This window comes from Ruditapes philippinarum, unplaced genomic scaffold (assembly GCF_026571515.1).
Source record: "Ruditapes philippinarum isolate M1 unplaced genomic scaffold, ASM2657151v2 ctg5807_1_1_1_1, whole genome shotgun sequence".
NCBI classification, from domain to species: Eukaryota; Metazoa; Mollusca; class Bivalvia; order Venerida; family Veneridae; genus Ruditapes; species Ruditapes philippinarum.
This window is the reverse complement of record NW_026863311.1, coordinates 1-136,856: the sequence shown is the minus strand read 5'-3', so window position 1 is coordinate 136,856 and position 136,856 is coordinate 1. Positions and strand designations below refer to the sequence as shown.

Genomic DNA, 136,856 nt, shown 5'->3' with positions numbered 1-136,856 from the left:
ACATACACGGGACCTCGATTTAAATCCGAGAGACTGATTAGTAACTTTAGTGGACCAGCCCGGGAATCGAACCCACAATGTCGAGATTACAAGTCTCGCGTTTTTTTCCCACTTAATTCTGACTTTTATTGTTTGCTCGTGGGTGTCCGTGATTATCTGCTATTAGCGCTTTTCTCGGGAACGTCTGTCAAACAATTATACGTGTATGTTGGATCAACGGATTGTTAAACGGGTTGTTTTGTTTCACGGTTAAAGTTCTGTTTGTATATCCAATGTCTTTAATGAATGTTAAAACGGCGAAACATACATGTATTTCTTCAGCTACTTCTTGCAGAGAGTCCATTAGCAGTTTTATGTCTTTAGACGTATCGTTTAATTTGCAGATGGATGCCTCAATATCTTTGCGCGGTACTGCATGTTGCTTGCATGGCTGATTACAATCTTGACAGTTTTTATCGCTCGCGAATGAATGATCTTACAGTCTAGCATGATTTAACTATGAATAGAAAAAAATGTACTCTAGACAAAATTTATTTTAAAATTGTTTAACTGTTCCTACTTAAAGAAATATAAATCTAGTGGTTTTTTTAAAGTATCAGTACATCTTTAAGGGACTCCACTGAGGTTAAAAAGCCTAAAAACAAAACATATTAATTGATTACATAAATTAGGCTACTGGCATGCGAGCAGTTCCCGTACAAAAATCATAGTTACTTAATCATTATTTTTTATTACGCTCACTCACCAATATTTGAATGTTACACATCAATATTCGGCTTGTCACACAAATCATGGAAATTCCATCATGTTCTAAACATAGAATAACCCCCACTTATGAGGCCTCATATGGGGTACCGAAATTATCCATTATTTTGTATGAAGAGAAGTAGTTCCCGTACATAAAATCTAACCCATTATAATTATACAATTTTATTATATCGGACCTATTTTTCATTTACAATTGTTGAACAGACCATTATCTAAGAGATAAATAGATGTAATTCAGGAAATAGAGCGTAGACTAAACGCGGGTATCTATTACCCGGTACCGTTACCCCCAACGCATTCATATGCAGTAACATGCTTGTATGCATGTTATTTTACGCATCAAAGCCATAAACTTATTATTTATAGTAATATTGGTCAACATTCTGATAATTAAACAATTTTTCATCACATTGCCTACTTATTTGTAAACAGGCGGTATTAGTGGAAAACCCTTTAACAAGCCTCACGTGTAAGTATTTTTGCGCATGCGCGCAAGGACGGAATCCCCCAGAGAAAACAAGGTCACGTTTTGACGACGCACAGGTGAAAGTGATTTAAAATGAGACTTTATATACGTACTGCCGAACTGACACTTAGATTTTGTCTCGTTTATGTATCTGCTTGATTTGAAATGAATTTTTGAAGAATGCAAGTAAAAATCAAGCGTTTAAATGAAAAATACGGGTACTGCTTCTGTACGGGAACTGCTCGCATGCCAGTAGGGCACTTTAAACAGAAATATATGCAAAGATAGTTAAGAATTATACTTTGAAATAATTGAAAATAGTTTGTTTATACTTTATACGGTATGTCTATACGTTATAGCTCGATTTGAGTGAAAAGCGTTTAAACGCTTTTCATTTTGTGTCATTTTTTACAATTTGAATAATTATTCTGGAAAGAGAAAGTGCGCGAATGATCTAAAATTTTGCACAAACATTAGTGCTCTAAACCTAAATCAAATGGTACATTTTCTAAAAGCATATTTTCAGTCCCATCATGTCAAAAACCCTCAGTGGAGTCCGTTTAACAATTATTGATCTTACTAACAATGTGGTATAAAAAAATTATCATTTTAGAAAATCTAAAAAAATATTAATAGAAAATATGGTTCTTTTTTCATTAATTGTTTGTATAAGCTGCTATTTTATCTCATAGCGACTGAGTAAATAATAATATTTTTAAAAATAGAACTATAGAGTGCCGTAAAATCTAATCTAGACGTATACGCATAAATACATAACCCCTGCAATAAGTATTTCTTAAAGGTCCAAAATGCATCAGTCATGCTACCATTTTTATTTAAAAAAGAATGTTTAGTTTTTGGTATCTTGTTACAGTTTTTTTTATAGTTAAACTCATAGTCCATATATCTAGGCTTTCTGCAACTGTGTGTATATCTTTTTGTTACATTTCTCTTCCTTCAACACTCAATAATTGAAATATTATTCTGTTGGTAGATAGAGGGAATAACTACCTTAATGACAATTACTGCACGGTCAGCGAAGTATTTGTATAATTATGTGTGTAATAAAAGTATTAACACTACGGGGTAGCTCATATAATGGGCTAACGAAACGTAATATACAATCTGGAACGAATTTAGCGGGCTTTATTGCTATCTCGCCGGCATGGAATTATTGATGTCAGAAGTACAATTAATACATTTGAAAGTATGTGAAAGAGTGTTTTTGTTTTTTAATCAAAAGGATTGCACTTAAAGTGAGCAAAAGGTTATGCTTCTATCAGATGCAAATTAAAGGTATTTATTTCATTTTTTTTTCAGTTTAAAAGCAAAAATATGTATCATTGTCATGTAGTGATTGTTTATATTTTATTTTTATAATATTTGAAATAAATTCAGAAAATAACGTGAAAATCTTTACGGTAGATAACATGACTTCTTATGCAATATATTGTTCCATATATACATGTACATTGCAGAAATCGGCATTTCTTTTTAAAGAACATGATTAATTAACATTTTCTTTATCTTTGCACATTGTAAGAAAATCAATATAATACCTTTAGATACAAAAAAATGATAAATACTTACGGATGAAATAATTCTAACGACATTATTAGAACATTTAGAATAAATTTATCTAATTACGTTTTCTTTTGAATCTTTAAGAGGACATGTGAAGAAAATAATAAGTCAGTACTCTGAAACTCGTATCTTTATATGCTTTGTTGAAATTAATGCAAATTGCAGACACGTGTAAATAATTCACAGGCGGTCGAGAACTTCGACTGGGCGTGAGTTCACCCTTATCTCATCTATAATGGATCTTACTAGTTTATCATCTAGACAGATTCAAGCTATTGATTATAAATAGGCGGTGCTATTTTCTTACTGTTTTAATTTTATTACACCTTTATATTATGCTATTACAGAGGGTTACAAGATTTGTTCATTTTATCGAAGAAATGATAGATTAAATTAATTTAAGCAAAGGCAAGTATACAGTAAAGTGAGGAGAAAATATATATGAATGGAAAAAAGCTATGACAAGTTTCTTATGAGAGTTACTTTCTTCTATTAATCTTATTTACATTTACATGTTACGCTTTACCTGAACACATATATACAGAATCTGAGACAAGAGGGCTTTTATAATTACAAACTGCATTTTTATTTCATTTTGATGCTTGTAATCAATAAAATAAATGATAAAGGTAAAACTAAGTTGTATTATAAAACAATTTAACGTTGTTTCAATATTTGTTTTCAGATGTGTGAAAAATAAAACAACACAAAACAACACATGTGATAGACGAAATCAACTAGATATCACACAGTACCTGGATTTTAGGATATGAACGATTATTTTATTGATTGTCTGACAAACTTCATTACATCACACTTTGCTTATTTATTTCTATTGTTTTATTTTTAGCAATTAACAAACATATATTGAACAATAGTTACACATGTATCGTACAATAAGTACGAATTCAAAATAAAAAGATAAGTGACGACCAAATTTTCATTTGTTTTTTTTAAAACGATGAAAAAGAAGATATTAGATGATTTAATAGGTGATGTTTCAGTACTTTTCAATAAATACAGATTTGTTTTTTATCGATTGAAACTAGTACGAAAATAGAAATTTCGCGACTAGTGATATATCAGAACTTTCATGCCACAATTTGAAATTTAATCCTGTATTTATAGAAAAAAAAAACTAGAATTTTCTGTTTATTGCGTACATTTTTCTTTTGTTCGGCATTAACATTTGAATGACTACCCTATAACTATGTGATTTGGCTGACTTTGAAAGAGTGTAATCCGGCAAGACACTATTGACAATATGGAAATAATTTCACGGTTACAGTAGTGAAAAATAAATTAAACGGAACCACTCATGTTTATGTAATAAATATTTCTCAATATTTTAGAATTTATATTAAGGATATTCAAGAATATAATGAAAAGAGGATATGAAGTTTTATCTATAATTACGTGTTTTATTTCATCAAGTGATACTAAAATAAATATTTCACCAATTGTTGTAGACACATGTAAGATATAATAATTTGATAATAATCCAGTAATTTTGGAAAAAATAATGTAATTTCTATTCATTATAGTTTCTTTGTTTTAAAATGATTATCGCGATTACATTTATTTTTTTATTTATTTTAATATGTTTATTGACGAAAGTGGTTACGGCACCAGTGATAAGTACGTATCATATGTTACATTGCAGTAAAAGTAAACTAATACATAGAAAAATACGGAAAATGAAAAAAAAAAAAAAAAAAACATTTCATTATATAGTAAAACATATGCTTAACAATACATTAATACTTTAGAATTAAGTTCAACATATACTTATCGATTTTTTAAAAGTTTTCTACTTTACTTAAATAATCAAACGTGCACGGTTAGTTATGTGATAAACATAATCATCTCTTTCACAGTAAGATGAATAATTTACAGATTAATGTAATATGTTATATAGCCCATTATTTTTTTATTGTATACAAATTAATATTGGATGTATTTTTTCTCTCTCTACAATATATTCTCCAATAAAAGTATTAAAACACGAATCTAAAAATGATCAGATAGTTGTGTTATTTTTAACCCTACTATTTCATATTTAAAAAAAATATTGAACGTCTACAATTAAAAGATTTGTAATCCGCGTACATGACTGTTATACTGACCGATTTAAAAGTAAGAGAATTCATCAAATAACTGCGAACAACCATTTCCAACATTATCCTTAGAAGATAAACCCATTTAAAATGATAGTCATATAACCGACGAACGGACAGGTACAATGCGTTTCGTCTAAGGTTTAAAAGATAGGGGAATTATTCCCCTATGTTCTATCTCTAGTATATATCTCTCTCTGCATGTAAATTTGTTGCAGAAAAAGCACCTGCAGGTCTACCCCCGGAAAAAGGACATCTGGAATTTCCTTTTTTATTCTGGAACGCATTTCAAACAGACACATAATGATGGCATATCACAATTCATGACCACTTGATGATTAACAGCAAAACAATCCCTTTCCTGGATAACTAAATCCATTAAAAAAACGTATCTACGAATCACAGTTCTGTAAATGTATTTAAGAACAAAAGATTATGAAATAAGAGAGCCAAGATGGCCCTAGATCGCTCATCCGAGCAATTACCTAGACACGCATCCTGACCAAGTTTAATGACAGTTAAATCAAAGTTGTGACCACTAGTGTGTTAACAAGGTTTTTCCGTATTTGAACAGTGTGACCAATTCGAACTTGACCTGGACAAGTCAAAACAAACTTTCAGACGAATTTTCAGGATATTTGGTTCAAACAAGTAGCCACTAGTCCTGTGACCTAGTTTTTCATCCGAACAATTACCTGTCAAGCATCCTGACAAAGTTTAATGACAATTAAGTAAAACATGTGACCACTAGAGTGTTTTTCCATATTTTGGCGGTGTGACTTAGCTTTTAACCCCAGGTAACCCATATTCGAAATTGACCTAGAAGTCATCAAGGCAAACATTCAGACCAAGAGTGTTAGCAAAATTGTACTACTTTTAGCTCCTGTGCCCTTTCCCCGATATGATCCATGTTCTAACTCATCAGAACAATTACCTAGACAAGCATCCTGACTAAGATTTAAAAACGATATCTCAAAAAAGCAAGAATTAACAATTATATGACTCTTGATTAAAAAGTTTAAAAAAAAATGTTGCAGATGATGATGAAAGGACCCACAAAGAAACAAACACACTCTTCACAAAATCACAAAAGGTGCCTCTATCAATAGATCAAAGCCTAGCTTTGTTAAATGTACTTAATAGAAATGCAAACAAAAACTGAGGCTCCTGGACCCCGGAAAATATTGTCAATATCCACAAAAGAGTGACATCATCATCATTAGTAAAGACGGTGTATTAAAGCACCTGGACAACTTAAATGCCAACAAAGCTGCCGATGCTGAAAACTAAGACCAAATGTCATAGAGGAACTGAGAGAAATTATTGCTGACACTATCTCTGTTCTTTTCTAAATGTCCCCGACAACCGGCCATATATCCTACAATCCAGTAGTGCAAATGTATGCCCTGTTTACAAAAAGGTGACATCAGTGATGCAAAACACTCGAATAAAGATAATAATAATAAGATGTTAGTGAGTTTTCTAGTTTGCTATTTATTTCAGTTTTTTTGTCTTCACATTAATGAAGTAATAAGTATGCATTATTATGATTATAAAACGTCGATTTATTTTGCTTTGCTATTTTTCAAAAGATTTAGCTTGGTCAAATGTGTTTCGTTAGACCGTATGGCAGTTTAGAAACTATAGTTATAGCAAGAAGTTAATAAAAAGATACTCGGACAAAGTAAAACTGCTTTTTCTTGCAAAAGTTATAATACTGTATATATATTTAAAATCTGTTTCCTGGAAATAGTATTATTGTAATTAGCTGGATGTTACTTAAATACTGAAGCAGCTACGTTAAGCTCAATAAAAAATCATTGTTGGTATGTAATAATTTTCATCTAAAAATCAATAAGAACACAAAATGAAATAGATACTAAGTATTTTTAACAATGAAGAATATTGTTTATTTTAATAGGGTAAATGCATGTGAATAGACACTTCAGCACTTACATTCAGATATGAAAATATTAAATTGCAATAAACTGTGGCCTTAGATCAATCATTAGTGAAATTGTTCTTCTAATTGTCATCCGATTTAATATTTTAAACTGTAATTATTTTTAATCAGTTGACGAGTCAACTTACCTAAAGTTCAATGGTTGTCAACATCACGGACGATCTTTCACTTCTCTGTACGCTACTAACACCTGTTGACCACACATGTAATTATCAGTGCTACAAGTAAGAGAATGAAAGATGTAAATTGTTCCAATTAACACATTGATACTTTCATCCCGAAGTGTCACACAATTGATGACATAATTGATTATACAGTTTGATAAACAAACTAATAGTGCGTGACATTTCACATTGTGGCTGCTTATGTAATTGACGTGGCCGCTTATGATATTTAAGTGTACTAGTTGTCGGATGTTTTGATCTTACGTTGGCGCCAGTTAAATTCGCCAATTTAAGATTTTATGCGCCAGAATTGGTATCTTGTCGCATTTGGCGCCATTGGCGAGCGAAAGCGGGAACCCTATAAGAATATTTTGGCAAAGGGCAAAGGAGGAGAGCATATATGTTTTACAAACATTTCTTATTACCGTTTAATGATATTCTTGCATCAAAGTGCATGTTAGATTTGATTGACATGCCACAATCATGCATTTTTATGCCCCCCTTCGACGAAGTGAGGGTATATTGCTTTGCTCATGTCGGTCGGTCTGTCGATAGACCAGACCTTGTCCGAGTGATAACTTGAGTTCTATTTAACCTTTAAGTCTCAAAATTCATGTGATTGTTGCTCGTGAATAGTATATGACCCCTATTGATTTTGGTGTCATTACCTCAAAGGTCACGGCCGAAATGTCACATGTTGTGTATGAATAAAACCAGAACTTTTCCGATTGATAAATTAAGTTTTTTTTACCTTTTAGTCTCAAACTTCTTGTGGTTGTTGATTAAAAGAGGACCCCTATTTACTTTGGTGTCATTTCCTCAAAGTTCAAGGTCACAAGGTCAAATGTTCTTTATGTATAATACAAGTCCATCCACATTTAGCTTGTCCAGCCTTCACAGGTCAAACCAGTGGTGGGAATTCAACCAAACATTACAGGAATGATCAGTACCATCCCTAGTTATGCACGTAAACGGCATGTTCCGCTTTGCTGTAAAAAAAGGCAGCCAGAGCTAAAAATAGAACAATCTTGTCCGACCTTCACACGTGGAACCGCTAATGGGAAGTCAGCTAAACTTTACAGGAGTAATCAGTACCATCCCTAGTTTTGCCCATTAACAGCAAGTTCCACTTCGCTGTACAAAATGGCCGCCAGAGCTAAAAATCTTGTCTGGCCTTCACTGGTCAAATTGCTTGTGGAAATTCAACAAAACATTACAGGAGAGATCAATACCATCCTTAGTTGTGCACATAAAATGCACGTTCACATTTGCTGCACTAAATGGCCGCCAGAGCTAAAAATATAAAAATCTTGGGAAATTCAACTTAATTTAACAGGAGTGCTCAGTACCATCCCTACTTGTGCACATCGCTTTCACATTTTGCTTCGCTGCACAAAATGGTCATCAGAGCTAAAAATAGAAAAAAAATTGACCGGCCTTCACAAGGCAAACAGCTAATGGGAATTCAACCAAACTATACAGGAGTGATTAGTACCATCCTTAGTTGTGCACACCCTTTGCATGTTCCGTTTTGCTGTATAAAATGGCTTCCAAGGCTAAAATTAGAAAATCTTGTCCGGCCTTCACAAGTCAAACAACTGGTGGGTATTCAACCAAACTCTACAGGAGTGATCAGTTACATTTCTTGTTGTGCATGTTGCCGCCACCTTCTGCTTCACTGCATAAAATGGCCTCCAGAGCTAAAAACAGAAACATTTTGTCCTTTACAGGTCAATCTGCAGGCATGATATTGACATAACGTCAAAGTAGTGCTCAGTGCCAACCCTTATTGTGCATATCACCATGTTCTACTTCACTACATTAAATTGTGTTGAAACTTCATTTTGCTTCTTTTTATGTGTTCAATACTGATTCTGGTAATTTCCAAGTCTGATAAAATAGGGGAGAATTTTTAAAAATATAAATGAATCCCCCTCCTAGAACAAACAGTGCAATTTTGGGAGACATATGTGTTTGTGACAGAAACTCTTCTGTTTGTTTATAACTGACAATAATCTTTCTATATAGCTATATAAATATTATGGCATATGAGGGGGCATATATGTTTCACACACCTTTCTTGTTTTATTATAAAGTAATGAATTATTCTACAACAAGGGTTTGTCATATTGTGCATTCAATATTATATCTTTGTCATGTAGTGTACTTGTGCAAATCTAAGGATTTTGACCTTGACTAATTATTGACCTTGACCCTCAATAATGAAATTTTTATACCCCCGCACGCAACGAAGTTGTAAGGGAGGTATACTGGAATCAGCTTGTCCAGCCGGTTTTTCCTTGTCCGCCCAATTACTTGAGATTCCTTTGGCCCACAGTCTTCATATTTAGCATGAAGGTTAGTCATGATTAGTAGATGACCCCTATTGATTTTGAGGTCACTGGGTCAAAGGTTAAGGTCACAGGGACATTGACTAAAAAAAACTTGTCCGCCCAATAACTTGTGATTTGGCATGGAGGTTAGTCATGATTAGTAGATGACCCCTATTGATTTTGGAGTCACTGGGTGAAAGGTCAAGGTCACAGGGGCCTTGAATTTAAAACGCTTGTCCACCAAATAACTTGAGATTCCTTTGACCCACATTCTTCATATTTTGCTTGGATGTTAGTCATGATTAGTAGATGACTCCTATTGATTTTGAGGTCACTGGGTCAAAGTTCAAGGTCACAGGGGCCTTGACTTAAAAAAAGTCTCTGACAAAGTGGTATGCGGGGGAATTAACGCCATGACAGTGGCAGTTCTAGTTCATTCAGGTTAAAAATGTATTTTAAGATTTTATTTACTAATTGTGCTTATTTTATCACATTGTTAAGATAACCTTTAAATTGTTAATTTCAGAAAGCGTCAAGAAAGTTACAAAAAGAAAAGGCCACAGGATGTATGACAAAACACTAGCCTGCTACTTCTGTGAAAAGCTTTTCAAACAAAAGCGCAAATTCCAAAGGAATTGCAAGAAACTGTTTTTCAAAAAATGAGAACAGATGATGTTCATGATACAATCATAAAAGATTCATTAATTTTTCAGTTTGTAAAAGTGTTATTTAACCAACTAGGCCCAAGAAGAACAAGTTACGTTTCCCAAAGAATGCGACAATTAGGTAAACTGAAAATAAAAGTTAATGAAATGAACGAAGAAAATAACTCCCTAGACTCTTACATAGCTCCACAATACTTTGATATGATAATTTCAGCTGTGAAAGAAATGGCGGGCTTTCGGCGAAATGAACAGCGAATTTCTGTGTTCGACACCCCCTCCCTAGCTCTGACAGTAGGACACAATCTTGTGAAAGTGGCAGAATTAAAGATAGGAATTGCTATTAGGTCGACAGATGATGTAGCAAAGAATGAAAGTGTCAATTTCCTGCAGCTTCATGCATCTGACTGGACTCACTTAATTTCATCAATAGCATTAGCTACCTTAAAAACACTGTGTGTAAGTATTGTATTTTAATTGCTCAATTCTATACTGAACAGTTGGATTCCTAATTTATAATTATACGTAACATATTGCATACAATCAAAATAATTCATCAGTTTTTTTTTAATTTTGCTTATCATGAGAAGTGTCAGATAGAACTTATAGTTTCTTGGATTTCACTAAAATGTCACTGTAAACAAATATCAAACTAAAAGTGAAGGTAAGAAAAAACTAGAAATGTGTCGTCACGCCACAAATGCCCCCGCATGCAGCCAAAATTCAAATGTTATAATAACATATAGTTTTATATTTGTTGGCACAAAAGATATTTTTATTCTAAGTTCAAGACCCTTAAACTATTCAATCTTAACCTTTTTATGGTGGCTTTATACATCATGCTTAAAGTTTTTAAAACGTTTCGTCTGACAATTCAAATTGTTTTGTAAAAATGTTTGTAAAGATGGTTGGACAACTATTACTAAAGCTAGGTTGTTTAAGTATTGGACTTGTGGGTCCAAAATCCCTGGTTTGAATCCCACCTGGGCTTTTGTTCATAATAACTGAATTATATTTGTTGTACTTTTGAGGGAGTTTTTCGAGGTATAATTTCTGCATAAGTATCAGTATCTGCTCTGTCAAAAATAATCCAACAATGGTGCAGTACTGTAGATCTGCAACAGTGAAAGGTAGACCTTAAAATATAATTTAATACTTGCACTAAGGACAGACATGAAAATACATGAAAATGTCACTGAGTGACATGCATGTACCATATATCATAAACTGTTTTCAAAAAGCAAAAACAAAAGAAGCTGTCATTATCAGTTTCAAATTTAATAAAAGAGCATACATGTAGTTATATCTTAGATTTTAGCCTGAAGGACAACTGCTGTATGGTCAGAATAATATGTTCCAGAGATGTGAACTTCTACTGGCATTGTTGCATTTGCAAAGAGCAGATCTAGTGTCGAGCCATACACTGTCGTAGCTTGTTTGATGTACTGGACATACTGTATGGTATGAAAGTGTTGGACAAGTCTGTTATAAACAGCTGGCATACTTTTTTTTACTCACATTAAAGTCACCTAGAACAAATGATGTTGACTTGTTTGATGTTGGAAATAAGTCACTGACTTTTTGTGTAAATGCTGAGGTAAGAAATGATGGGGATCGATAAAGAAGGACAATGTTGAAAGATACTGGATTTCTTTGCACAGTGACCTCAAGGAGTTCAAAAGCTTCATTACTGATTGATCTTTTAATTTCAGAAGGTAATGTTGATCTTACATATAGAAGGAGTCCATGAGTCTTTGTTTGGTTGTCCATGAAGAGCTCATGGCAATGAAATCCATTAATTTGATGTAAATCATTTTGTCTGATATTTGATTCACATATACAAATGATATCTGCATTTGAAAAGGCAGGGTCAAGAATGATGTCGGGCATGTGTCTCTTAGCTGATCTTGCATTAAGACAAGAAATGATTACGTCCTCCCCACTGTTATTTGGAAAGTCAGCAAGTGGAAAATGCAGGCGTGATGATAGTCTCAACCTTTCCATTTCTTGTTGAATCGGTTTACTAACTTTAATTTTATTGTTGTTAAAATTGTTCAAGTGGAGTCCATTCAAAGATCGTGCCCTGCCTAAAGCCACATATGCTTGCCCATCAGAAAATCTTCCTTCGAATGACACAAATACCTTATCTAAAGACTGACCTTGAATTTTATGAATTGTGCAAGCCCAGCCCAAGCGAACAGGGAACTGTTTGCGAGTTACTGATACATTCTTTTTAGTCTTTGACATGGAGAAGCTGGCCTCTGCTCGTTCAATTGGTGTTGAATTTTTGGGGAAGGGGTTCAGATCATACTTGCTTTTAATGCGTGTTTCATGCCCTATTCTCTCACTGTCAAATTTTACCAATATCACAATAACTTGGCTGTTATTAGCATTTTTCAAGATGCCAGTTAGTGTACCTTGAGCTCCATTTGATAACCCATCTGCAACATCTAGATTTCTAGTCAACATAATGCGACATCCAAGTTTAAGTTGTAGAACTGAAGTTAATCCACCAGTGAATCTTTGATCTTCTGGAAATTTCCTATTTTTCATTGTTTCAGGAACTATGTCAATTGAATTGATGGATAAATTCTGTCCAGAAAGTTCATCAAGTTTCTGAAGATTATAGTTATCCACTTGCACATTTGTTGCAAAGATATGTAAAGTGGATGGAGGTGGAGAGCAATTATTTCTAGTATTCAATGTTTTGATGTCATCTTCATTGTGTGTGCCATCCCTTATACGATTCAGGAGATTAGCAAAAGGAGCATCATCCTGTTGACGCATGACTTCAGTGAGTTCAAATAATTTGAAGTTATCCCACAGTTGAACACACAGTTGAGCAAATTCATCAGACGGTGGCTGGAAAACAAATTTTTGACAAACTGGGGGTAACTGATATAGATCTCCAAAAGCAAGTATAGATATTCCACCAAAATCTAAAGATGACTGAAATATTTCATGTAAACGTCTGTGAATTTGCAAAAGCAAATCACTTCCCACCATCGATATTTCATTTATAATGATCAAACGGAGTTGTGAATATTTACACCTTAGAGTGTCACGCTTCTCATCTCCAAGTCTGTGATAGCTGGTCTTTGCACTTTGTCCCAATTGAAGTTGTAAAGCAGAGTGGATAGTTAAGCCATCAATATTATGAGCAGCAGTGCCAGTAGGTGCCGTTAAGAGAACCTTCCTGGTGTTAGGATCATCACCTTCTCGCCGTAATGTTCTGTTAACCATTTGATGCAAGGCTCTAATCAGGTGAGATTTTCCCGTTCCTGCACCACCAGTGACAAAGTAATTAAAAGGAGTTTGTATTGTATTAGGGCTTATGAGAAGACTGATGCTCCAATCCAATACTACCTGGAAAAGTTGACGTTGTTTTACATTTAATGACCGGACAATGTTCAGGTACTCGTCCTCTGGTAGCAGAGTAGGCACTGAAGAGTCAGAGCTTATTGGACAATGTGTTATAGTCGTTTCTACTAGTATATTGTCAAACTCTTCTTCAACTAATTGATCAGGATTCAATATCTCATACATTGGATCTACTTCCACTGCTGATGCAGCAGTATCCATACGCTCTTGTTCGGTCTCTGGAGCAAGAAGATCCCACTCTGTATCTCTTGGACCATTTTCAATAAAGTCTTGTATTGTATTATCTATGAGACTTGCATGATGCTGAAATGAAGATCGAGCAGAAGTAATTTGCTGCAAGACATCTTCATAGTGTTCTTTGTAGCTGTCATACCTTCCAAGTAATTGATCTTCTGTTCTCCAGGGAATGTATATATAAACTTCTGAGTAATAGTAAGAGTCGGGATCTCTCAGAATGCTAAATTTGTGGTATCTAATCATGGCTTGCTTACTGCGCTTTTTCATGGTAAACGTGTCACATTTGGTTTGAATTCGAATAATGTCAGGGGATGAATTCACATCAATCTCTACATGAATACTCTGTTCTTGAACTTGTTCTTGCAGTTGTAAGTCTGGTTGAATATCATCCTTAGTGTTGCATGAGCTTTTTTTGAGTGTACACACAGAAGCTAAAAGTGCTAAGCACCAATTTTCTAAAGAATGCGGTCTTGCTGCATACTTTTCTTCTAGTCCTGTAACAAAAATATTTTCGTCATCGCATTCCATCTTCTCAAGCAGATACCTAGGTTTCAGCAACCGAACTCTTTGGTGGGGCATTCCTGTTGGAATCCAAACAATTTGAAAATCAGACTTGTGAAGTGGGAGTCCAAGTACTCTATATACTGCCCTCTTGTGCACTTACAGATCGAGCGTCTTGAAAGGACTTGGCACATTTTTTCATTTGTTGCTTTATACCCTTGATCAGCTGCTTCTTTACTTACTGCTTGAAGTAATGTTCCCATTTCTCGCTCATCTTTGGTTATATATGCCACAACATATTGGATACATGCATAAGCATTGGAGACAAACTGGATATCCATGTTCGCTTGCCATGCAGAAAGGATAACAGGGCTGTAATTGTTAATGAAGATATCAGATGCTGATCGCTTCATAAAAACTGTAACATCCTTGACAGAATTTTTCAATGCATCAATATATTGTTCTTGTGTAATTCTACATTTATGAAATATTTCAGCTGTTGTTAGCAGATGAATGTCCTCAGTTGTGGAGAGAAATTCCTTGACATGGGCTAATACAGACAAAGAAAGCTCCTTTTTGTTGTTAACTTGTTGTGGTGTTAGATTTTCATCTTGATCTGATGACCTAGGAGTTGCAACTATTGTTTCTGGTGTAATAGGTTTTGGAAAGTTATACCTGCATGATTTACCATTTTTTCTACAGGATGCCGAATGTGTATGTCATTGAACTTGATGAACAAGGTCATGTAATTCCTTCTGTTTGTCCTCTGGAGGAAGCTCCGCACTTACATACATGTTGATAATTTTTTCTATTTTTTTCTGGTTCACTTTCTTCAGGATTAGGGGCATCTTTTATCCAGAGAACACCATGTGCATGAGGAGAGCCCCTTTGTTGAAATTCTATTCTATAAAAAAAATGGCGCACATGTCCCAGGGGTTTTGCATCTGAGAGCACACATTTTTCATGAGACAGTCCAACCGGTATTGGAAATGTCTTGCTGCTGTTACTGGGTTTGATCGTAACCAGGAACACTTTTCCTCCCAAGACATATTGGTTATATCTTCTTGTGACAATATGGTTCCCCTCTGAGATGCAATTGTTTGAATGGTATCAATCCATTTTAAGTCAGCAACAGATAATGTGAAAAAAACATGTAAAGATTCTAGTTGTTTAATTGCAGCTAACCTTTTATATTGAACTTTCTGCAAATAGGGAGGGGATCCTCTTACTGGTTGAAGAAATCTATAACCTTCATCACGAAATATGCATGACTGCAATGTTTCACTGTTTCGCACAAATTTAGCAGTTATATTCTGATTGTCTGGTGTGCTTTTAAATGATTTCCTTAGAGCAATGTTCATGCTGTCAAATATTTGCTTAGCTTCAGTGATTGATAAGGCTGCAAATAAATATTCAATATTTGCTGCAAATGTCTGTTGTTCATTTAATAATCGTTGCTGGAAGTACTTCTTAGCGGATAATTTAACAGGTCTAGTATAATTCCAGCCAAATTTTCCATATGGGAGGAGATGAGGGAAAGCATATTCCTCAAAATGTTCATCCATTAAAATACTGATAGGCCTCTATGGAGATATATTTATTATATTGTCAATTGTAGCAGAAGGATCTGTTTGTTGGATACAGGATCATCTGTGTAGTCATTTTCTATAGTATCTTGATCTTTTTGAGTACACAATTTGTTATTTTCAATTCTTTGTATTTGTGAAATACAGTTTTTCTCCTCCATGCACTTGTTTGCCTCTGCCTTGCATATTATGAATTTGCCTACCATCAGTTTCAGTTGTTTGTAATTGTCCATCTTTATTTCCCATTCCATGTATATCTGTCCAACTTTTTTTTTGCATTTGTCCATCTTTGTCTTCTATTTCCTGTATTTGTTCATCATTGATTATCGTGTTTACCTCTGTTGATGACAACTCGGACTGTAAACCGTTATTATCATCAGGTTGAGTAAGATCCTTCCATAGTTCAGAATCTGCAGCATTACATTTATCTATCCAATCACATGCATATTCAGAAGATTGATACAAATTATTATTTCCCTTCAACCAGGATACTGCTTCCATGACCACATTAGGTCTAATGTATTGGAAGGAGTATTGACTTTTGTAGGTTATCTTCCTCTTTAATCTCAGTGGAATGAGACCAGCATCTGTAGGTGTTCTTGGTAAACTGCTGCAAACAGCATCTTCACTTACAGGGACATTTACCACTGATCCTTTAATACCACTTTGTTTGCCTTTTGGTAGAGCCAATAACTTCATGAATGGTATTCTTCTTGATACAAGTCTACGTTCTAATGTTGTTAATTTCTTCAATACCTCAGGTTGTGGGAAAACTTCCATCAAATTACAATTTCCTTGTGGGGGTATTTTGTTCTTTTTCACATAAGATAGGCATGTTGAACAAATCCACTCTATATCATTGCCAGATTTCTTTTCCGTTTTCACAGTTTTTACCCGTGTTTAAAAACAGATATCCTAGAAAGACACTTTTTTTCATGGGGAAAGTCTTTTAAAAGGGAAACCCCCTACCATGGGGCATAAATAAAATTTGGGGAAAATGCTTTTTTAAAACAGAATGGAAATTTTTTTATTTCAAATTTCAAAATGTTTAAATTCCTTTTTCATTTTCTTTTGTATTTCCTGTGATCTATCACATGTACCACTTTCACTTTGACTCCTCTCTTCTGTCAATACATTTATACTGTTAATATTGTTCTGTTCTATTTCATTATTCTGTTCTATAAAGTCAAGGAAGCAAGCTGTGCGTCTTTTCTTTCGTTCCCTATCTTTCATCTTGAAAGTTTCTAATTCTGCTGTATTCTTTCTTTTTCTAACACTTTTTTGAGATGTTGTATTTTTGCTCTGAAAGTGTCTCTTTTCATCTTCAGTCATAGTCTTTCCTTTCTTCCCTTTACGATCTCTATCATAAGACTGAACTCTTTTTATCTCTTCTGCTGTTGTTTTACTTCTTCTGACTTTTTGAGATATGGTATTTTTGTTCTGAATTTGTCGCTTTTCATCTTCATTCATAGTCTTTGCTTTCTTTCCTTTACGATCTCTATCATAAGACTGAACTCTTTTTTTCTCTTCTGCTGTCTTTTTACTTCTTCTGACTTTATGAGATATAGTATTTTTGTTCTGAATTTGTCGCTTTTCATCTTCAGTCATAGTCTTTGCTTTCTTCCCTTTACGATCTCTATCATTAAACTGAACTCTTTTTTTCTCTTCTGCTGTCTTTTTACTTCTTCTGACTTTATGAGATATGGTATTTTTGTTCTGAATTTGTCGCTTTTCATCTTCAGTCATAGTCTTTGCTTTCTTCCCTTTACGATCTCTATCATTAGACTGATCTATTTTTTTCTCTTCTGCTGTTGTTTTACTTCTTCTGGCTTTATGAGATATGGTATTTTTTGTTCTGAATTTGTCGCTTTCTATCTTCAGTCATAGTATTTGATTTCTTCCCTTCATGATCTCTATCATTAGACTGATCACTTTTTTCTCTTCTGCTGTTGTTTTACTTCTTTTGATTTTTTGAAAACCTGTGTTTTTGTTCTGAATTCGCCTCTCCTCCTCCTCGGTCATTGTTTTTCTTTTCTCCTTTTTATGCATCCTGTCTTGTAACTGAATTAACATTTTTGATTCTTCAGCTTTCTTGAGTCTAACAAGTCTCTGTGATAAAGTGTTTCTTTTTTGAAGTTTTTTTTTTTTTCAAAAGCATTTATAACTGATCTGTAATTTAATTTTCCAGCCCTATCCTTTGCTCTGTATTCCTGGTTTGATAATTCACTTTTTTCTCTGAGTCGTCTTTGAGCTATTGTATTCTTCTTGACGGACTCACCATTTCCTAGGTCTTTCACAGTCTGAACATAAGTTTCTTTCAAAGTATATCCTGGATTTCTATTTGTTGAAATATGCTCAACAGATTTACCATCTGATGTGAGGTTTTTTGTTTCAAAACAACTTTCTGTTAAGATGGGTGCTGCCGTTGAATATATTGTTTGATGTGGAGCAGGTACTTTGCTTATTTTAGCTAGAGTTGGAAAGTTTGTGAGAACACCACTTTCCAAGCAGTGTTTGAAATGAATGCGCATTCTTTTAACATCAAAAACACTTATTCCAGGAGACATGCTTTTTAAAAGAGTTATTGAATTAGCCACTGCAAACAGTCCACACAAGCTTGTACACCCTTGTGACTGAGGAACACTATACTGGATATTATTAAGATGCACTGTAGGGTATATTAGTCGTAACTGCGGAAGGGCATCTTTTATATGTTTTATGTTATAAATGCTATCATACAGAAATATTCGCTTATTTCTTTGAGCAGACACAATATAATGTGATGGAATATAATGTATTTGAACACATTCCACATCTGATGGAACAGTAAGATCTTGCTTTTGGTATCTAGAAACGGCACAGTAGTAGAGACTGGATGGAGTTATCAATCCATAATGTTGGTGATATTGGGTCTTAAGCAGTAGCGAAGCATAATCCAAGACTTGAATGTCGAGTTCTCCATGCAGAACTGATGATGGGTCTAATCCACAAAAAGACGCCTCAGATACTCCAAACTGAAAAAAATAAGACAATTATTATTGTATATTTTGAAAGGTCACATGAAAAAAACTTTTGGTTCTCATAAAATCAATCTATAAAATATGATTAAACATTTTCATTGCACTGCTTTGAAGACCTATAGAAACACATTTTACATAGACAAATTAATAATCAAAAGAATATCAGTGAGAAAACTAAAGTTTAGTAATTTCAATGGTCATGTACCTGCTCAAAAGATTTCTGTGAAGGAACAGGCATTGTGTCTTCTGTGGTCCATTGTTCAGGTCTATGCAAGGAGGCTGTGGTCTGGAATAAGTAATGTATAGGTAAGAATTAAATTAAAACATGTGATATGCATTGCTAATAAATATTTCAATATAGAGAAAAAGAGAGGAAATCAAGATTTTAGTTTTTACTTACCTGCTCAATAGATTTCTGTGAAAGAGGAAGCATTGTGTCTTCTGTGGTCCATTGTTCAGGTCTATGCAAGGAGGCTGTGGTCTGGAAGAGGTAATATACAGTTAAGTATTAAATTAAAACATGTGATATCGTTTCTTTTTAATATTTCAATAAAACAAGAGCTGTCACAGGAGACAGCGAAGCTCGAATCAAAAAATACTGGACGCAGTAAGGAGGACAAAACTATGAAAGAAAAATCAATTATGTATAATTATGTATTAAGTTATAGTAAAAATATAACATTTGTTAACATAAATTCCAAGATCAAGGGGAATAATTCTCGAAATAGTCATGTTAGAGTTATGAACCTTGTCACACAACATGTGTGTAATGATAAGAAATATATATTTGAAGTTTGAAGTAGATACCTTAAAAAGTAAAGAAGTTATAATATTTCTTAAAGAAAATCCTAAGTTCAAAGAGAGATAAATCTGTAAATATTGCTTCAAGAGTTATGAACACTGTCACATAAAATGTAATTGATGATAAGGAAAAAGTATTTGTAGTTTAATGTAGATACCTTTAAAACTAAAAAAGTTAAAGTAAAAAAAAAACATTTTCCTAGTAAAAAAAATCTAAGTTTATGGGGAGATAATTCTTGCAATATTGGTGCTAGAGTTATAAACCTTGTCACATAAGATGTGGATGATGATAAGGTACATATATTTAAAGTATGAAGTTGATCCCTTTAGAAATAAATAAGTAACAGTAAAAAATAATATTGTTTAATGAAAATTCTAAGTTCAAGGGGAGATAAATCTGAAAATATTGGTGCTAGAGTTATATAACAACTTGTCACATAAGATGGGGATGATGATAAGGTACAAATCTTTGAAGTATGAGGTTGATCCCTTAAGATTTTAAGAAGTAACAGTAAAGAATAGTATTTTTAAGGAAAATTCTACGTTCAAGGGGAGATTAATCTGAAAATATTGGTGCTAGAGTTATAAACCTTGCCACATAAGATGTGGTTGATGATAAGGAACATATATTTGAAGTTTGAAGTTGATACCTTAAGAAATGACAAAGTTATAGTGAAAAATATTTTACTGCACCAAAACTTTTATCTGAAATCTGGACGTGGATGCCGGGGCGAATAGGACATCTCTCCATATACTTCGTATAGTAGAGCTAAAAAAGAGAAAAAAATCAAGATTTTAGCTTTTACGTACCTTTTCTATAGATTTCTGTGAAAGAGGAAGCATTGTTTCCTTCTCTGTGGTGCATGGTTCAGGTCTATGCAAGGAGGCTGTGGTCTGGAATAGGTAATGTACATGTATGTAGGTATTTAATCAAAACATGGTATGTGTATTATTAAAAATATTTAAGTGATGCAGGAAAAGACAAATAATGAGAATTCCATTGTTTATGTGCAAGGATATGCTAAGTTTACTTCTGTTTGTATGTACCTGAACCTTCAGTTAATAACCCTGATCACAAGGATAGTTTTATGAAGAAAGAAATACTTGCATGTTGTTGTTTTCGTAGTTTATCATCCGTCTTTTTCTGATGGTACGATCTTTTCTTTAATTTGGGCATTATGAATGAGCTCTGAAAATAAATCTTTATTTGTAATCACACAACAACATGTACATTCATACATCCAACATGCTATTGTCTAAAGCATATGTCAAAAACATAAGATATTTGTTTAAAAAAACCCCATAATTTTCAATGAAAAATGTTTTATTTTAATGATGTATTGTTGAAGGGAATTGAATGGAAATTTGTAATAACATAAAAAGCACATGAAAATAAGCAATATCCTTCTGTTCAAAGCAGATATGAAAAAGATTACTAGGGATGGTACTGATCACTGATCATTTTTAGCTCTGGCGGCAATTTTGTGCAGCAAAGCTGAACATGCCAGTGATGTGCACTACGAGGGATGGAACTGATCACTCCTGTAAAGTTTGGTTGAAATCCCACCAGAAGTTTGACCTGTAAAGGCCAGACAAGATTTTACTATTTTAAGCTCAGGCGGCCATTTTGTGCAGCGAAGCGGAACATGCCGGTGATGTACACAACTAAGGATTGTACTGATCATTCCTGCAGGTTTTGTTGAAATCCCACCAATAGTTAAACCTGTGAAGGCCTGACAAGATTTTTCTTTTTTTAGCTCTGGTAGCCATTTTGTGCAGCGAAGCTAAATGCGGACAGACGAAGAACTGAACGGACGGACAGACAACTAAGACAAAAACAATATATCTCCCAAAATTTGTGATTCCTGTACTTGTCGCCACTACTTTGTAAAGGCGACACAAAAATACTGAAATTATATTAAGAAATGATATTATAGATACCCATGTGTCTCTCCTCACAAGGCGCTTTCCTTAGAAAAACTGGATCAGCCAAGACTAACCCTTTCAATACATCTTCTTTTTTACTTCGCATCTTCATCTAAAATTAAAATGTTTTAATTAAAAGCTTAACATTTTTGTCAACATCATTTGGAAAGGTTTTGTTTGGAAACCTGCAGTGGTCTGAAAGAATTAAAGATATTAGTAACTGAAACACATGTGTTTGTTACAGACTGTCATTCCCAATACAAATTGATAATAAAAACTGCAAAAATCACAAAAAAATAAGTGTTTAAAAACCAAGATACTCCTTTATATCAGTTCTGTATATGTTTTCAGCCATTTCTTACAAAAGCTTTACTTCCTATATATTAAGACCCTTAAACTATTATAGACAGACGGAAATCGGGGGTCTTCCTCCACCAAACAGACACTTTAAATCCTATAGATGACCAACTTCAAAATGTAAACAAAACTGACCTACAACAATCTTATTTCTATAATGTGTTGTCATTCTAGAGGTAAATGTTTATCCAACAGTAGCTGATCACAAACTTGTATGTTTCTAAGATATTACAATTTTATCATTTTGGTCCCCTTTTTTGGGAATGACTTATTTTTACTATAAATTGCAGTGTATAGTGCACTTTTACAGAGGAACAAACTGGCATAACAAATACAAAGTGCAACAGATCATCATTTTGTCACATGTGCCTAGTGTTTACATCTGTGAATATTTTGACAGAAAATTTTATGTAAAAATTTATGTTCAGATATTCATTTCACGGTATTCATCTAAAACATTTGGGTTTTTTTTCCGTTTCGAGAAAATGACGTCTGTATTATAGTAACTATGCTTTTATTCACTTCAAAAATAAGATCAGGATGTATTGGATTATAGAATTAATTTAAAATTAAAAGGATTAATTTTCAGAGTTGGTCATATTTATTTCACTGACACTTGAGAGATCATGTTTATGTGTGCAGAGAAGGCATGGCATATGCTAAACATCTTCACTTGACCAATTTTAGTAGGAAACTCACCACATGATTGAAATACTGTTGGATAAACAAAAAATACAAAACAAGAAGATCCCCCAAAGTAGGGCTGTCATTGATGGAAAATTTTGAATCGATATATTGAAAGCCAAATATCGAGGATATATTGTCATTTCAGATTACATATAGCAAGTACAGTGGGAACTATTTGAATTTGTTTATAAACTGTCAACATGGTACCAGCTAGGCGTGCTTATATAAGACATCACAAGTACAGTAAACTTTAAAAAATAGTTGTATTGTTATTATTTCTGTTATACTTCTGAGAATTAAATATAGGAGTCTATTAAATATTGGATTAGAGAATGAAATGACTTTTCTTCTCCCTACCCCAAAGTCAATATTAATACTCTTGAACTTTGACTTAAAATTTGACTCAACTTTACAAATTTTAGAAAAAAAGAGAAAAAAATAATAATTCACTTATGATATCAATTAACATGAGGTACCTCTTTTATTGAAGATCTTTATTCCAACTCAAAAATAAGACATTCCATCTCTTATATACTGTAAACACTAATATACTAATTAAAACAAGCGACAAGAATATTAAAGTTAAAATCATAAGATGAACAATCTGAAATGTGCTTGACTCCATGCTTTCATAAAAATGGCTGACAAACCACTTCCACTTCCTGTTTATATAACAAAACCCCATAAGAACAACTTGATACAAGGTGAAAAGTAACATGTCAATATCTCTTGTTCCAGCTTACACAATGAGTTTAAACTGATGTTACTGGTAATTTAAGTAAATAATATTCCACTTTTTTTTCTTTTTTTTTTAGTCTAGTCACAACATAATTATACCATAATATAACATAAGACCCCAAAATTTGCCCCAAACTCATAATTTATATACTAAGAACCCACAGGTCAGAGCTTTTATATTAAGACCCACATTACATATATACTTAAAGCTATCATAAGGTTTAATGTAATTGAGAAGTTACTCATCACTTCTTAAAATCATTTGCACATTAATTAAATAAAACAGCCAGTAAATAAACAGTCTGAGCCAGAAGTATAAAACAATTGTTTTTTTCCCAAATTTTCAAGGCAATTCTTTACTTATTTAAGTTGCTTGTTTGCCAGTAGTTAAATAACTATTTTGGTATTTTATTTATGTTAGAAGTTAAAAATCTATAGCTGCAAGTGGCATCAAATAGCCCCGAAGTCATCAAATTCAATCAAATATTAAATCCACAAAAATCGAGATTCTAATCGACATTATCAATTTACTTATGGCGTTAAATGTCATCAGTCAAGGTAGATATTATTGTGCATCACAAACATCATCAAACATTCTGTGACCGAAATATCAAATGATGTATATTTAAACCCCACAAGTCATATCCTTTGTTCTTAGTCCCCACAAATCGCATAATATTTACTAAGACCCCACAAACAATAACTCAACAAAGCTCATCATATATATATATACTAATACCCCACAAACACACTTCAAAGTACAACATATACATTAAGACCCAACAAACCAGATCCTCTCTACTAAGACCCCACAAATCACATCATCAATATATATTTACATATATGTAGTAAAACTTTATTTCTATTAATCTGCAGTTCTTGGTAAGAAATGCATTTTGAGGCAAGTTATGGTAACTAGACATAGAACGTAATAACTTACCATTAAAATGTCATGTAAAATATTTTTGTTACTTTCCAAATGCAAAGCTGACAATATATAGGACATGTAACTGTCAAAATATATAACATATTCATTATCATATGTGTGAATGCAACATCTGACTCTTTCTTCTTGACTTAAAAAATCATATACTTTGTTTACATGACTCCTTCTTAATAAGACAATTGCAAATCCACTAGACATGCACAGATGTTCAGCCATTTTTAACTACCATGTGACTCCCCACTTCCTGTATACAAAGATCCCACATCAATTTATACACAAGAGGGCCATAATGGCCCTTTATCGCTCACCCGAATACAACTGCATTTTAAGAAAGATTTTTGTGATCTAGTTTTTCCCCCCAAGTGACCCATATTTGATTTAGACCTAGAAATCATCTAAACAACCTTTCTGACCAATTTCCAGGATATTAGGAATAAAACAGTAGCCCCTAGAGTGTTAACAAGGGTTTTCCATATTTCGGCTGTGTGGCCTAGATTTTGACCCTAGGTGACCCATATTTGAACTTGACCTAGAAATCATCTAAACAACCTTTCTAACCAAGGTCCATGATATTTGGACTAAAACAGAAGCCCCTAGAGTGTTAACAAGGTTTTTCTATAATTGGGCTATTTGACCTTGTTTTAACCCAAAAGGAATTCCATTTGAATTTTTCATTTTTTAAGGAATTTTAGCCAAACTGAAAAAAATAGGATTTTTTAGGAATTTTAGGGACGCTGGACAGCCTGTGAACTTAGTTTGTTGTCAGAATTAGTCTACACGAGTGTACAAGGATTAGAGCTTTGATGTTTGGTATATAATATCATCTATAGGTCGGCATCCTTTACCAAAGTTATTCAAATTTTGTCTCTAGTGTCAAAATTGGCCTGGGGGTCGGAGGTTTATTAAGCAGTCTTTGCGAAAATGAGGAAAATGTGCCGGACATCCGCAAGGACTTGAGCTACAGATCAATCTTGTAAAGTTTCATTGAAATTGCATACGTGATATAAGACAAACTTTAAAAATAAAATTATTAAAGGGCAATAACTCTGACCAAAATCATTGAACCGGAAAATGCTGACAATATGCACAAATAGACTTAATACTGGTCATTCCTGTAAAGTTTGGATGAAATTGCACCAGTAGTTTATGAGGAGTAGTCCGGACAAGTTTTGTGACGGACGGATAGACTGACGGACAAACAGACGACGGAGAAGTGATCCCACAAAAGTCAATAACCCCCCGGGGCCGGGCCAATTTTGACCCTAGGGCTTTAATTTGAACAATCTTGGTAGAGGTCCAATAGACAATGCCTTATGCAAAATATCTAAGCTCTATGCCTTGTGGTTCTTTAGAAGAAGATTTTTTCAATTTCGTCTTAAAATTTCTTTTTGGTTGCCATTGCAACCAGATTTCAGCATGGAATCAAATTATTTAAACAACTTTGGAAGCCCTTCACCGAAGAAACAACAATTATGCCAAGTTTGGTTGAATTTGGACTTGTGGTTTTTAACATGAAGATTTTTAAGTTCACTATATTTATTCTATAACACACACGCACGCACGCACCCACACACGCACACACGCGCACCCACACACACGCACACACACACACACACATTTCATTCAACTCAATGGTAATTTAACGGTTAACTTAATGAATTTGTCTCAGATAAACCATTTATGAATACTACTCATTTACCATTTTTCCAAAATATTTTTAATAGAGTCTGCACCATTGAAGTAGAGAATTCATCATTGTAGAAAGTTTAATAACTGGGTAATGACGAACATTTTGATACTTTTTACCACACACACCTCAAGGAAAAGTATTTTTATGGAGAATGTACCATTGAAACAGAGCATATACAATAGAAAGATAAAAGTAATGATCTTTTATTTCTTCAAATTGCTTAAGTTGCTGTAACATAAATGTTTTTTTTTTCCAATTCCTTTATGATTTTATCTCTTCTTTTTAATCATGTATATCCGGCAAAACAAGAAAGTGAAAATATTGTAGGAATAGCTCATAAATACGCCTAATCCCATATACGTATATCAAGCAAAAAAAATATGTATTGAAATAATAAAAAAAACACGTTTTCTCCATGTTGGTCAGTAAGTATGTTTCAGTTAAGGTTTTCCTGAAAAGATTGCTCTTATAATTTCAATATTGATATGTTAGAGACAAAAAATATTACATAGTTTTTAATTAAAAATGCCACACTCCTCTTTACAAATTATTTGTACATCTTCGTTTAGGAAAGCTATTTTACGTATATATTCATGTTTTTTTTTATTTTGATTTCCTTTAAAATAAGTTAAATTATAATATATTGTTGTTTGTTTTTGTTTCATTTCCATACCGTAACATTATCAGACCTTTCAAACTTTTATTTACTTTCCTTCTCTTTATTGGCGCAATAGCACTTCCAATTGTCAGTGTCCGCCATAACTGATTATAACACCACATTTTTTGTTATCTATCGGGAAAAGCTTTACTCTTAAAAGGTTATGTATATAAAAAGGAATAAAATTTGTCATTGACAATTAGGCGAAATATCAGGCAAATCTGTCGTATGATGTTTAAAATACCAAAAATGACCAGCTATAAAAAATAAAGTGTTAAAAAATAATTCCCTTTAATGGGTTAGCATAGGTCCGTTGAATCTAATGATTTTTATATATGTTCATTTTTTAACAAAATGCAATATTTCCTGTCACATACTTCACTTTTTTCAATGCTTTAATAATACCATATTTCTCTGTAGCATGTATATTTCACTTCACAAAAGAAGTAAAAAAGATAAAGGAAATGTGCAAATGCCTAACTTTATAATCCGAAACAAGTATTACAGCAAGTAAACAGACATTCATTTTTTTAGTAAGTCGAATTAACAAAATGAATTAGCACATATGGTTGCATGCAAATATTTCTAGAAATGTGTTCATTCATGAAAAGGACGACCTGGCGACAATAATGTATGCAATTTTTGTGCTTTGTCGTTACTAATAAGCATACTGTATATATATAATACTTTATTGTTTTTGATGTTTGATATACCTGATATATAACTGGTTTAATGAGCTTATTGAAAAGGAAACACATGAGTGAGGGCTCAGGTGCACGAAACCAAAGTGTCGATCAAAGCAAAATCTTAAAATGAGTTATCTTTGTGATATATCAAGAGATAAAAATTAAGTTACATGAGACAACTACTAAGAGCTCTGATTTCAGAAGAAAAAATGTGACTTTGTAAAGCTAGACAGTGAATATGTGGGCTTCCATTACATGTATGGCAGGGTGTTGGGTGATGGCTTTAAAAAGTAAAGAATAAACAGCATAAACGGCATAAACAAGATTCGTATTAATACAATGATCAACTAGAACAGTCAAAGAACTCGTCAATTTAGTCCAACTGATTAGACATGTCAAATATACACCTTTATTTTGTTTACAGAGGAAACATTTTTTTCTTACGCCTTTAACCAATGCTAATTTCATGAGCAATGATTTGTGGCAGCAATACGCAATACTATCCATTTCGGTTGATTAAATTTGGTAAGAGCAAATTGATTTTTACCAAATGTGCATATTCATGTTCCTGAAGTTACCTAAAACTTCTAAGTAACGTTCAGTTGACCTAGTAAAAAAGCATGTTCCGTCTTAACTTTTTTATGCCCAGGAAAATCTTATGACGGTTATTTAAATTATTGCACTCATGTCAATATCACAATATTTCCCAATATTTACCCATTGCTGAATTCAGTGCAGACTGTAATGACTATCATCATGAAAGTTATTGCGTTGTTTTAATGTGTCAGTAAAACATAAAAGTTTCATAAAATGATGTACTGTGTGGAATGAGTTTATACAAAGAATAAGAAAATTCAAGGCTACTATAAAGGAACACTTTTTGAGATCAGTTCAGGTTTAATTTACTTTTATTTGTCTTTATATCTGAATGTTTATGTCCGAGTAAAGTCAACTCCGATAACAGGATTAAATGTACAAAATAATTGTTTAAAAGTCTCCATGTGTTTAACAATTCGAATTTTAAGTCATTTTATATCAAATATTTAATTCTAATTGGTTGTCTTAAAAATGTTTTGCTCTCTCTGTTCGAGTTAATTTTGTTTACATTTTTGTTTATTATTTATAAAAGTAGATTTCGATGTGTTTTGCAATGCTTTATTATATTGTTTGCTTTCCTATATCATATTAGCTTTTATATTTTATTTTAATTTATTTTATTTTTTAAACATATGGTTAAATGTCTTGAAGTTTCAATTTTATCACGATATTGTACCCTTTCTCTGATAAGTTATCAAATTTGTGATAATCAATATTTTCCTATCTCACACAATACTAGAACTTAAGAAACTAAAAAGAAATACGAGATTTTTTAAACTCTTTTTTTTGTGTATCCTGATACATAATGTTTTATGGCATGGACATTTGTAAAGTCAAATATCCTATTGCTGTTTGATGTATATCTTATAATATGCCATGTTATCCCATTGTATATTGAAACAAAAACTACCTACCTATTTAAGCACGGTGGAATTTTATGTCCTGTAAAATATATCATCATTCGACAGATGTGCCTTAAATTCTTTTGTTGATATTTCGCAATGTTGTCCAATACAAATCTGTTTCTTCTTCTTACACATTACCGTTTTAAGAGTATAGATTATTCGCGATAATTAACAAAATATTTGGTGTCATCATCAGATATGTCTCACATTGACAATTGGAAGTGCTATTGCATCAATAAAGAGAAGTAGGTCTTTGAAAAGTCAGGTATGCTACGGTATAGAAATGGAAAAAAGACAACAACAACAGACGCACGAAAGCTAATAAAAAAGAACACACACACACGCACACACGCACACACACACACACTCACACACTCACACACACACACACACACACACAGGTGAATCGCTAACAACACACAAAAAAGCCAAGCTCAACAAAACAAGATGAACAGTCTGAAATGCTCATGTGTAATTTCAAAATGCCTGACAATTCCTGCTCACTTAAATTATATTTGTATAAAAAGACCCCATAACTATATCAAACAAATTTTGTTTTAATAAAATAAAGAGACAAAATAGTCGAACAATCAATTTCTAATATTCTCTTAAAGCTACATTTAATAAATTTCATAAAAAAAAACTAAATAGCGACATTTCATTAATAAATTGGGTTTTATATCGACTCCAGGTCTTATTTTGGTGTTCAGACAACCAAAATGATTTTAATTAGTATACAAATAGGTAACCTCATTGTGGCGAAATGGGAAGTACAATTTATGTTTGCATGAGAAACTCCGCCTTCGGATCATCCGTACATCAATATTAAATCAGCAAACATGACTATAAAAAGCAGTCCTAATTTAACGGTTTATTTCCGCATTGTAACGGATGTTTTCATACAAATTTAATCTTTTTACGAGATGATTACTTACACTGAAACCCAGGTCTAATGCACCGTGAAGCTAAAACGGCTAAAGTGTGTTTTCACAAGAAAATATCATATTTGCTGTGTTCCGGATAGCAGCTATAACACTGTGAGGTAGCACATACACAAGCTGATAATAGTCTTCATTTGCATGTTAAAATTTGTATATGAACTTTAGTGTTACCATGGGTTTTCCGTTTAAAATCCTAATTGACGAAAAATATTTGATGAGTTTTACAACAATACTATTAAACAGATTAATGAAACTGTTGAATGTTTGATTTTTAGGCCGACGGCAAAATATGTTTACATATTTATTTAATGTAGCTTTAATATATCAAACATTTTTTTTCTTATAAAAATGCAGACAAAATAGTAGAACAATCAATTTCAAATATATTCTTTTAAAGATTGTACAAATTTAAAGACCCCTTAACCAGCCATCAAAATCAGTGAAAATAAAATAAAATTATATATACAAAGACCCCACAAAAACACATATTTGAAAACTCTATACAAGGAACCCATAAACAAATATACAGATAGAGCCCCATAATGGTGGTCATAAACATAGGATTGGTTTGGTCCAATGAAACAAGCATTTTGTGTTTTTGCCTCACTGAGATAAAAACATATCATCAAAAACGACAGTTTGAAATGCTGAAGACCCCATGCTTACTTTCACAAGAGCCACCACCGGGCAGGTGCAATGCTTGACTTTTTTACTTTTTCTAAAAAGCAAACAAATAAACGGTTTAAACAAATCTTTAAAAAGAAAATTAAAGAAAAAAAATAAGTTTTACCTTTACTGATACTGAGCCTTATTTTGATATCTACACTACCCCCGAATACACATGGGAACATGCAGCAAAATGGCTTTCCCCAGTCAGCATATAACAAGGATGAAAGATGCATAAAGATCAAAGAAAAACATTAAAGGGCCATCCCTAAATAGTGCAGGGTTTTACGGGACGCAGAATTCTGTGTCCCGATACACATAAATTTTGACATCTACGCATAAAAGTTATCCACTTGCGTACAAGTGTACGCACAAACAAAATTCTAGTCAATAAAATAAATATTAATATTTCTGATCTGTGTATTCTAAGTTAAATAAACGTCCAACCGCCCTTTCAACGGACCCAATTTGATTTTATCTGTTTCTAAAGTCAATAACTGGGATTGACCGACTCTAAAAATTAGTACCATATTACCAGGGTTTTTTTTATGTTTAAGCCAATCGATTAAATAATAATCATAACGCTGTGTGCGGGATGATTTCGGGCATGTTTGTTAGAACGCTGCAAAATGTCAACACAAGCTAAAATTGTTTACTTTTTTCGGGCAAAAAAGAAAGAATGACGATAATTATCAATCCAAAGATAATACCGTCTGTTTAACCGACGACGGAGGGTTATCAAAAACTGCATCTGTTAAACAAGAGCGGTAAATTTCTATTCGTCATGGCTAGACAAATTTTAAATGGCGGCGTTACAAAAAGACGATAAACATGTTCTGTGACATTTGCATTTCCGCAAAAAAGTTCCACAAACCCATTCACAGAAGGGTACATTAATTTTCAATTATCAAACCCTTAATCACCACCAGGAAAGTAAAAAAAAGTTCACATGGAAAAGTTTTGCAAACTATAAACATGCGTTCTAATTTTGAATCTGTTATAAAATGTTGCAGAAAAAAATGTCGCGGAACAGCACCGGTAAGTTGAACGAATATGTAGTACAGCTGCGTACTGGTATATACCATGGTAAAAACAGGGACATTCCAGCTGATGCATTTTTGTGACTTAATTGCAGTTACAATGTTTTAAACGGTTTAAAATGTGAATTCTACAAAAGACACAAATGAATAATGGGAAATGGAGGAATGCATTGAGAAAAGGTGTTGAGTACTGACCTGATTAAAAAAATTAAAGGAAGTAAATTTATTGTTGTTATGTTGGACGAAACTTGTGTCCATAAAAAAAACTTGCTATTTATGTGAAATATCTTTATTAAATGGTGAAATTTCCGTAGCTTTTGTTGGAAATGAACAAATAACAGATTGTACAGGGCGGGGTATAGAATCTCCTTGCTTGAATTTCTTGTTCGAACAGGAATTCAAAATTGATAATTTAAATGAATGTATTTAGGTTTAGGTACCGATGTTGCCGCAGTTATGACAGGCTTGCCTGAATGGTCTAGGTGCCAAGTTAAAAGCCAAGAAAAATAATAAATTGCTTCAGGTTACATTGCTTGCGCATAGGTTAAATTTGGCAGCTTCACAAGGCTGGCAAAGAATATCAATTTCTGTAAATATTGGTACCATGGGAAATGGATCATTCCACTTTACAAATATTTAACTCTTGATTCCTCATTTTAGGTATTGATAAACTTAGGGAGTTTGCAAGAAATTATTGATTTGGTAAAGTCTTCTTCAGATTACTGAACCCAACAACAGTTTAGGTAGCTGTCAGTTTGAAAGCTTGCTGTTTAAAAATAATATTTTCAAACTATGGGCCAGTTTTATAACCAGTCCTCTGGAAAGTGGACAAAAACTGCAGGGGAAACAGATTTGGTCTTCTTTTTAAATTTATTGCCCAATAGCTAAGTTCTTGTTGGTTTTGCAGCCTTACTTTGTTGATGTTTTAACAGTCATTGGCATAGATGGTTTAACCTTCAAGAAGGACTTGTAAATATTTCACATATAAGAGCGCAAGCATTTTCAGCAACCGTAAAGCTACATTAGAAACAATGAAAACAAGATCTAAACTGTTTCAAAGGTATAAGTGAACTGGGTGATATTCCAGAGCCTGTCACAAAAAAAAAAACAAGTACCAGCAGTTAGAGGTAACTGATAACCAGCAGACTAGAGATGAGTTCAGTAATTCTGAGGCAGACATACATTGACATTCTGAACTTAAATAATTAGATTTCCAGAAGACCAGTTACAAACTCTGGGAAAGCTTTGATATAGTATTAAAACCTAAAAGGTACCCAGACCAAGCAGGTGACCTGCCCAAACTATGCATTGATCAGCTTTCTTAACATTTAAGTTTATATGACACATTAGTAAACAGTGAAAGAGCTAAGTCTCACTTTTTAATGTTCAAGCATTTTGCAAGGTCTCAAAAAGCTTTAACATTTGATAGTTTTACCAAGTTATTAATAAATGAGTATGAAGATGAATTTTCAGACTTTGTGTTACTAGGAAAAATAGCAATAATTATTCCTGTGTCTTCTGTGGACGTGGATTTTCCGTTCAAAATGCCCTGAAAAATAAAGTGCGCAACAGATTGAATGCATCAAGACTTAACAGACATGTTCATAAAGCTGATAGGACCACCTATTGAACATCTGGATTTTTTGCCAGCAGCAAAGATATTTGCTGAAGGTGCACAAGGCAGACTCTAAGACTAACCCTTGAAAGGCACATGATAATAAAACAAACTTTTAAAGTGATATTGAAATCATGTATACTTATTAAAACAATAATATAACTAATGAATATAAAATTTCTTGCAGGATAAATAAATGATTTTGAGCAAAATTGAGTGGTCGTCATAGTCTTTTTCAGTAAAAATAATTTTGGACCCCTAAAATTTAGGCCTGGACTCCTACTTTTCAAGTCTGTGCATCCACTGGACCCCTAAAATATCAAAGTGATGTAAAACCCTGTTAGTGAATTTGATATATGACATTACTGCGTGTTTCTGGTCTGTTGAACTCAGGTGCTTGGTTTATGTATGTGGTAGGCAGCATTGGTAGCACAGATCGTGCAGGGTGATTTGGAGTAAAATATGATGTAAGTGCCGCAAGCTACAGCAGTGGTGGATAATGCCAAATCGTAACTATATTGTGGCTTTCTGATTATTGACTAGACTGCGAGTTACTTCAACACAAAAGGAAAAAAAAACTTGCTCAGATCACTTCAACACAGATATTGGATTTATTTATCACAAGTAAGCAGTTTTAAAGGAATTTCCTCTAACTGACAAATAGAACTGTGGAAAGAGCGTTTACAGTACAAATGGAGTAATTAATGCTGTGAAAAGATAATTAACATTTGAGAAATAGAAGTAAAAGAATTAATGGACAAGTTATGTTATACCATGACAACAGTATAAAAACTATCTGTCAAAATGGAGAGGAGTTCGTTCAGCACAACACCAAATTATAAATCTCATAATAGGCTGTAGGTTGTCGCAATCATGGATGGGATACACGTGGCAGTAAAACAAACTGTTCCTCCGAGGGAGATTTTCACTTGTGATGATAATCTACGCCCATATGAAGAGGTGAAAACAGCGCTACATGACAAACTAGAAATGTGTTACTAACGCTATGAATGCCCCGCAAAATTTGAAATGTTATAATAATATTTAGTTCCAAATTTGTTTTTCATTCGAAAATCAAGGCCTTTAGACCATTTAGTGTTAACCTTTTGCAAATTGCATACTGCATATTTGTAGGTAGGATAATGATTAGAAATTGTGATTTTTTTAAATCTTTTCCAAGTTCAAGGGGGATAACTGTCAAAAAACATCTGACCATGACCAAATTAGAACTTGACTTGTATTTTCTGGTAAAATACCAGCACATGCAATGTCAATCTCGGACATAGGTACATTTCTACAAAATTTACAGCACAAACTGAAATATCTTATTTTTACTATGTTCAAAAAGGATAACTCTGTCAAAAATCATCGGCACAAAACCAAATTCAAACTTGACTTGCTTCTTTCTGGTTAAATACCTGCACATGTGATTTCAACCATATATATACATTTCTACAAACGTAAGAGTGCGGAAACAGAAAATGTCAAAATTTTTCCAACGTTCAAGAGGGATAACTTTGTCCAAAATCATCAAACCATGACCAAATTCAAACACGACCTGCTTATTCCTATGATGTATCTATATATTAAATTTGAGTAGAACATGTACAACTGTTGGGGAGATAACAAGAGCCACTGCAAGCGGGAGCCACGCTCGAATTTTTTTAATACCAAAGAGGATGAATATCAATTAAAGGTTATTTTTTTATTTCTCAATATGACAAGTCTGTCCTGCATGTTGTTTGTCCAAGTATATCGGTTTTGTATTAAGTGTTGTTTTTGTCCAAGATTAAATCAAATCGGCCCATTAATAACAAAGTTATGCCAATTTTAGTTAAGTTCAATAATTTGACCTTGACGGTCAAAGTCATATTAAGGTCAAGGTCATTATTGAAGAGTTCAACATGTCGGTTTTGTTATAAGTCAGGGCCAAAAAAAACTTCTTTGTAAAGGCCGAATATAGGCTGCTTCCCCAACTAGCCTCTTTTTTCCCCAGTTTGGTCCTAAAAATCCCCCAGTCTTTTGAAATCTCCCATAGAATTAAGGACAAAATTAAATGATGGTGTTGAATAAAGGTATTTTACCGCCTTATTAGTACTAAGTATTTCCCAGTGCTTTTTGCTTTTTTATTTTGAAGAATTTGTTAAAAATTTGTGTTTAATTTGAGACCCCTTTTACCAAACTACGCCAAAATCATACATATTTTCCCCCAGAAAAAGGCTGAAGCCCCTTCCCCAAAACTGGTGTTTTGGCCCTATAAGTGTTGTTTTGTCCAATTATTAATCAAATCTGTCCATTAATAACAAAGTTATTGTAATTTTAGCAAAATTCAATAATTTGACCTTGATGGTCCAGGTCATATCAAGGTCAAGTAAAGAAATCTTAGAACATTGAATTGGTCCTTTTGGAACATACATGCATAGCAAACAGTTATGTGTTATTTGTCCGCATAAACTTGGATATAATTTCAAAAGAATTAACAGATGAAGATGTGCCAATATATAACCATAAAAATATAACTTTGGTTGAATGAGTTTTGTATTCTCTCTGAACCGGGTTATATAATTAAGCTATTTACTCAGCATTGAAACAATATATTTTCATGACAGCAATCAATCACATTATTGCATATAATTGATAATGATATACCGCAGTTTAATAACATTTTTACCATTTGATGTTTTTATCACATTTCAATCACCTTATATTACATCAATGATTTATATATATATTTATTTATTTATTTATTCATATATTTATTTAATTATTTATTATTTACTTATTTTTTCATCCCTTTATTTATTTATTTGTTTATTTATCAGTTATTAAAAAAGAAAAAGAAAAGTAAACTCTTCCTATCATTAAATGCTATACGAGAAAAGTAAATTCTTCCTATCATTTGTTAATGTTAGAAAGCAAAGATGCTTATCTTTCACCTATTTGCCACTTCAAACAACTTTTCTATGCCCACACTGAAGTAATGGGTAATTTGGGAACACATCCGGCATATGTAACAGTTATATTATATTGATAAAGCAAAATTGTTTATCTGATATTTTCATTAACACTTCTAGGTATATAAGTTTAATGAGAAAAATAGTAAAAATGAAATAATCTTATACTAAAAATTACTGACATTAATTTATTTTTCTCATTTCAATATCACCCTGGCAATAAACATGGCATATTTTTTGAAAAGAAAAATGAGAAAAATCAGTTGAAGTCACTTATTAATATATATATTTATATATGAACAGTGAAGTTCATTATTATTATAATTATTTTTTCTATTGTTGTCATTATTATTATTCATTTTTCACTATAAATATTATATTTTGCACTAGTTTTTTAAAGTTGATAATTAATGTAAATAAATGTAAATGATTACATTGTAGGTAATTGATACGTATTTTTTATAGATAGTTGGTAAAAATGGATAAGTTGGCAATAATGCGTTACCACTAGCTTATTAATTATTATATTAATATCAGTTGTAGATAACTTTTAAATATTTTTATTTTTGTTGTTTAACTACATTTTTTTCATTTTAACAACATGATGTATGATGGAAAATGTTTGATAAAGAAACTTATTGTCACAAAAAAACAAGAACAAATGTTTGCGTTATTGAATGACCCTCCATTTTGTCATTGATCATATCATCATCATATAAACGGGGGTAAAACCATATATCACGAACATATTTTCATCTACACAAATAACAATTATCAGCAAAGATCATACTAACGCATTAGAAATATGGAGAAAAAATATCATATTTATTCATTTCGTAAAATAGTATTACACAATTTGCGATTTCGGAAAATGAATGCAAAAATGACAGTAATATTAAAATATGATAAACAAGATCACAAGGAAAGGCGGCGTCCAATAAACGCAACCCCCATACGACCCAGCAACAAGAACCATTTTAAAGTATGAACAATATACTTTTATGCATATTCATCAAATAACTCCAAACAACAGTTTGCAAAATTATCCTTAGAAAATAAACCCCTATAAAAAGATAGTCGAATATCATCCGCAGAACGGACAGGTACTATGCGTTTCGTCTGAGGTTTAAAAGATAGGGGAATTATTCCCCTATCTCTCTAGTCTAACTATGTATCACTCTCTGCATGTAAATTTGTTGCTGAAAAAGTGCCTAAAGGTCGACCCCCGGAAAAAGGACATCTGGAATTTCCTTTTTTATTCTGGAACGCATTTATAATGATGCAAAGGTGCAATCTACATTTCAGCTGCACTTTGCTTTTCACTTTACAATGGAGATTCAAAGCACTTATATTTTGAATAAAAGAAATATGATAAAAATATGTTTATTAACAGCTATGTCAATTCTTTCTGAAAAATTGTGAATGCTAAATCTTTTCAAGAATTGGAATGCATTTCATCACAATAATTTGCTGATAAAAGTTTTCTTTCTTTTTTTGAGGCAAAGATTTCTTTATATAATTATACTAAGACCACACAAACCACATCATATACATGTATATTAAGACACCACAACCCAAACTTTATTTATATACTACATGTAGGACCCCACACTACATCATTTCTACTAAGACCCCACAAACCACTATCACATATACAAAGAGTAGGACCCCACAAAACACATCATAATATATTATATACTAAGATCTCATAAACATCATCATATAAACTTGGACCCAGTAAACCACATCTCATAAACCAGGTCCCCAAAAACCACATCATATATACTAAGACCCTGTAAACAGCATCATCTATACTTGGATCCCGCAAACCATATCTTATATATATATTAAGACCCCGCAAACCACATCACTTTATACTATGCAGGGGTTTGGATTTTCTACATTCTACAGACAAGCTGAGCAGACTTTTAACCTTGTCTGCAGAATATTGCACTGGCCTCGATACGTCAAAAATGAAATGTATCTAACACAATAGCATTATTAACACTCACAGTGAGAAAAATCAAGAATATTAAATGATCAATAAAGAGTGATAAAAATCCATTGTTTTGAAACACATGTATTGGACAGATAACGAGGAATGTGCAAAAGCGTGACTCTGAGTGGATTATAAATTTCTCGGACATAAAAGAGTGACTCTGAGACAATGACGAGCGACAATTTGTCCGCCGGACTTCGCGAATCACTGAGCCCAAAAAAAGTGACTCAAAGCCAAAAATATTGTTTTCTTATGCCGTCTCTATTAACATTTAACAACTGTTATATAAATTGCATACTAGTTAAAATAAAAAAAAAATGTTGCTTATTGATTAATAAAATAATAGGTCACATGCACGTTAGCCGATGACAAGTATTTATTTGTCGGTAAATTTTATAACAGAGTCCCAGCTGCTGTTGTAATTTTTTTATTGCAAGAGCTAAGTATCTAATCCGTGTCAGAAACCAAAATAAACATGTACCCCAGAATCAAATTAAAATTATCACATAGAAAACAGCTGACCAAGTTACTGCTTAATTAATATTTATTAGTTGAATGAGTTAAGAAACATTACTTTTGATCCAGTTTCTATGCCGTTCTATAATTAGCTAATTGCCATGCACATGCTGTAAGTGTGTGAAGTAAAGAAAACCCCTAGCCTGGTTGGTTGCTATGCTATATAACTACTTAAAATAGTAACACCCTAATTTTATGCACGGAATGCCCTCATGAATGATCAATCTTTACGATTAGTTTTAGTATCAAATAAGCGATATTTGAAAAAGTAAAAGTATGTCGACAATTCTTGCTTCTTCCACTGATATCATGCAAGTCGACAATTCTGGCTTACATGCGGTAATCGATAAAGCTTTCAATATTTCGTAAGAACTATTGGGGAAGGATAACAGCGTAAGTTGTTAATTCAAAGAAAGATGAACATATACAACAGATAATGATTTCATTTAGTACATTTTACGGATCTGTAATTGCTTAAAATTAGAGCTAAAAGTACCAGTTTTCCAGGTCTGTACCGCGGTACGTACCGCAGATGTGTCGGACCATGGTTAACCGGTGTACCGGTTAAACCGCGCACCTCTAATAATTCACAATAGTTTTTGTGTCATACAACATTTCACAGTTTGAAAAACAACAACAAAGCAATAAATAATGAGAAAATGATGCCAGGTCCTTTTTGAGAACATTATAATTGTGTTAAAATTTTGTTGCCAGTACGCACTTTTACAAGTGATCCATAAAGTAAATTGCAGATGCTTGGACGGTTATTTGCAAACATGAAAAAGAACTCGATTTTCGAAACACAATTATAATTTATAATTGATGAATATGATAGTAACAGCATTTTTTTCTTAAAGCCTGAAAAAACCTGAATATCTGGTGATAATATATTGTTTCATCTATCTTTGTTATTAACCTTTAATTAGATTTAGATTTCACTAATTATGATCAGCGGTTTACAATTGTATGCCAGGCATTTTTCTGGAGTGAAAAGGAAAGCTTCCAAGTCAGATTTACAATATGAGGAGCTACTTTTGAAGAACCAAAACTATAAGAAACTGTAAAGGAATAGCTTCAAAATCATGTAGTTATTGAAGAAGAAATATTTGGTGAGACGATTCAAATTTATAACTGATGAGAAGGACTTTTGTGTTGACTATATGTCTGAGGAATAAAACTGTTTGAAATCTTTGAATTCTTTTGCAAGGGAATAAAAACATCATTAATACATCAGAACAAAAATAAAAACTTGACAGAATTTTTATTGTTTCGTTACGATACATTTTATTTTCTCTGAACAGATATCTTTATTTTTGGTCCACTGAAAATTAGTTTGGTCAAGTAAAATTTTCAGTTAACATAGCTTCTGTCCAGTAAAATTGTCAAGTCTTTTTGCATAGACTGCTCAATCTTATTACTAATTTATCCATTTGCACCAAATAACTGAATAAAACTTCGACAGAATATGTAGGATTATGTTAATTTCATAACTGTACGGTTACCATAAAACGACCAATGAAAACACCGTTTTTATTCTTTTGGGAAAATGTAGCAAGATGCCTCTCAATGGGAAAAAAGCATCGAGTACTATTTCTGTCTGTATGTGGTAAACATTAGGGACTAGTGGAAATATAAGAAATGTCTATTTTCAAAGATAAATAATTATAGTTAATATTTTCATCTAGCTTTAAAATTCACATTCCCGCAAACAATTGTGATGAAAAATCTACTTGTCCATTTTTTCTCTTAAAAACGTGAGTTGGACAATGGAATTCTACACCCCTGTTCTAAGACCCTCAAACCACATCATATATATAACAAGACCCCACAAACCATTCTATACTAAGACCCCACAAACCATATCATATATACTAAGACCCCACAAACCATATCATATATACTAAGACTCCACAAACCATAGCATATATGCTAAGACCCCACAAACCAGTTCCACTATAAAAATACCGAAATACCCCACAAACAAGATTATTTATACTTAGACCCCACTAACCATTTCATATATATACTGGGACCAAACAAAGGACATCATATATACTGAGACCTGACAATTTAGTCTTTGAATTAGACAACTTACTGAACCTGAAAAAATCTTTTGGGAAGTGGACAATTTGTTGAGTAGGTAGGGAAGGGGAAACAAAATGAATTTTATTTTAGGCCTTACCTTTTGAGATGTTTTTGTCATACAGGAACTCAAAGCTGATGATTTGACGATGCAGCTGTATATATTTCTAATACAAGTACTCATGTAAACAATTCTCAAAATGGACTAAAAATGATAATTCTTGAATGACACACTGAACACTATAAGCAATGAAAAAAATTAATAATGGTTGACACGGCTAGGGCTGGCTTTTATTTTCTTTGAACAATTTTTTATCAACAAAGTACTGTTCCACGATAAGTTGACTTTGCACTGTTTTGCAGTAAGTTGCATTTTATAAGTATTATTCTTTTTCAAATGTAGGGAGCTATTAACTTACATAATGAATTGTCTTATCAATTTTTCAATAAGAAAATTGATCAAAATCATTTTTATTCAACACTGTAACCTGAGACATGTACCTTGCTTTAACTTTTTGATGTCAGCTGTCAACATCAATAGTTATTCAAAAATAAGGTAGTTTCGATATTTAAAACAGTTATGTTTTTTTGCAAGGGACCAGCAGTCATTGCTAAATGGTCAGGGTGTTTTTTTATAACTACCAATTATAATTTAAAAATAAGCATGGCGTATTTCCAAAAATTAACAACTTTACAATTACTTAAGATCATAGCACTTTCATTTTCAAAAAGTCATTTTATTAATAATTAATTTGATCTTCATATGTATATAGGTAGAAATAATCTGGAAACTACCAATGTGAGTCATCTGCACAGTATGTATCAAGTATTGTGATTTGCTTGAATTGATGAGCACTTGGCTAAATTTACATACCAGACAGAGCTTATTGATCAATTGCTTATTAATGTAAATGACACCAATCCCTGTTGGCCATGTTTATTGTTGTTTATTTGCCAAACATAAGTGCCATTGTCTGTTAATTGTCTCAGTTGTCCATGATGTCAGATTTTTCTAATCTGTTTTCCCAAAGTCATACTTACGACAATTTTCACAAATTGATTTTTTTTGCCAAACAGGGCCCTCAATCCAATTTGGGGGAAGTGGGTCGCTACCCACAGCAGGGGGATTTTAGTGTATGGGGGAATTTTCCTATTTTCTTTTATGATTAAATATCAAATAAACTTTTTAAATATAAGCTGTTTTCTATTTACCAGGGATGCCAATAGACAATTTGGAAAAAAGAGGAAAATTGAAATGCGAAGGTTCATCGGGTCCGCGTAGGCCCCCCATGCAGGTCCAGGGCAGAGCCTTGGCGGGGGACCAGGGGGCGAAGCCCTCGGAAGCTCCTGGGTTTTCATCCTTTTCAGATGGTCTAAAATGCATTTCCTTTTAGTGCTTTATCAAATATTTTCATTAACTGATATTGTATTTTGTTTTGCTTTCTTCAACTACAGAAAGACGCTACAATTTGTCGGTAATAACTGAACATACCTGAAAAGCGGTACGGTCTAAATATTTACGGTACGTTCTAAACATTTACAATTGTAAATGATTGTTTATTATAAGATCGTTTTCCATCAGTTATTTCATAAAGTATCATGAGAACAAAACTTACAAGTTTGTAATTTACAACAAAATTTACAGTGGTTGATTTTTGAAGACAAAAAAAATGATTTCCTGAATAAACAATTTGAAATCGAATTGTTGATGGGAATTGTGATTTTTTCTGCATATTTCTGATGAAATTTTAGCATTTTCACAGGATAAAAGGCCAATATGTGACGGTAGATTTTGGGAGAAAAAAACAAACGGAAACGTGCAGACACGTGTACGATATTCCGCTTACAAAATAGCCATCAAATAGATGGGATTTTAATTTTCAAAAACAACATTAGTTTTCATTTTTTCTTTAACACTATGTTTTGAGGGGGAAGTTTTACCTCTGTTAGGGGGAAAAAACATACTATTTTTCTGAACCATTCGCTAAAATTATTTTTCTGAGCCATTCGCTAAAATTTAGAGTTAGGATAATTTAAACAAGTCTTAGATATCACCTCATATTATCTCGTCTTACGGTAAGACCATGCATAATTGCAGATCTCAAAATTAATGAAAAACAACTCTTGATATTAAAAGTAAAATCACTAAACCTATTTCCAATATAGCATCCAAATTTTCACATAAACATAGCTTTTTATCTCATGCAGTCAATTGGGTACCAGTCTGTGAAATTAAGATTTGAAACTACTTGTCAAATTACTAAATGCGAATAATGTTCATATATACTCTTCACAAACTTTTTGAAAAAGTTCCTTGTCCGAAACAATAATCACTTGTCCATGGCGACTGGACAAGTACTAATTTCTCAGGCTGGGGTACATATTTTCTTCTCTAAATATTCTCCTGGTGTAGTCCACGGGACCTAAACTAGGAGTTAATCAAATTATCTGTAGGGATAGAGTGCGAAAAGGACCCATACGTAAAATGGACATTTCTCCTACGATTAAATAATTATTACTTTAAAGTGACAAATAAAATCATTTTCAATTTAGAAAGTCACAAATATTGTAAAATATTTCATTTCATACATTTATAAGAGATATATCTCGAAGAATTAAAAAAAAATAAAAATGCTCAAATCTTATCTGTATGAAATGGACAATTCTCCTACAAAATGAACAACCTGTCAAATTATCAACATATTTTGATGCAGAGTAAAATTGCTTTATCATGCCAGACACAACACAATGGTGAACAATACCCATATAGATTTTTGTCTCATTATTTAGGGTATCGGACGTTTTCGACTCCCAGAAATTTGACGATAGTTTTCAATCCCCAGAGTTTTCGAGCCCTAGAAGGTGAAATTTGGTAAAAGTTTTCGACCCATAATTGTATATACATGATATATTGAGTAAAGAAATGAAGCATATTTACTTTGTATGGTTGTATCATGTGTGTTTAAAAATATAAATTTATTTTGCCTTATTTGTTATTCACATGACCTTTTTAAAGGTCTACTAGGCCCATCTTTGAATAAAATATTTTTGATGAAAAACTAATTAATATCTAGGAAATCATTGCTGAACCTGTCTAACTTGACTGAAAAAAATATTCCCCCTATGCATGGACAGCTGTAAACCCAGTTACTAACCATTTGTTCTTCAAAAAAACGCCAGTTTTTTAACGACACATTGCATTTATCTTGTGTTTACCTGTAGTGCGAATTTATTTAACTGATACTATTGATTTGTTTACCAAGTCATTTATGAAAGAAAATGTAATTAGGTATTGACATCATTTACACAGATTTTTTTTTATATCTTTTCTGAAGTCTTGTGTATCTTTTATGTCGTACAAATGTTAAGATTTTTTTTAGTCCATCCACCTACTTCATTGTGTATTCATTAATGATACAACTTTGTCACTATTAATAATCGACACGTGGTGTTGATCTATCGCCACGCTTTAATTAATTAGGCGTGAAATCATGACCCATGTGCGATGTTTATCTAACAGTGTTTAAAGCATTATCAGATGCCAATGATTTTCAATGTAATTTGATCAAGTTTCAGATTAAATTGTAAAGCAAAATAAAATTTAAGCCTGCCATACATTAAAACACAAGGGGTCGAAAACCATTATCGAAAACTCTTTAAAAATTAGGGGTCCAAAACTCTCATGGGTAGGTAACTCTTACTCTTAGGGGTCGAAAACTGAGGTCGAAAATTCTGCGGATTGAAAACTCTTGTAGCCTTATTTAGGACCACATTTGCGAATTTCCTCCATCCCTGACCCCAGTTTGTGAATGCTGTCACATTTTCTTTATGTCGCAAAATTACTAAGTGGGTAGGGTATTCCTTTGAATGCAAGTAGAAAATAGCGTCTTTGTGTTAATGTTATCCTGTCTTCATGACAAACAAAAGCAAATTTTATATTTATAATGGATCCAATAATTTATGCCTTTAACTGCATGAATAGATACTAGCACACTTACCTAACACCAATTCTCTATTTTACACTCGCCATTTGCGTTTTGCCGCTCGCGGAAATTTTACAGGAAACACCGGTTGATTCCCGACTTCCCTGATATATTTTATTGTGATGCGAGAACCAGCAATATCATTGGCGGGTAAGGGCGAAGGGAGGCAACTCAAATTTCATTGTCTTTCTCAAACTGTGTTCTGCACATTATTCAGTTGAACGCAGAGTTGCAAATTGAGATATGCTTCAGCGAAAAAATCTTCTGGGGCACTATATATACCCCGCTATAATGTAGGACCCCATAGAAAGGGTTTTATATATACAAGGACCCCAATAAAGGAACTTGTCTTAGTATATATATATATATATATATATATATAAATTTGGAGAAAATAAACGTTCATACAGTGCTAAAGTATAAATACCCAAGTACTTTCGGCGTATTATGCCTTCATCAGGGGTGTATTACATGTATAATGTGCACACAATCGAGCACAAAATCTCAATACGTGTGTACTGTATAGTATCAAAAATTGAACTGAAACACAGTCGCTAGAAAGGTGATAAAATTACATCGATTATGAATAGACCGTTATTGAATGGTCATTGTGTAGTACTTTACAAAAGAGAATATAGCCTGCGGTCAATATGGCATAAACTCGGTTAAATATATCTATAAAACTGTGTTTAAAAGAAAAAAATATATATAAAGTAAAAACATAAAACTTCACATATAAGGGCGTATTGTGTTTATATTACTATAAGTATGATGTAAGAAAATGCAAGTTACAAATAGTATGATGTTATATGAAGTGGAAATTTACGATAAGGTGAAAGTAAAAACGAAGCGCTCAGGCAAGGGAAAAATAGCCCTCCCCGACACCGCCTGATGACTAAAGACTACTTAATAGTCCCTAAGCCTAAAGCTGGTAGATTTTACCTTCTTCCTAAAATACACAAAGACGGAATCCCAGGCCGCCCCATTGTATCTGCCAACGGTCACCCAACAGAACGTATCTCAGAATTTGTTGACCACCATCTTCGGCCATTTGTATGCGCTTTGCCCTCTCATTTGCAGGACACCACTGATTATCTAAGAAGATTAGAATCTCAGAAAGATTTACCTGACCAAACCCTTTTGGTGTCTATGGATGTTACTGCATTATACACTAACATCCCCCACGGAGATGACATTGCAGCGTGCAAAGAAGCATGGGATTCTCTTATAATAAAGAATCCTCCCACAGAAACACTTATCGAACTTCTCGTACTTATTCTGAAATGCAACAACTTTGTTTTCTGTGACAAACATTTCCTACAGGTACAGGGCACGGCTATGGGGAATAAAATGGCGCCATCTTACGCCAACGTGTTTATGGGCAAATTAGAAGGACAACTGCTAGCTGCAGTACCTCTTAAACCATTCAGTTGGTTACGCTATATAGATGACATTGACATGCAATGGTGTCACGGGGAAGAAGCTTTAGTCATCAGGCGGTGTCGGGGAGGGCTATTTTTCCCTTGCCTGAGCGCTTCGTTTTTACTTTCACCTTATCGTAAATTTCCACTTCATATAACATCATACTGTTTGTAACTTGCATTTTCTTACATCATACTTATAGTAATATAAACACAATACGCCCTTATATGTGAAGTTTTATGTTTTTACTTTATATATATTTTTTTCTTTTAAACACAGTTTTATAGATATATTTAACCGAGTTTATGCCATATTGACCGCAGGCTATATTCTCTTTTGTAAAATACTACACAATGACCATTCAATAACGGTCTATTCATAATCGATGTAATTTTATCACCTTTCTAGCGACTGTGTTTCAGTTCAATTTTTGATACTATACAGTACACACGTATTGAGATTTTGTGCTCGATTGTGTGCACATTATACATGTAATACACCCCTGATGAAGGCATAATACGACGAAAGTACTTGGGTATTTATACTTTAGCACTGTATGAACGTATATTTTCTCCAAATTTATTGTTTTTTTTCCACGTTCTTGAATCTATCTTGGGATCCAGTGTTTTTGAAAGGTATTTTGTAAATGCAAATATTTTTCACAAACCTATATATATATACATTCCTCCATTTACGGGGCATCGGTCTATTTGAGACCATACTTGTGGGGTGTATATTTAATGTGGGGCATACATATGGCCTCGCAAATCTGGCATGTTTAAAACGATGTATGGGGGCGTAGGCTACCCTTCTAACATAGTGCCCGTAGGCCGGTTTTAGTAGTAAATGATATATGTCCCACAAATGTATATATTTATTATGGGGTTTTATGTTATTAGTCAATATGTTTTCACCTATGGTAAAATTAAATATATAGTTGATATATATAACTTAGTACCCCTTAGTTCTGTTGTATGGAAATGCTCATTTTATGCCTACATAGTGGCGTATATAAAAACTGACTGCATGAAATAATGCCACTCAACTCGGTCTTATAAATAGGCCCCGTAAGTGAAGATATGTGTGAATATATATATATATATATATATATATATATATATATATATATATATATAAGCAGGATGTAAAATGTGCGTATATATGTACAGTTTATAAGTTAATGACCCACAAACAAGGCAGCAGCAATATGTGCCAAATCAGAAATCTTGCAACTTCCTATATGTATGCAGGTTGAACAATACGTGCATATATTTAATATGTTTCATGTTGATATCTCAACGGCTTTTCGAGTTATGCTCTGGACAAAAATTAATTTTGAAAAATAACAAAGGGCAATTACTCAAAAATTATGCAGGGTAGAGTTATCATTATTGTGCAATGCACTCCTCCTCAATGAGGTCTATCCACCTATGAAGTTTCAAGTTAATACCTCAAATACTTTTTGAGATATGCTCCGGACAAAATTGTTGGAGGGAAGGTCGGACGGAGGCTATTTCTATTTTAAAAAAAATAAATATCAAGTTAGAATTCAGATTCTGCAATACAGGACTACAACTATTGAGTGTTGGTAAAATTTTGACAGTGGCATTATAAATAAAGCAATTACAATGACGTTGTATAATACAAAAATATTTGACCAGATGAATTTATTTCCAGCTATTTTTTCTTTCTTTTTATTCTTAAATATTATGCACTAAGTGATGAAGAGGCAAGCATATGGCATAACATAGATTGACATTATATTAGATCCTTGTAACTCAAACGATAATAATTGCAAATGTTTATTATTTTTTATTGTTGTTTTTCTTTTTTTAGCTTAGCTTGGTTTAGGAAGATATATAATACCTTCTAGAATGTTGATGACATTATAACTCATTATGACGTCTTAATATGCTTAATGACATCATCAAAACGGGAGAACATCAGGCACAAATTTGTTTGTATATGCTGGTCCTTGACACATGAAGTTATTTGACATAAACGTAAAATCTATTTTTAGTAACAGTGACCTTGATCCTATTGACCTGAAAATCATTATGATTACTTGACCTTAATATTTGATAGAACAAGTTTGACGCCTGCCCGCCTGACCAACAACATACACCATTCCATCTTCCTTGAAAACCTGGTTAAAAAGCAAGGAAGAGTTATTGGCATTACATAAGGCAAGATTTCTTACGATCTATCATTGTGTGAATTTTCATGATGAATAAAAGATAACTGTTGAAAATATGAACAAATTCAAAACTTTAACATGAAATTGTTAATACAGTGATCACACAACTCAGACAATGACTTTAGCTTCAAGCCCAGTCCCTTGATTTAGCCCTTCTCATTCTATATACATTTATGGATGATTCTTCAAACGTGTGATTTTGGATTCCTCGAGCTCTATTCTTGGTTCCTAGATAGTATATCCTTTATAATTTCTAAACTATATGTATGCAGGTTGAACAATATGTGCATATATAGCCAGCTCTTGTTATTCAAGCAGGTGCAGAAATTATTATATGACCATCATTAAGAAAAATTGTTAATACAGTGATCACGCAACTCAGACATTGACTTTAGCTCAAATATTTAATGTTTTAGTATTGTTGAAATGTTGGTCTAGTTCATGTTTTGTCTGGTCTAGTAGATTTTCAAAGTAACATGACCACTGGTCCAGCTATTGAAAAAGTTAACGTCGAACCCTGATATACATGTACATAATAATGTGAATAATGTTCATATTTCTGCTGTTTCTTTTTTGCAAAACTGGACCTTTTCAATTGGCAAAATATATTACTTAGCAATACTATGAATGTAGTTGAATACATATGTTTTTAATTTGAATTAATTGACATTAAAACTTGCATTATGAAAAAAAGATAAGGTCATGGCATTTTCAACAAAAGGATATATTGAAACAATTATCCTTAAATAAGACAATAAATTCAAGAACAATGCATGATATAAAGAGACTAGAAAACCATGTATTACCTTAACAAAATCATTGCTCATACTGTCTGTTTTTCTCAAACTCTCCCTTAGCTGAAAATTATAAATGAATATATTAAATAACTTATAATCAACCCATTATTGTGGTTCAAATGTAGACAAGAGTGCCAAATTGCCATAAGCTACACATAAATGTAACTTCAGCAACTTATGAGTGCCTGGGGCAATTTTTTAATGAACATTGTAATTCATAATAAACAAAACATACTATACCCCACAAACAAATTTCAGCGGTATATAGGAGTCAGTTTCTGTTGCTCTCCACTTGATGGTTTCTGGACAATAACTAGGGTTAGGAATGAGGTCTTGTAATAACACTCGGTATATAGCAACATTATGTGGGCACATAAGTTGGTATTCATTTGAATTTCATGGGGTCAAGGTCAAGGTCATTGTTACTAAAAATAGAATATAAATATTTCGGTTAAAAATAAGATTTGGGTATATTGGGTATAGCAGGCTTATACGAAGACCCCGATTGTTATTGCATTTGGACCCCCTAGGGTCAAGGTCACCATTGCTTTAAATAACTAAGAGATAGTAATCAAACTTGGTTTATGACAAGTTTATTTGAAGACCCTGGTTGGGATTGCAATTGAAATTATTCTTTGTACAAAGTTGATACTTCATCAATTATAGGTTGAACTCAATTTTTTTCTTCAGATCAATTTTTGTTCAAAATGTCAAAGTTTTTTATGGGGGAATTAGATATAGCTCTGGTTTAATCTGCTTTCACTATTTGAAAATGTGGTACATATTAGGATGGTGAATAAGCTGAGACTGAAACTAAACATCGTGATGAAGGAAAGGGTGGTGATATACATGTTACTGGGCATTGTGAGAGTGGCAAATATGAATATTGTGATATTTATGAAGGTGGTAAAATACATGCAGATGGGATATTAAAATAACTTGGCATGGAGGTACAGATTGGATGGGTAAAATTAGAATGATGACAAACATTGGAATGGCGATATTGATAAAGGTTGTGAAATGCCTGTATCTCAGAATTTTGACACAGCTAGGAATTGCGGTACAAATGAGAAATAGCTGAGATTGATGCTACTGCTGAAAGTGGTATATGTAGCATTGAACGTTGACATAACTGGTAATTGTGAAACATATATGTAGATAAGGTTAAAATAGTTTTGAGTTTTGTTTATATAATAAATACGGTAATTCCCCTTAAAGGCTAGACCAAATCTATTGATATCTATGTTATTTGTTCATGCTTGACTTTTTTTCCTTTCGTTATGGGTGATTGAACTGGTTTTGCACGTTGGGTTATGCATGATTGATTTCGGTATGCAAGCTATTTTGAGATGGTTTTGTTCTGGGAGAGCTAATATTTCTTGGTTACTGACGACTCCTTTCATTGCTTTAATAGGATCACTTAAAAGTTCATAATATCTTCATTGTCTTGATAACAAATACTTGATAATTTTATTCAATTAATTTAAATTAGATTTATCTAACAAATAATATATATATAATATCGTATACATTACTACAAAGCATGCTATATTATTTATTTATTTATTTATTTATTTATTTATTTATTTATTTATTTATTTATTTATTTATTAATGTATTTATTTATTTATCTATCTATTCTATTCATTCATTTTGGAATTTTTTCTTATTGTAATTTGAATTGTTGTCAAATATATTTTATTATGTATTTTGTGAAATGTATTTGTCTTGTAAAATATTTTGATAAACCTCATTGACTGTTAGAATCTATCTGAGAACAGCTTGAAATTTAGAGGAAGATGAGGGTGAGGACATTGAAAATGAAGTTTGCATCTTCATCTGATAAGGCTGACTTTCATTATTTTTTATGATGAAAATATTTTGGATTACAGTTTTGAATATCCACACAATGTGCCTGATAGTACGGGTAATAACACATCGAAATATTTAGCTACCGTCAGTTGCAACAAAAAATTGTAGATAATTGTTACCGGCAAAGGTTTACCTTGAAAAAGCAACGTCAGTTTATTCTGATGACTCAGGTTTTGAAAGAGTAGTAATTCCGAACCGTTCAAATTATTTCCTTACAGTGTCTGTTAAATGTGATTCAAATATCATTCGTATGAAAGTATTGTTGAAGTTATGTATCAGTGTAATGTTACTCTGCTCACATAAGCTTCAAGCCCAAAACAACATAAAAAAACTGGATACAAGCAAGTATAGGATAAAATGAAATATTGTGCTTTTTGCGGAGACGCTATCAAAAGTAAAAGTTCACGTCATTTGTTAACTGTTCACAATGTAGAGTCTAGAGTGATGGAATGTTTACTTTTGCCAAAACGATCAAAAGAACGTACGGTGAAATTGGAAGTCTTAGCAAACGAAGGAAACGAGGTGTTGACAAGAAGCAAAGATGGATTTCTAGAAGTTGGAAGAAGAGAAAATAATGAAAGGGACTTTAAAGCATGAAACTACATTTCATGTGATTATTGCAAAATTCATTTTAAAAGCAACATTGTGGCTGAACCACATAAACCGTTCTTTAGAACCTTCCATGGACAACTGAAAGGAAGAATAAAATGAAACTTAAAATCACGGAGACTCTCTAGACGACTGCTGAACATAGCCTAAATATAGATAAAAATGTCGTATGAAACATTATGATATAACAGAGGAAGTCCATAATGATGCTATAATCAAGAGTTAAGCTCCTTCAAAGTAGATTCACTTGGAAGGCAACAGAATAAAAGAGATAAATGACATGCAAAGAGTGTCGCAGTCCTGTCGAATATTAGCAAGACTTGTAATGAATGCAGAGAAAAATCTGAATACATAATGGACTTTAATCGGCTTATCACACGCAGCAATTATGACTACCAGTTAGCACTACCAAATAAATGTGTTATGAAAAAATGGAAAAGCTTCATCAGTGCTTGATAGATTAGTTGGACACAAATTGACTCACATACTTCAGGTGAAAAAGGTGTTGGTCTGAGAAACAATGATGATAAAATTTGCAGCAGGCTGAAAATTTTCAAAAGTTGTTCTTAGCATTTTCCAAGAAAAAAGACGGACATAATCAACAGACAAAAGTTCAAAACAATACCTTTGACAAAAGATCACCAGAACCTCAGAAGCTACATGCTGCAGAAGGTGAAAAAAATATGTCTGCCTCTCTGTGCAAAGGAATGTGCACAATATTGGACCAGGCTAGCCAAACTGACTTACAGTAGATTTATTCTGTCTAACAAAGGAGAAGAGCTGAAGTTCAAGATTTAAAATTGGAGGAATTCAAAACACGTCCAAAATGACATGATAAAAATCGAAGGGAGTTCGAAATGGCCTTGACTACATCTGCCAGAATGCTAGCTGAAAAGTAAAATTTTAGAAAATGAAAGCAGCATTCCTTTTAAATAGAAAATTTTCTGTTACTATTAAAATTGTTTGTCGTAGTTGTTCAACCCTTCCTAACTTGTTATTAGCTCATAAATTAAACAGTCAAAATACTTCCACAACAGTCTTGTCATGGCGTCTTGCTTGAAAACATCGTGTCGCTTGAAATATTGTTCAGGATTGAAAGATTAAATAATGTTTTTTAGGAATAGTATGTTATCTTAAGGTTATACATCTACCATAAGCATGTAATGTAATTTTGCTATTTCTGAAGATGTGTGGTTACACTTCTTGAAGGATTCCTGTGACATCAGGCTTCTGTCATTCTTGAATATAGACGCCTTCTACAAACTAGCAATATAATGGTAAAAGAAATATTTTAATTTTAGTTCCTTTGTAAACCTTCGGCCATTTTAGATTAAAATTTTGTTAAACAACAATTCATCTTTGAAAAATTTACCCTCAAGAAAAAGAACACTATAAATAAACCAAAAAATGTTGAAATGTACAAGAGACATCTATGTACAAGATATATTTTTTCGTCAATAATTCCATCGCCAATTTCCTCATAAAAACAAGATTGCATTCTTAAAAAAAGTCAATTGGCTTCCACAAATGTAAACAATTGCAAAACTATACATACATCTGTACTTAGGGGCCTAAATGGCGTCAGGAAATTTGCTTATTATGATCCCAAAAATGGCCGTCAGTCCGCTTTTTTTCCGCAACATAAATCTGAAACAACAGGAGGCTTCAACGTGAAACTTTAAGGTAGATCGATCTCATTATCTGTAACTCTGTGTTTCCAAGTTTTGGAGTAAATGCCCTTTGTTCATGTTTACAATTTGACACTTGTTTGGGATACAACTCCTTTACTATAAGAGATATCAACCAGAAACTCTGTAGGTAGATATATCACAATAAATAGAAGTGCAGTGCAAAAGAGTCATTACTTTGTCTTGCTTTATTTTGGAATTTTTGCTTTTTGTTCAATTTTACACTTTGAACATTGTACATGACGTAGGTCTGAAAGTATAATAAATAGGAAAAAGACATTTTTTAGGAAGATAGATTAATTGGGAATATTTGTAAAATAACCATAACAATAACTATGCATTGCCATATTTTTTATAATCCCACTTTAAACTGTGTTCGGGACATTACTCTAAAAGTACAAAAAATAAAGTTAAAGTTTTCTGTGTCCAAAATCTAATTTGCATCGACGATAAATCTCGTCGGGACAGGCACTGATTACTCCTGTAAAGTTAAGTTGAAATCCCACCTGTATTTTCACCTGTGAAGGATGGACAAGCTAAATGCGGACGAACGGACAGACAGACAGACGACGAAGGCAAATACAATACGTCTTTTATGCTGGTATGGTTAAAAAACATGTAATATAATGTATTTGTGCTATTTTATACTAATTTGAAAATGATTACAGCTGGTAAGCTAACATATTCTGAAAAATTCAACATGGTGGCCATCTTGGATTTCGGCAAGCATGTTGGATATGCAAAATCTAGATCCAAGGCTTGAATATAAATAAATATGAAATGCCATAATTTTAAATTAGTCTTATTTTATACTGTTCTGTAATGACGACAACAGCTGAAAACTATTACATTCTGAAAATTTTAATATGGCGGCCATCTTGGATTTTGGCAGCCATCTTTGATTTGCACAACCTGGATCCGAGGTTTGAATATATATAAATGTGTAAAATAATAAAGTGGTGCTATTTCATACTGACCTGTAAAGAATAAAGCTAAAAAACTTTAATATTTTGAAAAAATAAAAATAAATGGCGGCCATCTTAGATTTTGGCGGCCATTTTGGATTTGCACAAGCTGGATCAGAGGCTTGAATATGTTCAAAGATAATTGTTGAGAAAAAGTGTATGTTAACTGCAGCTACAAGGAACATGTGTTCAAAACAACCGAAACTCAAGTTTCCTCCAAAACAAAATTTTGATGATTCTAATGTATATATAGTTAAATTATCAATAAAATATGTGCGCTATATTATATAATTCTTTCATGTTGTTTGAAATAAAATGTGTTATAAGCACTGAGGTTAAATATTTCACTAACATTACCTCAATATATTTTTTTTTTAATATTGGTAGAGTAATTCAAATGCCCAGATTCAAACAATAAGTAGTGTCCATAGTTGACAAGAAAAGGATATCATAATAAAAAAGAGAAGATAAAATGTCAATTTGATAGATCAGTGCCTTATCATAGATTTGTATCATGGTCGTTTAATGGAATGTTTAATGGATTTTTGGAATCTGGAACTGTCCGGAAACTTGTTCCCAACGATGTTTGGGAGGGGTGTTTTTTGTTGTTTTTTTTTTTTTTTTGTTAAATATGTTTGATAATTATAATCAGTCAATTCTTTTAAGAAGGTTTGTTTGTGGGCATGTTTATTTAAAACTTGAAAACTTTTCATTTGTTAATGGGCCTTATTTTGATCCTTGATGATATTGTGATAATGCCGTGCGTTCTTTCCAAATATGAAGACACAAAAAAAAACAATATATGTATAGTTGAACATGTATTTTAGGTTATGCAAGCCAAGTAATGCAAGTGTTAAGTATACAAGATAAGTTGACTTTAAATTGTCAACTCAAGAATCAGAAATTGTAATTAGGTGCTTAAAAAACAATGCTACTATGAAGTTTGAAAGCCAATGGTTTAATTTGTTTGTCAAGAACCACTTTGCTATACCGGGTCAATATGACCTTGCCTTTTGACCTACGTACCCAACAAACTATATAATTATATATGCTTATGACCAATGCACCTGTGAAGTTTGGGGACGAAACCCTCATTGGTTGTTAAATAATTGATCGAAAAACAATTTTTATATATAACGTCAATGTGTCCTTAACCTTTGCCCTTTGATCTCAAAATGTAATATTGGACAAGACAAATACACCTGTAAAGTTTAAAGATGAAGGGTCATGTGGATGTTGTGTTATTGGTTGAAAACTGTTTTTACGTTAAAAATAAATTTACCTTGACCCTTGACCACGGAATCAATAAAGGTCATATACTGGCAATGTGCCTGTGAAATTTGATGGTGTCGGGTTATTGGCCTGAAATCGTTTTACAAAATGTATATTTGATCCTTATCGTTTATCGCTTGGTCTAATATCAACATGGACAATAAAGTGGCCCTAGCCAATGTACCTTTGAAGGATTAGGGGAAAGGGTCAACGAGTTTGTCGAGTTATTGGTCGGAATTCGCTTTATTGATATATGGCCAATGTAATCGAACGTTTTTGAACCCTGGACATAAAAACCAACAAGGGTGACATTGCCACTACAAGATGTATTTGTGAAAAAGAATGTTATGCTAACGCACTAATTAAGCACTGAATAATAGAAACAGAAGTTGATAAGATCTGGAGTGTAAACAATGTTCTCAGATTAAAAAGGTTATATTATCATGTTTTATAATCCAATAAAGAGTTATGGGCTTCAAAAATTGAAATTCTATAAGGTTCTCATATAAGTGTGTGAAATTTCAACTTCTTCCCGTCTGTAGTTTTTACGATACCAATTTCCTTGCAAAAACTTTGCAAAGAATGCCGCTATTCTACGAAGAAAAGAAGCTTTAACATTGTTTTATCTATAAGTGCATTTGTTGTGTTAATGAGCTTTTGTATGTGAGAAAATTGATTGTATATCCCTTATCCAAATTTGTCCCAGGATCATACTCGCATGCAATCATTTTGAATTGTTTAAGCAATATTGGCGTTTTATACTAAAATATTACTCCAATTACTAAAATTTACAATTGTCATGCCATAAATAATATATTCTTTATGTCACATGTCCAGTTGTACATTTACATTTCGGTTGACTTCATTGATTTGTTTAAAAAAAGTGAATCCAAGCCTTCAATGAAATGAAATACATTTTCCAGCATTCATTATTTTGAATTTTTGAAGCTCCAATAAACCCATTTAATGTTTCATTTAATTTCTTAATGCATTTTGACTAGTTATTTTTTTAATTTGTTAGAATAAAATCGTCATAACAAAACACTTTTTAAACACTATTACAAAAACAAGTTTGGCATATATGTTTAATTGTTTTTATCGAGAAAAAAATCCCATAAACAAGGTATAATTACCGTAAATGGTAGGATTTGAAATTGGAGAAATTCAAAACACGTCCAAAACACGTTTCAGGATAATAGGGAGATATTTGAGGTTATCAGAAACGGAATTATGTGCAAACTCATTCCGGTTGTTACATTACTCATACAACTAGCAATATTTGTAACAATCTTCACATTACTTGCATTTCAGTTATGCGTTTATTAATTTAGCTTTGCGTTTCGGTTCATAAACAGCGTCATGTGAACCAAGCGTTAACTGTTGTAAGCGCTACCCATTTTTCATTGCGACTGTTTTGCTTTCACCTTTGTATAGTATAAGCGTTCAATTGCAAGGCTCTGTATAGTTTATTATCTCTAGATATTGTTAGGAGAATACAACAAAATGCGGACGGATAAACTTCATATATATATTTACATTGTATCTACCATTTTAGTATTATCAATGCTATATAGAATTATGAAGGTGAACACAGAGAACACGCTTTTTGTCGAAAAAAAGGTAGGTTATAAAACGTACTATTAACACACTATTATATTATCGTTTTGATAAAAAAATATAAATTATTTTTAAATAAACGAGGCGAATTCATAAGTTCAAGTTTTTGGTTTTAACAACTATTTTCATTACTAACTGGATCATTATATCTTTTTAAATAAAGTGAGTATTAAAAATTAATACGTCCTTTTTCAACCATGTGTCTACTTTTCTGAATTATTTGTAGCATTTTATCAGTAGTTATTATTTTGACATGTTCAAAGATTTCCTCCCCATGGAGCATAGATTCACGAGACTTTTTCACTTATACAAACTGCTCATACTATTTCAGTGAAAAAGTTTTGTACCAATTTTGTATTGTTTGGCGGGACAATCTTTTGCAAGTAACACCAAAAATAGTGTGTTCGTTTTGTTTTCCTTTTTTTAATCTTATGTACATAGAAGGAGAGTTAATGATATTAATATTTATGACAACGAATTCGCTGACATTAAAAGAAATAAACATAATATTAGGTGCAAGGCAAATGCGTATTTACTGTAAGTTGGTAAGGTTCATTTTCACATATATTTATTAATTACTGATGCTATGGGATTAAGGCAGGGCTGTTATTTAATTGATTGATAAAAAACGGTTCCATGGACAAAAATATAGCAATCACAGACACCTCAGCAATAAAACAATGTAGAATATTATGTATTTCTTTATAAAATTTAAGTTTGTTTATTATTCATTTAGGTAAGGACACGTTTGAATTGCCCTATAGTGTAATTAGTACAATGTATCTACTTTACACATTTTAAAATAACAACACATTTTTTCTAGCATTTCCGTAAATACCAAATAAAGAAATGAGTGAGTAATTTAAATATTAAAAACTGTCATCATTTTTATGTAATATTCTATTCATAGGATGAGTATTATAAAGAGACCGCCCATAACACCATTTTGGAAGAAAATCTGTACTTAGAATATGAACGGTATGTAAATCAACCGTTTTGTTCATAGAACATGGCATTGAACGTACACATATTATATGAAAAACTATCTTATACCAATTATTTATTAGAAATTAGAATATTTAAAATATGAAATTAATAACCGTACCTATTCCAAACTTTTGGTGAATTTGTTATTTTCCCGTATATTAAGAGATAATTATAAACTTATTTCAAACGATATTCACAGTGCAGTGTCCTATTCAATATGAAGTCAGCTTTTTACTATTTGTTAACTAACAACCTTTAGGTATGTGACTACGCTGCAAACGAATTGTAACAACATTTCAAGATGTGGACCTAAAGGTGATACAGGCTATGATATTTGTGTTGATCCCTTATATAAACCAAAACGACCCTGTCTCGTTTATTCTTTTGGGTAGGTAGATATATATATTTTCTGTAGAATATTTTCTGTTTAGCATATATATATATATGCTAAACAGAAAATATTCTACAGAAAATAGCATAATGACATTTTGTTCAAAAATATTTTATTATGTCTACCAACACTATCTACACCATATATATGAGATGGTTTTAAATCACGAATACATTCTATGTTAAAACATTTTTTAGGCTATTGCGTTTTACTTTATCGAGAATAAATACATATAGACCATCATTTCTTTCTGTTCTATAAACCATCATGATAACAAATAGCAATCAATACCTAAAATGATTCATGCTGTAATATTAAATTCACCATTTTATAATTTCTTTCATAGATCACATTATCATTTTGAATTTGAAGATGGCGTTCACAAGATGTTCAACTGTCAAATTCACACATTTGATCCAAGGTACGCTGATAGAGACAACAAAACTGATTTTGATTTCAAATTATAGAAACTTATTGAGTAGAATGAGAATAAAATGATTCATGGATATGATTTTCATTTGGAAAAAAATGTCGTCCTGATTTTTGCCCAGCTTACTCAAGTGTTACTTTGGGCGCACAGTACAATTCAATGCATTACGTGGAAGTTCTATCGTTAAACAAAAGTAACAAATGCGTTACTATTTACAAATAGAAACAAAGGCATTCATCCTTGCAATGAACTTACAAATAAAAGTTTGAATCCGTTAAAAATGTTTTTATTTAAGGTAATTATTAAGCTATGCATCTGAAGATATCATAACGGTTTACGTCAAACTCGCGACAAGCATGAATAAGAATTGTCAAATTATTGTTTTCAGTATCCCTTTAGCTGGACATTCCATTCCAAAACATGTCGAATTCCATCTTATTGGATTATCTAACTTTGACCATCACACCATATTTGGATGGGAAATGAAAACACTTGCTTCCATAAGGAGATATCTTAACCATTCATTTGTAAGTTGATTTTTTTTCCTTTTGTGTATTTGTTAATTTGACCCTAACATCACGTCCAGCGTTTATCATTTTACATTTTATAATATACTGATAATATACTAATTCAATAATCAAGAATCGACGTACAATCATTATCGTACCAAAAATAAATAAATAAATAAACAATTGCCCAGAAAGGGACATGACCACATTTCTAAAACATAAGAATTATTATTTATTACGATTTACTAGCTGTGTTATATTTGATTTGTCAAAATTGAATAATTCATAATTTTCTCTATTTAACATCAAAACTGATAATAATTATTTATTATTTAAATAAATATATAAAAGTATATTTCTTTTTCAAATACAGTTTTGTTTCGACAAAAGGAATAATTAATGAATGATTCCATTTTGTAGAAGTCTACAAAGAAATATATCATAAACTTTAGGCAGACCTAGAGTATATTTAAATCAGCATAAGGCAGACAATGAAACTTAGACAGACATTTTTAGGTCTTTGGACCTCAACTACTTTTTTAATGTAATTTATTAACGGAAGTTTACGACAGATTATTTCGTTACATTTGTCTGATAAAATTATCATTTGATTTAAATGATTTAATGAAATACAATATTTTGCTTGTTAAAATCACCTCCATATACCCATATATATTGTCAACACTTTTGGCAGGCATTTTGTAATTCTTATATTTACGAAAAATATTGAGTATGTTTTGTATCTTTTTTATTGTTAATCTATCACTCTAGATTTATATTATGTTGGTAATTGTCGAAAATATAATATATTAAAACAATCGATGTTTTTTCCATATCCATCTATGTCACAAGTTTACGGTTTAAAATATATGTCTGCCTAAGACTGGTCCTAGTTAAAAGTTATCTATCCGACTTATTGCCATTACTTGTGTTGTTATAAGTTAATATTCACAATTGCTATATGTGTTTTTGTACTATTTTGTATAAAAAGTAAAAAAGTAGAGCAACTCTCATGCCTTGTGAAACTCAACTGACACAATATCGTGCAGAAACGTAGCTTTCGTCTTCTTTACTTATTGCAATGTTTAAACTCTCTATATCTTAGGCTATATACGTGAAAACTTGAACAAAATAACTGCATATATCGGAAGGGGTGTGTGCAACGGGGTAAGAGGGGAGGGGTTTGGGGATTGAATTGGTAACATGCCTGAATTCCAAGAAAAAAAATGGGTTTAAAGCTGTATTCATATAGTGTGTAATAATTCAAGTATTACTTACATTAAAGTAAAGAGGCACTGATAGTGTGTCTAGACATTTTGAGTGACTGTTAAGAAATATTCTATCCCGTATGCGTAATTTATTGACTAATTCTTACTTCAAATTTAAACGCATTTTATCCACGATATCTCTAATTACGATGATATAATAACAAAATTTTTTATTAAAGTTATTTTAATATAAAATTTATCCGAAAGATATGCATTGAACACAACATCTTCCGAATCATGCCGCTTGCCAGTCACGTTTATTGTTTCAAGATATTACTAGTAGCAACTTTTTTAAGTTGTATATGGTAATATTACAGAAGTGACTTACTAGTATTTACTGTCATTTTTTATGTATTTGTAGATGACAATTTACCTTCTATCGTTTAATCAGTAAACTACATGCTAATCATTAACTCTGATTGACACGTATACACGCGAGCTAGGTTACAACGTGTTTGCGAGAAATTGTTCACATTGTTCTCTTTGGTTTCATTAATTTAGATGTGTTTCAAGTAATATAAATTACTTTGAAGTGTTGTTTTTTTTTTTTGTTGTTTTTTTTAAATCGGAAAATAAAACTTCCTTAAAAATTGAATAAAAAATAAACTAAAAAGTGTCTATATCAACATGTAAAAATTGATGAATGAAATGTACTACATAATATAAGGACTAATGTCATATCCTGTTTTACTATTGTTAAGGTTCCTAAGGAATCCTTTAACATGCTTCTGTGAGTGACCTCTTATGCAAGCTTATGCCTTTCTTATTGTGTATGAACTGCTGTTTGTTCTTGCCTAAGTGGCAAGTTGGAGTTAAAAAAGTTGAACTTGTATGTTGCCTTTTATGTGAATGATGTGCGCTGTATGAAATTTCAGTGTAATAAAAAATAAAAGAAAAAATAAATCACAAACAAGATACAGTACAAAAAACAGGACTCTTGTTGTTGAAAAGGCGATCACTTTTTGGAAAGAAGATTTACAAACAATGTATTGTCCAACTCCCGATTATCACTAGTAAATATATGATTATTAAAATTAAGTTCAAATAGGAACACTTATATAGATACATTTATTTTGTATATGGCAGCTCTCTCTCATAGGAAAATATGTACAACAGATGTGATAATGGAAACAATCAAACCTTAACTGCAAACAGTTATTTAATCGCACCAAAAAAAACCCAGCGTACACTTAAATATTTTGATCTGTAAGCGTCTATGTATATCGAAGCAAAAAGGTACTTGCTATGCAACTCAGTTATGATAATCCTTGTAGAATAAAGAAGGAAACGAAATTATCTATATTAATATAAGCTTGTTTTAAGCGATGTTATTCACCGACGCAAAACCAGTTGCCGTCAGTTTACCTTCAATATATATTTTTTTCAAATTATAGATTTAAGCTTCTGCAGTTTTGATGAAATGTTTGTCGGTCATATCTTCACATCTTCGATACAAAATATGCAATTGTTATCGAAGATTTATAAAATAATCAATAAAATACGCTCAGTCTGACGTTTGTTTAGACTAATTAATAATCTATTATTCCGTATCGCATGATTTCACCTCGCTTATAGAAATATCACACCGCTATACGTTGACCAGCTGGTAAATTGCAAATTGTAACTCGCATTTAGATTATTCTACCTTTCGTAAACTCTAAGAACATCTTTTTTCTTGTTCTTTTTATAATACATTTTTTTGCTCATCTGAAGGCTTGCAGCTTTAAAACAGACTAAAATCTAAAAGATGTATCCACTTTTTTAATGAACATCATGAATGCATTGTATTTATTATATTTCTAAAAAAAATTTATTATATATGTGGCTTTTTGATTCCCGCAAAAATAATATAAAACTGAAAACAATCGAGATGGAATCAAAGTCGTTTTGACTTGTAAAATCACTAATACTTTGATTATTATTAGAAACAGAACAGGTATTTGCTTGAAATTTAAAATTCATATGGATTCTTGCAAGCAAGAACAGGAGGCAAAGTTCTACAACTCTTCCATGACATTTAGTCAGAGTTATGGCCATTTTTTATTTTTAAAAAATGGTTTAAAGTCTACTGTTTTTACTTTATATTATTATATACCACATTGCTATTGCACTGTTTTCATAAATAATATATGTTCAAGAGTGCTTTACATAAATCTGATAAAACATAATCATTTATATGACATAAGGTACAATATTAATTTAATAAACCTATTTAACAATAATGATAAACTAAAACCAGTAAAGGATAGTAAGGAATACAGACACATTTAGTTTAAAATCAAGGCTCATTTTAACAACAAATAAATCCTATAAAAGATTTGAACAAAATAAGATTGTTAAAAGGAACAAACAAAAGTAAAAAATAAAGAAATAAATTAAAAAGTAAAACCCTTAGACACAAAATCGAAGACATAATTAACACGGGTTATGTAGCCAAAGTTGTACATGTATGTTGTTTTATGAAACTAACGTCATAGGACTCTTTATTTTACTGTGTTTTGAGAGCTCTCTCAAAACTTATGTCACTGAGTTATTCTAGGACCTCAGATTCATTGCTGGAGTGTAGACGTCATCGTATTTTCTATATAAGCTTGTGACTGGGATTTTTACGTACCAGTCAAAATGTTATATTCGACCCGATAATCTACCGGAAGCCAATGAAGTTCAATTAAGAAATTTGTGTGTTTCTGATCACAATTTTGCTGTTGTATTTTGAACATGCTGTAACTTGGTAATTGACTGCTTAAAGGTTCCATATAACAATGCATTACAGTAGTTTAACCTAGAGGTAAAAGTGAATTTACTTGAGAGTGTGTTGCTTTAGCAGTAAGATAGGGTCTGGTATGACCAATTTGTCTTAATTGTGCATAACAGTTCCTACAGACATTATTCACATGTTGTTCAATCTTCATGGTTGAGTCAAGAAATGCACCAAGATTGCATACACTAGATGATTGACTGATTTTCGAACAGTCGGCAGTCACTGTAACATCTGAAACAGGTTGTGCGTTATGTTCAGATGAGAAGCTGATCAACTCTGTTTTGTCGCCGTTTAGCTTCAGCATGTTGACATTCATCCAACTTACACTATCATCAAGACGTTTTTCAATACGGTTTATATTATCGTTAATACTAGTCACTGGTATGAAGGGAAATAGAGTTGAGAGTCATCTGTGAAGAAATAGTTGTTTAGTTTATGTTTACGGCAGATTTTTCTAACAGGTTTTGTATACATCACACAGCTCTTGGGTCCCAGGACAGACACTTGAGGTACACTGTACTCCATGTGGACTGGCTGTTAGAGTTTGTTGTTTATGCATACAGTCTGATATCGGTCGGTCATGTATGACGTCATCCACGCGAGTGGCTTGTCTGTAATTCCAAGGTGTCGTTCAACGCGGCGAAGGAGCGTTTCGTGATCAATTGTATTAAAGGCAGCAGACAAATCAAGCATCACGAGAATATTCACACTGTTATTATCCAAAGACTGTAGGATGTACTTTTAACAATGCAGACTCGGGCGAATAGAACTTGCGATAAGCAGATTGGTCGACCTCGTGTAGATTGTTTGTCTTCAGATAACTCTCAATTCGTGTGTCAACGACCTTTTCCAAAATATTAGACAGGAATGGAAAGTAAGACACAGGCCTAAAGTTTTTTTCAGTTCGTGAGGGTCTAGATTTTTTTTTTTCAAGTGGTCTTATTCGTGAGTGTTTGAACATTTTTGGTACATAAGCGGCGTCCAATGACACGTTTATGAAACAGGTTATCACTGATGTTAGTTCATCTAGGCATTCTTTTAAAGCCATGTTTAAATGGGATCTAACTCACATAATTTAGTTGCTGACTTTTTAATCAATGCTTTCCCTTCTTGTTCTGTGGTGGAGCAAACTCAGTATATTTGCCACCTGTATATTCAGATTCCATATATACATTATCAGGTACCGATCGCGTTTGAAAACGTATGTTATTTCTTATTGTTCCAATCTTTCTAATAAAGAAGTCACTGAATTTCTTGGCAAGGCGCTCTGAAGATGAATCAGATGGTAGAAATACTTCATTTGTTTCTCTTAGTAGACCTTTGGTAATCTTAGATAGACTTTTATGATCATTTCTTGTGTGTATTTATGATCAGTTTGTTGCAGCCGGAAAAAATAATCTTATTGTTGGAAATGTTTTCGATTTGTGAAGAAAATATTTCTTTATGTACAATGAAATGGGAATGAGATTGAATAAGTCTCAGTTGAGATCAAATGTTTAACAATTGTTTGAAAATACTTTTACTTAAAAGGCCCAAAACGTTTTTATGGTTATTTCAATTTAAATATGTATTCCACGTAAATTTAAAATACAGATTTAAATTGAAATATCTATATTTTTTAAGTCTTTTAAGCCTTCAAAATCATTGATGCCAGCACTGTTAAGTGTTGAGAATTGAGTACCGCTCAAGGCGGTGCTAGGCGGTGTGAGGGATGTTGCACTTATTCATTATCCCTCATGTCAATACTCAATCAAACCTAACCTGGAATTGTCATGTTATTTTGTTGTGATTAATGCTTCCAAGGGATCAAATTGTTTTCAGATGTTTATTTTTCACAACAGCAGGTGTCAAGTGCCGTGTGGCAATTGTAAAAAAGTTTCCAATATTTAAAATCAGTGTTATATTTCCGGTCCCTCGGGATCATTGACCCCAGGACTTTTAGGTGGTAATAATAAAGTACCGCTTAAGTCGGTGCTAGGGAGCGTGAGGGATGTTGCATAAATATTTTCTAGTCCTAAATCTAAAACGTTTGCTTGCCTATACAACAACTTAAGACGTGCATTAACCTTTGTAAGAATACTATTAACCCTAGATTCACCTGACAAAGAATCATCAATATTTAAACCTAGATATTTGACAGATTTTGTGGATTGAATAGTATGTCCATACCAAACAATTTTAAACTCTTTACTTTGTTTTACGTTTGTAACCAAAATAAGGCATTCAGTCTTTCCTAGATGAAGTGACAATTTGTTATCTACAAGCCAAGATGAACAAGACTGTTTGTCCAAGTTTTTGAGAAATAATACTTAGATTTTTGTGAGCAAAAAGAATTGCACTGTCATCGGCATACAGAATAAGTTTACATTATTGATCTATACTAATTCTCATGTCATTTAAATAGCACAAAAATAAAAGAGGACCAAGAATGCTGCCCTGGGGGACCCCACATGTAGCAGGCATATAATCTGATAAAATATTATCAACACTCACAGTTTGTTTTCTACCATTAAGATAAGACATAAACCAGTCAGTATTAGAGATACCCATCAATTTCAGTTTTCCACATAAATTATCATGGTCAACAGTATCAAATGCTTTTTGTAAATCTAATATTATCATGCCTGTATATAAACCTTTGGATTTTTTGTTTCTGATATTATCCATAAGATGGATAAGACAAGTGTCAGTGGAATAGGAATTTCTAAAACCTGACTGTAGTTCATACAATAAACCATTATCAACTAAAAACTTTTCAAGTTGAGAATACACTGTTTTTTTTCTAAAAAAAATGATACAATGCTTAAAATGGTTACAGGTCTATAATAACCTACTTCAAGAATTTTGTTCTTTTTATATAAAGGTTTTACCCTAGCTACTTTCATGTCATCAGGGACATAATTTTCTGAAATTGACAAATTAATGATAAAATTAATTGGTATTTTCAAAAAGGAAGCTGCATCTTTTAAAAATCTAGCAGGAATTTCATCTAAACCAGTACTCTTTGATGAGTTTAAATTCTTAAGCTCTTTATATACAAATGTCTCAGACACATGGTTTAAATACATTTTATTATACTTAGTATTTCTATCATTATAAAAATCTAACAAAGCTTGTGAGTCAATGTCAAACTTTTTGCTAGCACAAGGTAACTTATCCACAAGCTTAGAAGCAAAATTGAAATGATTTTAAATTTTTAAAGGATTATGACAATTTTCACTATCAATTTTTAAAACAATATTTTCATTCCCTGTATTTTTTTATTTATACCCCAATTGTTTTAAATGTTTCCATAGGCATTTTGGATTATTTCTATTTGCAGCAATTTGATCAGTAAAATAAGAAGACATAGCATGTTTTACTTCTCTTTGAACAACATTTCTAAATTTACAATAACAAGAAAAACCTTCATGGCAACAATATTTTCTAAACTTGTTTAAATAATGATCTCTTGTTTTGATATGGTCTAAAATCTCTGATGACATCCAAGGTTCAGTTCTCTGTTTTAATCTAATTTCTTTAACAGGAGCAGTGGCATGAGGAATGTTGCACTTATTATTCATTATTCCTCATGTACAGACTGAATCAAACCGAGTTTGACATTTTTATGTGATTTTGTTGTGATTAATGCTTCTGAATGATCACTTTGTTTTCAGATGTTTATCCAATCTCATTCCCATTTCATTGCACATAGTGAACGATTTTCAAGATGAATAAGAAACATTCTCGCCAATAAGGTAATTTTCTCGTCTGCAAAAATATGATCTTAGACAGACAATATAATTTGCAAATCAAGTAATATTATCATAAACGGTATATTTTCCTTAAGGAAACAAACTAAAAATCAAACATCGAATTAAAGTGAAATATGTGCTAGACATGCTTTGATAATGTAAGTTTTTATATGAGTTATAATGTTCTTTTAAAGGTACAAAATGACCTGCTAGAAGGGACAATACTTAAATACTCTACTGCTATTAATTTTAACTTCATATGGAAATACCATCTAATGGTTTAGTTTCATGTTAGAATTATGGTACACTGAAGTAAATATAGTGTGGTGAGATATTATATATAACAGGCACAAAAATACAGAGCAATGGTCAATGCCATTTTCTTTTATCAAAAAAGCAGCTTAATTGCTCTTTATAATTTACCATCATGAAACAAATATTCACTAGAGATGAACAGATTGAAAAATAAAAATTTATACTGATACTCTATTACACCATAAAAATTTATTCCACTTTAACTGTCTATAGATAGAAACAATAAAAATAAATCGAGTATTTTTAATAAGAGTGGAACATGACCATAAACTATTTGTAGCAACTTCTGTCATTTAATCTACTGTTATTCAAATTAAAGAGTAGATGTTTCAGTTGTTAAAACAGGTTTGAATACGACAATATAGCCTTTGATTGTGCTCTCTTATGAAACAAAAACAGTCAATTCTTACTTATTTTTTTAAAAAGTACAACCATTTAGAAATAACATTAATAATTGTGAAACTCTGAAAGCTGAGCTTGCCTGAAACCAATCATGTATATGTTATGGATTTAATGTAATTTATTAGTAAATACATATACTTAGTGTTTTAGAGATAAGCTTGCTTTTAAATTTTCAAATGATATCACTGATAGACCAGATAGAAAAAAGTTTAAAGTAGAAAAAAGGTTGTTTAAATTTGTCTTCTGTGTTGCTTGTTAGAATCAAATTTAAATTTCACGCAATTACTTTTTCTGTTTCAAATAGCAATCAAACAACTCTGATTCCGCCATGATTGTTTTAAGTTTTATATTATTTTTGCAGGAATCAAAAACCGAAACATATAATAAAAAAAATCTTAAAATATAATATATACAATGCATTCATAATGTTCATTAAAAAAAATGGAGACATCTTTTTAGATTTGTGTCTGTTTTCAAGCTGTAAGTGTTCAAAATTGTATCATAAAAACAACCATGTGATAAAAATTATAAAATATTCTTAGAGTTTACGAAAAGTAGAATAATCTCAATGCAAGTAATAATTTGCATATTACTGTATATGTAATAAATAATTTTTTTCGCAATATTTATCACAGTATTTATACTGTGTGTCTACGTTTTTTTCACATTGTTATCTAGAAATTTACGTGGGTTGCAAATTGTAAATAACTTTCTATGTTCACTTGGCAACTTACTTAAAAAAATCATGAAAATCAGAATTAATCTTGTGGCATGCAGCTTTTATATTTCTTGTCCTAAACATTTGTCAATATAAATTATTGATATGTAACAATTAAATGTCAACTTTTTGAAATAATAAAACTAAGGCAGCTCAACATGACAGCAAATGAATAATCATAATGTTCCTTTAAATGCGTAAGAAAACATAACTTTGTTGAATACAAAATCAAGTTAAAAATTTGACTTATTATTTTGCTTGTGACGCTTATTTCTTCTGTATTTTAAATACTTGAGGGAAAACTGAAAATGTATATAAAATATATTTTACTTGGAAAATAATCTTAATGTTTAAAAATTCAATTAAAGTATTTTGAAATATTTTGAAACTAAGAATATGGAGGAAGGGTTGTAAGTTAAAGCCGTGTTAAATATACGCACCTTTCCGATTTTAAAACGAAATCACTTCATAGTAATTCCTATTTAATTGAAAACAATCTAATTGATGAGACCAAACAAAAAATGTGAACTATTTCTCTCTCGCACGTTGTTGCCTATCTAGCACCAATCAGATGATTAACATGCAACGTAGGTTACATAACAAATTGGCCTGTAAATGTTCTAGAATAATATATTACTGCTTCACAGGATAAGCTTTCAAAATTGTTGCTTGTCTGATATCCCTCTATTGTATAGTTTGTGCTTTTTTATAATTTTTATACAGCTATGAAGTTTATATATAATGTCCCAGTTTAAGATGCAGACTATTATTTGAAGTAGTGGCTGCTGTGCATATCGCTTTTCGTTTTAGCTCAACTGTCACAAAAGCGACTTGGTGAGCATTTGTGATCGCTTTTCGTCCGGCGTCCGTCGGACCTTCCGTCCATTGTCGGTCCGTCCATAAACTTTGTTCTGTAAACGACATCCTCGCATAAACCCCTAAGCCAATTTGATCCAAACTTCACAGGAAAGTTCCTTTGGTAGTCAATTTTACAAATTACTCTAAGAATTTTGTTCCATGCTGAATTCTGGTTGCCATGGCACCGAAAGAAAATAACTTAAATTATTCTTATAAAATCGAAAGAGCTAGAGCTTAAATATTTGGGATGAAACATCATCCAGTCAGTGTCTACAAAGTTTATTCAAATAAAATCCCTGGGGTCCAAAGTGGCCCCGTCCTACGCAGTCATTGATTTTTCTTATATACTATATAGTATAAACTAAAAAAACGTGTTTAAAAACACAAATGCATAAAACATGTTGTAGAACGTGTCTACCAAGTTTGTTCAGATAAAAGCCCTATAGTAAAAATTGGCCCCGCCCCAGGGGATCATTGATTTTCTTAATATGTATATAGGGAAACAATTTTTTTTTAAACGACAAATAAGCTAGCGCTAATACATTTAGCATTAAACCACTTCTTGTGTGTGTCTACCATGTTTGTTCAAATAAAAGCCGTAGGGTCAAAGTGGGTCCCGTCCCGGGGATCATTGATTTTCCTTATTTGTATAAATCAAAATTTTAAAAAATCTTCTTCTAAATAGCCCAAATAGCCAAAGCTTAGATATTTATCATGAAACATCTTCTAGTAAGTGACTTCCAAGTTTATTAAAATAAAAGCACTGGGCTCAAAATTAAGTCAACTTTAAAAATTAAGTAAACATGGATAAAGGGTCAAAATTGCTTTCCTGTTTAGTACACAAAGTCATGTAGATGTTGAAATCACATTTCAGCGTTTATTATAAATAATATGAATGAGAACATATATTTTAAAAGTATTAGTGCTTGACAACATGTTTTAATTGCTTTATTTGACGTTTAAGACAATTTTGAAGAAACGGGTATGGACTTTAGAGAGGAAACACAAATATACTTAATTACAGAGCTAACACATCACCTACTACACGTTATATATTTAGAGACATCGTGGACAAACAGCGTTTAAATTTGAAATACGAATAGATCAAAATATAATGCTTTAGTGATAGAAAATTTCTTAACAGTCACTTAAAATGTGCTGACACAATATCAATGCCATCATACTTTAATACTTAAAATAATACTCACAACAGGAATACAGTATTTAACCCATTTTTTCTGGGAATCCCGGCATACCTTCTTATACCTACCCCCCTATCACCCCGTTGCACACAACCCGCCCGACATTTGCACTTTATTGTTCAAGTTTTGAGGTATATAGCCTTAAATAAGCTGTAGGATTTTTAAAAATTGCGTAGGATTTTTAAAAATTGCGTGTAGTAAAGAAGAGGTTGGTTTTTCCAAGGGAAAGGTCTACATGAAGCTACGTGTCTGCACAAAATTGTGCCAACTGAGTTTCATAGGGTATGAATTAGAGATAAGAAGAATCCCTAAAGAAAGCCCAACATAGCACATTTGAAAATGTTGCAGGCTCGGTTTGATTGAGCCTGTTCATGGAAGGTACTGTCAATTACAAACTACAGTCCACGCCCCCTAGCACCGGTTTAAGCTGAATTCAACATGAAAGTTCCTGTACTTCTTTACTTTCAACACAAAACAGTACAACAATACGTGTAGCAATTGTAAATATTAACTTATAACAACAAAAGTAATAATGGTCGGTCGGATACGAAATATTTTAACTAGAACCAGCCTAAGGCAGACAAATATGTTAAAACATGAAATTGTGACATAGATGAACATGAAAAAAAATCGAAATTTGATTATGTTATATTTTCGACAATTACCAACATAATGCAAATCTTTGATAATAAATAAACATAAAAATAGTTTCAAATACAAAACATACTTTTTACTTTTCGTAAATTTAAGAATTACAAAATGTCTGCCTATGTCGGGTTTTTGTTAGTCTAGCAGATTGAGGGGTTTACATAAAACCAATGCTTGAATTGGTTCACATATAGTTCTGCTTTATTTACCAGTGGGTCCACTCAAAGACATATACAAATATTTATACACAGTATACCACTGTACAATACCATATAATACTGTCTGGATCTTGTTTGACAAAACATATATTGAGATGATTTTAACAAACAAACAATTATATCTATAAAAATAAAACAACATTACATTCGTTATCAAACAATTGTACCAAATAATCTGTCGAAAAACACAAATTCACAACAGGACAATATATAAATTTATATATAAATAGATGATTTAATCATGTAAAAATTCGTCTATCCCTTACAGCATATATATTTGTGGGGATAAATACTATATCTCTTAATCTTACATAAATCATTGTCTTCAGAATCATGCATCTGGGGTAAAAAATATCGCACCTTGGAGGTCAAATGCTCTCATATTAGCAATAAAGATCAGACATGTTTTTCGGTCTTGTAAATTATCAATAATAAAGCGATCATTTTCATTACTCTATCAACTTTATATTTAAGGGTGCATTATGCCACATGTGTGAGGTTCCAGTGTTTTTAATGCTTTTATTATCAGAAGTATAGAAACATATAGAATACTTCATCTTCAAAGCGTCGTGGCAACGTCTTAGGTGTTTGTATTTCATAAACAGTAAATGAGATTTTCATTTACGTTCAGGGATATATAACAATATCTCATTTTGTAAAAATAAAGTATCACTCAACAACGTCAATGAAGTTGCACCAAGGTATGTAATATTAAAAATGTGCATCTAACTATCAATTGTTGGGAAGTCATTTTTGTAGAAACCAGCATTGACAATATGACAAAATTTTTAGGACAAGTTTTGAAAAAAGGCGACAATTGAAATGCAAGAAATTGTTAACAGAAAAAAAGTTTTAAATTATATCTCTGCAGATAAACGTAGTGGAAATACGGTTGTTTAAGCCCTTATTAGTATATTACAATATTTTTTGTTTTTGCTACAAATGTCAGCTTTGTTCTTTATTATTTTTTCTTGGTTATAAATTAAACGTTTGGTATTATAATTGTTTTATTACTTTGCAGACAACATTGGATATTCTTAAACTGGATATTGAAGGAGATGAATGGAAAGCAATTCCGCAAATATTATCGACTATTTCAAATAAATATATCAAGCAAATAGTTCTTGAAGTTCATTTCGGCAGACATACTAATAAGCTTAAGGACGATGGCTATAGGCGCTTCAACTTGAATAATTGGGGTGATACTGATTCATTTACGCAAATTAATGTTCTAAAACAGTTAAAACACCATGGATTTAATATATTCAAATGGGCAATCAATCCAAGATCAAAACTTCGACTTCAACATTCAAGTAAAGGCAGTGTTTTTACAATGCATATTATATCATTGAAAAATATCAATGTACTAAATTGAAACAAATAACAAAATCAAACATTTTTTACGTATATAAACTTTTAGAATGCTGTGCTTCACATGTGTTTATGTCTTTTTTTTTCGTTATTTACTTTTTTTGATTGTCTAACAAAAGAAATATTAAAACTAATACATAAACTAAAAAGCAAGGTCTTCATACTTCTGTGTGGAACATTTTTTATCATTTTTTTTAATTGCAACATCATCATTGATATTGATATTTATAATTGTATGTATAATGGTTAAATAATATATCACTTTATTTGAGTCTAATAATTTACAAGGTTAAAAGAAAAACAAAACAAAATATATTTACTCTTTAAAGATATATTGGACGTGGGGGTCGATACTTGTGATAGTTAAAAAAATACATATACATAATTTCTCGAATTTTCTTATTTATTTGACTTGTTCAACCACGTTTTATCTGAAAACATGAACAGGTCTAACACCACTGAAACAATACTTCTTTTAACAAAGGCTTCTTCGATTGTGCAGAACATACCCGATTTTTTGATCGGTCTCACCGATCAATAACGAATGTGAAAAAAAGTTTAAACGATCAATTATCATTTTTTCTGGCAATTATATAACGATGAGTACCAAACATACGCTCGTATGTACTCCAATGATCGATCAACATGAGTTATTCTCAAGACTCTATTCTCTCTCACTAGACTTATACTTAACTATCCAGAAACAATTGCATAATTGAAACTCCATGTAAATAAAAGATACAAATGTACATGTTAATATGCATTTCCTATAAGACTAAATCAATCTAATAAATAGTTTTGTTTTTAAACATGACCTTTTCAATTTCCATTCATCTAGTTCATTAAATTCAGGACTTGCAATTTACATTAGTCACCATAATTACACAAAATAAAGTAACCTTTGACTTTATACCTATACATATACCTATACATAGTGATTCCTAAGTTTTAGTCTAATATATACACAAAAGTGTTCCATGGCCTAAGTTCGTGTAGTAGATGTTCAAGTTGGGAGGAGTGTTTTCGATGACCAATTTTGCTCGTAAATCTTGTTGAAGAATCAAGCAATAGTTGCTAGTAACTCATTTATGCAAAAAGAATTTCTGTGGTGCATTTGATAATCATACCACTCAATTAAAGAAATGTTTGGTTCCGTTTTACTTTGGCCACTACAACGGCTGAGATTTCTTCAGAAAATTTTAGCAGCATAAACTGAGTGATCAAGTTGTTTTGAACATTTTGTATTATACATCAAGCATTTTGATAAACACATATTTTTATAAATTGATTTTAAGTATAAGTAGTTATGTTAATTACCATTTGTACGATTTCTGGAAACTTCTTAGGGCTTTACGTGAACTTAATTTCGCCTGAAACAGTCTATATCGAACCATATTTTATTAGAAATATTTTTACGAAATTTCACAAGTTTCAAGCATAACGTTTATATCCTGTGTGTAATCAACAATACTGTTCTCAATTTGTTTTAAGTACCGTGAATAATATCATTAGATGACATATCAAGAAATTGGGTATGATTAGTTGAATATATATACTGTATGTGTATTTAAATTCGCGGAAGCAAATTTTCGCAGAAAGGTCCACTTTTCGGGTCTATACAAATATTCGCGCTATTTTGAATGCTCAACTGCTAGAATACACTTGTTAATCTAATTTCTAAATATGTTTCATTAAATCAAACATATTATCATTATTTTACAACCATTTTGTAGTGTGAAGTATATTGTCAAATTATTTCTCCTCTTTTTTCTTTTACCTGTTTCAAATGATTTTAAAAATATATAAGATTAACAAGAGTATACTAGTTCTTCTTTGTTTTATATGAAAACAAAAACAAAAAAAACAACACATCATATGTAATAATAGTTACAAATTCTCTTATAAATTTCAGTTAATGTAAATGAATTTTATGTACTGTATTTGTAAATGTGAGAAAGAGACTAAAATAAACGGATACATACTAATAAATTTTAACCGACTTAGTGTTTAAAATCAGTTTTATAAACAGTCGATTTACTAGACTGATTAACAGTTTGCTGATTTACCAATGAAAGTAAATGTTTTACGATTCAATTGAAATACTGCCATCCTATTGGACACTGTCCCAAGTAAATCATTTCGTAAATGCTCAAAAGTGCTTTCAGTACTTTGATTTTTACATAATTCGTAAATGCTCAAAATGCATTTCAGTTCTTTGATTTTTGTAGTATTCTATTTTCATGTCGAACCGCAGTTTTATATTAAATCCAATGTAAATTATTGTATAATCTTTTTTTATAAAATTTAGAGTTATCGAGTGAAATTACTTATTTCAGTATTTTTATTTATTGCTTAACTTTCTTGGTATCATTCCAAACATTTTGATTTATTTTTCATAAAATTCGGTCCAGTATATATTGAACGAATTTAAATCTTCTTTGGGACTCGCATAAAGATGTGTAAAGACGCACAAGGTCATTATGACATACATATTTATTCTTGTGGTATAAATTTTTAAGCTTGCACAAGGTATTTTTTCTTTTCTTTTCTTCTTGTTTTATAAAGTAAATTTTAGATTTCTTTCAGGAGATCGTAATGCAGTTAAATTTTTATTACATTTTCGTTTAATATATTTTTTTTTTCATTTTGACAGTAATTTTTCGTCTTCTGTAGATTTATGACTCTAGTGCTTCATTCATTACTTGAATATTGGTAATCTGTTTATTATCATTGATAGTTGTTGTATGTATGGAAGGCCGTTTACGCCTTGAGTGCACAATATTTCACCATGCATATGTTTCATGTATATTTACTAAACTAAGTTTTCATGTTCCTGTTTAATACAGTAAAAGTCATTCATAAATAAATCTGTTGCGGATGTTCTTTTTTATAATTCTTATTTTTTAAGTAATTTTCATATCACTTCATCATCATCATTTATTTGTACGAATTAATATGGATTCGATGCAAGGGAGGATCTCGTCGATATTTAGGTAGCACCAGGTCTGGCTCCATGTTTTATATCTTTTAACGTGCTACGATATATAATCAACGTTGAATTTATTATACCAGTGTGTATGGTGTTCCATAAGGGTCATACTATTTCTAGAAGCTATGTTTATAGGAATCCGACAAAGGTCCGGCTATTCCAAAGGAACATACTTATACCCTTCTATTTGTGTACCATTGATATTTACTGTGTTTTATATTTCATAACTTCTACTCTGAGGATTCACCCTCAATTTTGAATCACGCATGTGTTCAACATAGCGACGATAGTGGAGATTGTGACATAGTGACGCAGTCTTGGATCTACAATCTGTAGACAGTACATAATCGACCTTTCTGCTTTGAATGGGTCACATCTGTAGATTGTGACGTAAAGACCTCATGTCCACAGTCTTGGATCTACACTCTGTAGACAGTACAGAATCGATCTTTCAGCTTTGGATTGGTCACAACTCGAGCATCAGTGAATATTTTTTTTGAGTTACGCCAACGGGAAAAAGTGCTTTTGGACAGGACATAAGAAACGTGGCACGGGACTTTCATTTATTTTTTTTTTTATATATTTATTCATATCATTTACTTTCATTATAAATAATCATTTATTTTTGTAAATAAAATGTTAAATAGTTTGTACTGAGTTGTGCTTTTGTTTATGGTAGATGTGATCAGCCTGTGTTCCATCGTAGTCCATATTGTGACAGACACAAAGTAATCTAAAACACTAACAAGGATTTATAACGGAGCAATACATTCATTGGTATGTTTAATGTTAGGTATGCAATCATTTATGAAATAAATTACAGCCTATTTTGTAATTGAACACGTAGACTCTAAGATCGGTAAGTTAATTCAAAGCTAATTTTATTACTTTGTCAGTACATACATAACTAATTGAATAAACCACGCCCGGCGAATAAAAACAGAGGAACTCTTGAGTTTTTTTATTATGCAGGACATTGTTAATGAAGGGATTTCTGCGGAATATTCATTTTATTGTAGTGACGAATTATTCTTCTAAAAAGAAAAGTTAAGGAATTTTACTTTAGATCTGTCAGTAGGTCTTATATAATAGTTACAAGTGCATATATCTCAGCAAAGTCAGATAAGAAGGAGAAAATCCAATAAAGATCATAAAGATTAGTTCATAAACATACCATATTGTAGTGAAACAAGTATATTTTAAATATATTTAAATGCGTTTGTCCGTATATCCCCCCCCCAGTGTCCAGAAATACAGGATTATTTGGGATACAAATTACACGCGTGGCAAGTAACAACAGTGTTGTTCATGATAATCAGTTTTTACGTTGGCAGCTGGTTATTTCGGTATCTCCATAAGAAAGTCACTTAATTGTGAGAACGAATGTATATTTGAAGACAAACAATTTCATGTTAAGTTAGCTCTGTTCCTTTATCAAGTAAAATAGATACAAGTACATGCGAGTAGTAGGAGCGTCTTGATCGCATTTATTAAAATTTTAATTTCATTAGCGCTAACAGTAAACAAAATACATACTCAACTCGATTACCTGATTTTTTAATCATTTTACTTTACTACAACTATTCATTACAATTTAACTATTAATGTATCAAACCGTCATAATCTTTTCTTAAAAATAGCCGTATATACTAAAATTACTTTATTTCATTACTTATTATACCTTCGTTATTAAAAAAATATAATAGCTATAGCGCGACCTTAAATTTAGAGTCATATTACCGTTTAACGCTAAAATCGATATCTGTGCAGCGAATGTTTCCTGGAGGTAGTTATTGGTAAAATCGATATATGTGCAGCGAATGTTTCCTGGAGGTAGTTATTGGATTATTATAGGAACGTTACTGCGTTTCGGAACTAATCGATAAATAGTCTTATAATTTAAATACTAATATAGACTCACGCGATGACGCATTCTTTTAATGATCCCTCATTAGTGAGTAACAGTTGACTCACGCGATGACGTCGTTGTAACAGGGCCGGGGGCAGATCCTGTGGATCCAGACATTCGCATTCTGTTAATGATCCTTCATTAGTAACTCACGCGATGACGCATTCTTTTTATGACCCCTCATTAGTGAGTAACAGTTGACTCACGCGATGACGTCGTTGTATCAGGGCCTGGGGGTAGGACCAGGCATTCTTCTGTTAATGATCCTTCATTAGTAAGTAACCGTTGACTCACGCGTAATACGTCATATACTAATATAGACTCACGCGATGACGCATTCTTTTAATGACCCCTCATTAGTGAGTAACAGTTGACTCACGCGATGACGTCGTTGCAACAGGGCCGGGGGTAGGGCCAGGCATTCTGTTAATGACCCCTCATTAGTGATTATTTACAACCAATTAATTACAAAGGTATTTATCTTATCTATAAAATTCTAGCTTAGTATAAAATTGTGCACCACATAAAAATTGGTACCATTTTATGTTCTATCATGGCACAAGAACCAATATCTGATAATAAACACGGGCATTGCAGTTATTGCAATACTTGTTGTTTTATTGAGTGTAACAAATGCTACACTATATTAAATTATCAGAGAGAACTGCATAACTGTCCCGATGGGGAGAATAATAATGACAATGACAATGATATTGAAGTGTGTAATGAAGGTGATAACAGTGATAATGTGGAAATGTAATTTAGATAAAAATAGGGAAAAAAAACATAAAAAATAAAAAAAAACATTAAAAAAAATTAACAAAAAAAAATGGAAATCTCAATACAACATTTACCTAAATAAAATGTAACATTAAATTGAATATTTTCTTTTTAGAAAAATAATGGAGCAAATAGATTGTGCAACAATGGTTCCACAAAATATGATGTTTTACGAAGACAGACTTGAAACTTTTAAAACCTGTTCTAATCAAATAATACCTAACAAATATACTTTGGCGAGATTCGCTTACAACTGATATTGCCTTAGATGAACACTTAAAATTTTCACCTCAGTGTGTTTTTCTTAAAATGCTTGGATACGGATGTAATGACCAGCCTGATAACAAAAATCAAGTGAACAATCTCTTTTCTTCAGAACCGCAAAAACCATTATTACCAACGACACAGACATCAAATATATTTGGACATCCAGCACCTGCCAATTGCTTTGTTGGACGTCCTGAAAAACCTGCTACAAACTTTGGTACATTATCTGGTGGATTCAAGTGGCCTTCTAAATAAAAGCTTTAAATCTTTTTTTTTTTTGAAAAAGAGATATTATTCTTAAATTTATGCACATAAACTTTTTAAGCATATAAGATTGTGAAATATCATCCGCTAATACTATTAATGAAGACATATTGACTACCGAGCACGTTGATTACGTAACTCCTACTTCAGGGAGTAAAAAAACAGAATGGTGTTATTTATGCAAGTTAGTGCTGAAAGCTCATTTTAAAAAAAAACTTTATGTGGACATCTATGTTGTGGAAACTGTTATTCCAACATTATCAAAGGATGGTCCTGTAAATGTTCCATTACAAAATTACAAAATTATGAAGATGTTCCATGGATTGAATGTAAAGTTGACTTGGCAAATGTATCTTAAAATTGGATAAATACAAATACAAAACAATGTATGTTATGTGTAATAATAACAATTCATGCTAACTAAGATCTATACCAAAGTGTGCACATATAGGATGTTACTACAAAATCAAAAGAGGATGGTGTTGTTTTTGTTGGAAGGAACATCCATATAACCTATACTTTGATATGGCATCAATTGTTGGTAATGTTGAAGAATAACTACATGAACAGTGTCTATATATTACAGGTTTTAACAGAATTTAGTCATGGCAACTCAGAAAAACTCCAAGAAACTGAAACTTAATATAAAAAAGCCGTACAATATAACTTATCGGAAATATAACTTATGGAAACCCTAACCAAGTTTTGAATTCAATACTGATAAAGGAATTTTTTTATCAGTGTCTACATTTAATGATCAACACTAAATTCATATTCGTACCTGGACGGACGGGAAACCAACAAGAAATGGAATATATCCTTAACTGAACAGATGTGGTGGGAAATTCAGAGATATATCTCAGAATTAGACAGTAATATCTTACAATTACAGCAGGGAAATCAAAATGTAGACTATAAATGCCATCTTGGGAAAAACTGGTACATCAGTATACAAAGTAATTACCCTTTTGTGAACATAAGAAGGTATTGGACATCACCTGGAACAATAAATATTCATCTAATACTCACAAACCGTATATGTTTTATTTATGATTTTGTACATTGGAAGAGTAACAGCAAGGACGACTTTGAGTTAAAATGAAAGAGGGGTACTTTTTATGAAAATTATTAGCTGCCATAAAGCAAAAGTATAAAGTGGTTAAACCTATTTATATAATGTCGTGTCTTAAAGAACCGACATCAGACAATCGGCATCTATTTATTAAAATACCATAGACATAATTTGTTATGAAACACCCTATACCGTTCATATGGTCGATTTTTATGAACATAATAATCAGCAAATAAATAATCTACATGTTACTTTTGTTTCTGACATGAAATTTGATGTGTATACATGAACTAGTACATTTGTAATACAATAGAATTATTTATCATTACATGCACTTCTTACAAAATTCATGTTAGGTAGGCGAAAACGAAATAAAATGTCCCGTACCGAAGTATGTCAGAAAAGATCATGCGTAGCTATTATTTACGATGTTTGTGAATTATCTATTGTTGCTTTCTTACAAAATCGTTAACGAATTTGTTCCATGAAAATGGACCCTAAAAAAGATTCCAAAATAATATCCATTCCGTCTTACATCTTGCAATTGTCTTGTAATTTTGTTGTGATTAACTCTTCCGAGGGATCACCCTTTCTAAATACAATGTAAGTATTCAGTTCGTTATTTATAGCATACAATTCAATGCATTTATTATCAGGAAAAGTTTCTAATAGAGAAAGGATCCAAACATTATGCAACATACAAAATAATTCGCGAACAATTTTGTGAGTATTTCTTTTTAGTGGATTACAGAAAATATCGTAAAAATAGAATACAGCAGTGTTCAGTGCGGAATTGTTATTAGTTCCTAATCATCTGAGCTGGTAGCACAGAAATGAATCTTGAAATAAACGAAAATGGTGACATTAGATATCGACCAGGTCGAATCCAGATTGTTTATTTATTATACACGCATGTGAGTGGTTCAGTTTAAAATTATGTTTAAGTGTTATTTATTAGATTATAAAATGTGTTTAATATAGACTATGGTATTCGAACCTATGCGAACTGTATTATAATATTCTGTCAATGTTAAGCGGCTATTTGGCTATTTTTAAAAAACTGTTATATACAATGATACAAAAATATGCTGTTCATACATCAGAAACATGACCAGCTACTTTGCATAATGGAGCAGTGTTATATAGTCATACTGTAATTGTTGATGTACAACTTTCAAGCCTGTCAAAACAATAAATGGTATAAAACGACTATACTTAGCCTGATTAAAATACATTAGTGTTCCTCTATTTGAGTTCTTTATCAGTTCTCTACATTAATTTGCTCACCGTTAACAGATCGAATTTTAGTATGTTCTCATATTTACGTCTGTCGATTATTGCAAAATTTTAAGCTTTGCAATAAATGCAACTGTTACAGTAATAATGTTTTCTTTGTGTCTTTTTCTACAAAGTTCTTTGTTGTATGACGCAAATGTTCAACAACATCTCGTTCAATGATTCAGTGCGAAGTTCTCTGTTAAATCAGAAGTGTGTTTCGTGTTCTTGCATTCTTTTTGTGTGAAAAGGAACTTTGAATGAAATCAATGCAGCACCTACTATACATAACTTAATAAAGGCCTAACAATGTCTCTCATCTATATCTCATTATGTCAGTTTGCCCCTGTAAACGCGTCCCAATCTTCAACGATAGGGCAGTTAGCAAAAAAAAAAAAAAAAAAAAAGATAAACTCTGTATTAGACTGTTTTGAACTACAGACAATATGTGGTTGTCGCTTTTTATTGTAAATGTACTGTCTTAGTGACCCTCTGTATATAGCGACGTTCTGTCTTTAGTGACCATAGTTAGGTGCGCCAAACAGTATTTACTATATAAATGGTCTGTATGTAGCGACGCCCTGTCTAGTCCGTACAACGACCATGATTTAGTCACCTGTTACGGTATTTGAGCCTTGAAAAACGACTTTTGCAAGAAGAGCAGGGCTTGAACTAGGTGGCAACTTGGGCGAAGAAGTCGCTTTCGGATCAGCGACTTTGCCTAAAACAAACTTCAAAGAGATTTTGAAGTCGCCCGATTTTTATAATTTGCTGTCATACTTATTTACGCCGCTAGGTTGGTTAACAATTTGTTTACCTCTCAATTACAACCAATTGCCGTTAATCCGCTAGTTAAGAACGCGTGTCAACATCAACAAAGTCTTATACACGCCGCAAGGCAAGAGTTTACTATGTATATCTTTCTCATTATGTATAATTCATGCGATTGACGAATCAGAACGCGAGTTGTATCTACGGCAGTTTGTATTGACCAATCGGCGACACACTAATACACTTTGGCTGTTTGTTGACAATTACACAAAATGGTGACAGATTCAAGCAATTTTCGCCGATAGAATGATTAAAGACACCTGCATATACATAATTGCTGCGGTGTTTTGGCGAGTAAAGAAAAGCAATGCCCAACGTCTTAAAGGGGTGGTTATGTTCGAAACCTCGATTGTTAAAATTTTGTTCGGAGCACTTATCTGTAGAAATTATGTGAAGATTTGTATATAATGTTTTATTAAAACATTGAACTCAGTTAAGTAAACAGGCTGATTATACGAAATTAAATGTCTCTACAGTAACATCTCATTAGTAAAATTGAAATTAAATATTTTTTTTACAAACAGATTTATCAATATAAATTACATTGCAAACAATATTTAACTTTTAAATACTAATGTAATGGTGTAGTTTATAATCGTAACCAATTATACATGCAATTTTAATACTGTCTTGTTTTTATAAATGATATTTGGTATGTTTAATATAAAAAAAAAATAATTAAACCCTAAGTATGGTACTATCCAGCTTTTCAACAAAATATTGGTATGATATGTTTATATATCCGAATTATGTAGAGACTGTCCACAGTGACTCCCTGTCTATAATGACCTTTTTTCTTTTCTCCCATCGAAGGTCACTGTAAACAGTTTTTACTGTATTGTATTTAATGTGTTATCATCTACTGTCAGTGTCTATCTAACAATGTACATTCACTCTCTTTTACCTGTACTTTTGTGTCAGTAAGCCACTTTAAACGCGTGCATGGTTGTTTAAACTACAATTCATTAAAATTATCAACGATAGCGCAGTGATCTTAATATGTTCATTATACTTATTTAACTGCAAACGGTAGGTGAATGTCGTATTGTATTAAAATTGTTCTGTTTTGTGTTATCGTCAACTGTCATTGTCTATTATACAATGTACCTCTCTCTTTTATTTGTCAGTATGCCACTGTAATGATAGCGCAGTAAGCTTAAAACAACTTTAAGCTGCAATGTTTATTTAATGATTTAACTACAAACAGTATGTTAAGTTGAATTGTTTTGTAATGTATTTATTGCATTGCATTATATTGTTATGTGAAATCGTTTACTGTCATTGTCTAACTAACAATGCACCTCCTCTCTCATCTGAACGGATGTGTCTGATTGTTTAAACAATATTTCATCACCAACGATAGCGCACTTAGCAGAAATTTTTAAGCTCCTCTTTATATCTGAATGATTAAACTACAATAAGTATGCCAATGTCGTTTTGTTTTGTAATAGTGTTGTATTGTATTGTGTTAACTGACGTTTACTGCCATTATCTGTCTAACAATGTACCTCCGCTTTCTGTTATCTGTATCTCTTGCTGTCAGTACGCCACTGTAAACTGGTGTGTTTGATTGTTTAAGCGCAGTAATCTTAAGATATTAGCCTACACTGTGTATTTAGATTGATTTCTCATTACAATCAGTATGTAAATGTCGCATTGTTTTGTAATTGTGAAAGTCGTATCGTTTTGTAATTGTATTTTATTGTATTGTGTTATCGTTAACTGTCATTGTCTATTTATCAATGTACCTCATTTCTCTCATTGATCTGTATCTCTTGATGTAAGTATGCCAATGTAACGATAGCGCAGTACGCTTTGAATTGTAATTGTGTTGTATTGCATTGCATTGTGTTAACTAACGTTTACTGCCATTATCTGTCTAACAATGTACCTCTGCTTTATTTTATCTGTATCTCTTGCTGTCAGTTAACAACTGTAAACTGGTGTGTTTGATTGTTTAAGCTACAATTCAACACACTCATTAATTATAGCGAATTAGGCTCCTCTGTGTATTTAGATTGATTTCTCGTTACAATCGGTATGTAAATGCCGCATTGTTTTGTAATTTCGAATGTCGTATCGTTTTGTAATTGTATTTTATTGTATTGTGTTATCGTTAACTGTCATTGTCTAATTAACAATGTACCTCATTTCTCTCATTGATCTGTATCTCTTGATGTAAGTATGCCACTGTAACGATAGCGCAGTTCGCTTAAGAACAAATTAAGCTACAATGTCTGTTAACGCAGCCTGTTAACGTCGTATTGTATTGTAATTGTTTTGTATTTGTATTGTACTGTATTGTATTGTGTTATCGTTATCGTTATACGAAATGATGTAAACTGGGCAAACGGAAATGCGGATACTAAACTAGTTTATTATCGCCACGGAACACTTTCATGGTTTTAAACCGTATGTAAATTATACTGTCATTGGCACACAAGCGGCAAGACATGCGATTGAAGCGCATAATAAATAATTGATGTATTATTTTACCGATAACAAATCGAATATAATATTAAAATTGTTTGTTCGTTATAATGATGAACTACAACTGTTATATCTAAACTCTGCTGAACTACAACTATTGTGCATGTGTAACGCTATTGTTTACACTTGAACAAAAGTATGCTTTTTAGCCTTATAATAAACATTTCCTTTAACTGCAACGGTTTGATATCTCTTTTTAACTGCCGCCGCGTACGTAATACTATTGTTAAAAACTGTTATAGTTCTTTCTCAAAAATGTTGCTCTTTACATTTTGTCACATTTTATCACATGTAACGGTTTAACTGCTGAATTATGTTTGGTCATTTAATCGTAACTTTATTCTTCCATGCGCATTTGTATCCCGATCGGTGTTTAACCACTGATGTCACTTTAACAACTGTCTTCTTCCCAGTTTAAGAAAGGACATTTAGTCCCGTAGTAGTGTTGATAGTTTTTACTCCGGATCACGGCAGTAAGCCACATTGAAATTAGCAGAGCAAAGTTCAGCCAGGCAGGCTGTCAAGCAGTTTATGTTGCCTTCACTTTTGCAAGGAACTGATTACGTCCGTACAAACAAGAGAAGAGTAACAGTTTGAATTACTGCAGAAAGGATTAGATGATTAATCACAACGAAAGCGAACTCCGCCGTCCGGGAGTCGAACTCAGGTCACTCGATTCACAGGTCAACGCTCTACCTATAGAGCTAACCGGACGGCATACATTATCTCCTCGGTCCGTTAACATATTTATGAATTCGAAAAAATAGTATGTGTCTATAAGACTGATATTAGTAGCTATTATTTAAATATATATTCAACTTTTATAACTGTAGATGCCTTTTCATTATATTATTGTATTGTTTACATAAACACGATAAAGAACGCTATATAAGCAAATCAGAGCACCGAAACACATGCATATCATCGTAATTTATGTTAGCTCTAAAAGCATAAATAATGATGTCTTTTTCAACTTACTTTCACGAAACTCAATTTTATTGTTATATTTAAAAATACGTTAAGCGCAAAAAGCAAATTATTAAAAATCATTATTGATTGATAATGAGTCTAAATGATTCAAAGGTATACTACATATTCATCCACATTTAATTCTCAGAAATTAATTAAATTCTATTAAATTCTTCATGAATATGCCTCATTAAAAAAGAGTATGCTGCGTTCCTATAACATATTAAGTAATGTTTGTTCTTTCTTACAAACACTGCCAGTTTTTTTAATGACATTATATATTTGTATTGTGAGTAGAGTTTTAAACGCATCATAACTCCTTTGTGTGCAATCAAAACATGTTTATTTTTATATTTCCAAAGAGACTGTGTAGAAATTAAAAATATTTTCATATATCAAATTTGAGCATATTATATTTTTAGTCTTACTGGGTAACGTGTATATTACATAACAAGGGAATCGTCAGCATGCATTTCTGTTTCATTCATAGTTATTTGTAGTTGATATAATATTGCCATGTACGCCATTTTCTTCTTCATGCATTTTCACAAATTTTATGGCTTTTGTTTATATTATTACACATTACATGTCCCGCTCCTTTTGCCCTTGTGTCCACTCTAGGTATTTGTTTGGTGCCTTCTGGGTGTTCTGCTTGGGTGTGTCCGGGGGCGGCGTCCTGTGAAGGTTGCCTTTGCCTTGTTGATCTTTATTCTTGTTATTGTTTCATACTTACACTCATGAAGCAATAGTCATGCGAATGGCAAGTATATTTCAAGGATTATTCCTAAACAACTTTTTTCAACAGTTTTATTTACAATAAAATCCTTCTTTGAACAATAATTTCCATATTAAGAATCGTCAATTTTTACGGTATGAAATCTGTACCACTCACATAAGCATGGCTAGAATGGATTCGCACTAATTCGTTACATTATTTTTAAAAACTGTATAAATCTAAAAACGTAAATATAAAGTTATAGGTTCTTTTGGTTTAAAGATGTTAAGTCAAATATAGATATTACTTAAACTAATTAATGATAATTAAATCATATTTACTCTTTTTGGCGTTTACTAAATAAAATAATGGATAATAACAATAAAAAACTTCATTTAATAGTGGACACTTCTGATGTTTATGTTCTTTTTTGTGTTATATGATAATTTTGAATCTCTTGTGCAATCGGTTGAATGATGAACAATAGCGCATTTAAATCTTCAGGTTAGCTTTACAGATTAATTCTGACATTCATCCAATCTTTTGTTGTCCGAATAAATTTAAAAGATAATGTCTCTTATGAAGTTGGCAATGCAAAAGTTCTAAGAATCATTTCACAACATCCTTTATGTTAATTAAATAACACATATGTGATACAAACAGTTATGGCAAACATCGCTGGATTGTTTTGTATATATGTAAATATAATCAACTATCAAGCGTCCGCAAAAAATAATCTAACTTTATTGAATTATCATGTCAAAATTATTGACTTGAAATTTAGAAATTATGTTTCGAGCAATTTGGTTGGAAACATCTATCTCTGAATAATGACAATCGCACTAGCGAGTATTATAGGCAGGAAATGAGTGCACGTCGGATTGTTAGTAAGAGTTAAAGAGTGAAAAATGTATGTCCAAATATTGTAAACATGTCAAGAAAGGTGAGGCAGGAATAATATTCCAGTTAAATTGTAACTAGTGGGAGAAAAAAGAAAAAAGAAAAACAACTAAATCTATCTCTGTTACAGGACCTCAAGGTCCAATTCAAACAGACACATAATGATGGCATATCAAAATTCATGACCACTTGATGATTAACAGCAAAACAATCTCTTTCCTGGATAACTAAATCCATTTAAAAAACGTATCTATGAATCACAGTTCTGTAAATGTATTTAAAAACAAAATATTATGAAATAAGAGGGCCAAGATGGCCCTAGATCGCTCATCCGAGCAATTACCTAGACAAGCAACCTGACCAAGTTTAATGACAGTTAAGTCAAAATTGTGACCACTAGTGTGTTAACAAGGTTTTCCATATTTGAACAGTTAGTGGGGCGGGAAATAAGGTCTCTGCTGTCAAAATAGTGCAAATTGTGAAACAAGCATGAAACTTTCAGGAAATTATCTTTAGACCATGTAGATTTCAAAAGTGAAGTGGGCCCAAAAATATCTCTGCTCATTCAAGATGGCCGCCATTTTCATGATGGCCGCCATATAAATTTGATGTACATAATAGCTCATTCATTCCAATTTTTTGTACAGACCTGAAACTTACACCAAAGCATGCATATAGTTTCCCCTTTTCAAAAATTTAAATCTTTAAGCAATTTCTCTTGCATTTTTCTTCAGAATCCAAGATGGCGTCCAATATGGCTGCCAATTTTAATGAAAACTGATATATCTCTTTTGCAGTATAATGTTTTGCACACGGTATGTGTATTTCCATATAAAATTGTGAAATATATTAGAAAAAAATCAAATTTTAGGTTAACCACATTGTTAGTCATGTTTTTAGTTTTTTGTACAAAAAAAAATCTTTAAAAAAAAATCAAAGAAAAAGTGCCATTTTTTCATTTTTCTCTAACATGGTTTTCTAGGTCTATGTACAAAATTCCAAAAGTTACATAGTTTCTTAAAGTGTATTTGATATTCAATCAACACTATGTTTTATTGTATAATTGTAACAAAAACAAACAAAAATGTGAAGGTTTTATACTTATTAAAAGTGGGTGGGGTAAATTTATCAGACAATTGTAGTACAAAATAACGTTTTTTAAGAATTCTTATGCAAATATTCACTGTAAAAGTATGTTATTGTATTAAGGTATTTTTTTTTCCTTCAGGTCTAGAGGGTGTACTAAAATATCAATAAATGCAGATACAATCATATGTATACATTCATTTATTAAATGTGTTTGCATGATATAAGTTGTTTCAATATTCTTAATACAATTTGATAATTGTACAGAAAGAATATTCATCAACGAACCATATGTTAGATAAAATCATGCCTGGACCTTAGTTAAATGTTGTCTATTTATGAATACAATTATTTCCTGCACAATTTAGTCTTGCTAAAAGCTTGTAACAGAATGATTCAAAGTCATATTTACTTGCACATCATTGTAACCAAGTATAATTGAATTAGTACCGTCCATTTCTAATAACTTATGTAGACATGATATTTTCAAAAGAAACAAATACGACTGATACATCATACTATCTAATGACTAGGTGTGCTAAAATAGGTATCAATAAAACCGCTTGACCCACATAACAAACATAGCTTATACTTTGGAATATAAACTAAATGTATTCCTACTTTATTTTTCCCATTAAACAAGAGCATTGTTGACCCTAGATCACGCGCCTAAGACCCATTGCTGGAAAAGGTCTCTAATTCTTTTATACTGAAGAATGCTAAAATCATATAAGGAGTATCTTTTTTTCACCAGTCATGATTTATAAACTATTTGAAAAGAATCATGTCCAATAACTAGGCTCTCAGAACTACAAAAATACTCATATAACTATATTCCAATAAAAGTCCATGTAAACTAAGTGATTTTGACCCTATGCCAATAGTTTATAATCTTTATATAGCATCACAATGTTATGATATATTTTCTCTTCTCTGTGCACATAGTTTCGGAAAAGAATTTTAATATATGAGTCAATGTAAACTAAGTGACAGAGAAAGCCATTTTGGACTACAGGAACATGATTTAAAGGCCCGCACGAGGAACACAGTTTTTAAAGACTTGTGTAGGGAATCGCATTGAAGTTGTTTTGTTGTTGTTGTTAAAAAAAATCAACAAACAAACAAACTGTAATGCCTAGAGCTTAGATAGTCAAAATATTACCTTGCAAAGTAAAGAACACCTCTTTAAAAGTTACATAAAACACTTTTGGATCATAAAGTGTACATGCAATAGAAAAACTCTTCTCAAAAATCAAAGTGCATAGAGCACAGGTACTAAGCTGGCATGTAGCACCACCTTGGGTCTTTGTTAACACATTTAATGAATAATGCTCATAGCGCCACCTGGGTTCACTTGTATAGGAAAAACATTAAAACATCTAGTGTTAAACTACATTGACTTGAAATAAGATATTTGGGATGTAGACTGATATAACATGCATAAATTTGTATGATGCTACTGCAGTCTAAAATGGTTTTGCAATGGTATCACTTAATTTACAATAACTACTGTAATAAATCTGTTTTCTCTTAACCTACAGTATCCGACGCATATTATACATTAATCTGTATCATCATTAAATTATGTTATAATAATGATATATCATGGACAACATGGTCCAAATTTACCAAACACAAAAGGTCACTAAGTTTATATGGACTCGTATATAGATATGGTTATTAAAGTCCTCTCGTGTAAAATAAAAAAATGAAAGCAGATATTGAGCATGTTTCTTTAAAAGCAACCGGATTCAATTATGACACAAATCATGTGTGTTATGACATAATTGACATAATTGACACTCCCAAAATGATCTTGTTACCTTTTTGCAACAATGATCATAGGTGAGTGATTCAGGGTCATCATTACCCTCTTATTGAAAGAAAAAAAAGATATGATTACTTTAGGAAATACTAGTACACTTAGTTTGTATCTTAACTTTTCAAAAAGTTGCATGCAGGCCAGGCCATATCATCGATATATATGTTTCACATCACATACATTTTGTTGGTTTTTAAGCCATCTTTATATTATAAATATAAAATTGTGGTGGAGTCAAAAATATGCGTTTATGGACTACCTTTATACCTTACATTCAAGTACATGTTTGCTATTTTAAGCACGTTTAGTTGATTTATTGTCTTCTTATATGTCTTTACAATTAACAATTAATATATGATATCAAATATATTGAAACAAGAATTATCATGCAACCAAATTTAATAACTGAAGGTATACACATGTTTGAATGTGCATTTCTTGCTCACCCACCAAATGGCCCGATCGAAGGAAGACAAAAATACTTTCATCCAATAAAAAGTACTTTTTAAGTTGGAACATTTGCATAAGAATTTATAGAAAAGTAAAAAGACAAAGAAATAGAATGAACTCAGCTATGTAGATTTTCTGTTGTTTTTTCTTTTACAATTATCATATAAAATTACCCCACCCACTTTCACAAAATATAAAACCTACAGATTTAATGCTTTTCTTACATTCTTTACAATAAACACATAATATTAATAGAATGTCAAATACAGTTTAAGATATAAAGTAACTTTTTTAACTTTGTAAATTACTTTAGAAATTCAAATTTGAAAAATATGAAAAAATTGGAATTTTTTCTTGATCTTTTTTAAAGATATTTTTAGACAAAAACTTTTAAAATGTTTACTTTTATTGAGATTAACATATAATTTGATTATCTCTGATATGTTTAAACACCTTTTTTATCATAATAAACATAATTTGTGCACCAAAATTATACTATAAAAATGGTATAACAGTTTTTCACAAAATCGACGGCCATATTGGACGCCATCTTGGATTTGGAAGAAGTATGAAAGAGAAATTTTGTGAGATTTAAATTTTTGAAAGGAGAAACTATATGCATGATTTTGGTGTTAGTTAAAGGTCTGTACAAAAAATTGGAATGAATGAGCTAGAATGTATGTCAAATTTATATGGTGGCCATTTTGAAAATGGCGGCCATCTTGAATAAGCAGAGATATTTTTGGGCCCACTTCACTTTTGAAATCTACATGGTCTAAAGATGATTTCCTGAAAGTTTCATGCTTGTATCACAATTTGCACTATTTTCTCAATTTCCCGCCCCACTAAGTGTGACCAATTCGAACTTGACCTGGAAAAGTCAAAACAAACTTTCAGACGAATTTTCAGGATATTTGGTTCAAACAAGTAGCCACTAGTCCTGTGACCTAGTTTTTCATCCGAACAATTACCTGTCAAGCATCCTGACAAAGTTTAATAACAATTAAGTAAAACATGTGACCACTAGAGTGTTAACAAGGTTTTTCCATATTTGGGCGGTGTGACCTAGCTTTTAACCCCAGGTAACCCATATTCGAAACTGACCTAGAAGTCATCAAGGCAAACTTTCAGACCAAGCGGGTTAACACAATTTTACTATTTTTAGCTCCTGTGCCCTTTCCCCGATATGACCCATGTTCTAACTCATCAGAACAATTATCTATACAAGCATCCTGACTAAGATTTAAAAACGATATCTCAAAAAAGCAAGAATTAACAATTATATGACTCTTGATTAAAAAGTTAAAAAAAAAAAATGTTGCAGATGATGACAAAAGGACCCACAAAGAAACAAACACACTCTTCACAAAATCACAAAAGGTGCCTCTATCAATATATCAAAGCCTAGCTTTTTTAAATGTACTTAATAGAAATGCAAACAAAAACTGAGGCTCCTGGACCCCGGAAAATATTGTCAATATCCACAAAAGAGTGACATCATCATTAGTAAAGACGGTGTATTAAAGCACCTGGCCAACCTAAATGCCAACAAAGCTGCCGATGCTGAAAACTAAGACCAAATGTCATAGAGGAACTGAGAGAAATTATTGCTGACACTATCTCTGTTCTTTTCTAAATGTCCCCGACAACCGGCCATATTTCCTACAATCCAGTAGTGCAAATATATGCCCTGTTTACAAAAAGGTAACATCAGTGATGCAAAACACTCAAATAAAGATAATAATAATAAGATGTTAGTGATTTTTCTAGTTTGCTATTTATTTCATTTTTTTTTTGTATTCACATTAATGAAGTAATAAGTATGCATTATAAAACGTCGATTTATTTTGCTTTGCTATATTTTAAAAGATTAAGCTTGGTCAAATGTGTTTCGTTAGACCGTATGGCAGTTTAGAAACTATTGTTATAGCAAGAAGTTAATAAAAAGATACTAGGACAAAGTAAAACTGCTTTTTCTTGCAAAAGTTAATCTGCCATATAATTTTATATTTAGATCTAGGAAACACTTCAATTTATGTATCTAAATTTCAGTAAGTGTACCTTACACGTACGAATCTATGTTCAAATTAATATTTGATTAATACAGATGTTGATAAAAAATTATATGCTTATATCTTTATGTTGAATAACCCTTAGGGTATGTTGCCTGCTTTTTAACTTTGTCTTTTGACGTCTTAAAAATGATATGCTGGCTTCATAACATCTGATCCCCTTTCAAAGTTCCATTTTGTTTAAATCGTCCATTGTTTTATTGTTTAGGGCACACGCTTTCTATTACTTGTAGACCATACGCCATTTCATGTTTCAATGTTGAATTCTGCTTAAGCCGGTGCTAGGGGGCGTGGATGGTAGTTTGCATTTGACAGTACCGTCCATAAACAGGCCCAATCAAACCGAGTCTGCAACATTTTGAATTATGTCGTATTGTTCTGTCTTTAGGATTTTTTTTTCTCTATTTTATCGCCATATCAGCGTTGTTTGTGCCGTACTGAGGTTATAAAAAAACGCCCTGTACATTAAAACAGAAAAGCTATTTTTCCGATCCTTAAATATTGTTAAGCACTACATTTTTTTGTGTTTCAGGTATCTTTAGTTTCTAGTTGGGTGCTTACAATATGCCATCTTGAACACAAATGTTCGATATATTTTTTTTTTAAGTTGTCGTATTTCGGTATGCATGGATGTGTGTTATTGGTACTCTTGTTATTTAGGACAAAACACGTAGAATGTCATTTAGAACTCAGTTATTGTTTGTTGAATAAGCTATTCCGTAGAGAATAAATGAAATTTTAACAGCAGTGCAAAATGTTTAATAGGAGGTAGCACGGTTCACATATGATCCTTTAGATAACTTAATAATTTGGACGTGTATAGTTTTAAGAAATATCCTTTATATTATTATACTTATTTAGAATAGCCGTTGAGGTTCTTTGATTCAGTTTGTAATTTAAACTTAATTTTTCTAACTTATAATCAGTTCTTCCCTGCAATTTTTAGGGTCAAGCCATTCTTTTACATAGTCAAACTTCTCTCAGTGTTTTGATTGGTTACTGTCAAAATATGATAAACAAGATCAACAAGGAAAGGCGGTTTTCAATGAACGCAGCCCCAAACCGACCCAGCAACAAGAGTCAGCGGCAAGGAGCCCAGGAGGACCCTAAACAAAAACAGGATAGGGCATCACTGCCTTCAAAACTTTACCTGGCCATAGAAAACGGCACGTTACTGCAAAATGGAGGTTACTTAACCTTTGCAAAAGAAAACTGATTTAGCAGAAAAATGTTGTTTTTTTTTGTGGCAAAACAAACACTATTACATCTATGTGTGAAAGACTGTGGATAAAACCAAACTTATCCATTAGCTTAGTACAATTTCAAACAAAAGTTTTGATTTTTTTCTTGTGAAACAGTGTTCTAAGTTGCAAAGTAAAGGGAGGCGCCATTGCGTAGAAGTTTGAGACGGACTTTGTTGTTAAAACGTAAGTTTAAACAGTAAAATTAATTATGATTGAATACTAGGCCCATAAAGTCAAAGGGCACAGGGAAAGGGGACATGAGACCCGGGGAAGGGGGGAATAAATAAAATAAATAAAAACTAGGGACAAAGGGGAAGATACGGACCGTAGACGAGAAAACAACAAGGGACACAAACGTGTCACCAAAACAGTATGAATTAACATAGACATACATCTGAGGAACACAGAGGGGCGCTGCCTTGGAACGGTCAGCAGCATAAATACTGCTGGGGAGTTTAAACCGGTAAATGGTGCACCAAACCTCATCTTAGCCCCACCATATTTCTATAAACGAGACAGTGTAAATAAAATGAATTCCCGAAGTGAAATTCTAACAGTTGTCATGGTTACATAAGGTGAAATAAGTAAAACATCGAAATGCTCATGTAGAAACATACAAAAAAATATCCAGTAACCATGACAAAAGTACTCAATGTCTTGTAGGAAGACAGAGCAACAAGAAAATCACCTACAAGGGCCCGACAAAGCAAGACAGAAGTCGAACATTAAGGTAATTCAGTCCCAAATGGCTTTAAGATCTGTCCATCATAGAGTCTTCCACTTGGCTCGTCAGATGTAATCATAAGAGGAAAGCGTAGCGTCCAACTGTAAATGGTTTGAACACTAAGCATGCGGTATGTCTTAAAATATTAAGGTCATAACCCCTTTAAATAAAACGTTTAATAATTTTAGTAAAGACAACAGAAACATTACAAAGACCCAAGATCTTACGAAGTTTTTAAACAACATCCCCGTAAAAATCAGGCTGGCTAATTCCTTGTCGCAGATCACTATTTTATTTTGAAATTAAATTAAAGTTACGATTGTAAAATTTTGTAAAATATTGACGAAATTTAAAATTGAGGTATCCCTGTTGGAGTAGCTTACCGGTAATTAGACGCGCTAACTGCTAGCGTTAGATTATAGGCGCATCATTAAAAAATGATTCTTTTTCACTTTAAACACTCTTAATACCTATGTTACTATATATAGTAACACAATTTAGGGTATTCCAGGGCCATTATGGCAAGATCTAGGTCATTATGCAATTTCGGCCGCCTTGCCACTCGGCATTATTTTTTCATAATGGGCGAGTGAATGAGCTCACGTGCAAAATGACGAAATCAACTCTCAGTGACTTTCAAGATGGCTGCTGACGTTGAATGAACTGTAGTCGCTTGCACAAGAAACTTTCAGTTTAAATGACGTTATCAGTCTCAATCAACAAAGCTTAACATTGAAGATTTATATACTCAAGAAAAGAATACAATAGCTCTACCAAAGACAAAACATAACCCTCAGAATTTCCAAAAATGATCTCAGTTTGACTGTAGAAATAAAAATTAAGATCGGATCGATGACAAATGGAGCTAGACATCAGTCTCGGAGTCACAAAAGTTAATAAAAACTGGCACTATATGTTATTCTCACAAAAATATATAGAGATTTTATCGATATAAACAACAATTAATCAACATTACCTCATATTTATTTTGTTTTCTCATGTTTTCAAATGTAATAAGAGGGTTAAACTGAATGACATATTTTTGTTTACATTGACAACTGTCCGTTTCATAGGAAGAGCAAAAACCAAGATTAGCAGCGATTTCTTAATGCCGTATTTCGGACATAGGTATTAAAGACGTTAATACTTGGTTGCTGCTCGGCATTATGCGATAATGACCCTCGAGTCCATAATGTCCTTCGGCCCTGCGGCCCTCAAGCCATTATTAACATCGTCGGGTATAATGCCGAGCAGTAACCAAGTATTAACCTCTATTTAATTTTGGATATGTGTTAAACAGAATGTTATGTTCTAGTAAGTTCAATACTAAATCTATTTATCTCGTTGAATAAAATAATATTATGCTCGCAAGAGGCTCGCATACTATAACATTTTTCAACTCGTTCAATAGATTCAGTATTGAAATTACACTCATTCAATAACCTCTTTTTGTTTTAGTATTCTTTATTGTGTGGATAATCAGTATTGGAATGGTGCAGGAAAGACCACTTCTTATCTATGAGAATACAGTACCATAATTAACATATCTCTATGAAGGAATGGGTTAAAGAATAAAAAAAAGAACAATACTAGTAATAGCAATATCTTTTCAACAATGAAAAGCACAATTGCTAAACTATTTGGTCTTAACAAAGTGATATGATTTAATCATAACTAATGGGATACATAACCATGTACTATATCTGACAGATGAATTGTAACCAGTCACATAAAATGCATGCATTGATAGTGACTTACAGAGATTCAAACAATAATACAATAAAATACAATGCAATTCATTACAATGCTATACAATGTGACATAACATATTGAGTGTAGTTTGATGTGTTTGATATACAATGCATATATGCTAAGAAAGCAAAATACAACCAAATATTAAACGATGACAGACATTGGTATCACTAAAAGTTATTTAATACAGGTGTTACGGGGATTTCAGTGTAAATTGTATGCTTTGATGAAATATATGCATTAGGGTGTTGTTACAGATTGATTCCATAAAGACAACAATGACGCACTATTTCATATAGCTTTAAGGATTAATTTTTACAGTGGTTGTTTTCGTACTTGAGAGAGAATGGGAAGCTCATATAAAATGAATTCAATACTTAAATTAATATTAACGTGGGAACCAATAAGTATTAAGAACATAAACAATACTTATATACAGTTATATATGAGTTGAATATATACTAAAATGTTAGCTGCTACTATTATCTATATAATCACATACTATTGTAATCACATACTACTGCATCAGTGCTACCATATAAGAATCTTACACCGGCTGCCGGTACAGACCGGAATATCTAGCTCGAGGGTAACTGTTTACAGCTGTAACGAGGCTCTGCCGTGTTTCCGCTAAACAGTTTCCCGAGAGCTAGATATTCCAGTCTGTACCAACAGCCGGTGTTTGATTCTTTTTCTTGCATATTACAGTTCAAATTTTTTCGAAAGAGAAATTATAAAAACTGATATTCTCATTACGCACTTTTTTCTTATAGTAGCGTATGAACATTCAGCTTCATTCATAACGGAAAAATGACGTCATCCTTAGAACGAGATTTATTCATTAAAGTCGCGCGTCAATGACGTCATTTAAAGCACGCGACTTGTCTTACATGGGGATGTAAAACAAAGTTTTCTAGCACCGGTGTAAACGGTAGATAATCCTGTCTGAGACGCAAAAATGCCATATCCTGTCTGTCTGTCTGTCTATCTGTAGTTTTGGTCCATCCGGCCGTTTAGGCACTAAATGCTGCTTTCGCTGCGAGTCCAAACCGGACATATCATCAATCATGCCGTTACATGGATATTTTAAAGCATAAAGTTGTGATAGTTTACCTTCATGCAATTAGCAAAGGATTATAAGCCAAAGATATGAATTTTGAGTCAAAAGAAGGTCACTGTTTGGGCCCGGCCAAATTTAGAACCCAAAATTTTAAAAAAGATTAGGGGAATTTGAACGTTTACCAAAAAAGGGAATTTAAATGCCAAACACTAAATGCTGGAGCTACCCCATATATATAGTAGGTCCTTGAAAATTATTACCCCTTCCCCGCTGGGGTTTTGGGCTTCTACTTCAACCATACAACCCCGATGGCCCCTATTTTAAAATTTAAAACCCAGTGCTCGGGATCTTTTTCCTTGGTGAAAATTTTGCACATTTGGCGTTTTGGGGAAATGTTTCTTAGGGCATAAAATCAATTTTTCAAATTATTGTTTTAAAATTTAAAAATTTAACCAAAAATATTTGTTAAACCGGAAACTTTCTGTTTGCTATTTAAAATTTTGTTTTCTTTTTAATTAAAGGAATGAATTTTAAACTTAAAAATTTACACCCCCAACCCAAAAAATTTGTACGAACGGTTTAAGAAAGGGTGTTGGGGTGGCGTTTATAAATTTTGTTTAGTTCCCCCTTTTTCAACTTTGGCCCCAATTTAAATAATACCCTATATTTAAGTCCACTGTCAGAATTTGGGGGTTCAAATTTGGATTTTTTGTTTTATAAAATTAAACCCACTTGATTGTTTTATTTTTCCCAATTTTAAATAATTCCCTCATAATTTTTTCAACTTTTATGTAGTATGAAAATTAGAAGAAAAATTGATGAAATAAAAGTTGGGTGACAAATTTGTAAGGAAAGACTAGACGATTTGCATAGGTAATGTGCATATATTTTGTGAAATAAATGCATCATTTTTAGCGTTTGTTTTTTTTTCCTTCGTTTGTAAATACATGTACGTGCCCCATAAATACCACTTAAAGTGTTTTACGCCTCACACTCTTACGTACCATTTCTTAGAAAAACAGTCATTCAAATCTCACTAGGAAAACCTAGAAGGCTTTGCACACGTTATTGTTAGAAAAAATCATTTTCTGAGAATGTATATATAAAGTTTTATGAATTCAAACAAAAGCGTATACATTCATAAGTAATACAATAAATATAAAAATACACGGAATCAAATATAAAAAAACAAGATTCAAACAAGGAAAGGCGGCGTTCAATGAACGCAACCCCCATATGACTCAGCAACAAGTACCAATGGCAAGGAGCCCAGGCGGACCCCAAACAAAAACAGGACAGGGCAAAGACAGAGCACGCGGACAGGTTAATCTTTAAATGATAAATAATTGTAAACTGATTAGGAATTCAAAGAAAATAATAATAGGCCACAAAGGGGAAGGGGACAGGAGACCGGGGGGAAGGGGGGGGTGGTAATCAAATAAATAAAACCAGAGGCTATAGGGAAGATACTTACCGTAGACGAGAAAAAAACAAGGGACAACAAGCAAAAGTGTCACCAAAACAGTATGAAACAACATAAGACATACATTGCTGAGGAACACAGTGGGGCGCCGCCTTGGAACGGTCAGCAGCATAATAATGAACTGCTGGGGAGTTTTAACCGGTTTAATGGTGCAACCAAAACCTCGCTCTTAGCCCCACCATGTTCCTATAAACGAGACAGTGTAAATAAAATGAATCCCCGCCAAGTGAAATTCTAACAGTTGCCATGGTTACATAAGGTGAAATAAGTAAAACATCGAAATGCTCATGTAGAAACATACAAAAAATATCCAGTGACCATGACAAAAGTAAAACACTAAAATGATCATGTAGGAACAGATAAAAGTAAACCCAATGACCATAACAAAAGTACTCAATGTCCTAAAGGAAGACAGCAGCAACAAGAAAATCACTTACAAGGGGCCCGACGAAGCAAGCCAGAAGACGAACACATAAGACAATTCAGTCCCCAAAGGGGACTTTACGAACTATCCATCATAGAGTCTCCCCACTTGGTCCGTCAGATGCAATCAAAAGAGGAAAGCCCGTAGGTGACCAACTGTTAAAAGGGCTTGAACACTTAAACATGCAGTTTGTCTTAAAATAGTAGGGTCATAAACCTTTTTTAATAAAAACGTTTAAAGGGATTTTAGTTAAAAACAGCAGAAAAATTACCTTTTGACCCAAAAATTTCCCGAAGTTTGTAAATTCACTTTGGGAATAAAAATTTAAGGCTGGTAAACCCCTTTTTCGCAGAAATTTTTAAAAATCACTTTTGAATTTAGAAATTAGATCAAAGTTACGTTTGTAAAATTTTAGAAAAATTTAAAGGGGGCCTAATTTATAAATAGCGGTACCCCTGTTTTAAAAAGGTTTTGGGGTAAAAAAAATTTTCCCGCTCGTTAAAATTTTCCTTTCCCTTTGTTAAAAGCTTGGGAAAAATTAATTAATGAGAAACATCATCCCCCGTAATGTTGCATGGGTACTTTCCCCATCTTAATGTGGATTATTTAATTTTTAAAACCAAAATAAAATCATCTCTTTTTTTGGGATTTTTTTGGGGTGAATAGGGAATTGTTGTTGATTAGTAATATGGAAGATCCAAAAAATTTGATGTTTTACTAAAATATTTCAAAGATTTCGTTTTAAGCGTAATTTCATGCGAATAAATGCTCAGAACACCATTGATCAAAATAAGGATTATCTAAAATTTAAAAAATATCATCAAGGTATCTGGAAGTATTATAAATGCGACTTATAACATCTTTTTGTTTCTATCTTCAGAGAGATTCAACTAAATCTCTTTTTCATAGGCAGCTTAAACAAAAACAAAAATCGGGCGACCAGGGGTGCACAATGTAGTACCCATAGGAATTTCCTTATGATCTGTTTTAAAAATAGAGTAATTCCCAAAACCTGAACATAAATGTTGTTGTAGCAGCAGAGAATCAAGAAATAAAAACAACGCAAACAGCCCTTTCAGTTCTTTACTTCACTGAAGATTCCGTCAAGATCTACGTCAAACTGCAAATAAAACAGTTAAAAAATATAAATATGTTGTCCAAAACTAAATTAATCGAAATATGGTTACGCTCAATTCAATATAACATCCCATACCGAATAAACGTGAAAATTTTGTCTTAAATCATTATAGCAAATAAAGTTAAGGGTGTGTAATGACGATAATATACCTCTATTTGGCTGTAAAAGACGCAACGCCAGGTTGAAACTACAAGAAATTTCAGAGAACATGTGGTCTCGTCACAAAACGTTTGTGCTACGTATTGACAAAAGGCGCAAAAAACAAAGGAGTAGTAACTCCGCGACAACAAATAATCTTACCTATACCGTGACCGATACCGTATCAATACCGTAACATGGCTCCCCAAATTAGTATCATATATACTATGTCCCCTACAAGTAGACGCAAATTAAATTTTTTAAAATAATAAAACTTTAAAATACGCCTAGGTATCTAAGAAAAATTAAAAAAATTTTAAATTTTTTAAAGTTGCTTTACGGGGGTAAAAGGGCATTACAAACAATCCCAAAATTTTTCCATTTTTAAAACTTTTACTTATAGTTTTTTAATTTGCATAAAATAAAATAAACTTAATCAAATTAAAATGTAATGTTTTTAAATTAAAACCAAAAACATTGGGACAAAATTCTAAAAATACTACACCTTTCTAGGGTTTCCCCAGGGACTTCCCCGGTTTTCTCTAGAAAAATTGAGCTTTTGTTTTGGGTCTCTCTAAAAAAAGAAAGGGGAGGGCTGTTTGGGGCCCCTTTATCAAAATTTCCCGAGGGCAACAAACCAAATTTAAATTTTCCCGAACAAAACCCCATGGCCCCCTTAAAGTGGTTTCAACCACACCCCCCTTTTGATTCGTATACTTATCACCCTTTAATGGGACTTATATCACCAACAAAAATATTAGGGTCTTTTGGAAATTTCCATTTTCGGTTTTGAAGTTTTTGGTAGGTTTTTCCGTCTTTCCAAACCACCCAAAAATTTGGTTTCAACAAAGTTTTAAACCCCTCGCCAACGTTTTCTAAAATAAAAAAATAAAGGTTACCCCTGAAAGTTCCCCTGGCGGGCAAATAACATTAGATTTCATAGTTAATAATTTTTTTGGGCCCTTTTTAAAGGGCCAATTGGAGAATTTGAATCTTTAAGATTTTTCTAAAAGAAGAGGGGTTCTGCTTTTAAAACCAAATTGTTTAAGCCCCTTTTTAAACAGGAAATTTCGTAGCCCTTTAAATCATCAAAATGTTTTTACCGTTTTTTGGGAGCAATGGGGGCTGAGGGGGGGGGGGAACCTTTTTTTTTGGAAAAAATTTATTGTCGTCCCAAAATTCCCACCCATGTGGTTTTGCTAGGGGATTCCTTTTCATCTTGAAACTTAAAATTTAGGCAAAAAGTTTTCCTTAAAAACAAAAAAAATTTGAATAGGGTTTTCTTGATTAAAATTTGGGGGAAAATAAGTTCCGGTCATTTTCTCCTTTTTACAAAATTTTTGGCCTCTATCGCCCCTTTAATTGTTTTAAATTGGGAAACCCTTAATCAAACAAGAAAGGGCCAAAGGGAAATTTAAAAAAAGGGGAATCTTTTTTTCCCCAAAGAATTTACAGTTTCAACTTTGAACTGCTTACGAAAAAGAAATAAAAAAAAAACCCCCTACCCCTTTAAAATCCTTACGCCCTTTTTTAAATATTATGGGCCCCCAAAAAAGATCAACTGCACAATATGTAAAAGGAGGTGAGGGATCTAAACGATCGGGGTTAAGTCAGACTTTTCTGTTCTTTAACGACCCCACGAAAGGCCTTTTTCTTGCACGGAAAAAGGGATTTAAAAAACAGGGGGAAGAAACGCAAAAATAACCCTACAATCCAAAACCATTAAATTTTTAATAAATTAAGGGTATACCACGTCCTTGATATTGATACTCTAAAATGACGGAGATTAGCTCTTTACTTACTTTTTTCTGGGCCCAAAAGATTGGATTTTTTACATCTTTTGGGGATGTTTTGTTTTGGGTAGGCGACCTCCAACACAAATTTATATGGCCCTTATCAAAAAAAAGGGTCAATTTTTTTGAAAATTTTAGTTTTCCTTTTCAGTGTACAACGCGTTGTAAAAAAGGCCCCCGGGTTTGGGAAAATCAAAAATCTGTTCTTCTTGGGAAAAAAACTTTTGGTTTAAAAAAAAAGGGCCTTAAAAACAATTTCAAAATTTTAATTTTCTGCAACCCTTATTCTGAGACAAAAATGGAAAACCATAAAATTTGGATTTTGGGGCCCCTTTTTTTCCTTTTGTCCCTTAAAATTAAAAATTTTATTTGTGCTACTACTTCTCTGAATCAGTACGTTCACATATCTGATACATAACGCTAAGGATCTTTTGGCACGATACCAATCCGAAAAATAACAAAGGCGATCCAATAAGCTAACGTAAACTTTTCCTTTTTTAAACCTCAAGAAAAAGCTTTGATCTTTTAAACTTGGGTCATCCAAAATTTGGGGTTATGTCTTTTTGGGACGGAAAGTTTAAACCCTTAGACCAAAAAAAATTTTTGGGAAACAACCAAGGAGGTTATTTGTCAATTTCTTTGGGGTTAATTCCCGGGGAAAAGCTATCAGCGGATTTTTCTTTTGGTCTATTAACCCCCATTGCGAGGGGGTTTTGGGAAAAATCTTTAATTTGTAAACCCTTTATTAGCAAAAAAAACGTGAAATCTTTTTGCTTATTTGCTAGAACAAAACAATTTTCCCTATTGGGTCCAAAAAAAATTGTTAAAATTATTGTTTTAATTAAAGCTTTTTGATCAAGAAACCCGGGCCCGATCTTGACTGACAAAAAAGCCGCAGTAATTCTGGGGCGAGATTGTTATGGGTTTCGGGGAAACCCCCCTTAACTTCCCCTAAACAAAAAAATAAACAAACCATTCTTGCCTCAAACCCGTTTTAAAAATTGAAACCCCTAAACCCAAAAGCCGGAAAAATTTATTGGCATCAGAAAAATGATGCTTTTCTACTGAGGAAAATACCCAAATTTCCCTTAGGCTTTAAAAATTTTTCTATCAATTCTTGAAATCAAAGCCAAGGCGGGGACCTTTAAATTCCCAAACTTTCCCATTTTCCCTTTTAAAACATTATTTTGGCAAGGAATAAAACCCATCCACGTTTAAATCACCCACATAAATTCTGAAGTAGTTGCTTACTCCCAACCAAAAATGGGCCCAAATAAACCCAATTTGGATCATCAAAGAAAAAAAGGGAAATGGGAAAACCCCCGTTTTGATAGTTGTTTAATTCAAATTTAAACCCTTAAAAATTAAAAGGGGTGTCAGGTTTGGGTAACCACCAAGAAAAAACCAACCCCCTTTTCTCAATTGGGAATAATTTTGTCAAATTTAAATTATCGGGTATTTTGTAGCTTGAGGGGGAAGGTTTCAAAATTTTTGCTAAAAACTGCTCTTCATTAGAAGGAAAATTTGTGTAATCTAAGGGGGCCCTTTAAAGGAAAAACAAATCTCGGGGTTTTCTTTTAAAAAGGGGAAAAGGCCTCTTAAAACAGAGCAAAGATTTAACCCATCATCAACATAAAAAATCTTTTTGAAATAAATTTCGTAATTTTCGCTACCCAAACCCCTTTTTATGGTCAAAATTGAAAACCCCTTTTTAAAACCCAAAAAAAATTTAAGCAACCGGAGGGGAAAATTTTCCCCCAAAAAGAGAGGGTACCTTCTTGCGTAATCTTCGGGGGGTTTCAGTGAAATTTTCTATCTTTTCCACCAAAAAAATTAAAGGGGAAAAAATCTCTTTTTGGGTCTTTAGTAAATTTGATAGAAATTTGATCTATAAAAATCACGGGTAGCACATTTTCCTTTGGGAAAAACCTAAAAAGAACGCCTACAAGTTTTTTTGTAAAGGTTCGGGACCTTGGGCAAAAGAAAGGAATTAGACAGACCCCCTTTGGAAAAAAAACATTTACAACCAAGACAACACAAAAAGCCTTTTTCGGGCCCTTTTTTGGGTGAAAATCCCCAATGGTGAGGTTTTATCCCAAACATGGCCATTATCAACATTGATCTCAGTTTTTCGGGAACCTTTTCCCCCATGACCTTCTAAACCAGGGTTCCCAAAAAAATCAGAAAATTTGTAAAACGAAACTTTTCGTCACGATCAAAATGGGGTTTCTTTAGGAAAAACTTAAACGACAAAGAAAACAAAATTTATTTTTTGGGAAATTTTATTTGGCCCCCTTCACGAACGGAAGTGGCTTTTCAAAAGTGGCATCATAAAGAAAAATATCTCATTCAAACTGAAAAAAAGTCTTTTTCGCCCCTGTGAAAAGGGATGTCAAACCCGATGTATCTCTAAAATCATGTTCAAAAACCTTTTCTAAAACCAATCAATTTGGGGGCAATTCCTTGGGTTTAAATTTTTTCTCAGTAAAAACGAAAAAGGGGGAACGTGAAAAACCCATTACCCAAAACCCAAAAGAAAGAGCAAACTTTACGGGTAATGATTCTATGATTAAACCAATCCCAGTTTTGTTTTTAAAAAATTAACGATCCCTAAAAATTCCCACCGTAAGTCATTTTTTCTGGCATAAGGGCCTTTTCCCAAAACAGGAGCCAAAAAACTTCACGGGGCCCCACCAAACCCTGGGAAAATTTAAAACCAAATTAAGCGGGGCCCAATTTTCACAAGGCTGAAAAAGGGGTTATTGTTTTTTGCAACGCTCTGAAAATTTGGGGCCCTTTGCCTGCTATGTCCGGAGAGGTATATGAGTCTTGTTGCGGAAAAATACCCCCGGGGAAAAAGTTTCGGGAAAAAGAAACCCCTTACTTGGTCACTAAAAACCTCGGGAACACCCCCCCTTTTACCCTTCCTGCTTTTAAAACCAAAATTTGTTCCACAAAAAAATTGTGGAGGGAAAGAATTAAACCCCATCAACACCACTAAAACCTAAAAATTGCTCCAAAACCCCAATTTATCAAGAATAAATGTTGTAAAACCTGAGTCTCCAATAAGGCAAAAACTCAACTTATCAAAACTGGGTTTCATGATCGGAAAATAAAACAGGAACGACCCATACTGAAATTTAAAATTCGGTTGCACGGGTTTATCATTTTAAAAATGCCAAAACTTTTTTCCAAAAAAAAAGGTTTTCTTCTTTTTTCTTTAATTTAAAATTCTTTCCCCCCCTTAGCAGTTAAAAAGTTTTAAATCACCCTTTGGAAAGAAAAAATTTGGTTTTTTTTGGAAAATCCACAATTTTCTTAAAAATTTAAAAAAAACGTTTGGTTTAACCAAAAACTGGGGGGGAAAAAATTAAAATTGAAAAAAACCCCCCGGGCCTTGAAAAAACCAAAACCCCAAAAAAACAAAAAAAACTCCCCTTAAAAAATCAAAAACAAAAAAAAATTTTCTTCCGAAAAATTTTCAAAAATTCCCCAAAAATTGGATTTTTTCCAAAAAAAAGCTGCAAAAAAATTAAAATTAATGTCCAAAATTTTACAAGAGAGGGAAATTTGGGGGCTCATTTTGACTTTAAAAAATTGTTATTGTTTGGGCAGGGTTTGGCATTCCAACAGGAAAAGATGGGGGGAAAAAACCCCGTATCCGAAAAAAAATTTCCTTTCAAACCTTACTTAAAACCCTTTGAATTTTTTACATCTTTCAAAAAGGGTTTAATTTCCTTAAGGATTTTTTAGTTTGAAACCCGGGGTTGCAAGCCCCCTTTTTAGCCCCCTTTGGGCCCACAAAATAAACAAAGTTAAAAAAATAGGGGGGAAATTTTTCCCAAAAACTTTTTTTCATGATCTAAAAACAATTTTTTTCCATCTTGAAACAAAACCAAACGGGGAAATTTTTGAAAAATTTTTTTCGATTTTTTTGCCCAATCATTAAAAACCGGTTAGGATTGTCTGATACCCTCAGACACTTTTTTAAAGAAATCAGAAATTTTAAGAAAGGGAATGGAGTTTTGGGTCCCAATTTTTTAGGCCATGACCTTAGTTTGTTGCGGAATGCGCAAGCAACCTAAAATGATCACCTTTATCGTTGATCAAAGCAATGCCTTGGAAATTCTTCATATGCACCCCTCTGTAAAAAGAAGAAAAAATTTGCTACAAACCCCTTACAGGCCCAACTTAAGTATTTCCTAAATAATGTATTTTTTCAGAGTTTTGGGGATGTTTTTTGTTCTATTTAAAATAGAAAAAAGGAGATTTTTCCCTCCTTTTGGGTACTTTAAGGACGCCATCAAAAAAAACTTGGGTTTGGGTGGTGGAAACGGCTTATCATAAGCTGTTTTTGTTAAAGATTTTGGTTTTTAAAATTAAATATTTTACATGAAACCCCGAAATTTACAAAAAATTCCAGGATTTGGACCTTGTGGTGACTGTGGTGCACGAATTTTCTAGTGGCAAGTACTTTGTTTGGGAAAAAAAAATTTAATTTTTCAGTTCCCCGGTCAAGAATTTTTATTTAAAACTTAAATAGCTTGGATAAAGGTTTGGGGAGTACTTTTAGATAAAAAAATTTAACAAACAATGTTTTTTTAGCTTTAACAAAAGACTGAACGGGAAGGAAAACAAGGACATGGTTTTTCTTCATTTTAACTTTAGGGAAAAGGGTTTACATAAATTTATCAAAAAACTTTTTTTTTAGAGAATTTTGGGAAAGACAAAATTTTTTTTTGGTTTTTCTGTGCATCCAAAATTTATTACTTGAATTATCCTTTAAGGGATTTTAACTTTTAAATTTCGCAAACTCTTTAAATTTTCCCTTTGTTTAAAACCCCCTTTATGTTCTGCTTTTTGACTTCGCTTTCCAAAGTCTATATATTTTTAATTTAGTTTAACACTGCTTTAGCCATGGCAACCCTTAGATCGTTTGGATTTTCCGCAGAAAGTTTTCGCCGCTTTTATACCCGTACTTGCCTTTTCCACCGATGAAAATTGAAGACACGCGAGACCCCTGTAATACCTTCAGCCCCTAATCTCACAAATTTGTCAGCCCAAATTTTAGACCCTTATTTTTCTTTTTTGTTCAAAATTTTTAAATTTTTTAAGCAAAAACAGATATTTGCCTCGTTTATGGGTCGTCAGGTTATGTAAATTTTTTAAAAACGGTTAAAAAACCCAAAATTTAAAACTGTCAAAAAATTTTTCGTCTTAAACTTTTCCTTCTCGAAAATTTTAAACTATATCATTTTTGAAATCTGAAAGTAAGATCGACATTTTTTGATACTAGTTTCCCCCCGATTGACTCCCCTTTAAAATTTCTTTTTGGCAGTTTCCCTTTTTAAAATTTAAAATTTTTTTCTGCAATTTATGTGTTTTCACTTTTTCTCTTAGGTTTTTAAAAAAAACTATCTGGAGGATTTTGTCCTTTTGGGGAAAACTGACAATATGGATGGATCTGGTAGTTTTGACATTATGATTATTTTTTCTTAAATCCCTTAAACGGATAAAGCTTGATCACAAAGAAATTTAATACTTGTAAGTACAAGCACTAAATAAAACGCATTACAAAAAATTTGTGGCTAAGCCTTCCTAGCCTACACAGACATTGAATACAATGCAAATAAAAAATACAAAGTTCTTATATGTGGCTAAGCATTCCTAGCCTACGCAAATTACAAAAATTATCAAAGATAAAATAAAAATACAGTTAACATGATGATGAGTGCCACATTACAAATTGTAAAACTTGTTACTTGTAAATTATATCACTTTAACTTCAAATTAAGTTCACACTATTAAATAAAATTTCTAATGTTACACAAATAGGTTGGCAAATGTGGCAGAGCAATCCCTGCCTACATTAGTATTTAACATGCAAAAATCCTTTTAAAAATTTTTTTGGGGAAATTTACTTTAAGCCCCGAAATTTTCCAAAAACTCTTCCCTGTATTCCCCTCCAGAAACCCGAAAATTTTAATGATATCTAGGGGGGCAAATTTTTTGGTTTAAAAGGTAACAGGAAAATCTTGTTTAGATTTGATGAATACGTTCCCTTTTGGTTAAGATTTGGGTTAAACCCCGATTCACTGAAAATTTTAAGTAGACATTTAATTTTTCGATGTCTTCTTTTTAAAAATGTCTGGGGTTTTGTTTACCTTTAAGACGATTCCGATTTAATTGGAAAAAATTTTGGGACATGTAAAAAAGGGTTTAATTTTACGTTTTCCCTTTTCCCCTTTCAAAATTTTTTATACTTGTAATAATTTTCAAGTAAAACAAAAGGGTTTTTGCTTTAAAAACACAAGGTTTTTCTTTTGTAAGTAAGAATCACAAAGGGCCCATCCAGATGTATTTGTGGGAATTTTTAAACCCTATTTCTTTCAACAGATTATCTTTGATTATTTTGTAAGGCCAATCAAATTGTTGCTTTTTTTTCATTTCCCCTTATATTTTGCCATTTTTAAAAATTTTTCTGGGAAAAAAAAAGCTATTTAATTTTAAATTTAGATATTTAGCTTTTTTCTGTCTTTTGATATTATTTGGGGGTTTCCCCTGCAATGTTGAAGGGATGTTCCCAAAGAAAGGGGAAAATCTTCCCCAAAATGTTTCCTCAATTTACTTGTTACTCATACTAGGTGCAGGTCATAGAGTTTGACTGTAGCAGCAGTAAATCAAGAAATAAAACAACGCAACAGCCCTTTTTAGTTCTTTACTTCACTGAAGATGCGAAGATCTACGTCAAACTGCAAATAAAACAGTTACAAAAATATTAAATATGTTATCCAAAACTAAATTATCCGAAATATGGTTACGCTCAATTCAACTATAACATCTCATACCGGAATAACGTGAAAATTTTGTCTTAAATCATTATAGCAAATAAAGTTAAAGGGTGTAATGAAGATAATATACCTCTATTTGGGCTGTAAAAGACGCAACGCAGGTTGAAATTACAAGAAATTTCAGAGAACATGTGGTCTCGTCACAAAGGTTTTTGCTACGTATTGACAAAAGGCGCAAAAAAAACAAAGGGGAGTAACTCCGCGACAACAAATAATCTTACCTATACCGTACTGATACCGTATCAATACCGTAACATGTTGTCTAAAAGAAAAGAGAGTGCTCTACAAACTTCGTCACAGGTCCACATAGTATAATGTTTAACAATACCGTTAGTAAAAAAAGCTTTGTTAGAATTACATGCTAGAAAGGTAACTTTTTCCCGTGCAAAAGTTTTCTGAATTAGGGAAATTAGTTTATCATTGATTTATTTATGTGGCAAAGTTGTATAAAGTGTAGAAAAATCGTATGTACTGACAGTTGAAGCTTGAAAGTTAAAACTTATCTTTTTTCTTCTAATTTTTTGATACATTGTTTAAGCCAAGGTATGCAACATCAATGTAGAAGTATTAAGGTTACATTCATTTAAACTTTAATTTAAACGTCAAAAGCAAGTTATAGCAACATATTATTGCATTGAATCAAGTCAAAATATAGTATTCTATCAATGCTGACAATTAAGAGCTCAGCTCGAGATTTACGCTCAAATTGCCTCAATAAAGACTGAAAGTTAGAAATCGCCCAGTGGGACCGTCACATTATATACTGTTTGTAATAAAACGAACTTCTCTTTGAATCCACAAAATTGCTAAAAAGAGGATTTTACAAGAATGCAACATGTTTGCATTTACATGCACATTATAAAGCATGTTTTAAATATGTCTTTAAGTATATTTTAAATTTCAAATTTCAAATTTAAGTGCACATTTTAAAAGTATTGAGGTGTGTGCAAAGTACGAGATTCAAAATACATACATTTTAAAATGCTCGATGAAAATTTCTATATTTTGTGTGAGCAATAGCTAATGGAGACTTGCCAGAGTCCAACTATTACAACAAACATTCTAATATTATAATATGGTGTTACAATGATTTGAATGTAATAATCTACTTCTAAGATGTTATGCTATTTTAAGAAAGAACACTTAGGATTGTTCACATTCATTTTGGTAATTTCGATGCATCCTTTATGACAAATTGATGTAAACTGTAGGTAGGGTATTTGAATTTGTTCTACATACTCTTTGTTTACAATGTGTCTTGAAATAACACAAACATGTCTAAGGTTAATAGCAAAATACAAAATACACACAAGATAGTATGTACATTTGAGCAATGCTCATACGTTTTGCAGAAAAAAAAGTGTTGATACTTATTGCAATACTAAAATCAAATAGGTATCACAATACTATTTTACAAACTTAGAATTGATAGGTTCATTTCGTACTTTTAATGTTTCACACCTAAACATTATTTATGTACAATTGTTATGATTATCATTTTTTTTCAACCTCAAGTAGCGAACATAATCATTAAAGTTAATAATGCATGGTTTTAGAGGGTATATTATGCATTTTTATATCTCCCTGGATAAAGGAATTCCCAATGAATATTTTGCATCCTTATTTGAGTCAAACCGATAAATTTGTTTCCAATCTGCCCGGTACCAGCACCATTCCCAAAACAGGGGGAAAAACAATGAACTGGGACCTTTGTGTTTGCTATCTTTGCACAAACACAGTCTCTGCCGGTATGTTAAGACCGTCGAGCTGAGTAGGTTAATCAACAAATCAACGGTCTCACGTTTTATTGAGTTAACTTTGCCGGTCTTTGGAGACCGGGCAGCGTCGAAGACCGGAGACCGTTGATTAGTTAGCGTTTGATTAGAGAATATTCGAAAATCAAGCATATCAATATAATATGTGAAATTTTGCGGTGACGAAAACGACAATACGTGTGTGTTTGTAAGACAATTTTTAAATGGGTCCTGTTACACATACTAAAAAATATTACGTATTTTATAAAATTAATTGCGCAAAAACATACCCTAGCTGTTGCTATGTTGTTAAAGACAAGTAAAACAATTATAAGTATGTCCGTCCTCTATGTCAAAATTGTCCACCGGGTGGTTATATTGTCGGACATATGATACCCATACTCTTCGTACTCTGGTATTGCTAACATTGTCGATAACAATATTACAACAATAAAATAAATGTTTGATTTTTTTAATACATTGATATTATATTAGTCTACTTGAATAACAAGATTAAAACTATTTTACATCAAATTACAGAACCTAGAAATGCTATCCAAAACAAAAAATAATACAATTTAAAAAAAAAACAATCCCATAATTTATATATACTATAAAAAGGTCATTTTTTGTAAGTATCAGTTATTGTCTGTCTTACTCACTAGAATGATGTAATATGAATCAAGTCTTCTTTTTTAATGAAATATCATTTCTTTAGAATTTTTTGCCATGTAAGCTCATGTCGAATGAATCGTCTCTTGACGAAATCTCTAGCTGGCTTAAGATTTACCCCACCCACATTTGATTTTATTTGCTTAACAATAACACGACTTTTCCCAAGTCAAGTGAAAGATATAATAAAAAATAAGCTGATTTACTATAAAAGTAGTGTTTGAAAAACCGCAAAATGTCGATATTGTAAATTGTGGTGTCGAAATTAGGATATAAATAAAAATTGTTATATTATAACAAAGATTTAACGTAAGGTGTCGAAATATCGGAACTTTACAATATTTGATCAGAAATTATACTTTTTCGGAAAATAATAATATTTCTGTGACCTCCTTTTTGAATAAGACTACAATTATTGAATCCATTATCAGCTACAATATATCAACCTATTTGTGACAGTCACGGCTCCAACGTTTACATTTTTTGTAAACGTTTATACGATTGTTAAGAGCCAAAAGGATACATTTTAAACGGTGGTACTTCTATGTATTATACCACACCATGTATTTGAGTCGGCAAATGATCATATACTTTCTATTTTCAATGTACAAATAAATAATGTCCAGTTATCATCACGATTGTGTCTGCACACATTTTCTGCATGTTTCCCAACTTCGCTCTCTTGAAAGATTAAAGGAAAATCTACTTAACCAAACATGTATTATGCCAGTGATGCTGAGTGGAAGGTTGTAGACACCCATTTTCAATGTTTACTTTGGAATAAACCAATTTGAATACACGGATTGACGGTTTCCAAACTAGCAGGCGACAGGCTATTCTTATCAGTAGAATTGCGAGTAAAGATAACCGATTGCGTATATCACTGTATAAAACGCATGCAAAATGGCCTGACTTGTGGTCAGTTTAACGATAAATTTAAATACGTTCCGTGTCAAACAATGTGTTGAAATATATACTGAGACAAAGCTAAGATCACAAGCTGTTCATTGGTGTAATATATTTTAAAATCGGACATTAAATTGCCCCAAACTAGCTAAATTTGCATTGTTTAAGCATTAAACATATAATTCTACTCAAAGATAAGGAAACGACTCGTTTTTTTCACTGGATATACCTCGGTTACTTACGTAGTTCATATACAGACTCTACATGGGTGTTTTGATTAAAGCCGTGATTACTGGCAATGATTAAGATATTTTGTAAGACAATATGGTCATTTCGATTAAACGGTTAAAAAATATCGTAAACGTTTAGGAATGAAAATCGAAACGAATCTGTTTAAACGTGTAACCGTTGGGGGGGGGGGGGGGCTTTAATGACAATGATGAATCTTTATGAATTCTAATAAAACTGATAAGGAAACAGCTCATCAAAGTTAATAACACATCATTCTAATAAACATTGACTATTTCTTATGTGAACATCTTGCAGTGAACAATTGAACCAGAGGCAGAAAAGCATAATATCTAATATTTATTTACTTTGTGCGTTTTGCCTAGGGTACATTTCGATTTGTGTAGCAATAATTTTACAAAAGTGGGTGAGGTAGAGTTTGTGAAAAAACTTTTCTGATAAAATAAACCTTAAAATCTTATAATATTTATTTGCCAATTTTCATAGTTTTTGTCACTTACATACATTGTCATTATTCAACTCACCTATGAAAGAAACAATAAATTTTATCTCAAGATGCCCCTTTTTTCTGCTTTGCATTACACTTGAGGGTTGTTTTTTTTATTTGTTTCTATTGCTAAGAAAGTTTACTTGGTTTTAAAACAACAAGTCTTTCATAAATTTCACAAATTGCATGTACATATCTACATGTTCATATTGATGGATTCAAATATGTTTAACGCCACTAGTCACAAGATGGTAAAATGACAAAGAATTAAATAAAATATCAAATAACCCATAAATACTGATTGATCTAGATAAAATAAATGTGTAAATCCATTACCATTGAAATCTTATGTCAAGAAAAAATGTTGACAAATGTGTGATTACATCATGTCATATAGTAAAGTAGCCACTATAAAATGGAGTTTCAAATGGTCATATGTCACAACAGTGGTCCAGAAATATCCAGATATCCGGAATGCCCGGCTCGTATATATCAATGTTTGTCATTAAGAAGGCCTCTATAATATTTCATACAAGCACAAGTTAATTTGCTTAAATTGGTCAACATATATATTATATATGAATATGATATGATATAATTAATCATTTATAATTTGAACTGTTCAAGAGTTGCAAATAAACACAAATATCAAATCAGAAGCAGATTTCGTTTCCCTCTATGTTTGATATGATCCCGTATTTTGTGCGTTCCGTACCACAGCTGTGGATATTATCCTGACAATTATGTGGTACTAGAAATAAACCTAGATGAAAGACAGTATGCTTCAGCCGGTATTTGGGGTATATAGAAGATGTTGCATAGTTCAGTTTCTCTTATAAACAACCAAAATAAAACATAGTTTGCAATTTTTATAATTAACGTCTGATGTCGTCGATCTTTTTTCAAATTTTGATAAAGTGAATTGTGTTTATAAAAATATTTCAGTATATCTGTTGCACCGGGAAGTTCTGTAGAGAAAATCCGTTGAGCCAACAAAAAATCATTCAAAACAAGATTTTATAATCTATTGTGTTTCTCATTATAAATTGTATAAACATACTTTCACGATGAGATCATAAATTGCTTACTAACGTAATAAATGATTTTAAAAGTAAAGAAAATGAATAACTCTCGGTGGAAATCATGAAATCTTTGAATATATTTAAATATAAATATAGACTTTGAATATGAAATAACATTTAACTTCTTTAATATTTTAAAAGATTATTATCAAAATCATGATTTATGAATTACGTTCTGATCTTTTTAATAAAAACATCAGTAGCCCCTATTTACCAAAAAAGTCAGTAGTGCTGACAATGTCCACTTAGGTGGTACAATATCTATCATTAACGACAAAATCAGTCGAAAATTGTTTGAATTTCAAAATAAACATTCATTACTCGACTTTTTAAAATTTTATTTTTACTTTTCTAAAAGCAAACAGAGTATCCGTTTAAAAGATTCTTGAAAAAAAAAAGAAATTGAAACAAATGCATAAGAAAGCATTTACATTTTTATTAAAAAAAAGGCCAAATATCATAAAAGTTCAAATAAACATCTAAAACTGCCCATATGGTCCATATGGTGCAAATAACATTGATACAGGAAACGAAACAAGATAAATTCACTTATTTGACATTGACTGTCAATGTCAAAAATGGTCAAGGTCATATCAAAATTAATTAAAAAACTTGATAGCAAGTCTTGTTTTTTCAGTTATAACTCAAATCCGTGCATAAATAAGAAATATTATAATAAACCAAAATGTAATAACTTGACCTTGACTGTCAAGGTTAATTAAAGGTCAAGGTCAAATTATTGAATAATTTAATATGCTTTTTTGTAACAAGTCCAATTCAATACATAGACAACAAACTTATAGCAATTTAACAAATATTAAATAATTTGACCTTTATAGTTAAGGTCATTTGTAGCTCAAGGTCAAAGTCAGTTCAACGTTTCATAGGGTATTATCCGTAAGGTTGTTTAGCCAAAGTATGAAGATAAACCAGTCAGTAATCACTAGGTTATATTCAGTTACAAAAGAAAAAAAAAACAAAAAACAAAAACAGTGATTATACAATAATTTTACTTTTAATGTCAAAGTCATAAATGATTGAAGATCAATTTATGTTTGATATGCATGAAGGTATTTTCCTAAAATACGCTGCCTTAACATATGATGTCAATCCATTCATTAACAACAAATATATTGCCAGTTTCAGCAAAACATTAAAAATTTCAATAATTTGACATTCAAAGTCAAGGTCATTTTTGGTTAAAGGTCAGGGTTAGTCTGTTTTAGCTTGAATGTCTATCCGAGAAGATCGTTACAGTATAAAGACAATCTATCAAACAAGAGCAAAGTTAATAGTCATTATGAGCAAAAAATCAAGCAAAATTTAGACATTTAACCTTGAAGGTCAATGCCATACAAGAATTCAAGTTTAGTCTGGTATTTTTAGGGTCTTGTCCCAATGATTGTTGTGGCCAAGTATGAAGACAATACACTTAGAAGTAAAACAGTTATGATCAACGTTAAAGTTTTTTGGACGGTAACGGCAACGGGCAAGCCGAAAGCCGACATTACTGTAAAAATACCTCTTTTATTGTTACAATACCACTATCTTAAATAATAAGGCGAGTTAAGATTAGTTCATTATACTTCTCAAATCATAATAATCGCATTGATTATAATAGGTATCAATAAGTGTGTCCAATCTTGAAAGTATTTCCATAAGTCCATAGAACCCTTACCTAATACAAAGTATATTTCATATTTTAAAGTTAAGAGAAGAAGTGGGAAAAAAAGTATCCACTCTAAATTTGTTCTTGAATTGTTGCATTTTGACTAAGACGAAGGTAAGCTTCATGAAAATAAGAAGAAAAAAATGTATTACCTCGCTTCATTATAAATTATCTGCCCTTGAATTTAACGAAAAAGTCCAATTCAATGGCAGATATCTCAAAAACGAGAACGGTGACCAGAGAACAGTTTTAATTTTGCCTATATGTATATGAAAACGTCTATTAGCAAATAACTACTTTTATACTCCAAAAATTAGTTGAACTATTGTTTAATTTATTAGATTTAACGTTTTTGTTAATTCACCAACCTTGGGGATGTGTTGTAAAAAATTTCTATTTCGCTTGTTGAGCCAAAACAAACAACAAAAATAAACACTTTTTTGCGTTCTTTAGTGAAAGCCATGCGCATGCGCGAAAAGCAAATGTGTTTGATTTTTCAATCCGTAAAAAGATCAGACATAAAGTAGAAGGCTGCACACTGTAAAACTTAACTGAAAGTTAACGTCAACTGGGACCGAGTCTGCTGACACGTTTTTTTTAAAAATATAATGTAAAAAAAGATTTTTTAACAGTATATATGTGATATCCAACTGAGGACGTCCTCACTAATACAAAATGTCCTCAGTTGCTGTTGTGTTGTCTGGTGTTTGTCATTAGTCTCATACATATGCAAGACACACACAAACACACAACGTCAATTAACAAAATGAGGTCAAAATAATCGAATATAGCCTTAAGTATTTTAGAAAAGCAGTAATGTGGTTAAAAAAAACATGTAGTTTACGACTTACATCTATTTTTTTTACTTTTCCTTAATCTTAGTACGCTAAACTTATGTGTTTTTTAATTGAAGTATTCTGGCGCAGTTTCTAAACTCATTCATGTCAGATATTTGTCAAAAAAAAAAAAAAAAAAAAAAAAAAAAAAAAAAAACATATTTATGACACTATTGAAAATATCACTTTTAAATAATCCAAAGAATGGGATTCATCGAGCGTTTTGAATGTTAGATTTAAAATGCATAGCTTTAAAAAATGTATTTTGCTGTTCGACATACGATCACAATAGGAAAACCAAGCAGTTATGATGTATTACTAAGTATTGCAAGCAATACAAAAGTAATCTACCGTTTACATCCCACTAAAATTCTCAAGAGTCTTGGTTATTAAATTATGCCACTGTGGAAAATACAAACTAAAATCTTTTGAGTTTTGAGTTTACCTGTATGATTTAAGATTCAATGAAAATATCCATTTATTTTTTCAGGATGAATATGTATATCTTACCCTTCAATTGTTCTTTATTCTAGGAAAATCTGTCAGATAAGATCCATGTTCTTTAAAAGGAAAAACAAACACAATAAATTCAAGTTCAAAATGAAATTTATCATAGAAACACAGGGGCTATATTTATAAATCCAAAACATATGACAGAGTTGTTAATAGTGAACATATATTTGAAATTGGAAGGACAATTATAAAGAAGTTTGAAAGCTATGGAATACAAAATTACATTCGATGTTTGTGGGGGAGATACTTCTGGAAATGTGGAGTTCTAGGAAAAATGTGACTTCAAAGAAGACATAAATCTGAAAATAGTCAAGTAAGAGTAATTCACACATGATTTGAGTGATAATAAGGATCATGTTATTTGAAGTCGATACTTTAGAAATAAAGAAGTAATAGGAGTTCAATGACAATAATTCATATACAATAGGTGCCAGATAATAAAATCAACATTTTTCTTATGAACATTCTGGGGGGGGGGACTAAAAATAATGATTCAAAAGTTGTAAATCTTGACTTTCACACACGTATGTGTATATAACATCATAAGTAGTGTTGCCATAAAAACACCATTAAAAGTGTGTTTACAAGATACAACATACAAGTATACGTGTACCCGTTCCCCAGTCAATTGCATAATATTCTGATATTTAATTAAAATTGGTGCTTAAAGATACTGTATATTTTAATTAAGGTTGTATCCACACTTAAGTTAATTATATATAATTATGCTTCTAAAACAATTTTCGAACATCAACTAATATGTAAAATACATACTGCAATTTTTTTGTCCACAATATATGTAATCATTGAAATATATGCAGTCTTTTCTTATTGCAAAATGCTTTATCAACAATTAAGACTTTGTTTTACAAAGTATTGATTGACGCCAGGGATGTTTTCTTCTTCTGGAAGTGTGGACGAGAAGAATAGATGCAAAAACAATAAAATTTATTGCGATAGCCATCTTGGATTTTAAAATGGCTGACAATTTCTTATGTTTCATACACTGTTTTATAATTAAAGTAAACACGCACAAGAAGGCATTTAACTAGTCATGTTTTCTTTTCTAAGAAGTGCAGTGATACTAGTTAAGACTTCCAAGCGCAGACTTTGAAAAACATCCGTTAAAACTACTAGTTGAAAGGCCTTGTCCAAAGATGTGTTGTGCCTAAACATTATGCCAGGACATTATGGCCAATCTTATAAGTTTTTGGACAATTTGACCTTCAAGGTAAAGGCCATTCAGGGGTCAATGTAAAAAAAAAATACAGGTTCCTAGGAAGGTGCTTAGGGATGATGTGTTCAAATATGAATCAAATCCGTTTACTAATAAGGAAGTTATGGCCATTGTTAAAGTTTTCGGACAGATTGACGGACTAACAGACGGACAGTTCAAAACTAATATGCCTCCCTTTGGGGTATGCATAACGTCTTGCAAAGAAATGCTGCTGTGCAAAAACGTTTTAATTGCTGTGGTAGATTGAAAATTATATTTTCACCACCTGAATTACATATTAAAACCATACACGCACTGCGCTTGTCTTGCTCACATCGAGGTTATGGTGCTCACAACGAGGATTAAAGCAAAAAAGGGTATATCTTCGTTTCTATGAAGACTTTCAGATAATAATTTACTCTGAAGACTTGTGGGCATCTGTTTTAGGTTAGAATGCACAAAACGTCATCAGAATCGGCGTTTTCAATGTTAAATTAGGTCCAAAGAGAAGTTGTCTCCAGTTTTCCAGCTACCCCGAGTGACTGCGTCGCACGGTATTTCCATCAAATTGTCCACCAACAGGCAATATCTTTACATGTGCAACTCGGAAAACACATCGCCAGCTAACTGCATTTCGATATTTTTACATAAATGTCTGTAATCTTCAAAAATTATGAAAAACTCACCTTGTTTATCGTGTCACACGTCAAAGATGGGTGCTCACAACGAGGAACGGAAGTTGCTCACAACATTTTTACCGATGGACATTATTCACTCGTTGTGAGTTAAACGGGCGTGATTGTACATGAATCATTTCATAATAAATCCAAAATGGCTACCACCTTCACTTTTTCATTCTAAATATTCTATATTTTACTTATCTTAACTAATTTGCATGTATATAATAATTGATGCATTATTATTATTATTATTATTATTATTATTATTATTATTATTATTCACAGCAGCACTTAGTAAAATTCATTTTTGTGGATGACGGCTTATTTCTATATTCTCTAAAAGGGCTAAAAATCCTCAAAATCTGTAAGTAAATTACAAGTACTTAATGTAACGGTATACTTTGTAAACTAATTATTATAAACTGCAAATAATGTAAACTTAAGTCAATACACTACATATTATCAAACCTTAAAATAAGTATGTATATTAATACATAAAAAGAACTTTAAAAAAATATTGAGTTACAGGAACTTTAAAGCAAGGTAAAATTGGTGAATTAGTTTTACTTATTTTCATGAAAGTACTGCTCGATAGCTCCAGCATAATAGACCTGGATGATACATATTCTAACTGTTTGTTATTAAAGTTAAGTTATGATTTTTATTTATTGTGTTTACGTGATTATCATGAAAAATACTTATAAGTTAACTTTAACACATTATTAAAGATGAAATGAAACATTACAAAATTAACGCATTACCATATTGATTGTAATTTTCTCTGTTCTAATACGGCGTGTTAGGATTATAGTTACTCTAGCCCTAACCTTCACATGTAGTCAATGCAATGTAAATTGCAAAAATGTTCAAACGCCTGACAAAGAAAACAATAAAACATATGCCCAAAACAAAATTTTCTATTTAAATTTGAAAATATTACTGCAAGTGCTGTGACAAAGCATGCATAATCGGAACATAGCCGGAGCACGAAGATGCGAACGAGTCAAACAATGAAACAAAACGTGTGGAGGAAGGCGATTTGCAAAAAAAAAATGCGAAACTCAATTTGAAAGATAAAAAAAACAATACATTTTACAAAATATACAAATACAAAATATTGGTCTTCAGAAAATAGTTAAAAACTTGGCGTAAAATAGGAAGTAGCAACAATTAAAAAAAAATCAAGTAAAATAAATATCAGTTAACATAACTATTAAGTATGCAAACACCATTCTAGTAGTTGGAGTAGTTTATATATGTATACATTATTGCGAATACATAAATGGAATTACATATTGAAATAAAATCTAAAAATGAAATTGATGAAACAATTTAGCAAAGTGCTAAAATACCTCTATAGATACAAATTAAACATACATTTTGATTAAAATAAAATGAAACGAACAACGTCTTTCAGATAAAGGTTTAAGTGCTTATGAGTATTATAAATGTCATGATTGATGTAAAAAATGTAGAAGTAATCCATTCTTTAATTTTGAATCAAATCCGTTTTGTGTTATGAAAGATAGACCCGTAGTGATAACATTTTTTTGGAATGCACATTTTGATTTCAAAGGCGGTCCGATGAATTAGGCGGCCATTATTACAATTTTATCGGACGACTTGAATTTAGTGGAATATAACCACGAGACAAGGACAATGACACTGGCAATGGTTATAATTTTTAAACAAAAAAAAAAAGAATATGTTGGCTATGTTTTTAAATGATTGGACCATTTAACCATAGTTTCATCTTTTTAAATCTTCTGACTTTTCTGTCGTGACCTCGTATCCAATTATTGTGCACAACTACAACCTCTGCACGGTCTTCGTCTGAAAATTTATCAAAAAACGCTTTTCCCGACGGAAACAGTTTTTTGTCTAAACCCTTGATGTCTATCTTAAATGTGTTTAATAATTTGTTAAATACTTTTTGATTAACTTTGGGTGTTTCTGTTTTTGTTAACACATCTTGCCACTTTTTGATAAATTCTAAAGTGTTATTATTGTTTTGTATTGCCAAAAATCCGGTACAAAATTCAGTTTCAGTTTCCCTATCCATTTGACTCAAAATATCAAAACTCCCGTTAAGATATGGAATAGGATTCCTTAACCAAACACTGTCTATATCACAATATATGATGTTCATTCCTTTCTCAAGATATGACAATATGTATGTTGGCCTTGCCGAAACCATTTTCTTGTATAAATCTTCGCCGTAATTTACGGATTCGTTGATCGATATAAGTTCACTTCTTTGTATTGTCATGCCGATGTCCTTTATATCAGTAAGTTTATTATATACAATATTATCCTCTGCTATAACATATAATGGCAAAGAAATATTTAATCTTATATAATGCAATAGCCAGTTATTAAACATATCGAAAAATCCGTTATTCACAGTAAGAAGTAAACTCCATCTATGGATGTTGTTTGATTCTATTCCATTTTCATGGTTTGCACGTGTTGTGTTTGGTCTAAAAGCATTACTGGATTTAATAATGAAATGTGCTTGTTCATTTGCTTTAGAAAACTTTGTATTCGATCTTTTTATCACCTCTACAGGTTTCCCAAATATATTCACGGAGAACTCATGTTCCACTTTCCGTTCAAAATCGTCAATAAAAATATGTGTATTTATTTTAGCGAGTTTCCATGACGTATAGATAGACTGATATCGTCCAGGGCCACTATTACCGCATCCAAGAGGTGCATCCACGATTATAACATGCCAATGTGTCTGTGTCACCGACTCAGGTAACTGACTGCAAAGATTCAATTCGTGCCATGTTTCCGGATTTTTTACATATAGAGAGAATGATTTAATGGTATTTGTTTTATAATGTACTCGGTAAGCATCCAAATATGGATACTTTTGCAAAACTTGGGTATACCATTGTATTCCGGCCTTTTTCAAAGGTGAATCATCTTCTATAAACGTTACTTTCCCATATGTGCTGTTATGCCAAAAGGGACTGTCATTTCCAAGTCCCCAAACTAATAAATTCCCTTTCGGAGGAAGAACTTTACTTATACTATCAATTTGATTCTCACTCATTTGTATTGCGCTCTTTTGATGACCGGGATGTCTCCAATTATTTAAGTATTGATTGACGCCAGGGATGTTTTCTTCTTCTGGAAATCGAGCCGTTTCAGCACTTTTCTCCAAAGTGTGGACTGACTTTTGATTATGTCCGGTGTATTGATGTTGATAATGAATCCAACCACAAAGTTGTAAAAAAGCAAATAAGGAACAAGTTAAGCAAAACCAAACTTTTGGTTTGTTCATCATTAACTCTCACAAAATCCGTGTACTTATTTTGGTTTAAACAAGTGTTTATGAATCAAATTATCACACTGTCGCAACAAAGTTCAGATGAAGCAACTTGGCCTCTTTCTCTCTAGTAAACCATTTTATCTTTAAATTTTATATGTGTGTTGCACGTTCGCTTTCTTTTAAATATGAATATTTTATTCGTGTTCTGGTTGATAAAAAAGCACAACTGCATGTCGGTGTTTACAGTTTGTTTACAGCCCTGGTCTTATACGGTAAATAATCTCCACAAATCATTTTCTGCTCTGTATATGGTGTAAAACTAGTCTGACGTGTATTTGTAAAAGTTTCAAATCATTTGTTTGTAGAGGGATAACTATAAACAATAATTATATTTTTGCTGTTGTTGTTTTAGATTTGTATACGTTTAAAACGATTAAAACTAATTCTGGGACTCTGAGGGTTCCACATAATTTTTCTATTTGTTGGTATAAAGGGTAAAATTAAATAGTGAATTAAAAAAAAATAAGATATGTTGATGTGTTGATTTTTCTGCAAACTGTCACTTTCCATGGTAACCATATAACTAAAAAATGTTACCCAAACAGCACAATGAACCCAACAAACATGATCATATGTATATAAATAGCCATTGATGCTTAATAAAATATATTTATATTGACTATTCTTTTTATAAAAGTAGTCTTTCAGTTTGCTTTACTTAACGCAAACTGAGACAGAAGCAAACAAACATGAAATATGTTATTAAACACATATATTGAAAACTTTCTTTTAAAAATGTATTTGTGTTTGATATATAGGTAAATTACAATATATCTTAAAATATAAAAAAAAATGTGAATGTTAACGAGTTTGTTAATGTTATAAAAAGTAAACAGTAATAAATAATTTTTAATGAGTTTCCTTTTTTGTTTCTTTACTTGACCAGACGAATAAAAAGGTTTTCCGTCAGTAATCTAAATTGAAACTTATCTTTCATAAATGTATATTGTTTTTCCAATTCAACACACTTGAATCGTCTTTGTTTTTTTCCCTACCATAACTTTCAAGTGGCTTTAACGGCTTTTCTCACTGACACTAAAATGCTCAGATATATCACTATCCGTTCACAGACCAAATGATGCAATTAATAGCTGCCGGTTTCTTTTATCCGCGCCGGTTTTTGGCAAATTCAACCCCCTTTTTACGTGCTTTGAAAAAATGAAAATCTTAAATTGTCATAATTACTAAAAATGTTTAAAGGTAATGTGTTTTGTTTTTCTATCTTTAATAATTTTGTAAAAGTGCATTTAAAGTTTGCATTTGCCATGGCAAAGTGGGTTTTGCTATGTAGACTGGTTTGATTTTTGGAAAATGTTCATCCTCACGGCATTTTAGTACAAACAGGTCGTTGGGCCTATTTCGAGTACGCTGAATTCATTTTTTGCTCTACCACGGCTTAACATTAAAGGTTAATTTCAAAATGGCCGCTATTTAATATTTTAAATTTACTTTAATTCTCCCATAGGCGAAATATAAACACATTTTTGGCATTTTAATTTAAGGCTTTGTTAATTTTAGTCTTCTGAAGTGTGGACGAGAAGAATATATTCAAAAACAATAAAATTATTGCGATAGCCATCTTGGATTTTAAAATGGCTGACAATTTCTTATGTTTCATACACTGTTTTATAATTAAAGTAAACACGCACAAGAAGGCATTTAACTAGGCATGTTTTCTTTTCTAAGAAGTGCAGTGATACTAGTTAAGACTTCCAAGCGCAGACTTTGAAAAGCATCCATTAAAACTACTAGTTAAAAGGCCTTGTCCAAAGATGTGTTGTGCCTAAACATTATGCCAGGACATTATGGCCAATCTTATATGTTTTTGGACAATTTGACCTTCAAGGTAAATTGATTTGTATCGCCCTGAGGGGACTTCTCAAATGTCTGTTCGTCTGTCTATCAGTCCGAGCCTACTCTTGTGTCAGTAAAGGGTATTAACGATCACAATTTGGCGTTTAGATTAATTCCGTATACCCCCGTCCTAAAGGATGATGAATCATTGGTTATAGGAGACAAAAGTCATGCTTTCTGAGTGAGAAACATACATGAAGATAACATACATCTTTACAAATCTCTCAGTAAGAGCTTGTCCCTGTCTGTCCGTTTTTAATCCCGTCCATATTTGTCATTTTTGGATAGATTTTGAAATAAATTGCATAAATGTGTGGCACATTGATACAATACTACAAGAAAACCCAGGTTTGAAGCTCAACTCATCAAGTTAGACTTGAAAGTGCTTGACAAAAGATGTGCATTTTAGTATTCTGTCATTAAGAGATGGATTTTGAAATAGTTAAGCATAAATATATTATACGGCCTATAACGGATTGTGAAATGATGATCTTTATATAATTACTTAATCCACAAACAAGGAAACCATGAAAATTGTTTGGTTATTTCTTATTTCTTGAATTGGCACCTTGGATACAATTTTCACAATGATTAATCCGATAGGTATAACACCTGCAAACAAAACAAATCAAATTAAGAACTTATGTCACTGTCACTTTCAGATGAACTACCGAACACAAATTTAAACGTTTATGTTTTCCATAAAATAATATGAGCCTTCCAATGACATTTAACAATGGTTATTGATACACTTATCATGGAGAATTTGAGAAATACATTCAGTGCAAAAAATAAAACACTTCAACGCCATTCCTTGCCACTTTCCAAATTCGTACCACTGACTTATGACAAAATACACACAATGATAACACAGTGTATAAACATTTTTTATACATATCTTTAACAATTTTTGAATAAATATAACACAGCATCATATGTATAGTTTTGATAAAGTAACAGATCAGGAAACTTAGGAATCCATAGATAAGTAAGTCTGAATGCCTCAAATGTTCAAACGTCAGCGAGATTTGTGTCGAGACCAAATATATTAATATGCAGTGGCTTCAAAATTATGGAGATAAATAAACCACAATTTTTTTAAATACTAAAATAATGATAAACCCATCCGAAATATTTACAGCATTCACTATTGTCCTAAAACAGGGTTTTTGCAGGACAGAAAAAAAGACATGGACAACAATTTAAATATTTGATACAGAATAAACTAACTCACCTCTCCATCGGAATTTTAAACCGTTTTGCATTCATTTCTAATACTCGTGCTTTTCTGATATGCTGCCATTTTTGTTAAGAATAAAGAGGTTAGATTGGCAGAACTGGACTTGGAACACTTTTGTAATAATTTAGCTGGAGGCAGAGCAATACAGTTTTTAACATTAAAACAGTCACATGATACGAAATTGGCATTTCATTTGATGAAATTAGGTTAAAATTGAATTGCTCTATGTCCAGGAGAGCAGTTAAGTCGTTTTAAGTCTGAGAAAATAAAGGAGACAGAGAACTAAAGATCTCGCGCCACTGATGCCAGTGATATACACATCTCAATTTTGGAAAAATTTGGAGATAGAGCACCTTGGTTTTAATGCGACGACTGGTTTTTGCTAAAACGCTGGTTGCCAGCCCCAGTAACGCTGTGAAAACTTAAATGTCTTGTTGCATGTGCAGATAAATATATATTAAATAAAGACCTCATGGACACCAGTTTTTGCCTTACAACAGTCGGGCATACTTCCTGATCGGGAAACAAGGGGATTCCCCTTCAAGGCTTCCCGATCAGGCAGTAAAAGTCAAAATCCTTCCCGATCGGGAAGTTTTTTGGCCTATTTTTACGTAGTTCAGGAAAAATGGCCGCTGCATAATAGTTTTCAACCCACTTCAATATGAACATCACATTTAAGTGCAGAAAAGATACATCTAAAATCCTACCGAGTCATTTTCTTTTAAAATGCCTAAAACTAAAATTATCTGAAAGTGAATTAGAGTGAAGTTTTACGATTTTACTAAGAAGTAGCGGCTTCCCGTTTTGGAAACACTGTTTCCTGATCAGGTATCTAGCATAATATTCACCATTAAATGTTTTCCGTTTGGGAAGTTTTCTTCTTTAAGTTAGCGCGTTCTATTCTGGAATTATTGCTTGGGACAACACCAACAAATAAAGTTATCTGTGCAACAAATCAACATGTGAGTCATGGTGTGAATGTTTTGAAGTCTGAAGTGTCTAGCAGTTCAGATACAAATGATAGCATCATAGGTGGTGTCTTCTTAAATTTTGTAAAAATGAATATTTGAATATATTCGAATATGGAAAAACGAATATTCGAACATCAATGTAAGTTCTTATTCGTTCCCGGCCCTAGTTATTATAATTATGCCCCACTTCGAAGAAGAGCGGGTATATTGATTTGCTAATGTCCACACAATATCTGTATGGCTATAAATTGCATGTATACAATTTTATGTTGAAAACAATAATGTTATGTTATGTTAATGTTGGTCGGCCAGACCTCAGTTATTATCTTAAAAACTATTTATCACAGAGTCTTCATATTTTACATACTATTGGTCATAACTATAGTAGATGAAATTGATTTCAGGGTCACTTTGTCAAAGGTCAAGGTCACAGGGACCCTAAATGTCAGAATGGTTTCCGCTCATTATCTTGATAACTATTTCTCACAAAGTCTTAATATTTCCAAATTAATTAGTCATATGTAGTAGATGACACCTATGATTTTGTGGTCACTAGTTCAAAGGTCAAGGTCACAGGGGCCTTAAATGTCGGAATGGTTTAAGCTCATTATCTTTAAAACTATCTATCACTAAGTCATTATATTTCACATATTGATTGGTCGTAAGTAGTAGATGACCCTATCATTTTTTGGGTCTTTAGGTCAATGGTCAAGGTCAAAGGGACCTTAAGTATGTTTGTTTATCCGTCGTTAGACCACATTGTTTCTGCTGATTATCTTAAAAGCTATTTATCAAAAAGGCTTTATATTTCATATATTGATTGGTCATAACTATTAGATAACATACATTGATTTTGGGGTAACTAGCTTAAAGGTCAAAGTTGCAGGTGTTTTAAATTTCGGAATCGTTTCCGCTCATTATCTTGAAAACTATTTATAAGAAAGTCTTTATATTTCACATATTGATTGGTCACAGCTAGAAGATGACCCTTTTTGATTTTGGAGTCACTAGGTCAAAGGTCAAGGTCACAGTGACTTGAATGTCAAAATAGTATCCGCACAATATCTTGAAAAGTATTTTTCACAAAGTTTTCCTATTTCATGTGTTGATAAGTCATATGTGGTAAATGACCCTTATTGATTTTGGGGTTACCAGTTTAAAGGTAACAGGGTCCTTAAATGTCAGAATGGTTTGCGTTCATTATTTTGAAAACTATTAACCATTATTTGAGAACTATTTATCACTAAACCTTTTATATTCCACTTATTGATTGGTTATAATTAGTAGATAACCCCTGTCGATTTTGAGGTCTTTAGGTCAAAGGTCACAAGGACGTTAAATGTCAGAATGGTTTCTACTCATTATCTTCAAAACTACCCGTTATCAAGTTTTTGTGTTTCACATTTTAATTGTTCATAACTAATAGAGGGCCCCTGTTGATTTTGAGGTCACTAGGTCAGAGGACAAGGTTACAATAACCTTGAATATTCAAAGTAGATGCTCATAGTTACATTTACATGATAGTATATAATTTATTCAAGCTATTCATCATTTTGTTTAACTTACTAATGATAGATTTCATTCAATTTCAGCTAGAAAGGGGGGGGGGGCATATATGTCATTATGATATTTCTTGTTTTATTTATTTATTTTATCTTATATTTTATTCATTTTTTAAAATTAAAGTGGCTTAAAGGGTATGTTCTATATCTTACGAAATATTTAAATATTTATTAACAGCAAAATTATGCTGGTTCCATTTTTATATGGTTGACTCCTGAAAAAGTAATGTAACATAGAATATCACTGTTATTAAATACAAATGAATCTTGTAAGTAAACAGGAACACAATACTGTTTTGCTATATTACCCATTCGCGTTTAAGGCAATAAATTACCATATTTATTTCACACAATAATTTTGGAAGTATACTTTTTTAAAATTTTAACAATAATTTTTGCATCAGATATATAGCTTTATACACTTAAGTTTCAGAAATATGACACAGTCACTACAAACACGTGTAGTATGCAAACACGTCTTGAGCTATAGCCAAAAAAAAATTTTGTGAGCTCTAGTCAACATTTGAATTATTTGAGCTGCATGGTAATTGTTTTGAGAAATAACACTCTATGCAATGTTGTTCAACATGTGCTTTACAATCTTAACAGTATGAAACTTTTTTATTGTAATGATGATTTTTGTACTGTCCGTCAAGTATAGCTAATGTTTTGAAAGGTATTATTACGCCTAACAAGAACATAAGTTTCGCCAGATATATTCTACTCGTCGTGATTGAATTATGTGCCACATGTCTTTAAAAACTGACCAGGCTTGGCAATTTCTAATCATCAAGGCCAGGAACTACAACAAATATAAGGTACTTCCAGATTGGGAAGCAATGTATCTTAAACTTTTAATGATGAATATTTTGCTAGATGCCTGATCAGGATTCAATGTTCCCAAAACGGAAAGTGGCTAGTTTTAGGTAAAATCTAAAAACTTTACTTAAGTTCACTTTCAGATTATTTTAATTGTAAACATTTAAAAAGAAAATGACTCGGTAGGATTTTAGATGTATCTTTTCTGAACTAAAATGTAATATTCATATTGAAGTGGATTGAAAATTGTTATGCACCGGCCATTTTTCTTAAACTACATAAAAAAGGCCTAAAAAACTTCCCGATCGGGAAAGATTTTGATGTTTGTTGCCTGATCGGGAAACCTTGAGGGGAAATCCCCTTGTTTCCCGATCAGGAAGTATGCCCGACTGTACAATATCATATTGCATTATCTAACCCCTGAAAGTCAACATATTGCCCATGAGGTTACACTGATATTTAGATACATAGAATTGGACTATGATAGCCCAGCTCTTTGCTCGTAGACTTCCTTGTTTTTTAATATGCACCATGTGAAGCCTTTATGTAGAAGATAGTTTAGGAGAATCTGTAAAGAATATTTCGACCCTGGGTTGGACCTAAAAGCTTTGAATTGACTAGACTGCATCTTGCTTTTAGCCCTTAATCGCATGAGCATATTGTGAAAAATTGCAGTTTTCATTAAAAAAAAAAAACAACACATGTAACAAGTTCAAACCGCTATGAAATTATTAAACAAACTTCAATACTGATGAAATATGGCACGAATGTTAACTGGATCATAGCCTCACTAACAATATGTTCAGTCTTTAATATCCCGTTACCATGGCAACGGGCAGACGTCTCAAAATTGCCAAAAATCTATATTTTCCTATATTTTCCTATAGTTGTTTCCATCAAAACTGATTTCAAAGTGTTGCAACTTCTCAATGGATTGGATAGAGGAAAGGCTTTGCACACGTTACCTCACGATCGACTTGATGCCATTTTTAGCCTGTCACTTGTCCAAAATCTTTATTGCGATACGGGGGGGGTGGGGGGTTCTGCCACCTTCAAACCCCCGAAACAGCACATCCCCCTTCTGGCAACCCCCTGATGTACCTTTTTCATGGGGGCGCGCGCCGAAAAAGTGATCACTTTTTATCAACATTTTCAACCAAAAACATGTGTTTGGGACCCAAAAAAAACAAGTTCTTTGCTGTTTGTTGCTTAAAGAGGTGGGTGTCAAAAGTGCATTGTTTCGTGTATACATTAGGTAAAGGGTTAAACCATCGGTTTATGTCACAACAATGTTTGTGTAAGCAGCACAAACAATCATGAATGTTGTCTTTAAAAGATATTTTATACTTAATGCTCTAAATGTAAACAAACAGTAAATGTTGAAAACCACAACAAGTTACACCGTTTTGCAATGGTATAGAACAATTTAAAAAGGTGTGTAATGATGAACCAGGTGAATATGTATTGCTGAAAATAGAAAATAAATGAAGCATGGGTACAAGTGTCTGTAGTTTTAGTAAAAAGGCAATTCACTTTTCCCATACTTTGATGTTAAATTTAGTACATTAAAATTTGTATGAACAGTATAACATCTAAGAGCTAAAATCAAATTAAATGTCAGTTTGAATTCTACTCTTTCACAGCCTTAAGTTTTGTGTACGGCACAGTGATTTATTGTTCAGAAAGATGTATCATGCTGTTAAATGGGATTTTAATTTGATTGCTCATTTTCACAGGCTTTTTGATACCCAGAAGTTTGATCAGGTCTTATAAGCAATAGCATAATCCGAGAACTCTGAGAGTAAATTATGTCTGTAAATTGTAATATATCTGTTTCCAGGTGTGTTTTTTTACATTATTGGACCTCCACTGGGTATAAAATGCTCATGTCAAATTTAATATTACATTCAACTTGGGACCTTAGATTGTATTGGTAAAGTATATTATGTGATGGTAAAGCATCTAAAATATATTCAAATTTGATTCTTGCTTGAATCATATAATTTGAAAATTTGGAAAATAAATATAAACCTGTAGTTTTTTCCTTACAAATAACAGTAAATTTGCACATCCAAGGTAAAAATTTTTAACATCTCTAACATGGAAATTATCAAAAGAATTCAATTACCGCTTAAGGGATGTTTATGTATTCATTATCTCTCATGTACAGACTCAATCAAAACGAGTCTGCAATTCTCTTGTAATTTTGGTGTGATTAATGCTTCCAGATTTTTTTATACTTCTCAACAGCAGGTGTCAAGTGCCGTGTGGCAGCTGTAAACAGTTGCCCTGTACTTCAGATCAGTGTTGTTATATTTTTCTGGTCCTTCGGGATCATTGATGCCAGCACTATTAAGTGTTGAAAATTGATTACCGCTCAAGCCGATGCTAGCGGGCGTGAGGGATGTTGCACGTTTTCATTATCTCTCATGTACATGCTCAATCAAAACGAGTCTGCAATTCTCTTGCATTTTTGTTGTGATTAATGCTTCCAAAGGATTACTTTTTTTCATTTTTTCACCCAAATAAAAAGTGAAATTGTTTCATATGATACAATAACTATTTGGTTTCAGTCTTTTCTGTTATGCATTTAACTGTTTTGTTTAACTAAAAAAACAAAGGAGGAAACTATAATATCAGTTAACCAGTCATTTTGAAAATCAAATGGAATAGAAGCTTATCATTGATATCAACTAGACATATCTTGTTACCGCATCTTACAACTTAACATGAACAAAAATACACATATAAGTGTAAAGGCAGTGGATAAAGAAAAGAAAAAAAACTCCTCTACAGTTTTACGTGGTTGATTCACAACATATCGTTTGATTGGTACAGTTGTTTACCAGTTGTTGCAGTTGATTTTATATGTCTGGAGTTACATGCATTTACTACCTTGTTGGAAAACTTGCGTGCTAAAATGTCATTTATTGATACATTGCAATGAATTGTTGATATTTTTTCAATATTACAATATTTAATACATAGTTTCGTTGCAATCATTTTCTGAAAGATATATATTTTTTTTACATTTATAATTAAAACATCTGCCATGCTTGCCGGGCTAGATACCTAGTTATTATTAACAATAGAATTGTGATTACACACATTAGATTTTATGTGTACATATGCTTTGCATTGTTATGTCTTCTGGAGAACGCCCACTATTAAGGTCATTACTATAATAATTTAGTTGTTCTTATGATGTGATTAGTTTCTTCATCAAACTGCGGCAGTTCATGTATTATGGAGGAATAGAAAGGTGCTAACATTTCCTTTAAAAAACCACAATTGTTTAATTGAAAGGTTCAATTATTTATTTAAATCAGTGTTTTTGCCCTGAAAGAAATTCAAAAATGGTTGCAAGGAGCTTTTATTGTGTCTGTCTTAGATGTTTGAGTCAGGCTAATAGGAATGTGGAACACTATTATACATCATATCCTGCTTTTCTAACAAGGGATGGAAGTGTGCCCTGTAAACGTAGTTAAAGTTTAGTTCAAACTGGTTACTTTATTTAACAGACTATTTGCTAAAGGGGAATTTCCAGATTCATGGAGTACCGCTATTATCATACCATTGCACAAAAAGGGTAATCGTAATGATCCAGCGAATTATCGCGGAATCTCTTTGCTTAACATTTTTAGTAAGATATACACATCCATTTTAAATAGACGACTATCTTTTTATGCCAATGTTTTTAATAAAATAGACGAATGCCAATCTGGATTTAGAGCTGGTTATAGTACAAAAGATAATGCATTTGTTCTGCAATCACTTATTTCTAAGGCAACTTTCAAAGAAAAGGGCAAATTATATGTTGCATTCGTTGATTTCAAAACAGCATTTGATTCTGTCAATCGTAACAAGCTTTGGCAAATACTTTACAATGCTAATATAAGGGGAAATCTTTTAAATTCTATTATTGCTATGTAATCATAATGTAAAAGCATGTGTACGTTCTAACGGTCAAATCTCAGATTATTTTAATTGCCCGATGGGCCTCAAGCAGGGATGTTTGGCTTCGCCGAAATTGTTTCTCATTTTTTATAAATGAATTATCAGTTATGGTGAACAATGACGATAAAATTAAAGGTATACAGATAATGCCAAATGAAATTTCAATATGGCTGCTAATGTTTGCGGATGACCGTAGCCTTGATTGCACAAACAATTAGAGATTTACAATATCAAACTTAATGTATTAGAAACGTTTTGCAAGTCTAGTTGTTTGCAAGTAAATATATCAAAAACAAAAGTCATGGTTTTTAAAAAGGGCAGTCGATTAGCGCGTAATGAATGTTTTTATTATAATAATCAGCAACTTGAAATAGTTAATTCTTTTACCTATGTTGGAGTAACATTTACATCCACTATGTCGTTAAATATTATGAGCAGTGAACTTGCAATGAAAGCTAAACGAGTATTATTTTTCTTTACTTTCTTCTTTGTATGATTATGGACAATTGCCTTCAAAACATATTTTCTAAATTATTTGATACAAAATATTACCGATCCTTCTGTATGGATCCGAAATATGGGGTTTTAAACCCCGTGAAAATTGTGAGCTTATTCATCGTTTAGCTTGTAAACGATTTTTATGCGTAAATAGAACATCTAGTAATAATGTAGTATTTAGGCGACTGTGGTCGTTATCCAATTTATGTAGAATCTGCCATGCGTTGCATAAAGTACTGGTTCAAATTATTGAAATTACCTAATGACAGATATGTAAAAATTTGTTATAGAATGCTTTCAAGTACAACATGTGCTAAATATTTTAATTGGGCAAATGAAATTGAACATCTTTTATGTAGTAATGGGTTTGGGCACGTTTGGTTGAACCAAGGAGTTCAAAGTGAAAGATTGTTTCTCCATTTGTTTTGTCAAAGACTTAAGGATAATTATTTGCAAGGATGGTATAGCAAGTTAGATTCTAGTGATTGTCTCTCATTGTATAATCGAATTAAAAATAATTATGACCAGGAAACTTATATATCTATCTTAAATATCAGGAAATTCAGACATTGCTACGCTCAATTACGTTCAGGGCTTTCACATTTAGAAGTGACTAAAAAAGTCATATAGAAAAATTAACACGAATGATTGGAATTGTAAAGTATGTTCCTTAGGATTATTTGAAAATGAATTTCACTTTCTACTAGTCTGTCCTGTATACGCAGATTTAAGAGCAAACTATATTGCTAAGAAATATTATACTTGTGCAACAGAGCACAAATTGAATATATTATTATCGTGTAAAAATGAAAATGTTATAAAAAGTCTTGCCAATTATGTTTATCATGCAACAATTCGAAAAAAGATGATTATGCAGTTTTGATTTAGATACGTCTATATTTTATCATTAACGTTGTAATTTGTGTGAATTGTTATAATGTATTGATGAGTGTATCCACATAACTTTGTATCTTTTTAATGTTACAATTGTATATGTTATGGGCTGGTGGCCTAAATCAATAAATTCTGTTCTGTTCTGTTCTGTTCAGCAGACAGTGATAACAATGTTAATGAAGTTTTGTTAAGCAAGTATTATGAGTTGTTTCATGATGAATCTTTGATCAGTAACTTGATACAAATTTTGGAGTCTTTGCAAATTTCTAATGTGCCACTAAAGCAGTTTGTAGCAACATTGAACAGACAGTTGATACAAGATTTAATTCATAAAAGGACTGAAGTTTATGAAAAAGCAATCATTCAAGATAAAGAAATAGTTCTTTCTCATACTGAACAGTCAGTTTTATTTTACATATCTGGTTTCATGATTAAAAAAATTGTAACAAACAAACAGCTTGAGAAAAATTTAGATGATAAAATGATTGCAAAGCTAGTAAAAAACGATAAAGATTCAGAAAAAACAACATTTGTGAACAAATTCTCTGAATGGACAGAACAAGTAAATCGAGGTGGGCTTAAGGTACCCAGTGATAACTTTTTTCTCTTCATACGCTCGTGTGAACTCATTGTCAGGAAAAACATTGACGAAGAGCATGTTACGTCTCACATATATACTACAATTAAAGAAATCATCTTGGAAGACCATATGGTGAAACATTATAGTGAACAGCTGTTCCAAGGAAATCAGGCTCCTTTTTTAATTGAGTTTTGTGTTGACTTGTTCCTAAAAGTGCGTGGACATGCAGCTGCCAAAGTGTTAAAAGAGAAACTGCAAAAATCAGATGAGTCCTCAAAGACAAATCAAACATTAATTAAGATAGTCATGAATAAGTGAAATACATAGACATACATGTGTTCAACTCTGAAAATATTTCATAAGATAAAGATTTATACTCTTAGAATGTTATCAGAATAACACTTCACATAAAATGTGTTAATTTGATGATTTAATCTATTAAATGTTCACATTTTTATTCTAAGTAAACTATACAAGTTTTGATTGTGAATGTTTTTCAATCATAAATGGCTAGAAGCCTGTTGAAATAAAGATTTTATAATTAAATTATAAAGAGATTTATGTTTGTTATTCCATACATTGTGTTCACACACCATACAAATACCATATTATCTTGATTAAAGAAAAGTTGATACATTGCTATTATTACAAAAGATGCTGGTACATGTTTAAACTACTTGATATAAAACAAAAATATATTTATTCTGGTGGGATAGGCTAATGATGTATATTTTTGTTTCACTGTATTTAAATTAACATTTTTAAGAGTCCCTTCATATTATTAAATGATTCTGACCGCTACAATAGTTTGTTTAGCTTTGAGTTAATCAACACATGCTGACACATACACAGTAAGTTTACTATTAAATAAATTTAATTACTGTGTTATGGCAAAGATTTTTCTCTTTTTTTGGTAAGGTAAGGAGTACTATCTATTGTAGGAAGTAGTAACTGCCGTTTAGTATTTCCTCTAAATGGGGCAATTGCTTGACTGCCAACAACACGTATTTTCACCATTGAGTTGTTTTAAATTGATTCAAGTTTGGATTTGCATTGCATCCATTGCTGGTTCTGTGGATACCGAAAATGCTGTTCGATTGGATCCTGGTTAAATTTTTCAGTCAAAACAAAATCCATTCCATTTATTAAGACAGTAACATACCAAGCAAACAATTGACTTAGCAGTCATTTCAAGGGTCTTCCAGTGTTTGGTAACTCAGCATCATTTTGCTCCTTTGACCTGTTTCGTGAAATTTCCATTTCTGTTTTCAACACTGACTTTCCATTCTTCAAAAAAGCCTAGAAAAATCTTCAAGCAGGTAATTAAGACGGGGCACATGAAGAGAAAGGTTTTAAATGGTCATTTCGTTTTCTGTATTCCTTCTCCTAAATTTTCCTAGAATTCCAGGACAATCAAAGAATTTGTCCATTGTGCCGAATAATCCCTTTACTGTTTTCCTGCACTCTAGACTGCCATAACATGAGTTCAAGTGGCATTGGCAACAGTTGAAGATAGAACTTTGGGCAGCGAGTCGTACTTTCATAGCTCCAAAATGAAGAGACATTAAATATGTTGGGGAGTAAAGGGCTTATTGGCACAATTTGTATAAATCCCAAGAGCAATGATCTTTATTAAAGTCCACAATCTGCAAGCCAGGATATATCGTAACCATCATTCCACATCTTGTCTACTTTTTTATGTGAATAAGAATTTGAGAAGCAGTTTTTTGGTTGTTTTTTAACAAGTGTGGGACATCAC

At 32.2% G+C, this 136,856-nt stretch overlaps 3 protein-coding genes across 3 annotated transcripts; all 3 read left to right on the top strand.

Moving 5' to 3' along the window:
- Window positions 1–45,460: 45,460 nt before the first annotated feature.
- LOC132721799 (uncharacterized) lies at window positions 45,461–51,454 on the top strand. The gene is made up of 2 exons (XM_060706176.1): window positions 45,461–45,998; window positions 51,291–51,454. Exons 1-2 carry the CDS (start codon window positions 45,461–45,463, stop codon window positions 51,452–51,454), a joined length of 702 nt encoding a protein of 233 aa, XP_060562159.1.
- A 5,302-nt stretch (window positions 51,455–56,756) lies between these two features.
- LOC132721798 (probable methyltransferase-like protein 24) lies at window positions 56,757–73,210 on the top strand. The gene is made up of 6 exons (XM_060706175.1): window positions 56,757–57,011; window positions 57,919–57,986; window positions 58,255–58,383; window positions 58,733–58,807; window positions 59,205–59,343; window positions 72,471–73,210. The coding sequence occupies exons 1-6, from the start codon at window positions 56,895–56,897 to the stop codon at window positions 72,822–72,824; spliced, it is 882 nt and encodes a 293-aa protein (XP_060562158.1). The 5' UTR covers window positions 56,757–56,894; the 3' UTR covers window positions 72,825–73,210.
- A 60,022-nt stretch (window positions 73,211–133,232) lies between these two features.
- On the top strand, window positions 133,233–135,415 carry LOC132721800 (uncharacterized). The gene is made up of 2 exons (XM_060706177.1): window positions 133,233–133,260; window positions 134,676–135,415. The coding sequence occupies exons 1-2, from the start codon at window positions 133,233–133,235 to the stop codon at window positions 135,413–135,415; spliced, it is 768 nt and encodes a 255-aa protein (XP_060562160.1).
- The last annotated feature ends 1,441 nt before the right edge of the window (window positions 135,416–136,856 follow it).

Excerpts from the sequence above, each read along its gene's own strand:
- LOC132721799 (XM_060706176.1), top strand. The coding sequence starts at position 45,461 with ATGACTAAAGACTACTTAATAGTCCCTAAGCCTAAAGCTGGTAGATTT. Across the intron at positions 45,999-51,290 it reads AGTACCTCTTAAACCATTCA|AGTCTAGAGTGATGGAATGT; the intron begins GTTGGTTACGCT and ends TTCACAATGTAG.
- LOC132721800 (XM_060706177.1), top strand. The coding sequence starts at position 133,233 with ATGGTGAACAATGACGATAAAATTAAAG. Across the intron at positions 133,261-134,675 it reads CAATGACGATAAAATTAAAG|ACAGTGATAACAATGTTAAT; the intron begins GTATACAGATAA and ends TCTGTTCAGCAG.
- LOC132721798 (XM_060706175.1), top strand. The coding sequence starts at position 56,895 with ATGCGGACGGATAAACTTCATATATATATTTACATTGTATCTACCATT. Across the intron at positions 57,987-58,254 it reads CTGTACTTAGAATATGAACG|GTATGTGACTACGCTGCAAA; the intron begins GTATGTAAATCA and ends AACAACCTTTAG. Across the intron at positions 58,808-59,204 it reads ATTCACACATTTGATCCAAG|TATCCCTTTAGCTGGACATT; the intron begins GTACGCTGATAG and ends TATTGTTTTCAG.